This window comes from Apteryx mantelli, chromosome 2, assembly GCF_036417845.1.
Source record: "Apteryx mantelli isolate bAptMan1 chromosome 2, bAptMan1.hap1, whole genome shotgun sequence".
In the NCBI taxonomy this organism is placed as follows: domain Eukaryota; kingdom Metazoa; phylum Chordata; class Aves; order Apterygiformes; family Apterygidae; genus Apteryx; species Apteryx mantelli.
The window spans coordinates 146,250,115-146,374,136 of NC_089979.1; the positions used below are offsets into that span (position 1 = coordinate 146,250,115).

The 124,022-nt window shown below is 38.6% G+C and overlaps 1 protein-coding gene across 1 annotated transcript; it reads right to left on the bottom strand.

The window, feature by feature from the left end:
- Window positions 1–4,574: 4,574 nt before the first annotated feature.
- On the bottom strand, window positions 4,575–117,507 carry ITGA8 (integrin subunit alpha 8). Its single transcript, XM_067291754.1, has 30 exons — window positions 117,316–117,507; window positions 117,057–117,181; window positions 103,809–103,909; window positions 100,951–101,074; window positions 98,581–98,642; window positions 97,507–97,552; window positions 96,378–96,503; window positions 95,183–95,227; window positions 92,661–92,704; window positions 91,661–91,717; window positions 91,417–91,469; window positions 85,551–85,756; window positions 83,637–83,828; window positions 70,769–70,814; window positions 68,645–68,752; window positions 63,066–63,121; window positions 62,387–62,541; window positions 61,253–61,390; window positions 60,747–60,814; window positions 59,623–59,770; window positions 53,272–53,364; window positions 47,750–47,829; window positions 44,457–44,537; window positions 39,534–39,639; window positions 37,479–37,637; window positions 30,620–30,745; window positions 27,139–27,252; window positions 16,414–16,515; window positions 7,845–7,967; window positions 4,575–6,677 (listed from the first exon to the last, which is right to left on the bottom strand). The coding sequence occupies exons 1-30, from the start codon at window positions 117,504–117,506 to the stop codon at window positions 6,591–6,593; spliced, it is 3,162 nt and encodes a 1,053-aa protein (XP_067147855.1). The 5' UTR covers window position 117,507; the 3' UTR covers window positions 4,575–6,590.
- Window positions 117,508–124,022: the final 6,515 nt, after the last annotated feature.

Below are 124,022 nucleotides of genomic sequence, written 5' to 3' on the forward strand. Positions count from 1 at the left end.
TTTAAAACTTGCTTGTTCTAAAACTTTGGAAGGCACTGGGCATACGATCAGGAGAACGCTTCCTGGTTAGATGCTGCTAACTGGTGAAGACTGAGTCTTTCTCATGGGAAAGACTAACATTTCAAACTTTGCTTTGCTTCAAAGCAGAAGCAAGAAAACTGAGACTTCAAAACTTCTTTCCGGATGAAAATTCTTGGGGACTGAAACTCAGAAGCAAACAAACTGACACCACTGTCAACAGTGCCAAAGTGTTTCATTAGTACCAAAATAAATTAAATATAGCATTATAAGAAATAGTAAAGTTTAAAAACATCTGCCTGAAACAAAGCATTCTTATTTCTACAAAAACAAATTTTAAAAGGAAATAGGATTACAGTTGTTTTCACTACATCAGTTAACTTTTCAACTCCATTGTTGATTCAGTTGTGCCTACTTCATCTGTGAGCAAGGAATTATTTCGGTCCAACTACTTGAAACTGTGTATGAGGAATCTAAAAACTGAAACTGTCCGTGTATATATAGAAAAGCATCTTAACTTAGATAACATTTGATAAACAAAAAAAAAAGAAGAAAAAAGAAAAAGGCTACTGCTTTATACCCAAGTCTCCCAGGATGTGAGCCAAGCACAGACAGGAGGTTTCCCCAAAACTTTTGGTTTTACTGGCTTGAAAATATATCTTTCTATTACATTTGGATAGCACAGTCTTACTACTCCAGTGAAAGATGTTGTACAGCCTTAGCAAATACTAAAACAGTCACTTTGAAACAGCAGTTGAGCCAGCAGCTTTTAGCAGATACTGGAACAAATTCAAGTCTTATGTCTTCACCACCTCCTTCCTTCTCTCAAAGTCAATGAAGTGAATACAGCCCTTCATTTAAGAATGAGAGGGATTCACAGATTAACTCAATAGTCCTGTCACAGCTGCAGAGATATTTTTTCCTTTGGTTATCTAATTACAAGGGAAATGGTCTTCCTCAAATCTTGTAAGGGCAATGAATCGATTGGTCATTGTCAAAAAGAAAAAATCGCTGTAGTAGATCATTAGTCTTGTTATCTTCTGGGGTCACAACTGCTCATATGCTGTATCTGAGCCTTATTTCCAATCCATCCGTCTTGCTAAGCAACCTTTTTTTGTGTGTGTGTGTGTGTGTGTGTGTCCCTGATCTATTCTGTGGTAACATCTACATGCTTAAGGGTTTTATTTCTCTTCTGGAGCCTCCTAGCCCTACCCTCTATTTCTTTTTGTAAGTCCTTTATAGTTAACATAATACCCTGCAGCCTCCATAACTGCTTAAATATTAAGTCCCTTGTGCCCATTCAACATACATTTATTCTTGTACCACTTAGGCTTGCAGGACAGTGTGTCAATGGTTCCATGTCCTCCTCTAGAAAAACAAATCTTTCTTACTTTTAGGCACTCAGAAAATTCAATCTTTTTTCTTTCACATAGGAAAAATTCTTTCTTGTGTACTGAGTCAAACTGTGACTTTCCCATTCCACCATCTAGTTTAATGGTTTCCTTTACCCATGCTCTGCCTTTTCTAATACAGTAGGGGCATATGGTAGGGGATGCTACACTGTTAGGTCTTTAAGAATAAAATTTTGTCTTTTGCATGTTAATTGGCACTGGAGTGTTTGCGTGTTATGATAAAGCTGCAACAACCTTGGAAGTCTCAGCAGCCATCTCAGATATCTGCTGATGCCTATTCTGTGCCTAAACAGGGAAAAGGTAAGTCCAGATCTAAGCCTGGGTCTCCTGTGAGACTTCACTATCAGTTTAAATATATTTTCTTTTTTTGGCTTTTAATATGCTGATCTAACTTTTCCTAAGTGCTATTATACAAACAAAAACAAGAATATGATTATTTGAAGAGTCAAGAGTTATCAAAATGTAAAAGTTCTACAAAGGATACAAAATTCATGGAACCTCTTTGCAACTTCAGAGATTATTTTCTGTTCCTGCTGCTTTAAAGTGATAGACAGGCAGATTCCTTTTGTTGGGAAAAGTTTTATGTAAACCTTCATGACCAGGAGAGAACATCAGAAGACAGATGTTGTTTGTATCTTTGCCATAAGCTTCATTTGATTGCCTTTTATCTCCCTTACACATCTTTAAAATGTCACTAAGTATGCCTCCCACCCCTGACTTCGCCACAAGGATTGCTTGGTATATGGGCTTTGAATTAACAGTGATAATTAAAAAAAAGCTCTCCTTTGGCCCTCCTTGAAAGGACAAATGGGGAATCAAAGGCTGATGATTTGTTAATTTGACTCTGATTTAATATGTGTAAAACTGCTGAAAAGTAAGCTAGCCCCTGCAATGCACTGACCGTTTCTCATAGCATCTTGAATTCTGCTTTGCTGTTGCTGTCCTGAGGTTGCTTCTGGAAAAGCCATGCTGCCTGACACAATCCAGTTTTGGAAAGAGTTGCTGAAGTACACTTTACGAACTGTTACCAAAACAAAGGAACAGTACACAACAAAATGAGACATGGTGCATCAGTTAAGTAGACACAACATGAAAACAAATGAAACCATCTGAAAAGTGAGTTGAACAATTACTTCCATTCTTCCTGTCTAAAAATCAGACCTGTGTATGGTAGGGAAGCATCTTGAATAGTTAAATGCCCCTCAATTACAACATACAGTCAAAATAAGAACAATCCTTCAATATTAAAAGCATTCCTGCTGTGTCACATCATGGTGCCTGCATAAGCTAAACTCAAGACTTCTTATTGTCAAGAGGCACTACCATTACACTACATTTTAATATGGATCTTCGCCAACAGTCATAAATAAAACACTCACTTGTAAACAGTTCCTAAAGGCAGTGTGTCAGGCAGATGGTATTTCATTAGAAGAAAAGTTTAGTACAAAGTTGTGGAGTACCTTACTCAATGGCCACTTGGGACTTACCTCTCCCCTGCATCTCTCTAGATGTTTTGGCAGTTCCCAAATGGCCTTTTAGCTAACGTATGCCATGCTACTTGAAGATCTTTCTTGCTAATGACTGAAAAAATCATGGCTAAGGGGTGGGAAAAATTGGTGCCATTTTCAAAAAATGGTTAGCATGGGAAAGCTATCAAGGCTGCCAGTGCAGAAGTTGGAGAGGACAGGAAAATTTGTGAATTAGTCACAGAATGGTGACAAGAAAAAATTCTTGTCAACTACCTAGTGGCTACATGAAAATTGTATTTGCTAGATATCTATAAAGATTCAAACCATAAGTGACAACATATGCAAATGTACTGATCACTGTTACATAAATTATGAAATTTTCATAAAACAAAAAATGTCATTTGATACTCTTAAAAATTGGATACTCTTAAAAAGTCTGCTGCATGGCTGAAATAACTAGACAGCCTTTCTTAAAATCTGCAAGAAACATGTGAAATACAAGATGAATGCCTTCTTTGTTTATTAGACCATTGTGGTGGTCATAGCAATAAATGATTTTAAAGGATTTTCATTTATAAAGTAATCTCCTGTTTTTTCATGTTCCCCTGACCACTCCTGTGTTCTCAGCAATTAGCAGCTCACCGCATACATTCGGGAGTGTGAGGCTGAATTACTTTTACAGAAAAGAAGCCACATTTAGTAACTCATCACAAGGCTGATGTCATTGAAACAAAAGTTCAGTCATGTAAGGATGTGGCAGAGGTTATCATATAGCACATTACTAATAATATCCTGGGGAGAAAGATTATGTCAACTGCCTGCTAGTGTCCACACCAGGATGCAATTTCCCCAGGGGATAAACACTCTTGGCAAGCACTTAAACCCAGAAATCTCCTCTGCAAAGCTGTTTGCAATTTGCAGTGAAAGCTATCCACAAACGTTGGGACCCAAGACTAGAGCCCTTGAAAGCACACAGCTCCGGACATTTCCATAGGGGAAGTTTAATCTACAAGGATGTAGAAATATAAAACAAAGTTTTGCTCAAAGGAACTGTTTGTCAGATCATGTGCCTCTAATTTGGTTTCCAGTGACATTATGCAGCTGCAGCCAATGGATTCCAGCCAGGCCCAGCAGTGACTGCGGTTCTTTCTGGTTTAAATTTAGTATCTGAACATGTTTTGCCCATCATTAAAATGGAGAATAATTGCTCAAAACTGAACCATAGATGTTACAACTGTAAAGAACTTATTAGGTCACCTAGTCCCATCCTCAGGGCACTGTAGGATTGAAAACACATTGGAACACATACTAAACAGACCTGTGTTTGTTTTTTTCTTATTCTTTTTTCTTTATTGCAATCATCAATCAGTATATTCAAAAGTTTAAAAAACAACCACAAATGCCAGTGTAAACATGCTTCAGATATATAGGTAATATAAAGTATTGCACATACAAAAGTCATATGTTCAGTATCTCCTTATGTTGCTATTTCATCAGAATAAGAATTGTGTAGTTGATGTGAATTTATTGAGCTAACTGATCTTACTTCCAGAAGCTGCTACACACAACAATTCAATATTTACAAAAGCTAAAAGCTCCTTGTCTTTTTCATGGGAGGATGATTTTGCCTGGAAGGTATGGGATACAGAGGTGTGCAAATGTGGCAGGGCCTTGCTTTGTGCTGGTATTTGTCAGCTGATCTCTCTAATTGACAAGGGGTCAGCTCAAACCCATTTGAGCAAAAGCTGCTGTCAACAGTTTTCTGGGGGACCGGCAAGCAGTCTGGCATCCCTATCCTCAGAAAACAGATGTGCTGCACTTCTGTTTTCTGAGGAACATATCTCCTCCTCTCATTAAGTCTCACATGCACACTGCAGCCGATACACTAAAGGCTCTGTAATGGTCTTCTTGCAAATTTGCTTTAGACATGAAGATGAAAGACACCTGCTCAGGCTTCTTAGCTCTCACTTACACTTCACAGGTCAGCCTGGGAGCAAGCAATGGTCAGACGGCAAAATGTCCTGTCAGACTGACAGAAGTAACCATGTCACATGGATACTCCTGTCCTGAAGTCTTAGGAAGCAGAAAGCTGTTCATCTAAAAAGAGCCAAGAGGTAGTAGAATGGATGAAGCCACTTGCTAATTAAGAAGCTGAGATGTACTGGAAAGAAGAGCAGCCCAGAAGAGGAAAATGTGATGTATGTTTCAGAAAAGGAACAATCTCTCCTGAAGTTTATACAATATATCAAATTTCACACTGGAAGACTCAAGCTTTCAGGCAGACACTTTCCACAGATCCAGAGCTTAGAGCCCCAGCTTACCTATGGACCATTTGCTGATAGAAAAGAAAGAATGAAGCCTCTCTTCTTCAGAATCCTCAATCAGAAAAAAAAAAAAGCAAACATATATTTTTACTCTTTAACTCAAAATATCTTTCCTTCTGTAAGTTAATACTTGGCTGGCTGGCATCCTACTTTCTGCATAAATACAAATCCTGCACACCTTCCCTATAAGACTTTGCTATGAGAAATAATTATATTCAGCCCTAAACTTTGCTGAAATCTCTTCAACACTTCAAACGTACTGGCATTCTGTAATCTATAAAAAGAAAACAAGGTAGAGATTTCTTTAGATCAACAAAGTGTTAGGATCAGTGATACAAATTCAACACAAGATGTAGTAGCTGTTTTAAGAGGATGTTTCAACAAAGTAAACACCTGGGCAACAGGAAAGGAAATTCATTCCAAGTCCTCTCAATATCACCAATGGGTCTGTGATAGTTTACATCATTTTTTCACAAATGACTGTATTTTGTGTCAGCCGTCCAGGCAGCAGCTGCCAGCAATGGGATGAGAGGGTGACCTATCCACTGTTTTTTACTGAGTATGGATTTATTTAAGTGGGTGTGTGGCTGCCAACTCTGGGTTGAAAGAGATACAATACATACTTGTTTATCATATGCTTTGTCTTGTAAAATGTTGTATAAATCCTCTGCTTTGCAAAACACCTTGTGGCCAAGAAAAATGTGCTCAGTGTGTACAATGGGTTCACTTTTCTATTTACATGCAAAGTAAGTACATGATTTCTATTTTATGACTTCCTTCTCTCAAAATCTAAGTTGATTACATCAGATACTTATTCTGAAGAGGTGGAAAAATAAATAATTGTGCCCCATTTATAAAGTTCTTTATAGACTACCTTTGTTTTTCAGAAGTACTTTCACAGTACTGACATATTGCTTGTCTCCCTGAGCCATAATTTCATAGAAGTTCTTATCCTTAGGGAGGTGTCAAAGGTATTCTGCATACAGTAGTGTTCAAAAGTTTCGTCCTACTCCATCCTCTAGACAACACAGCCATGTAGGCATTCTGTCCTTGTAAGGCTTGGGCTTGTTCTGGAAGCGTCTCAGTATACCACATATGTTCAAAAGCATCTGTTAAAATGTAGAATGTCTGGAAAATGGTAAAAACATTCTGCTCAGTGGTAAGTATGTTCTTAAGGCAGTGATAAAGCTGCTTTTTTTGGCAAGGATGGCCATCATGTGGCATATTCTCAGAACGTTGCATAGGTCAGATTACAACACCATGTCACTTGTAAGTACAAAGGAAGACTGGTAGAAGAAAACCTTCATTTCATCTTTATCATGTTTCTCCTTTCAGGTAGGACTCTGACTTGAGCTGTCAGTCTTCCTCTATGCATCAGTAGTCTTATTATTTGTCAGTTGTTCCCTGTCAGCCATGTCATCTTGAGGAGGTCTAGCTCTGTCAAAGAAGCCACACTGCAGAAAGCAAACAACAAAAAAACAGAGGTATCACAACCACAGGAAACTCAGCTGCAGTTTGATTCTTCACTCTCTCAACCTAAAAGGTCTGGTACAGTCTATGGAAAACTGACGGACTGTGAACCTTTTATTTCCTGTTCAAATTGTTCCCTAGAAAAAAGAAAGTTTTAGGTGCAAGGAATTTGGGATTGAGTTCCAAAGAATAGTAAAAAATCAGTTCGTATGAAAGCTGTCTTTGCAGGCGATACAAAGGCTGATATGAATGCTGATATTGACTGACTCTAACGAGGAAGCTGTTGATTTCAGTTCAGCCAGACACTTATTCAGAAAGGTCACTAAAGATGGGATTCGTCTCACCTAACTTTAACTGCCTAAAAGTTAGCCTTCTGGTTGAAACTAGTTATGTATGCTTCACCAGAGGTCAGAGGGCACTGCCAAAGGGTAATTCCTCCCATCCTCCCATGTTTTAGAGATCCCTCTTTTTATTAACTGACTACAAAGGAAATCTGGACAGTTAGCATTGACTGGATAGCTAACCCTTAACATTTAGCAACTAAAGGCAGATGAACCACAGCCTAACTTAAGAATTTTTTTTTTCTTTAATGAGGACTGAATGGATGGCATAAAGCTACGTCAGCTCCCTATATTATAGCAGTTTCCAACAACTTGTCTTAAAACTTATAAAGGGAGTATAACAACCAACACAGAACCAAAAACCTTAAAAAACAGGAGATATACAGACACACTAATATGAAAGGAAATCTTCTAAAAATGAATTCTCAAAGCTGGGAGTGTAATTACCCGCTGACAAAAACTGGAAATTCCTGAAGTATTCAGAGAAAACAAAGTTAGAGTCACTTCTTTATGAACCTAAACATCCTGAAAAAGAGGATCATAGGTCTTGGGAAACAGAGCCAAACTCTGTATGCCCATTTATAACCAGACTTTAATAATAAAGGAGGACTTTGAAAACAAGTTCCCTGTATAAAGGTCAGTGACACAAGCATGTCAGAGATGCCAAAACAAAGAAGACACGTGTATAGTTGCTTTTGCTCCAAACTGTTAAAGATCACAAAGTTTCAACCTTTCCTTTTCTCATCTGAAACTCTGTTAGTATCTTTTCAGTTTTATTAAGGCAACAGTAATAGTAATAATACAACTTACCTTCCATAAAGCTAAGGTCAACATAGCTAGTACCAGCAATCCAAGAAGTATTGCTAGTATTATAACCCATAAAGGGATTACAAAGGAGACATTTGGAGTGGACCAAATGACAGATGTTCTGATCTGCAATGAAAAGAATACATTAAATGAACAAAAAATAAACAAGTAAATCTGACAGTAGAATACAGTGGTTATAAGCATTCACTTCAATAGAGTTTGCAGATTAGAAACACAGATTGCTTGGACTTCTCCCATGTTGGCTTCACTTACTGCAAGTTCCTTTCCTCTTGATCATGATAATTACTAGAAATAGGATTTGCACATATACAAAAGTACTTGCCATATCAGACATAAGAATCATTTTCACTTAATACAGCGTAGCAAGAAGAGAACATTTGTACAAATACTTCAAGAAGATTCAGGGAGCAAAATTCTTCTCACGTATGGTGGTACAGCCTAGAATAGTATAATTTACTTAAATAGAATTACTCTGAAACAATGGTTGATTTCATTCCAAACTCTTAATTCAAACCACAATAGATACCAACTACATTACTCTTATTTTAACTTCTGCTGACATACCAGTATATATTTTTTCCATGACTTGTGTTTCAGCTAAGCAGTCCAAAAATGAAACTCCTCAAGCAGAATGCATTGTCCTTGTGGTAGAAGCATAATGCACAATATGACATTATACTTCTTAAAGGAAGCCAAGCATACTGACTGCCACGTAAATGGGAAGTAAGCATAAAACATATCTCTCATTGTCTGAGGGTCTAGAAAGCAACAGGGGTGGATAACACCAAGTTATGAAAGGTTCTAACTGACTTAGCAAAGTCAATCTCTTTAGACCTTCATCCTAACAAAGAGTATTAATAACCCTGCTGGCTTTCTCCTTCTGGGGTCATCCAAATAAGTAACCTCCCTCTTGCTCTCCCTTCCACACCTTGTACCAAATTCATTCTACGCCCGCAGACTCTGCTGGGAAGGCTCCTCATCAAACTTATTTATACTTGGTATCTCCCTGCTCTTCCGAAGTGGGAAGGAATGAGCTTGAGTTTTGCTCAGTCACAATTATGTCCTTCCCTTTTTTTTTTTTTTGGCTAAACTTTCTTCTTCTCTGTTAGATTGGGAAGTTATTTCTCTCCTGGGTTTTCTGTTATCTTCCTGTTTTAGTGCTCGAGGTACAGCTAGGAAATCTGCTCTTCTTAATAAGTTTACTGGCCATTGCTCAGCCCCGACCTGCTCTCACTGCAAATTCTATTTCTACTCAGTTTTTGCTATTAACTCACTGGTTGATACCTGAAATTTAGCGTAATTCTGATTTGTTTTTTCATGGAACTGCATGCTGAATTGAAGACTGGACATAGCTCTGTAGTCCAATTCAAATTTAATTCCATTTCTGTCTCTCTGTCCCTTTTCTGCTATACATTTCTGAAGATGGCAAATTTCTGCCTTTCTGCAACACCTAGCCCCATCTGCTGTAACTCTTTTTCATGGTTAGCATTTTCCTAGACTTTTCCTTCTGTAAGCACTAGCTGAGCTTTCTTCTAGCTACTGTCACACTTAACTGGAAGACACTCCGGAACAGTCCTTTCCAAAGGACTTCATCTGTGAAGCCTGCAAAGTGAAGCCTGCCTATGAAGTCTTCATCCGCACTTCATCTGTGCAGCCTACTGTCCCCTACTCTGAAACAGCACTTGCAAAGAGACAAGTCTGGGTAAGGCCTACTGAGGCTCAGATCTTTCTGTATTCTTAACATGTCCCTCACTGTTATGGGACACAGAGCCAAGATTATCATTGAAATTAAGAACAAAATTTCGATGTGGATGACACTTTTCTTCTACCAAAGCTTACATTGTGGGTTCCACAGAAAATCCTGAGAGACTGCCCAGTCCTTATGGTGTTAACACTTCAACATTGGCCTGTACCCGAGAGATTAAGTGCTTGCAGTGTAGGTCATATCATCGTTGATCTAACAAACACATTCAGCTAATACACTTCTCTAGGGCAGCTGTAAACAGCTACTACTCTGCAAGACTTCATTCATTTTTAGACAGAATAAAAATACAGCATATACAAAGAACAAATATTAGTTGGCCAATTAAAGCAAGAGACATTTTTATTTCAAAGCAAACAGAATGAGTCAGAAAACACAGAACCGCATCCTTGGGTCCCAGCAGATATCTTGTCAGTGTGAGTAACTATGCCACTGCAGTGATACCATTCCTTCTCCCAGCCTGCTCTTCAGGATGCTTCTTAAGCACTGCAAAATTTTGTAGGCTCTCTGTATCACTAGATTCAGCAATGGCAGTGTTCATTTAATAAGGACAAAGTATTTCTGAACAGCTCTCCTTGTGTCTCAGAGTGGTACTGTATCTGGCATTAAAATGCAAGGGCAGAGAGAATGAGAAAAAGGTCAGTTGAACTGCCTGCAGTGATTCCTCCTACAGAAAAGCCAGTTAAGGGAAAAGATGAATTCTAGTAAAAGGCTCTTCTGGCTAAGAAAATTGGAAGGGACACAGACATGATGGGCTGCATGAAGTCTGTAGCAGGCAATGAGCTCAGCTTTCTAACAAAGAGCATCTCTTTTCTGCTGCTTGAAAATCCTCATGAATGCTCTGTGGCACACCTTGAAGACCTGTTCACATATTGCACAAGAGTTGAGAAGTGCTGACAAAAATTCAAAGGGCCTCAAAACAGAGAAAACTGAGACTGATAAAAAACTCATCCACACTGTATGCTTCCTCTGCTGGCAAAGTCTGTGGTACCACAAACAAGAAGTTATCATTTTTTATCTGAAAAGGATCAGAACCTATGAACATAGAGCCTATGCTGTGTGCCTTAGATACTGATGTCAGGTTTGAGCTTCACAAGAACTTCTGTCCTAACACTGCAACTGTCACTTATCAGAGCATGTTGCTGTGGATGTAGAGCAGTTACTACAGGCATCTTAACAAATATTTGAAGACAACAGCAAAAAATGAATGCAAGCAGGGCTTTCTGTCCTCTTAAGCCTGATGAAATGACTGACTCCATTTTACAGTAAGATCAAACCACAAAGAAAACCCATTTACTTGCAAAAATGTAATTTAGCTATTTCTAGTATTGATACCTTGAGTCAAATTCCTAAGTGGTATAAGGTTGCTGAAATAAATACAGCAGGTAATGGAGTCAACAGAGCTGCTCTGGGCAGGACTTTACAATGTAAGCAAACCAGAACAAAAGGCTGTGGCAAGATACTGGCCAATTATGAATGGGTTGGTAGAAGGATAGTCTATTGAAATGGTACATTCTGCATATGGAAATGATCAGAGCAGGTGAGTAGCTTTGTAGGAAGGATTCTTTGCTTACAGATTTTTCTTAGGATAATATTTGACTGAACCATGGTTGTCTCCTTGGGTACCAAGTCCACATTCATCCAATTTACCAACACCAGTGCTCTCACTTCTCCCTACTCAGCAGATGGACAAGTGTAAACTAAGTTGCTGTCTGGTGTTGTCTAGGATCTGAACTGTCCAAAGGGCCACCTACTGATTGCAAAAGAATATAGCAAATAGGCTCCTAACTTACATGCTTTTGTTAACTGCTCTGAATTAGGTGGGGTCAGTCCAGACTTCAAAACATGTTTGAGATCCTGCTGAAATCAGCACATTTCATTAGGGACAGTGAATTTCATTAGGCTTTGAATAAGGCTGGTAGCTAGTTTATGCAACCTGAAACACCTATGTAGTCACACCATACCTCCTTTTATATACCACTTCTTAGATGTATTTGCTGCGTTTACTGGTTGTGTTTTCTTTTGTCTTAGACTGTGTAAGCTGTAAGGCAATCTAGTTCTTCTTGTGATACTTATAGAGAATCTATTAGCCTGTGCAATCCAGATAGGGTCTTCCTGAGCACATACTGTCACCAGTAGTGAATGGTGTAGCAGTCCCCACCCTGCCTGTACTGCATGGGCCTGTAATCCTCTCTCCTATCTTTCTTATACCATTCTGTCTTTACAGAAATTAGTGTGAAATTTACAGAGTCATTTCAATAGCTCAGCTGTAACTTGACAAATGTTGAAATATAAACAAGAAACCTTAATCTTACGGCAAGGCAGAGTATCATGCTTACGATCCTTAGATTATCAGTGATGAGTAAAACAGACAGCATAAGTGAATTCTATTTTGTATGAAGCAGAATGCTGCCCAATTACTCTTCTCTTGTAGCAGGAGGGAGGCCAGAGGCAGGCATCAATAGCTAAGGGAATTATTTGCATCTTAAAATCATTTTGTCCCACCCACAGCCTTTTCCAGTGAATCCTTCTTTGTCTTAGATTTTCGAAAGCAAGGGAAGGGTTGGGCTAAGAGCTAAGATGTGCTTGTGATTATTTCCTCTCTGAAGAGAAGATTATACCTAGCGGTCAGTCTCACTCCTGTCTGTGTGCATTAACAGTAGAACATAACGCCCCTGGGCTGCTGCCTTTTATACTCCTTACAAAGACTTGCAGGGCTACTAACACAATTCCTGGTGAACAGTTTGACATTGCAAGTCCTGAACACCCACACAGCTGAGGCAAAAGCTGGAGGGGAAGAAAGAAACAAAGCATCGCCTTAGCTTTGCCTGCCTCATTTCACCATTTCCACAGAAGACTGTCTGCCCCCCCCACCCCACTCCATGCTGGCCACAACAGTTTTACATATGATTTTGATTTAAAACAAGTTTGCATTACTCAGCTTGGATTTCTGCTTTTCTCCATGTGGTAGGTTTAGTACTATGGGATCAGAGCCAGGGTATGTTTTGAGGGGATTTATCTATTTTCATCTAAGGTGGTCAATAAGAAGAAGTGGGATTTTTACAAGCATTGCATGTTTGGCACTGTACTTCAGATGCATTTTGGCTTTCCTCTCTTTTCAGGGCTAGAAGACTTACACTGAATGCTGAAAACAGTGGACAATTCTCTGTCAGGCTGGTGAAAAGCACACCTCACAGACCTAAGAGAGGAGCCATCTGACTTTTGACTTTTTGCGTTGCTGAAAAAAACTGCTGAAACAGTCACAGCTTTGGTAAGCAAAGGGGTGATAAGAAATGCTGTCTGGCTCAAGCATGAGATGAGGGTGAAGCCAACTAGAAAGTTACAGGCAGAGCCTTTGTCTGCTATGAGAAATAAAATTCAATTTGGTCTTAGAATGGACACTGTCTAATAGTCTTAACTTCAGAATCATTATTGTGATTCCATGAAAATCACTTGCTGCTCATGAAAGTATTTCAATGGTGGGGTGTCTTTTCTTTTTTTTAGTGTGACACAGTTAAGTGCATTGTAAGTAAATCAAATTTTTTGCCACTGCTTTCAGGACAGTTTGGATTTTGCTCCTGATTTTGGTGCTCCTCAATATGTTTTCAAAATTGTTTTTAATTCCACTGGAAGGCAGCATAGTGCAGAAGGCAGCAAGTCATTGGAAAGCCCTTGCGAATAGATGGGAATTAGGTTTTCTGTTGTAAACATCCAGCATCAAACTCGCAGCTGGTGGGAATGCAGTGACTGCTAGTGAGCTCCTCACAAAGTTACAATTTTTTCTCTCATTCTTTAAGAGATGAACTTAAAAAAAAATTTAGCTTCTCCATAATTTTGTTTTATCTGCTACTTTAAGAAGCAGTAGCTAAGTTAATTATTTTTCTAATGCTACTACTTTTACTGTCCATGATGAGTTGCCTCTAATCTTTGGTCATTTTTCTTATGGAGACTGAGAAACTATAGGTAATTCTTTAGTACTGCCACATGTTCTCATCCAACTTTTACAGTATGATGTTCTCGTATGTTTTGAAAAATGGCCAAAACAGAATGAAAAAACTCTCCTGAGCTTTGAGTCATAATTAATGTTGACATTTATGTTTACACTTTACAAATGTTTTGTGCAAGTATATTTCATAGGGAATATCAGCACATTTAAAATAAAAGTACCCATTGTCATGTAATAGCTAAAAAGAGTTATAAGCCCTAGTCTGAAACCAATTTTGTCCACTGTCAGAAACTGGTCAAACAATTTATGCTAAAGGCATCCCCTCTGAAGATCCCATCAAACATTTAAGAAATGAAGTCATATTTTATTAAATTCCCAAACTGGTTCAAGAATCATATAATTACAAAACAACAAATTTCTGTTTATTCTAACTCTATACTTTTTATAGTAAAAAGAATTTCATGTGCAAAGTGAAATAATATATCAAGTATTATTTACCATAATATCGCTATGAAAAATGACAATTTTCTTTTGAATGTTACAGCTGTTAGCAAGAAAGTCCAACCAGCTGTACAACATATAGTTGTAATTCCAATTCCAAGTCTATCAAAATCAATGGAAAGACTTCCATTGATTCCAGTGAATTTTGATTTAAGCTCCACTAAGTTCCAAACTAATTTTCTGATCAATGCCAATTTCACTCTAAAGTTTTACTTATAAAATATTCAGCATTTCCTTACATTTACAGTAGCCTTTCCCACATCTATGTATCATCTGTCTGTGTTCAAGATGTAGACCTATATTCCATGCTGATGAAAATAGAGACCTCAAGCACATACTTGACTCCTTACGCTACTGAAGTGAACAAGATTATTCATACCATTAAAATTAAATGTATGTATAAGCCTGAATAATTGGAATCCAGTTCTGTATGAGTTAAATGAAGGACATATACACTCTATTCTTTTAGAATATCTTATATTAACTATGTAAACTGTAAGGTGCTAGTTAATTATGAAGTATATGCTGTTGACAATTGATTTTGAAATATTAAAATCTTTATTCCTCTTCCCTCCTTGCACTGTCTCAAAGAAAACCATGAACTTCCAAATAAATTGTTAGAAACTTTTAAAACGCAACCACTGATCTTTTTCAGAAGGAGCAAAAATATTAAATGCTGCCCAGCTTCAAGCAAATACTTTCTTCTTGCAAGCGGAACATCAAAAGCGCTTGTGCATATAACACATCAAGCTGTAGAGCTGGCAAACATCCGCTGCCATGTTCAGATATGAAACGACATAAAAGCACTATCATTTTTCAACATTTTACAGTTGCCATTACAGACATTTTGCTGTAAATCATCTGCACCAAATAACAAGCATTATACTGGCTACAGTAAGAGAACAAAATGCTTATCTGATCATTTGGTAGATCATCCGACACTTGTGAGAGCAGCAGGCTATCACCTGGGGTAAAGCACTTCAGTCCAGATGAAGGCACCACTATCAATATAGTTCTGCACAACATGTGTTTCTGTTATGGAACACATGCTGCAAGAAAATATAAAAAAGAGCCTGAACATATCTGTCAGCTTGGAGCCTTTGAACCTTTTTGGATGAACACGGCATTAACCATTAAATCTCTCTGGGTGAAATCACGGCTCTCCTGATGTTAGAGGTTGAAGTTCTATCATCGAGCCTATGGGACCAAGATTTTTCACCTTGTGTCTTCCCAGCACAAGCATCAATCAACCATTCAGTCTGTGCTTGTTCAAAACAAAACTTTATAGCCTGTATTCTCTAAAATATATTCAATGCAAACTGTATTATTATGTTGGTTTTACAGATAAAAAAGTATCCTATTCCCTACTACTATCCCTTGACAGACTGACATGAGGTATTTGCCCCAGGATTTAATTTGGAAAAATTTGGACTGAGCTTACCTTTTAAAAGAAGGACTATGAATGATAAATCTCAATAAAGATGAGATCAATAAGCCTCCACGTTTTAGCTGACTCATATACTATAATCAAAATTTCACTTATTTCTATCATTAAGGACAAAATAGAGTGAATTTAAACGATTATATTAAACACAAGAAGAGGCAAGTTCCTTTAAATTACTCTCCAAACTCAATATTTTGGCACTAGCAAACAATTAAATCAAATTTGAGCCTCCAAGATACATTTTTATAAGATTTATTTTTCATAAAAATCCAAGACCATAAAAATCTCTGTGTACAAATAAGGCGTGGACTTTGGTATCCAACTATCACATCTGTAGGGATTACTGGGTATTTTCATATCATGTACCTGATGCTCTGTGAGGTAGAAACCCCAGAGAAGTGTACAGACCTTTCTGAAAATTAGGGTAGCAGAAACGCTTAACATAGATAAGAGAGAGGATGCCATAGATAACCCAAAAACCGGTAAGAGGTAACTGCTGACTGGGAGAAGCGTGAGATCACTGAACCTGACAGAAACAAGATTTTAAATTTTGCACAAAGATTTTCTCCAGATTTTTTGCCCCAAACAAGCTAATTATACATTTGTTTTCAAAGCTTTTTTTTTTTCCCCTGGGTGAAAAATCCATCCTGATTGCAATAAAGCAGTTTGCATGTTGATGACTAGGCAATTACTTAAAAATGGAACCGGTATCACATACCAACAGCTCCCACAGAAAGCAATAAAGATATTTCCTTTAGATATTATTTCAGGAATTTACACCAGAAACACAAGAAAGACCGATCTCAATATTTTCATCTATAAACACTTTAACAGTTGTGACCAGAATGATTAGAATGACACGCACTCCACACAAAGATACCCTTTTCATGTTACTTACTGCTATGCTTCCCTCAGGGAGCTTTGCTGGCTGCACTTTATATGGCATCTTCTTAACTTCAAAGGACACATTGGAAAAAAGAATATAGTGATCATTTTTTCTCTGAAATTACATAAAAAAAGAAATTATTAAAAAAACATGTTTATACTTAAAAGCATTATGAGAAATAAGCTGCATACAGAGAACTGATTTCCTAAGGCAAAGATGGTTTCTTTGGTAAAGGGTACAGCAGTCCTGGGACTGCAAGACAAACACATACTACAGCATAAAGCTGAAATAAAATACTGCATATTCGGAGGAGGGAACAAGGGGTCGATCACATTCAGTTGTTTCTCATATTTATCTTTGCAATAGGAGACTGGTGGGTTCGAAGCAGAGGGGAGGTTTATGGGGTGTCTGTTTTAAAACCTTGCTTCTGCTCACCAAGCCCAACATGAAGCAAAGGTCTCTTGAGAAGTCTTCCAGGCCCACGCTGACACCAACCTGGTAGAAATCCTTGTTGCTATCAAAGGAATGGCTGTGCGTTCCCATCAGAGAGTGTGATGGATTTCCTATTGCAGTAGAGTTCAAAACAACCAGAACAACTCACCTTGCTTTTGACTACACAGTGCAACTGCAATAGGAATGTAGAGTAGCCACTGCTTAACTGGCTGCCTGGTAAAATATTTACATAGCTCTACTAAGGCACTTTAACAAACCAAAGATGTGCCCGTAAAACAATGTGTATCTCTCTGTCTTTCATTTGAACTTGCCTATATTTATCAGCATGATTAGATTAGGTATTACCTTCCCTGATTTAGAATGACTAAAAACTATTACATCATGTAGCTCATTCTGTGTGTTTTCATTGGTGCTTTCAGCTCATTTGGAAGCCAGATAGGAATTGACACACTACATCTGACCAATATGTCCTGTTACCTTGACAATAATGTCCTGTATTGTGCAAACTGCTCGGAGATGCTAGCTATGAGCTAATATGTCCACTGGAAAAATATTTGCCTAAATCCATCATGAATTGGCTTAAACCCTGACATGTGAAAGTCCATGTCACCTAAAAGAATCTTAATGGCTGTAATATTTACTACAACGGATACAAATATTTTTCACATACATATTTTGGAACCTGAGCTCTGGAATCAATGGTATCTTAATGGAATTAGTTCTGAAGGCTAGGTACATCAGGTATCAAGTAAATCTTTCCGTTCACTCTGAATTTGACATCTTTCACTGAATGGCATTTTATTACAGAGAGAAGATCCTGCACTCTAACTGCATGTTAGGGACTGCAGAGACCTCTGGAGATCATCTAGTCCAACTCCCCTGCTCAGAACTGGGTAAACTAGAGGAGGTTGCCCAGGACCATGTCCAGTTGGGTTTTGAGTATCTCCAAGGACGGAGACTTTATGACTTTCTTGGGCAACCTGTTCCAGTGTTTGACCATCCTCACAGTAAAAAATTTTTTTCTTATCTTTAAATGGAATTTCCTGTATTCCAATTTGTACCCATTGCCTCTTGTCCTGCCACTGGATACCACTGAGAAGAGTTTGGCTCTGTCTTCTTTACTCCCTCCTATGAGGTATTTATACACATGGATAAAATTCCCTGAGGTTTCTGTTCTCCAGGCTAAACAGTCCCAGCTCTCTTGGCCTCTTCTTATATGACAGACGCTGCAGTCCCTTAAACATCTTTGTGGCTATTCACTGCTCTCACTCCAGTATGTCCATGTCTCTCTTGTACTGGGGACCCCAGAACTGATTGCAGCATCCCAGATGTGGTCTCACAAGTGCTTAGCAAAGGGGAAGGATCACCTCCCTTGACCTGCTTATGATGCCCTTCCTAAATGCTGGCTTTCTTTAACAAGGGTGCATTGCTGGCTCATGGTCAACTTGTTGTCCACCAGGACCCCCAGGGCCTTTTCTGCAAAACTGCTCTCCAGTCAGTCAAGTTCCAATTTTCAATCTATGTGACATAGTACAGCCAATTTTCAATCCACCTCATTGTCCACATATCTAGCCTACACTTCAACAGTTTGTCTATGAATATGTTATGGGAGACAGTGTCAAAAGCCTTGCTAAAGTCAAGATACACAAAATCCACTTCTCTCCTGTCATCTGCTGAGCCAGTCATTTCATCATAGAATGCTATCAAGTCGGTCAAGCTTGATTTCCCCTTCTTAACTCCATGATGACTACTCCCAGTCACCTTCTTGTCCTTAATACATTTAGAAATGGCTTCCAGGATTATTTTCTCCATCGCCCTCCTAGGGATTGAAGTAAGGTTGACTGGCATGTTCCCTGGATCCTCCTTCTTGCCCATCTTGAAGATATGCCAAGATATTTGCTTTCTTCTAGGCCTCAGGAACCTCCCCTATTGCCATGACCTTTCAAAGATTATCAAGAGCAGTCTCACAATGACATTGGCCAGTGGCCTTAGCACTTGTGGGTGCATCCTATCAGGTCCCATTGACTTGTGCATAACCAATTTGTTATGTGTTCCCTAACCTGATCCTCCTCTACTGAGGGTAAATGGGCCACCTGCTACCTTGCTCTTTTTCCTGCTCATCAGGACAGACCATTCTTGAGCTTGGAGAAGGTGATCCTTGAAAATCAATCAGCTCTCCTGGACCCTTCTTTTCTCCACAACTGTCTGCATTGGGATTCTTCCAAGGAGATCCCCAAACAGGCCAAAGTCTGCTCTCCTGAAGTCTAGGGTTGTGATCTTGCTATTTGCCTTGTCCCTTCTGTCTTCTTTTTAAACAAAGAGCTTTCTTTTTGAATACATGAGAGTGTTTATTGGTGATATGAAGCCAGCATATTTATTGCCTTCTGAAATTCATTTGTCTATGCCATAACCTTGTTTTTTTAAAATATTGAGAGCAGCCGAATGCTTAATATCAAAACATTTAACCTCTCCTTTGGGCCAATGTTAGGAATGAGCAATATCAAGAAAACTGCCTTAAGTGACTTACACAAGGATAGTTAAATAAGCTCCTTAACATAGATAGCTTCTAATAAAAGGGGACTACATTTTCTATCAGTAGTGTTTGAAATAAAAAATTAGACAGATTTAATACTAGACTTGACAAACAAAGATAATTTTTATACACTTTCATGGTACTTAACATCTATGAGATGGTCTTCAGAAAAATAATCTTTTTTATGACACTAATTATTTTCCATTTTCAAACTCAAACTATTCTTTATCTTTTATTCCACAGCATTAGAAATCTCAGGCAAAGCCCTGGCATGTTTCTGTAGTTGTACAAGGATTTGCACTCAGAAATTCAGAACTCCCTCTCCCTGAAAAAGCTTTCTGATTTCAATTCTAAGCAATTCACATTAGGCAGGATTCTGAATATGATATCTAAAAGTAATCTGTAATGAAGAGGGCAGAGTATGTTCTCACTAAAGGAGTAGATGATGATAGAAAGATAATTCACACAGTTTGATTGCTAAGATACAGTAAGCAGCATTAACTTTCTTGAAACATCCTACAAAGAAAATGCAACACTCATGGAAAAAGAAATCCTTTCATGTACTTGTGTATGGCTTATTTCATTTTCAGCTTATATCAGCAATAAGAACCTCAGAGGAGGGCACTTCCTGTGGATTAATCTTGCCTGGCGTTAATAGCCTTGGGTTGTGCCCAGAGCTGTCAATTCTCCTCAGCCCATCATTAAGATCCTGGAAATGCTGTACATCTCCATTGCTTTACTGGAATGGAGAATACAGAAGACTAGAGAGTATTTTCCTGCATTCACAGAATTATGTGTTGTGGCAAAGGGCTTTCATACGGTGACTGCGGTCAGCACCAGTTGGAGAAAGGATTTTTACTTGTACCAACATCTTAGATACAGGCAGCTGTCTCTCCTACAGCCATATTTATAATTCTCAAATCATTCTTGAGAAACGGCATTTCTTTACCACGTCATTTTTGAAATTGCTTAAGTTTAAATATTCAGTGTTTACTGGAGCAGCAGGACCTGTGGTTTGCAATTCAAGCTGAGGATGTAGTTATGGCTCAGAGCAAGGGGAAGGAGGAATTTGGCCTTTGTGAATGTCAGTGTCTAATGACCAACAGTAGGGAGCCCAGTTCAAGCTACATTGGTCTTTTGAAGTTCCCATAGCAGTAGAGCAAGCAGAGCCTGCTCTTGCACACATCGCTGAGGCAGCTGTTTGCCAATATCCTAGCAAGTAGGCAAAACTTGGCCACCCCCTCTGTTGCTTGGGTGGTAGATCCCTGCTGGTGTATTTATTAAGGCTTCTCTCTATATACACGCTTGCGTTTCACAAACAGAATTTTGAACTGAAGCCTCTGTTTTCTTTAACAGTTGTGAGACACAGGAGCATCTGGCAACAAAAGCAAGCATTTCCAATAAATATTCAATGCAGTATTTTCCTAAGTACAGTTGAGACAAAATAATGTGGGAAGTGCAGAAAACTCTTGGAAAATCTAGAAGGAGAGATCGCCAGGCTCCAACAGAATGCTGATGATTTCTGAGGGAAGCTCAGGCAAAGACCTGAAGCTTCAGCAAAGCATTTTCAAGGCATTTTGAGGCATCTTAGTCAAAGGGAAGACTAAAATGCATGGTAAATCTGGCCCATGTGTAGCTAGTTTGAGGACAGGAGGAATAAAATGTTTTTAGCAGCTGCAAGAATTGTGACAGGTTATCATTTTTTTGCATGTTTGAAAGTTTAACTACTGGAAGGACTCCCCAGAATGACTTAGTTCCACTACCTCTATGCAGCACCGTTTAATTCTTCTGAAAGACTTTAATCTTGTTAGATGTAGCCCAGTGAAGGTGTTCTAACTGAAGGGCATGTACTTTCTCTTTTGGAAGTTGTGTGCTGCAGTGGAATTTTCCCCACAGCACTGATGTCTGTTGCATATAGAGTTCAGTGCAGTTGTAACAATACTTGCCCTGCTTGATTAAAACTTATTTTCCTTCATTTCCTTTGGAGCCTGGCACACTTTAGAGAGGAGAAGGTAAGCAATACGGTGTTACCTTTTAAATACATGCTTTGGGAATTCATTAGCTTGCTTTCTTTGACCCACACCTCCAAAAACCTGAACAACTGCCAACAAATAGAGTAGTTTACATAAATGCAGAGAGTAGAGGCTATACAACTGTTTGTTCTTCTATTAGTTTGTTAAAAAATGCATTTATGATTGTATCCCTGGTTAACCCTGACTTGGGTGCCCATCCTCCTGATAGGGGAGAGCTTTCACATACCACCCTGATGGTTAGTGCAAGTCAGTTTGTCTTGGTCTGAGGTACCTCATTCTCTCTGTATGCTGTACAAGAAGTCTAGGTACTTAGTTTCAGGATTTGGATTCCAGTCTGGGGACAGGCCTCTAAGATGTGGGTGTTCCAGCACTCATTACCTTTATTATATCAAGCATCTGGTGCCATGTTTAGGCATCTAAGAAGAAACAGCAACAGTAACTGTTCAGAAGTATTGAAAAGTCAAATACTTAACAGAGAAGCCAAAATATAGCTTTGTTCTCTAAAGCCACTTACAAAGTGGCTGCCATGTTTCTGTTGCTTTTCAGCTTCCTCATATTTAAACTAGATTTTTCTCCTTTCTAGCTATTCTAATTCATGCAGTCAGAGGTGCAAAATTCACATATCTGGGTCTGTGCAAAAGCCAAGGGAGAAACAATAAAATTATATTCAGTAATGCTAACATAAAATAAAATAAACTTCAAACCTCCTGGGAGCCTCGCACCCCCTCCATGGTTTTTCTGCATTACTGCCTCCCCAGGCACTCCCAGAAGGAGATTTATTAGCACTGTAAGAAACTTTCAGTACAGGCTGAAACAATAGTCAAGAATGAGCCGAGTTCCATCATGCTTTAAGTGTCCAAAGAGCTTGGAGTCTGGAAGAATGTCACAAGTCAGACAGATGGTACAAATTCATCATTTAGAATGCATTTTCAGAACAAATGTTTTACTACCCAACTCCTTAGTCTTCCATTAAAAAGCACCCATGAGAGTTCAAAGAACACTGGGCAAGATCCCCTTGGATCTCCCTCCGATGACTCAGACATACCATGATTAGACAAATGGAGGCATAAAGGAGTCCTAATAGAACATAACGTAACATAACCATGTAAGCTTGTTTCTTCTTTGTATGAATCAGGCTATCATTTGCTACATCAGCAAGTTTGAATCCAAAAGTCAGCTATAGTATAGGGTTCATATTTACAGCCTGGCTTTGAAGTTAATCCAAAAAAATCTGTGATTCTTCTTGGCCTTTGCACAATGTCTGTCTCTGTCTTCACTGGTTGGTTGGAAAATTTGGGCTGCTTTGTTTACTCAAACATGTCTAATCATTGCACATCATATAACTGCTATTTGTTATGGGAGTTCGGATTTCAAGGTGACAGATTACAACTGTCAAGAGGCAAAGGGGTCAGCTGTTGTCAGTTAAACTAAGTAGAAGAGGAAGGAGTCACTCAATACATGAGTGACCTTTTGTGGCAACAAAATGTATAGGCTGATCCATATAACCTCGACAAAAAACATGAATTATTTCAACTTAATATTAATCACATCATATCAAATTCTTATCAGGTTTGCATTAGCATATCTATGAGGAGAAAATACTGTACACAATGACAATTTGTGCTTAGCTATTAACAAGCGCAGTTTCTTCTGCAGATCATCATATCTTCATTTAGATTGTAACACAGCTGAGGAGTGCTGCATGTTACCATTATCCTGCTTTTTTGGCATATACAAATTCTGTTCATTAATCACATGTACAAAAGAGCTTGGGATGCTGCCATAGAGAGAGCAAAATTTCCTCTGAGTTTCCATGCAGAATCATAACTGTGGGGTTCAATCTGGCCCCTGAGCCCTGCTTCCTGGTTCAGAATCACCACAACCTGATTATTTTGACCATATTTTAATCCTCAGCTTGAATCTGCAGTGTTCAGCCCAGCTAACAGCAGTAGTTTTTTTGGTTGCATTTTGCTTTATTCCTGGAATAACCTTGGGAACTAGAAGTTTACAGGCTTACTAAGAGCAGATGATGCCCTTTTTAGGAGATTAATTATGTTCTGCAGTCTTTTATGGCGATGGCTGTATAATTGTTAATTTTAAAAGGGGCTCTGAAAAAGGGAACTGTTTTGAGGTGAGTGGGAGGAAGGCAACCAGATCCCATATCACACTGTTCCCTCTATCTCTTTTCCCAATAGATAAGTTTGCATGTGAAGCAGGGGTTACTTCTTCCAGCAGCTCTTTAGACATAAGGGGGAGGATGTAACAGTTCTCTGAGCACTACTTTTTTTTTAATTGGAAAAAAATCCTGTTGCTTAAGTGGAGTTTTCTGAGCATTTACATGGCTTGCAAGTTACTTTGAGGATATCTGAAGGAAGCAGAAATGCTAAAACAGATAAAATTATCACAGCCCACAAAAAAGCTAGTTTGATAGCAAGGGTATGTAGGGACAGTGGAGTAAGCAAAAGATGTGTTTGTAGGAGCATTTGCCATGAGGTCTCTGACCCAGGGAGCCTACAGGATGGCTCATCCTTGCCCCCTGCCCACAGGCTGGTGCAAGGTCCCACCTCTGCCTTGAGCTCCATATGAGGAGTGAGGCACAGGTATAGTAAACAGGGTTTATTAAGGCGGAAGGAGGAGCCAAAGGGACTGCAGCATCCTTACTGGCATTGCCTGGTGTGCTTGCACATACTGTGTCGTGAGGTGCAGCTGTGATCCTACACCACCATCCAGATCTGGAGGAGGGCAGAGAAGGGTGCTTCAAATCAGGTGGATCAAACATCCTCAAGATACTGCTCTGTCTTCCCACTGACTGCACAGTCGGCAACCAGCCTTGGCATCTAACTTTAGATGACTAAAATTAAGTAAGATGAGACCCACTGCTCTTGCATTAAACATGCCACTGAATTTCATGCTGTTATCCTTATCCTGAACCTAATAAGTCACGGTGACAAATGCTTATATTCTAGATAAAGATTCCATCTGATTAGGAAACACTAAGAAAAGCAGAGTTCACTTCTTCTGTATCTAGTTTGGTCCAACTGTTAGACACCCTCTGTCACAAACACAAAATTCAGAGAACCACTCTCTATTTCTCGTTTAATTTGTTTAACTTTAATCTCTAATTGCTATTTCTTGTTATATGCTAAACTGGACTTACAAAAACTCCCTGACTAACTGAGACTAACTCCCAGCTAACGAGACTAACTGCCACCAAAATAGCTGTAAACAGCCTAAAAACTTGGTGTCTAGGATCTATGTAAAGGGTTTTATGCATTTGTTTTTTCACAAGACAAAGCTTTAGCCCTTTACAGAAATAATTGTATTTCACCAGCAGAATGATGAACAGAAGAACTTGGTTGGATACCGAATGTCACAGGTCCAGTTCCCAATAGGTAGTTAGCTAACTTTAGCTTTTGCTTGGTGAAGAAGATGGGGAAGGTTCACTTGTGACACTGCTTGGACACTGCAGTGGTCAAAGTTACGGCTAGCTGTTCCAGCAAGGATAAAGATTCTCTGGCTCTCTGCTTTTCTGGCTGTCTCTGTGGGTTAGGAATGGTGACCTGATTGAGTTCAGTTTTTAACTGAACTTAACAAGGACTAGCCAGAGTCCAGAGGTCAAAGGTCAAACAGTCTCTTACTGGAATTTGAAAAAATTGGAATAAATTTCCCATTATATTTTCCTATAGGTATGTTTCTCCAGTAAATACAAAGATGCTCATATACTGTATTTTCTGTGCAAACTTCTCTAAGACCTCTGCAAAAGCTTACACTAAAAGATCTCTAGCCCAGTTACCCAGACTTAGAAGGACAGAGAGACATCCAAGCTGTCAAGCTTTTAGGTTTAAATTTGACAAAAAGCCTGTCTTTTTTTCCCACTAGCAGATGATGCAGTGAACAAGCCCAAATGCTGTACACCCAGCCTCGCCTCTGAAACACATCTGTGGTAGTTGCTAAATATGACTCTTCTTAAAAGCACCATATTTCTGTTAAGGGAACTGAAGAGTAGATATGAAAGTTGGTTGTGATCCTGATTGTTAATAGAAAGAAAACAAACGACAAATCAGAAATTAATTCACTTAGTATCTAAAAGTAGGTCCTTTGTTACTGAGCCAGGTAGGAATCACAGCAATCACAGCAATCTCTCAAGCATGTAGTTCTAGGTCTTAGTGGTGCTATTAGCTGTTGCAGAAGAAACACAGAATGTGACCTTAAGTCTTGACAGATAGAAAGGACTGTTCAAGTCACCCTTTCAGTACCCATTGACCTAGTTAAGTACACTAGGAGAGACCCATGCCCCCCCCAAGTAAGCGCCCATTCTGGATTTGGAGCCATGACTGTTAGCTGTTCACCTGGCATTCAATGTAGGCAAAATACCCTTCCATCTACTTTCTCATTTCTCCAGGGAAGCAAGTTAAGAGAGGCAGAATTTCTTTTAGCTACTTTCACATTTGAGGACAGGGAGAGATTAACTTAAAAGGCGTAAGGAGCTAAATTTAAAACTCCTGTAGTAAGCTGAGCATTCTCCATTCTTCTCTTGCTAGAGTCAGAGGCACTATGGGGGTAAATCTCCCACAGCTACCAGGAACACAGGAAGGCTCTTGCATTCCAGGCAGAAAGATGGGGGATTCTGAATTCCTTGAAAAAGGAAGGAGGCAATCAATCAGTTTGATCAAGAAAGGATCTGCAGTTATTTCCTAGTAACAGCAAACTGCATTATAAATTTCTCAATGTACTGCTCAGCGTTAAAGATATTTATCCAAGCCCAGAGTGCTGATACTCTGTCATCCATCTCCCATGCACAGTTCTTAAAAATGTTTTAAGAAAAACGTATCTTTCAGAGAAGCGCTACAGCAATGTATGTCTGGAAAGTTGCACATTTCAGATCTCAATATATGTCACGGGACTTTTTTATTTCCAAAGACAAGTTGCAATATATTTATCTTTTCAGTAGCTTATGCATAATTCATGGAAAGGATTTTTTTCAACAGGACATCTCAGAAAACACTGGCAAATCTGCATACCATTACTGTAAAAAGAGACAAGTCCATGATAACCCCAAAGTACTACAGGCACATGGCCAGCTGCAGAGGTAACAACTCACAGTGCAATCCCACTGCCTGATGCAGTGTGAATATAATCTGGACAGCAGGGAAGCTGGAAATGTGACTATTTGCAATGAGAAGCTCATTGTTTTTATGGTCTGCACTGTCCCTTTTTTTTTAGTGGCAAGTCACAGGTTGACTCCACATGAATGTTATACGTCATATGAGCCTGATACATATTACTTTTCCCTAGGTTAACAGAGAATTAATATCAATTGATTTTTAAGCTGGGCACACAATGTACACCATCAGCTGCCTGGCTCCAAGACAAATCTTTCACCAGGGAAGATGTGGGTGCAGAGAACATTATGGAGACCTAACAGAATATTGATTTGGGCCCAAGAAAGTAGAGACAAAAACAGGAAAGGTGTTTAAAAAACATATTTGAATTTTCAGGAAAGATTCAGGACATGAATTTGACAGACAGTGAGAGAAGGAGAAGTAAGCAGCATGCATGTGATGTGCATGCAGAACCAGTGAGATGCTATTTTCAAAGTGATGACAAGAAGGAGTTGCATTTGGGCCTTTTAAGTTTGTCATTTATACCCTTAAATAGCTGTTCAAATACAAGAAGCTTGGGTTTATGCGTATAGAAAGAGATTTTTGTATGTATTACCTGCAGGAAAGTTTGGGCCCACAGCCGGGACCTGATTTTTAATGCTGCACTCTTCCCTCTCTCCAGCTGTCCCACAGTGCAGGAAATTAGGATACACTTCACATTTGTACAGTTCTGTGTAAAAAATAAAGGGAAGTCATACCTATGTCTTAAAAATCTATGAAATCACTTACAAATGCTCTATATTAGCAAAACCAATCCACTTCCCCTTAAAGAGTAAAGCCACATGAAATCAATAATTTAATCTAATAAAATATATAAGAGATATCTCATGAGTCTTTGTGAGAACTATAAACCGGGGGGAGATTCTTTTGTGCCACCAATGAATACAACTAATTACCTATAGCAATGAAAATAAAAGTAACAACTTTCAACAATCTAGTTTGAAGAACTCTTAAAATGTCCAGGTACTTATCAATCTTTGAAGCATATGCATTTTCTCTAACTATTTGTCATTTCAACAGGGTTTTCTTCTGTTCTCTAACCTCAAAGTCTGTATTTATGCTCTTAAATCTTTCCCCTCTTCTGACTCTCCCAGTTTTCTTACTGATATTTACATTATAGCAGCCAGAACATTTGCTGAGATTCATTAGTTGCTCTATTTGAAGCTTGTGGTCCATGAAACATTCCTGATGAGCAGTGATTCTGGCTCATACACAGGACTGAAGGCAAAAGCCAAGCAATGCAAGTAAAAACTATATATTCTGTTAAAGTCTGCCAGAAGAGTGTCATCAAGAAGGTTAAAAGCTGACTGGAAGCCACTGAAGGGAATGAGGAGAGTCTCATGAGGTAATCAAAGAAATTATGGGGTTGTATGGGTCATAGAAAGGAAGGCAGATGTCGTAGGCAAATAATTAAAAGCGTGTCATGGGTCTGAAAAAATGTATAGGTGTACATATACAAATGAGTTTTAAGTGAATGGTAAAAGGCTGGGGTTTTAATTGATTCATATTTATTTTTATAACAAAGCAGACCTCCCTTCCCTCATATTGACTCTCATGACAGAAAGTCTTGTGACCTTAAAAGCAAAAGTAAGTTCTCACAGGTACATTCCCTTAGAAGAGTGAGAATGGCTGCACTACCAAGGACCACACTTCAGAAACTGCTATGGTGACGGATATAAGAGATCTGAAAACATTCTTAAGGAATCCAGTGTCTCTACAGACAGCATTCCCCACAAATCTCTACATAGAAGCTATGTGCTTAATCACTGTTTTCTAAATCCTCCTGAAAATGAAACTGTAAACCTTGAAACTTGCAACTATAAACCTTGTTTAAAATGAATATTTCAGAGGATTTGTTTATTTGGCTTTTCATATTTAAACTTCCTCCAGCCAGATTCACTTATCTTGCAAGAATGAGGAGGACTGTTTTCGTTAATCATCGTGGACAAAAACTCGTATTAACAAAATAAATCATTAGTATGCAAAAAGCTTATTTTTTGGCTGACATTTTATGACCTGAGAATGTACTTCTATTTTTCTTAGTAATGGATTTAGCCCTTAGTGATTTCCAGACATTGTAACATTAGAGTTAATGGAGCATAAACCAAGTGTTTAATAAACAGTATAAGTAGAATAACAGGTTCTCAGAACATTTTTCCTCTCTGTGAAAATGCTTTGACAAAAATGAATATAACTTAAAACTTCTGACCAAAAAATAAAAATTTTGACCAAAATAATTTTTGGACCAGTCATTTTCTGGGAGAACATTCACTTTCCATGAATACCTTCAATGAATCAAAAAAATTTAACATTTTTTGATCTGTAGCATGTAATGCTGAAGGCATATGGAATTGGGTCACCTACCTCACTGAACAAATGATATATTGGCTTGCTTTTCTATGTCCATCCTGAACAAAAAGCCCTGCTATATGTGCACTGATAGGCATTGTACCCAATCCTATCCCAATTTGTGCTTATCAAAACCATATTATCCTAGAAGACTGCTCATCACATATGCCAATTTTATGTCTCTGTGTACTCTGTTGACTACTGTCTGCCTAGATCAAGCAGCTGAAAAATCTCTGCTTCATATTTTAGAGTGAATAATAACATGCAGACAGTGTATGCTTATGAACTTGGTAAACCACTCACAGTTGCTCCTGTAATTTCTATGTTGGCAGCATATGAGCCGTATCACTGAGAAAGATAACTCAAAATTAGCTATTACTGAAGAATGGATTAAGTGTTCTATGGTATTGAACGGTCTGTCTTTGAAAGCTTAGGCATTTTTCCTTTAGTACCAGTGGAATCAGAATCTTCCCAGGATATTAGGTTGGTGAAAGATTTACATAGGAATCAGTAGTCATTACTGTTTGAAATGGGTTCATCTGTGACTCTGTTCATAATATCATTATGGTAGTAATTACTTTCAGATTCTGTCTTTTTCCTGTTATGAAAATTGCCAAATTAACCTTCAGAAGCAACATTAAAATACTTATTCTATTACTCCAGAATACCTAGGTCTGTGGGGTTCATTTTTCCTACCAAATTCTAGTGATTTCAAGGAATTCAAACATGAGCTTGCATTAAACAGCTTAATAAGAGACCGGACACCATGAAGGAAGCTCTGCCTGCAGTTCATAAAAATAAATGGAGAGCACTTGACTGCATGAATGCCACGACGGACCTCACGGTTGCCAAGTCAGCACACAGCGTCTAGGCAAGGGGAACTGATAACTATTATGCTTAAGGATGTGAAAAATGGAACAGTGAAGAAAACCTTTCAGAATAAACAGCCAAATCCAAATACTCAGGTACCAGACCGACTAATTAGAAATATTTTCCTGGACTAGCTGGGAGAGAGATCTTTGCTCTTGCTCATCATTTTAAACACCTCTGCTGCTCTGAAGCATTGGTTGGAATGCTAAAATGAGGTGAACCGTCCCTTTTGCCTTGGTATATTAAAGACAAAGATGTTTAGCCTTCCTTGAGCATATGATAAATATTTACTGGGGGGAACAAATACACTCCTAAGTACTTGTATGTCAGAGATGCTACTTCATATGAAAATGTTAACTTAAAGTCTGAGCTACTCTTAATGAGAGAGCCAGATCCCCAGCAGTCAGCTTAACAAGAAGAGACCTACATTTCAAAAGCAGAGTATGAAATTTCACCAGTACAGACCATGGCCCTGACACACGGGGATGCGCTGTGTGCAGAGCAGGGCCCCATTCCCTAAATCTGCACTGAAATCCCCTGCGGTGTGTGTGCCACTGCATGACCACAGGGGTCTGTCTGCACGTGGCCAGGAGCAGGACAGCCAGGAGTTTAGCCTGCAAGATCTGTAGTGCAAAAATCTGTCAAATGAACCTCTAACCTGTGGCACCATGATACATAATAAACAATATTTAAAAATGAGAGGTTAAAAAGCAGTTAGAACAACATTAAAAAGTCTGTAAATCAGCTGCAGTCAAACCAACAGCCATTTTGATTGTGCTGTATGCATAGTCCCAATTGACAGATTTTAGTTAGCTCACCAGTATTTTTGCAGAGCTTTTCCTTTGAGGTTCTGCCACTGTGACCTCCCTTCTCCTGATGTAATGAGGAATTGTGGAATTATGTAAAAAAGCAGCTAGTTCAGGAGTGTCTTGTGGAATAGCAAACTGCAAAGAGAAAAAAGTGACTGGTAATGATATATCCATACAATGACTCTAACAGATTTGTTGCCTACTCAGAAGTCTCGAACTTTGGATTAATGTTGTTTTTTCAATTTAACAGCATGAGAACAGTATGAGAATATACTGTCTTCAGCGAGGAGCATGATAGTACAGCAAGGCATGGCCCAGTTGTAGGAATTGCAGCAGATAGGTAACTTTTTCCACTCTCCCTTTTCCCCTGGAGTCAATTTCATTGTTGTGCTTGTTTTGGTTGGACTCCTGGGGCAAGATCCTGAGCTCTATAACAGGATAAATTCGAAGTCGCTGCAATAAAATCTGGTCATTAGTTCAGATCAGAATATGCCTATGATTTTACCAGCATTGGAAAGTTTAAAAAAAAAAAAGGAAAAAAAAAGGAAATTTGAATTCTAGCAACACAGCATTTGTTCATTGTTAAAGATTATTTTTGGTAACAAACTTTACTCAATTTAGTATAAAACAACAGTTTGTTCCTTTTTAATCTCTGAATGATTATCTGTGAAGATAAAGCTGAAGAGGTGGAAATCTGAGATCCAAACCTATTTTTTGGGGGGCAGTATGTCTTTAATTCATACACAAAGCATTTAAAACTTCTTCTTTCAAGAAGCCTCAGAGAAATGCCTAGGATCCCAATTTCTGTGGAAGGAAAGATAAATTCTAATTTATGACAATAGTACCATGTTAAACCACAATAAAATATATGTGGAAGTTTGTGATAAGATCTCAACAGGAACTCAGTTAAACACAGACAACACTATTCATTGAGGGCCTCTGATTAGAAACAGCTAAATCAGATCTATCTTATTAATTCCTTTAACCTCTGAAAGCAAAATTTTTAAGCAAATTCCTAGGGAAAATGTTTGTAATTGTAAGAAATGTAGCACCAAAGGGAAGACAAAACCCATAAAAACACAAAACCTTCCACACACTAATACTGTGTAGTAGTACTGGACTGGGAAATTTGTACCATTCATCTGATTAAAATTATGAGTCTAAAGAAGGAACTTTTTTGACATTGTCTGTGATCTTAAGTCAAAAGCATCTGGCAAAGTGAAAGATACTACAATTTATTAACTGATGAAAAACCCTTTAGACAGAAAGGAAAATCTTTTTTTCTTTCTTGTGCTTAATTATTTTAACATTGTCTTTCTGCACTAAGGGAACAGTTAACTAGCTAGTAAATCTCTCCCTCTCAATGTGATAACATGTGGGAATTCACTTTCCAGGTTTCTTTCACCAGTGTACGTCGTGTTCTTTAATGACGACAAATTAAAAGAACCACATTATAATGATGCATTTTTAAAAAAGCCCTCAGTATATGATGACAACTGATACATATATAGATCCTTTTGAATATTAGACAGATTTTTATATATACTTATTTATTTTTTGGTACATTCTAGAGCATCAGTATCTTCAGCAGTGAATTATTACAGCAAAGGTTCAAAAAGAGCCTTCAGTGACTAACAGGAAACATCCTTATTCATGTACATACATACTTGCTGCCGTGTCCTGTACTGCAGAATTCTGAAATAACTTGTTTTGCAGCTGAAATCATACTCAAAGGATTTCAGTGGAAGATATACCATGAAAAAGCCACAGAATATTCACTCGCAATATTCTGCATATATTTGCAAATGCCAAATAATTCATAAAGAGCACTGGATTGCAAATCCCTTAAACAGATAAGGCAATATGATTCCTGAAGACAGAACCCATTTAACATTGTTACCCACATTTTTGTACACAAGAAAAAATGTGCCCACATTGCTACTATTCTCAGCTATCCCCCAAACAGCAGTTTCCTCTTCATGAGAGGAAGCATTAAAAGTACCCTGATATAGCAAGCTTCTGTTGAATTACTGCAGGTAAGGGGAACCTACCTGTCTATGGTGAGAGTTACAGGGAGCAGTTTAAGCCCCAAATCCATCTAGTGCATTCATAGTGCAGCCTCTGCTTGCATGTGATTCTGCTAGAGACCAAAGTTATGCCAGACAGGCATAATTCACTGGGGAGGGGAGAAGGGGAAATGGCTCCTGCTACAATTTGTAAGTGGATTTTCTTCAGTGGCCTAGATGTTCAAGTTAAAGGTATTATTTTATTCCTCTTGAGCCAATGGCATGGAATTGAAAATTTTTATCTATATAACCTGTCTTATAACACCTTACTTTAAATGGATTCTCACTGCCTCCTTTTAACAAGAATGGACCCTCTTGGTTTCCCCACATTGTTACTGCCCTTTGCTCTCCTCAGCCTTGTCACCTGGAACAGATTTCCAAATCCCTTCAGTTTTTTACCTCTCATTCCAAAACCCGATTTAGCCTTTCTCTTTTTCTAGCCAGGCAATACGCTCTGTTGCAATGTACAATTCCGCCAGAAATGTTCTGGAAGAGGACTTGTAAAAAGGCTGTTATACAAGAGGGGTCAGTGATCATTCAAGAGCCATGCATCGGATGGTATTATTTTGTCTCCAGACCAGAACTTACAGATGCTGATGACAGCTCTGCAGCACAGGGAGACACCACCTTTGAAAGAGGTTAGCTACTGCATGTCATCTTACTGGATGCACCTCACCCATGTGATGGCTTTTAGTTGCTGTTTGGCTGCTTCCTCTGACGGATGTCTCACTCATGGTGCTGCAGTTCTCTGCTATTCAGAATTTGCTGTGTGTGTCACCCTGTATTAGCTATCATAGTTGGGAACCACTGCCTGTCCCTCTAATATTTACAGGCACAGGCCCCATAAAGCTACTTTTCAGTGTTTGTCTGGGGAAAAAAAAAAACATCGTAAGAAATACTGGATCAGACCAAAAGTCCATCTAACCTCATCAACACTGTCATTAAGCAGATGTGGAAGGAAAGTAAGAACACGGCAAGCATGTATGATACTCTCTCCTAATAACTTCCAGCTTCCAAATATTTTCAGCTCAGAGACTTCCTGATCTAGACGAAGTATTTATTCATTTATTAGCTTGCACTGGATTTCTCTCTGGTGAATTTGTCCAGTTTCCTCTTAAAGCCATGTAAACTTTTAACCCCGACTACTTCCTTTGGCAGCAAGTTCCGGACGTCTAATACCTGCCGTATGAAACACCACTTCTTTTTGCTTTGTTTTGAATCTGGCTCTATGAGCTTGATTTGATGCTCCAGTTCGTGTGCGGTGAGCATGCTGCACTCCAGTGCAGTGAGACATCAGTCCCCACTCAGGCTGTCCCTGCCATTTGTGAGCTTGCAGGTCATACCTGCCCATAGTCACCTCCTTCCTAGAATGAAGTGTCCCAGTGTACTGAGGCCTTTGCAGCAAAGCTGTTCCATACCTTTGATCAGTCCTTTTGCCCCTCTTCAAACCTTTTGCAAGATTCCTAATTTTACTATCCTTTCATGTCCGTAACCCCCCACAGGAAGCATAGGCTATAGGAAAGGACCCAAGTACCTTAAGAGAGCTGGGTTCTGAAATCCAAGAGGAGCCAGGCATATCATGTCCTTAGACTGCTTTGGAAATCTCACCCAGACATCCTGCTACTTACACAAAACCTGAAGGAAGCTGCCTCTGTATCCTGTTCCCATCTGAAGCAATAGATAACATTATATATTTGACACCTAATTTGTGTATTCATGCTGTTCAGTGCTTTGAAAAGTTAAAACAGGAAAGGATGTTTAAATTCTTGCAATAATGACTGAGCATCTAAAGCCATATTCTGCTAAAACAGATGGACCATTATTTCATTATTACAGGCAGATTTCACACAAGCCTCATTAGAATTTAGTCTTGTTTATGTAACAGATGTAATCATTATCAAAATGCAGTGGGAGAGGAAGAGCAAACTCAAAAGGCTAAAAAATCATCACAAAATATATTGCCTGAAAATGTCATTAAGAACTATGGCTCTTTTCCACCCAGCTCTTCCTTCTGACAACAATGCTCCTGTCTCAGCTTAAGTGAAATTTAAAATAGAAGGTAGTGGCTAGGGAGAAAGGGATGCTGAACTCCTTTTCACGTACTTGCAACCTGATCTGGCCAGTGGTTTTGAAATGCTAGGCTTGCAAATACAAATGCAGCAGTGCAGCTTCTTGCTCCTCACCACTTTTGAAAAATAGATGGAAATGGGGTAGAAAAAAATAATAAAAAAATTATCTAGTTCAAAACTTGCTGGTTTTGGGGTATAAAATAGAAACATTTTCTATTTTCGGTTCCTTATCACTCGTTTCCTTTTTCTTCCTCAATGGAAACTAAATGAAAGGACTGAATCCTAATCCCTCTTGGCCTCCGGGGTGAAACACAAAAGTTTAGCTATAATGAGTATGGTATAATCCAGTTTTTCTATATTCTTGTAAGTCTATACTATAGCAAAAGTTTAAGCTAAAGACTTGTGCTGTAGCTACTGCAGTGATGAGAAATCCCCTTTGCTAGAAAGACATCTCTATGTTTATCCACCACCCTAAATTTGAACCCCTCCTGGTATGCAAAAGATATATAGCAGTTTTAGCATTTGGAACACAGCTTTCCCCGCAAGATGTTTAACAGACTACTGGTTAAACTTGAGAAGCGTTGTTTACTTCAGAAGTGTCTGGAATCAGTTATGCTTAATAGATTGGCTACCTTGTTTTTGATGGGATAATATGTAGAGCTATGTTTTGCTAAATCTTCTGACTTTGAGCCAAACCCAGCTCTTTTGGGGGGATCTGCCATCACAAACACAGATCTTAAAACAGGCTTTTAGACAATGGTGTATCAGTACTTTACCAAGGAGGCTGCTACTAGGCTTCCCTTGTTTACGTCTCCTCCAAACTCAAGAGATCTGCAGCTCTGCTATAAAAGAAGAACCATGCCCATGGAAGGAAAAACAATATGGACAGTAAGCAATCCTTAGAAGTGACACTTTTGAAAACCATTGGAGGGAATTGGTGACTTTTTTTTTTCTTTTTGCTGGTGTGATTAAAATAATTACAGAATCCTTTCCAAGTAGAAAAACTAAATAACCTGTCATGTTGCTGACAAACCTGTAACTTTTATGAGTTAATATTGATTAAGCCATGAAATAATTGTAGACTATATGAATACTTTTATCAGGTGGCAGTTCAGGAAAACCTATTTTTTTGAGTACATTCCATCCAGAATAGTAGTAGTTTCGCTTCATAGGTTATTCAAAGCATGTGCTTTGAAAAATTAAAATCATGAGCTCTTTAAGACTATAAAATATACTATATGATATTAAAAATATGTATCTTATCATATACATGCTGCAAGGAAAAAAAAACGGGTAACAGTACATGCTGGGTACTGACTGGCTAAGAAGCACTCTGCAGAAAAGGACCTGAGTCAAGCTGCAGAGGAGTCAGCAGCAGGCCCTGGCAGCAGCGAGGGCCAACAGCATCCTGGGCTCATATCGAGGGAAGTGATTATATGCCTCAGCTCAGCACTTGCTAGACCATGTCTAGAATATGGTGCTCATTTTTGGGGCCCCAGCAGAAGAAAGGCACTGATAAATCAGAGTGAGGTGGTCAGGGCTGGAGCACTTGCCCTGTGAGGAGATGCTGAGGTGCTGGGGCTTGTTCAGCCTGGAGACAATATGGCTTTGTGGGGGACTGAAGCCCCCCAGTACCAACGAGGAGGTTATCAAAAAAATGGAGTCAGGCTTTTCACGAAAATGTATGGTGGGAGGATGAGACGCAACAGGTATAAATTGAAACAAGAGAGGTTCCAACCGGCTAGAGGGACAAACCTTTTTCCTTAAAAGGACAATCAAACATGAGGCACATGAAGGCACAGGTTGCCCAGAGAGGTTGTGCAGTCTCTGTTCTTCGAGGTTTTCAAGGCCAGACTAGATAAAGCCTTGAGCAACCTGGTCTGACCTCACAGTTGACCCCGCTTGAGCAGGAGGTTGGACCAGAGACCTCCTGAGGTCTCTTTCAACCTGAATTATCCCCGATCCTAAAAAAAAATCACCATACAAACTAGCTATAAATTATTTGTACTAGAATAAAAAACTAAAATTGTGTTACACTCCTTAAAGATGCATGCTGTCACAACACCTTGCATTCTGCCTATTAAACAACTCTGAGAACTTCATGTCTTTCAATTTAATGATACTGTGCTACAGTGCTATACAGGATTTTCCCCATTGCTAATAGGTCTGGATATAAGATTTTTGGTAAACAAACCAGTGTTACGTTGTATCAGGCTAAACTGGAGAGCTATCGTACACTGAGCATCTGCAACACGCCAGTGTGCATCCCTTGGCATAACAATGGCTTATGTCACCTTTGGAGTTCATCTTCTAAGCACTGGTATACAGATGACTTTCCAAAATAATGTACTGCATTGGACACAAGAATTTTCACGGTTCATGAGAAACAAAAAATTTTGTGTCATCTAGTCAAAGCCATGTTAAAAATGACTCTCAAAAAATAATACTGCAAATTCCCATTAAAAAAATTATATTGTATCTAATTCTGCAATACTGCATCAAAAAATCAAGTTTCTTCTCATAAGAAGAGTATAGAAGCCGAACACATATCACACAACACAACTGTCACTAGTGGACACATTCTAGACTCTGTATAACTTGCTTCTTACCCAGGAAAATCATCTGAGGATCATTGTGAACAATTCCCTAAAAGCTCCAACCCATTTTGAAGTGGTAGACAGAAAAAATTAAGCAAAGTGCAGAGAGGGATGGAAATGATAGGAGGTGACTTACCTTTATTTGCATTGTATTAATAGGAGAGCTTGTCTGACAGTGCAATGGTCCATGTGTCTGAATATGAAGAATGTAAAGAAGAAATTCTTCTCTACTGGACACAGGCCAGCTGACATGGAGAACTGTACTGTTGATAGCACTTGGTCCTATATTGTGCAGCTGTCAAACAAATATCATCAGTGTACAGATTCCCAAGACAGCAAACAATCACAAAAAACACAGCAATGATCACTTAGACATTTTCAAATTCTTAATGTCCACAGCCCTAAAGTGCTTTGGGAAAGAGGTATAAATTATTATTCTCATTTTATTGATGAAGAAACCTGTGACAGGACCTTCCCATGCTATTCAGAAAGCCAGTGACGCATCTGGGAGATCAACCTGTTTTGTCTGAGTCTGTATTTACAAAACCCATAATCTTTCTCATTTTTCCTATATATGAAAGACCTGAAATTACCTAAAAACAAAAATAACAAACCCCAACCCCCAAACCAAAGCCCACTAGCAAAACACACTATACAAATATGTACACTGATCTTTAACAGAAAATACTGGAAAATAGTAGCTGAAACTTTAGGACAGAAACAAAGCACATTTCAGGGTGCAGCAACAGAAAGTTTTTAGCAGACTCTTCAACTAGTTTTTGTGGTTAACAACTCTATTTTCAAACTTTCTCAGTTCAAATTTCCCCCAAAGAAAAAAAGAAAGTAGTATTCCTAGAGTAACCTTCTAGGAGATCATTTTTTTCCTGGGAAAATGAGTAAAAATAGAAATAATAGAAATTAAAAAATTATGGACTATTAGAATAGTTTTCTTATATCAGTTTACAACTTGGAAAATATCTGATGACTGCATTAACTTTGGATATGTCCTAACACTGGTTACGAGAGCTAAAGAAGCAGAATGCCACAGCAGAAAGGAACAGTGTAGGGACCTTTACTCAAAGTTTCTAGAGATACAAAGGAGCCTCCTTTTTTAAATGTATAGAACTTCTGTGATTCATGGGCTTTATTTAGAACCAAATAAAACCCACTTTCAATCTTGCATCTTCTTCAGTGAAGGGTTTTGGGGTGTGGAGCTTACTTTTTTTATGCTTTGCTGCTATCAATAAATGACCAAAAAGGCTTCTTTAATCACTGTAACTATTTAATCACTCTAACTATTCAAGTATGCTTGAAATCACATATATTGCTCTACCAACAGTCCAAATGGGTGAGATAGGAAGATTTGTTATAGATTTTTCAACACAGAGAAATGTGTTTAGATGCGGAATTTACAAATAATATTTTATAGTCTGATTCATTGCAGTTCAGTATTAGTTTTGCAAAATTTTAAACTTTTACTGTTAAGTTCAATAGTATATATTTTCTTGAGTGCTGGTTTGTGAATTATAACCATATGTGAAAAACTTTGTTTCACCTCTTGAATAAAGGTCATTCATCAAATTCCAGAGATTGTCTGTATTCCATATAGTTCACTCAAAGCACTTGTTTCTAACCTGAACTCCTCTCCTTTTTTCTTTTGTTAATGACCAATAGAAAAAACAACACCACAGGATAGAAAAATGTATACTTCAAAAGAGTTAAGAGTTATTTTCAACAGAATATTTTCAACAGAATATTTTCTGGGCAATGAGCTAATGTTACATTTATATCTCTACATTTTTTCAGTTAGCTAAATGTTAAAGGAAACATATTCTTTCCTGTTCATAACATCCATAGCTTTTAATGAAAATTCAGTGAACTCACTGGAAGTATTTGACATGGACGCTAATGAGCTTCCATGCACTATTTCTAAATCTGTCAAAACAGCCAAAATATTTAGAGATCCCTTAAATGTCAAAGACAGACTCCTACCATAAACTAGTGCCTCTGCCACTAACATGAATAGGTACTGGAGTTGTGAATTCCCAGATTAAATCTGAACCATGTGCTGAAGTCAGAATATTTACATATTCTGCACTTTATCTAGCTGCAGATAAAGACAATGACCCAAATTCATCAGGATTTCAAGAGGAACAGCTTCAAGTCCTATGGAAGCAAATATCATTTTTACCTCATAGATGTGTTCTACTAAAGGACCAATTTCTTCTTCTTTTGTAGGTTCATCTCTGGGTTCCCAGTTTTGAAGTGGCAAAACAATTTGTGGAGGGTGAGACACTCTGTAATATATAAGAAGGATTAAAATGGTAACTAACTGTTGCCAGTTATCAGCTGTATTATCTTTAGGCAAAATTAAGACCACAGTAGAAAGCTGAACTCAACCAATTTCATTGGAAAAGACATTTCATTTAAGGCAGATCCATTAGAATTAGGTGAGATGAACAATACGATGTTTCCATAAAGTCTTACCGAATCCTTACAGACCATTGAGGAACAGCATTTTAGTTTCATACTTCCTCTGAAGGATGGTCCTTTCCAAACAAGGAAGTGAGTCTTTCTCTGTTTGCAGGGAGAAATGCAGTCTGTCTGGCATTCAGATCATTCTCCCTGATGAGGTATCTGAACAGATTATCCATAGAACTAGAGTAATGGTATGTAAACAAATGTATTTTCTCACTCTCATCCAGAGTCCGTAGGTGCTTAATGTTGTGCATCTTTCTTCCCTGCAATACAGCTTCTAGTAACAGAGATATTTAAGGTTCTTACTGTAAATTCCTCAAAACCTCGGTTATGAATCCTTAAAAAACCTGACAAAGCAGTCATTTACCTCATTTTACAGATGGGAAACTGAGGTACAGATAAGGCAAATTACTTCCATACAGTCACAATGGAAACTGATGCATCAAGAAACTGAATTCAAGGCTAGAGCCTGAAATACTGCAGGGTGCCTCCCCCTCTGCTTTGCAAACGAAGTGGCACTTAGGGTGATTGCCTGAAAACAATGTTGCAACATTCAAAACCTAAATCAAACATAAATGAAAAGACAATGGCTGAGACTTTGACATCTGTCTGCTATTCTGCTACTTTATTAATTTTTCCCTTCTTTGCATGACCTCAAGAAAGGACCAAGCAGACTTCTTCTAATGTTTCTATTTGAATCACAAGCATTATTTTCGATAAAACTTGGAAGCTGCCTGAATGGGTCTTGTTCAGGTACTAACTTTAACTTTGCTTAGATGCTGAGATCTTGGAAAATCAGATCCCAAGAATTTCTTTTAGTATCATAGGTGAGTTCTGGCCCAGATATCTGTCATCTGCTTGTATTGGAGGTAGCTCTTGGTTTTAAAAGAGTAAGTATTATCGTTTCTTTACAAGGGTCAGCTCTCACTCAGTTTTGCTGGTTTCCAGATTCTTTAGTGTACAGGAAAGGCACACAATTTCAAAAATTGTTCTGCCAAAGCTCTAAGTTTGCTGACAGAACAAATTTAAAACAAATTAAAATTGCTACTGAATTTTTTGCAGACTATCGTGTTTGGCTAAAAATAGAAGATAACAGTGATGGACCTCTACCACTGATGTTCATTCACTTTCCACAAATCTAAACACAAAAGCATCACTCCAAGTGCAGTTTGCCCACTGAGAACAGAAGACTGGTTGTTTTTGTTGCAAATGTTGACATTTTCAAAATATTTTTGGGAAAAAAAAAGAGTTCTTGTGTCCAGCTCTAATGTCATGTACAATGAGTGAAATGTCTGAGAGAAACTTGTTGACAGAATACAGCTTCTCAAAATAACATATGATTCTGGAGAAGAATGACTTAATATCAACTGTCTGAAAGTACAAATCTTCATGAAGTTTAAGGCATCCTGGAGTATCCAGCTAACTTGAAACACTTCCCCAGTATTCAAAAGGCCAGCAGTTCCTACTAACAAGTATGCCAGAAGACAAATTTACAAGCTAAAACCAAATAATAAAGAAAATGAAACATATTCATAAAAAAAGTCATTTTAAATGAGGTACTTCGCCTAATTTGTTATATCTCACAAATGGTCTTGCTTGCAAGAAGTATTTTAATTATAAATCATCTCTGGAGAATAGGAACTTTCCTGTGTTGTTCGAAAAGCCCAGACATAGGGCTCCTTAAGCTAACACAAAAATATTGCAAGACACAAAGTGTACATAAAAAAAAAGAAGCAGGCAAAGGTTTTTAAAAAAATCTGTGTTTTCTGTTATATTCCATGTGCAGTGTTTTTCTCATCTACAGAATTACAAAGTTAAATGTAGGCCTTTAATTAAAATGATTATAAAGTTTATAAGAATATGCACATTTATTTTGGCAGAGTTTATAGAGAGAGAGAGTTTATTTTGAGGACTTCTGATATTGATGTGAAAGAATTAAAATTAGATCAAACAGAAATACTCTCAGTTTTGGTTATTTTATTTTGTATTTTTAACATTTGAATAATTTATTAGTTGAGGATTTTTCCTAGACTTTTAGGTGTTCAGTCAAACAAGAGTGCTGAAAAATAAAATAAAGGAAGTAAGTTCTACAAAAAATGATTCACGGGATATACAATAAATATTCTGCCTGCTTCAAGACCTCCCAACAGAAATTACTTCCTTCCTAAATCCCTCATTCCTCCAGTGCTCTTTCAGTAGTGGGAATGACAATTGCAACTATAAAACACTTAACCTTCTTACAGAAAAAAAAGGTAAGCAGAATAATCAAATCTCAACAGTTAGCAGAGCAATTACTCATTGAATAAACTATCTTACATTTTTTTTCCTTTCTCACAGAGGTGGTATTTGCATGCACTCGCTGTATATATATACGTATGTGTGTATCCACACAATTTGCTAACTGTGCTTAGTTTTCCTCAGTAAAATGTATAATGATTACAGTCCCACTTCATCACTAAGCCCAACTCTACGCACAGGAATAGGGAAACCAACATAGGATGTTTCCCTGCCCAAATGTGGATACAGTCTCTCTTTTATTTTTATCTAGGAAATACTGAGCAAATAGTTCCCTTAGAGCTGGGTATGTTTCAGCATATCCGAAGTAATTAGTAGGATCAAAAAAGCATCTGGGAGTTTTCCTTTGTACATGCATGCTATAGTGTATATGAAAACCAAAGGACTTAAGAGGAAAGGAACTGGAAGTCATTCAACTAAATAATTTCTCTGTATTTAATTGCCTGCTTTTTAGCACTATAGACAGCAAATTTTTCCTTCTTGTGGACATGCTCTCTTTAACAACTGAGGTTGTTTTTGCCGTTTTCTGTGCCTATTTATTACAGAGCTTTTAATTAAAAAGAACATATTATGGCATAGAAAGAACATGATGGTAAAGAACCCAAAGAGTTTGCAAGATTATTCTGTGAAAGGGATGAGCAACCTCAGTGAAAAAATCCGAATCTGCAGCCCTGAAAGTAGCCCTTATTGAAAAATCTCATGTATCCATAACCATTTCACTCGTGCATTGAAACTCTAGCCATTCCCTAACCTGGGTGCACACCCATGGTAACACTTGGCAGTTGTTCTCTCTCAACATTTTCTCTTGCATCTGCAGCCCACCAACTAACCCCTTTGATTCTCATTTTCTCAGCCTCTACTTCTAGTTCTGTGTTACCTTCCCCCTCATTTTGTAGTTTTCACCTTGTTAGTAGAACACTTTCTCTCTAGCTTGTTTCCTGTGACCACTACTAACAACTACAAAAGATGAAACCCTAATCTTATTTCTGTTCTTGTGAAATAGGTTGTCTTTCTATGGCTCCTTTTCAGAAATGTGAGCATTAACCTATGTCCACACATTCTGTTGTGTGCCTGTCCTCTGCTTTCCATTTATCTCCAACCTTATTGCCTTCTTAATCTGGAAAGCACTTATAAATTGTGATGAAAAATACTTTATAAAACTTCCCATTAGTCTTAGGTGACTATTAGACCAGAAAATATGATCTCTGTGATCTGCAAAATCGTTGAATTCTTTTCCAGCACTAGGTAATCAAAGTATTGTCTTATAAATAATTACAATAAATGTATTTTTATACAATCCATAAATGCATAAATAAATGCATTCCTATTTGCATACATCTAAGGTAAAGAGGCAGGTGGCAGCCCCTAGAGATCCATCATATAAGAGACCTCCACACTTCCTGCATCAGCCAGGTCTCACGGCCTGATTATGGGAGTGAAGCTGGGGCATGTCCCTCCTGCTCCCCCCCTGCAGTGCTGAGCCTGGGTAAGGTCCAGGGCTGTAGTTTGAGAAGGGGAGATGGAAGAAATCTGAGATCCCAGACAAAAAGCATTTGGGACAGTTATTTGCTTTAAAAGAACATCCTGCCGACTCCCTCCAGGATGCCAGGATAGGAGTCTAGTTCAAAGACTTTACAGGGTAGTCTGAGATTCTTATCAACTAATTGCATTTTATAGTTTCCTAAACCAAACTGTATGTGAGAATACAGAAAGCAGGAATTAAAATCCTCAATCAAACCCAGTGCTCATTTATTTTCAGTATCCCTTGTGTCAGTGGACAGACACCTGCTTCTGACAGAAATGTAAGAACTCTACAGTATGAGCTGATTGAACTCTAGTCATAATCATAGCTCATTCCTTATTCATCCTCTCTCCCAAGGTCTCACTCTGCTCCCTATTAGCATATGCCTTGCCATAAAACACGTGTTTCATCATTCCAGTAATAAAAACAGCAGATTCTGCTTCGGTGTTCAGAATTAAGTACATAGATAGTTTCACAAGCAGACCCACACATCCAAACAGACATTCTGCATTAGCAGCACCCATGGACACAATTTGAATGCCCAGATAAAACGATGGCTCCAACTGCTGTTATTACACTGTAGGATTCTATTGTTGCATTTGCACAGACATCCGTAAGTGTAATGGAGTCCATGTGGGCAGTCCTGCTTTATGTGACAGGATAAGTACTTAGTAGCTGCATCCTGCAAGGCTTGCAGGGGTGAGACTCCCTAAGAGTCTTGGGTGTTCTTGGTGGATAAGGCCCTCGAGATTATAATATGTGGGAAGATTCACCACAAAAAATAGTTACTGTCATGAATTGAAATGGTGGAATACTTACCCTCTGATCTGTACTTGAGCCACCGCACTGATGTTGATATGGAGGTTAACTAAATTGCTGGTGGGATTAATCTTGTTAGAACTGGAAGAGATGTGCACATGGGTTAAAAACGGTTATTTAACAGAATTCTACACCGTTAGAGATACAGCACTGAGAACCCACAATGTCTAAAATTAGGAAGCAGTGCTATTGGACATTGTACAACATGGGGCGTGTTGTTGCAACTCTTCAGTCCTGTAGGACACTGGTATTTAAGTCTGATGTTATTTGAACTCATCTCATGTTTAATAACATAATCAGCTCAAACCTCCATTAAAGAATCCTATGCCTGGATATGATGATATAAATTTATTTAGCTCAGAATATCATGTAAATTCCCTTGTTCAACTTAGCTATCTGTATGTATCTGAGTATCTGAATAGAATCCAAAGTTGTTTCAGGTATTGGAGGAAAGCAGCATTAATGAACAAGATAGCCTTTGTCATAATAAGATTTGCTTTTATGACTCTCCAAGCTTGTGACTTCTGCACGACAAAGTCTCTAAAGAAAAATAACTGAAATAAACCGTTTCTTCCCCTTTCTTTTTCTCCCCTCCCCCACCCAGAATCTTTACACTTTAAATCCCACTTAGCAATGAAAATAGATCCCTACATTTAAAGCCTAGTGCTCTCTTTCATTTTACTGTCTTTTCTTACTCCAACTCTTTAGTAGCCAAAGCTTCTTTCACTTCAGCAGGCATATTTGTGTGTCTATAGCCCATTCATGCACAGAAAGGTTTGTAGGTACAAATTCATGGAGATAGTCAAAATAAATATCTAGAAATTTAGAATTTATTTAATTATGGGATTAATGATACTAAGTTTGGAGGTTTTTTTCAAGCAAGCCTGGAAGGGCTTACTTGCCCCATGGAGACTAAATGTCTATTCCTGTCACAGTTTACTGTTATCACATCTGGGTAGCATCAGTCAAATGAAAACATTCAGAGCAGGCCAGCATTCCCAGCGACTGACTCCTGAGGAGTGAAGGGCAATACTGCTTTGATCCAGGCCTTCTGGTTACAGACTGCTAAAATTAGGGGCAGCTCTAATTTGTTTGTAAACTAATGCAGATTCTCCTCAAACATTAGCTGAACTTTTGATGTAATCCTCTACTGCCATTGCTTTGAGCTGCAGTCACTTAAACCTGGCTTTTAAGTACAAAAATGACTATGACATTAATTTGTCATAATAAGCTGCTCTCCAATTTGTATTATGGTAGTACTTTCCATAGAGTTAAAACACAGATTTTGATCGTATATATTTGGTATTCAAATCTTTGTGCATTATGGTATTCTGTAGAAAAGCTAATAGTTTAAATAAAAGTTTCAGGACATCTCCCTCTCTGAAGAGTCTGTACATGCATACAAAATACACATTAGAAAAGGAATCAGATTTGAAGGCACTATTCAGCCAGCCTCTTGCCTATTTCCTATAAGTAATGAGCCTCAGTTTTGCAAATCAAAATATTTATTTTTCACTTGATGTCTTTGAGTAAATTAAAGGTCTCTCTGTAAAATAACTCAGGCCAAGACACAAATTCAGACATGTTTTCTGCTTCTCTTTCTTTCCATTTTTGGTCATTTCCTCTTTCTGCTCTATGGTTTTCTGTTTCCTTATTTTTTAAAAGATTGTTTTATCTGTTCGTTAATGAGGTAAAAATGTATAAACTGTAGTGCTGCTTGGGAAGGAATGTACAAAGCAGCATGCTTTTAACGATAAGGTATATTCTCTACACAAAAGGCTTTACTTTTTTGGGGTGCTTTTCAGCATTTTGATGCCAGTTTGTGGAAACTGCCCTGCCTTCTTGATAGTCCAATAAATTTTCTTCCGTTACAGTTTATTGAATCACACTCATGGAGGCAGTATAAGATGTTGCTATCTCTTGAAGTTCAAATTTATTTCTCAGTAAAGCCTTGACACTTTTTCCACCTCAGCTCTTCTTAGGTAGAAAGATCAACCCACAAAGCTCTGAACCTCCCCAGTCTCACAACAGGATAAAGGTGGTCAAGAGAGCTTCTGATACACATTTCAATCTTACAACTGTATTGGTTGACCTGACAGTGGACAGTGGTCTGGACGGTGGACCTACAACACAAAAGTTATATAGGCCTAACGCCTGCCCAGACATCTCTTTGACTTCTGCAGTGTGCCAAGTGCTGTGTGTGTCTACTGCCCTTCCCTAATTTATGAGCCTTTCTGCATAGCCTTTCCTTCCAGAGTTACATTCTGAAAACATGACTTAAACATTTTAAATGTCTCAGTTATTTACTACAGTGAGCATGATCAAGGCCCTCATTAAAGGCCAAACATGAGCAATTAAGTCTCTGTGTGTGGGGCAAGAAGGGCCCCATGAGGAACACTAGTGTATATTTGATGAGGACAGATGTAGCAGAAGCCCTGCCACTACTGAAAAAGTCTCAGGTTTGTTCTTGCCATTATTCTAACTCAGTCATTCTTCTCTGGAGAGTCCTGCACTTTTTTTGTCCCTGGGGAAGAAGTATTGCCCAACATAAAATAGAAGAAGATTCCCCAGCAGTAATATCTCACCCCTGTGAATGCGGAGGAAACTAACGGAAAAATGACAAAGATTCACCTGAATCAAACAAACAGTTTTCTCTCTTCATGCCAGTATCTTTAACTAGATCCCCTATAAAATTTTCACACTTGACTTTCAAGAAACATTTTTAAATATTCAAGAAGCAAAAATCCAATAATTTCAAATACAAATAAATCAAGAGTAAATCTTCCTAAAAATACAGACAGAAAAAACATTAACAATATTTTTTTAAGTTACCTCTTTTTTTAAAAAAAATGGAGAACTGGTGAGCAGCTTTAACTGCTCTCCTTTTATTTTCTACATTGCTGTGAAGAAGTGGCATGATGTTTTTCTTCAGCACATGATGTGTTTTTAAATACAGCACTCTGTTACAAAAACATCATTGTTCATTAATCCTAAAGTGGAGAACCAAGTGCAAATTTGGCAAATCTGTGGAAGAACCTTGGAACACTGGCCAAATCAGTTAACCTGAATTTTAATGAAGTAAAATCCTCACAATAACCCTAAGACTGATTTAGCTAAACGCTAACAGAACTCTACACCTCAATTCTACAATCCTCCTGAAGAAAGCTACCATAGGAAAGTATATGCAATAACTACTAACATTGAACAGTAACAGTGAACTGCTTACAAATTAAATTCAGATATTGACAGCAATTCAGAATTCAAATAACCATATTCTTGATAAAACATCTAACCTTTTTATTTGAAGCTCAAAACTGATGTTGAAATCATCATTTTCAAAATGCTGAACAGAAAATCGGATGCCTGTAGAGAACTGGGAAAGAAACAAAACAACCAGTCACCAAAAATGGTAGGTCCTTCCCTATTGAGAAAGCAGTACTGTTTAATGTTGCACTTGATGGAGTTGTATAGGATATTGTTATTTTTTAAATCACTATTTAATAATATCATTTAATCAGTTTCAGGAGAAAATACCACCTATGTATCTCACCAGATGGAAAACTTGACTGGACAGAGGAAAGATCTAGAGGAAGAGAGAAGCATACATCTGAGAACACAACAGTGGGCCCTTCTTCATTGCTTTATACTGACAAACCAAAAGAAAATAATAGCTGTCTGGCACCGCTCTTCCTCGCCCCCATCCACGCATGCCTTTGTCCAGGTCTCCAGGGCTTCCTGCTCCTTTGGTTGTCCTAGCCTCCCTGTCTATAACTGTGACATAAAAGCTGCATGTTTTAGGTGCTGTGAGGCTGACTGATCACTTGTTTTTCTTTTAGAGGCTAAATTAGTAGAAGCTTGATATTTTAATTTGATTTGGCTTCGTTTTTTTTCACCGCAGTTTCTGAGAGCCGTAGTTCAGTTAAGAGGAATATGACTTCAAAGTTATATTTGCAGTTCAATTTGCCACAACGTGCAGCTTCTGACCAGTGAAGGTAAAGGGTAAGTGGGTAACCCCTCAAACTAAAAGAGATGAGGTCTTCCACCAGTGCACTTTGTGTTTATGGAAGAGGGAAGACTTCAAGTCTTCAGAGTCTGAGCTTCCCCCATCCGATAACTTCCATTTGCTTTGCAAGAAGGACATGGAGTAAAGCAGAATGAGTAATTCAGAAAACAGAATGGAATTCCAGGGCTAGTTAAAGAACGGCTATACAGCAACATATGGTTGGGTCTCTGTAACCCTCTTGTTGGACACAGATACAGCCTTGGTATGCAAGTGGTAGAGGAGGAGGGGCAGATGCCATCTGTCCTCCACATTAAATTAATAAAATTGCACCCTGATGTTTAAATTAATCCTTTTAATTGCCTGCTTTCAACTGCATGTGTTTTGAATTTGGCAATTTTTGAATTCTGAATTTTGCATTGAGACTGACAGCAAAGTATACAGCCTGTAATCTTGCACGACTTCTCACTCTCCCCTGTATTGCCTGATGGTAGAAATTCCTGCCCGATAACTTGCACACTGTGCTTTCTTTTTTTAAAAAAATGGTTACATATATGTGGAGAAACAATCATCCTGAGAAATTCATCAAATGGCATTAGGAAATGAGGATATCAGGGCTTCAGTTCTGCCAATATTTCAGTGTAATACACCTGAAAAGTTCTTTTCTCATTTCAGTGTGCTTGTTTGGAAAAAAAGAAGAAAAAGAGTTGTCTGCTTTGTATGCTTTTCTTGGCATGCTTGGGGTAGTGTCATCAGCAACACAGCAGGAAACAATAATGTACAGTCTTCTTTTAGGGACCGTGATTCAACATCACTGAAGAGGAAAGATTTTCCTCTGTACTTACACTATTTGCAGATGGGGGTCATATCAGTTGTTTGAACAATTTTTAATTTTCAAGTCATCGTTAATTTTTAAAAATCTTCACTTAAAAATTTTTCCCTCTTTCCTCACTTGCAGCAATGGATCACTGAATCTTAATCCACCTGCAGAACCAGACTTAGCTAACATGTTTCAATTACTTCCTTCAGTTGTCCTGTACTGAAAGCAATATTGTCAGCCTAAAAGAAATGGCAAATTCAAGTTTTTGCATTCTGATCATTTTAGCATTGCAATTATAGCTAATCTCTCTTTTTGGAAGCAAATTTTTTAAGATGAAAAGATAATGCTCCTTAGACCAGACAGAAATGGAATAGCTGACCTGGAATAAAGATGCAAGCTATTGTTATGACCACTTTTTGGAGATGATTTTAACAACTGTCTTGATAACTTCACTCACATTTAAAAATCATTATATGATTTTTTTTTACTGAGACAAAAATTTCCAAATATGGAACTCAAGATTTTTCTCAGTTTTACATTGGTCTGTACAAATTTGTTTCCATTTCTAGCAGAAAAAAGATTCAGTGAACCAAAGATACTTTTCATCAGATCTAACAGAGCAGACATGAACTGCAGTTTTGATCTATTACATCCCTGACATCCCAGGCTTAATCACTTATTTAATACTGAAACACACTCCTACCGTAGGACTCTAATGAGCTGCAGATGTTGTTTTTTGTGTGGTCATATGATTTTGCTAATATCAGGTAGCCCTTGACATTGCTACTAATAAAGGGCCAAAGATGCTCACCCATACTTGATGAAAACCACTGAGGCCAAAGGAGCTGAATTTGCTTGAATTTGCAGTGGGTTTGGCCTAGTGATCACTGGACCTCCTTATTTTAGCAAGAGGTTTATCTGATCATACTAGTTTAATTTTAATTAAATTTTCCAAGCAAAGTCAGTTTTGTTGAAATTACATTATTTATTTGCCATGTTAGAAACATTTATTTTTGAAATAGGTGATGTTTACTATTGATAGTCTCTTAATCTGTTATTATGTTTGAGAGCACCTAGGAGTATGCTGGAAGATGGATGGCTAAATTTTTTTTTTCAAGTGTCTTATAGGGTGTATGAAACATACAGCCTCAGTGGTTTGGAAGAATGAGTTTCGTACATACCAAGAAATACGCAAGATCTTCCAAGCCTCCCAGTCATTTAATCTTATTTCTAGTCATTTCCAAAGTTCATTCAATCCTTGCCCTCCCTTGTTGCCAATGATGAGATTGCAAGAAGAGCAATCTCATTATTGAATTTCTAACCACCAGTGACAGTAAGGACTTAGGAAGCTTGTCAGACTGATCCGTTTTAGTGTCATGTATAAGAACTTTGAGCATCTTTCCTGTTTGCCTGTGAAATGGTATCACAGAGATCTAGTTTGCATTCTGGACCATATGGTGTTGTGATTTTCTTTTCCATTTCTTTTTACCTTTCTTTTCTGCAACACAGATATAATTACTGTAAAGGTTAAGTACTGTTTGTGGGCAATGATTTCATGGTCAAGGATTTTCAAAAAGCCAGAGATCTAGCAATTTTGCTGATAATAATGCATTTTGAAGATGTGAAGTGGCAGACAATTCTGTAATCCACTGAAGCAGTAATATCCCATGGGATACATCACTAATGCCCAACATAAGCCTCATGCTCAAAGCCTTGAAGAACTCTAGGGATTCAGGGTGCTGAAAAGAAATTACAGTGACTCAGTAGTTAAGAATTTTAGCAATGTTTGATTTTGACCTAACCTCCCCTCTCCAATCCCTCACAACTTCCACAGAGTCCCTTTCTGACTGAATATTTTGAGAATAACTGATCTCCTGCCAGAGTAGAATTGTTTTGCAAAATTGGAAATGGATCAGAGCAGCCTTTCATGATTTATGCAATTTGTAAAAAGGGCTGGTATTTTGCTGTTGGAAGTATGTTTGCCATCATAAATAGGTTTGGACTGAAAAAGCTGAAGTCCTTTCACCTTTACTAAGCTTCCAGGAGAACTGGTTTCAAAGATAAAATTATGCTTTAAGCTTTCACTCACTATAATCAAACATTTTTACCATCTGGCTTTGTAATGCTCTATTTTCATATGCCTTTATATTCAAGCATTGGATTCTTCTGTTATAAGCAGAATATTCTTGAACATGTTATGAACTCCTCTGTTTTATACTGCTGCTTCCAAGTCTCTCTTCATGAAGTATTTTGCTTAGGCATACTTGCCAATCACGCATTTACGGAAGCCCTAGACCTGATTTTGAAGAAAAACAGGATTAGTTATGAAGTGAAAACTTATCAGGAGACAGGTGATAGCAGTACCACTCTAGTGGCCACATAATGGCATTCCCCAAGTCCTCATACTGCTACCAGTTTGGGTCAAGGATGATGTGGAGACAGGGCTGAGAGTACACCTTTGGATTCACAGGGAGGAGGGTGTGGGGCTGTAGTCTCATACTTCCACGTGCAGACCTTTCCATTGCCTCTGTTTATGACAATATGCACACCACAGAGCAAATTTGCTCTTAGTTTGACATATGATGTTAATGTGTCTGGTGTTTAGCCTTCCTTTTCTTTTCTTCTTTTCCAAACGCATAGGGTTGTATGCCCTCCCTACCACCCTCTCCCAATCATCTACAATACTTGTCCACTTTTATCTGTATCTTAATAATTTGCTTCTGCCATGAAATTAACCAATAAACAAGTCAGTAGATATCTGAATTTGCTAGTTTTCTGGTAAGAGGAATTATCTGCCTTGATTTGGGGTTTGTCTAGTGCCTTGGCCCATTGGTGTCTCCCATCATTCCATTACGAAACTTCATTCTTCAGGAATGTTTTCAATTACTCTTCCTTTTTAGGAGTTTCACTTAGCAGAACAAAACAAAAAATTTTAGCCCTCTTTTCTACACTCATTGACTCCCATATCTATCCAGTTTGCCATCTTAGCACAACGTCTGTCCCAGCAAAGAAGTTTATACTCCCACCTTCAAACTTACAGTCTACTGCAGTCCTACAGCAGCCCCAATATGAAATGCAAACAATGATGATTTTCAATTGAAAGCTACTGTTTATTGTCTATATATGCTCATGCAGTTGAGTGTTTCTTTTTTTTTAGGGCAGCTATTTATGCAGGTATAAAAGCTTGGGTTAAAAATTCTGTTTCTAGTTAAATATTCATAGCATTATGCCCCTGAGTTTACGAGCAGTACTGGCATTCTTCTGAAGAGGGAGCCATGGAAGAACATTCCTGGGTTCAGTGCTACTGGGGTTTCCCCTGAACTGTTTTGCCAAGAAATAGGAACAAGTGATGACACCTGTGGAATAGGTAGCACTTTATTCTTATCTCTAACCATGTTTAATCCTTATCTGCAGTCCATCTTCAGCCAGTATGCAGCTCCACTTTTGTCTATGCTACCAATGTTCCATCTAAATGCGCAGAACAATTTACAAATAACTGTCCTAGAAAAATTTTAAAATGTTATTAATAACCTTAAATAAAACTTAACTCCAACCTCATTTCTGCTGATGTAAATCATGATTTAAACTTGTAAGGGAACACTGACACATGCAACATGAGAACTGAACTAAAGAAGCTGTCATTTACTAGACATATCTTAAACAGAAAGAACACTAAAAGGCAGAAATGAACACACACACATTATGGATTGAGATTCCCTCCTCATTATACTAGTGCAAATCCTGTTACATCATTTTCTTTAAAGTAATAGTGAAATAAAAAACAGGCTCTAACATCATTAATCTTTTAAAACACCAGATTACTAGTTTTTCAGAAGCATAGTGCAGTCTCTTATTACAACAACAATTTCTGGTCCAAGTATATAATTTGTTTTAGATACTGCTTATTGGGACACATTCTGCTAATTGATTTCTATTTGCTCCCCTCTAAAATTCAATTAGATAAAAATCAGCAAATGCATCTGGTTTTCCCTTACGTTTGCTCCAGCCACCATGGGGTTCCCAAGATCACAAACCACCATTCTAGTTTCATTTTCCATCTTGTAATCACAGCTTAACACACGCAGTGCCTGTAACAAAAGGACACCAACACTGAGGTCAGAGATCACAGGGAAATGTATCCTGTTGGGATAGTGATGCCTTTTTGACTGTGATATTTCTTTTGATTTTAGACACCTGTTCAGTGCCCTATCCAAACGTTTAATTGGTTATCATCAGGCAATGGGGGAAAACTGATGCCAAGGAAAACCAAATGGGAAAATATCCCAGTACTTTAAGAGCCATGCTGAGATCACTCTATTTCTAGTTTTAACATGCTGCTTTGTTGTAATGAATGATTCCTATAGTCGCAATGACACCATGAAGTAAAACAGAGTAGGTAAAACTGGATGAAGGGAATAGGCTTCACAGTAATTGCAATAACTGTATTATCTGTCACTAGAAGTCTCTGCAATGAATTTCTGGCATTAGTAGAAGCTTGTTACAGAACAAGCCTAGAATTTTATTTTCCAACCTATGGTAAAGTACTTAGAACAGTAGACACTACTGTAACCATAAAAACTGTTACTTGTGTTTATAATTTAGTAACAACTGAGATGGACTTTAGAAGTTAAGGTTTTCATTGTTTACAACAATAAGTAAAATTTAACTGTTTTTCTAGCTGCTAATCTTTCAGAGTCCAGTTTGTTCTTAATGTGTTACATAGCTTTTTCCAGTATACTGTCTCTGAGAAACTGAGGCACAGCACAGCAGAGTGATTTAGTGGCTTGTTCTCAGTCAAACAGAAGTTTCTGGTAGAGCTGAGAAAGAGATCTAGGTACCAGGCCCAAACTTGAACTAAATCATGCGGCCTTGCTCAATGTTTCCCACGCAGTTTTGGTGGATAACTTTAGAGATATACTCACATAATATCCCTCTAAATCTCTTAATGTAAAATGTGTTCTGTGGGTTCTTTTTCCTTTCAAACTTTTAGTCCCTATCGCTAGTTGTCATCCATATACAAAACAGACTGTATAGAGGGAGGAAGAGCTCTAACATAGTGGGAGTTAGGAGACACAGAGCAAGACAAACCAACAGGACGTTCTGTTGTTTTTCTCTCTGGCATATTCAATAGGAGAAAATACTTGCATATATGTGTGGAAGTAAGCTAGCTTTGCAAAAGCAGCATGCATCTAGAGTTGCTGCTGTAAGGCTCTCCCACCATCTTTTGTTTGTGGTTTTCACAGATTTAGCAATACGTGCGAGGTCATAGTCTTTGTATGAAAGACCTGGGAAACTTCCAGACCACTGACTACCAATTCATTCCTCACCTGTAAAAGCCACTGTAGACATGCTGATCTTATCTTTTCCTGAGACTAAAAGAAAAGATAGAGCATGTCCTAAAAGAAGCCCATGTGAAGCACGCTCTCAGTACACCCCTCATTTTATAGTGATGCTTTAACAATTTGCTAGGAGGAAACAGTTTGTCACACAGCATATCCAGGGAATTAATAGCCATTCAAGCTCCTCTCTGGCAGGGAGTGGAGATTTTTACACTCTTTCCAGCTGGTTGATTGGGGTGGGAAGCAATTCACGCGAGGAGACAGGTTATTAAAACAGTTAAAATCTAACTTTTCTGGAAAACTGTTCATTTTAGATTGGTTTATGAGTTTATAGTTTTGTTGTTGAGGTGGGTTTTTTTTTGAAATTGCTGTCTAAAAGTTACAAAATAGACATTCATTTATATTTGGTACTTCACAATTTCTTTATAAATGCTGTATCCCTCACCAGAGCAAAGTAAGCAGCCTTTATCACACATTTCTTTGTCCCTCAAAGGCTGAACAAATAGATGAGTTTTGCAACAAGGTTTTAGACAATTCAGAGGCTATGGTCTTAGACTGAAAATGGTTAATGACACAGAATTTATACGACCAGCATCACAAAAGCTGATTTGTGCAGTGTAAAGATGTGACAAAGGGTCAGCTGTGATAGAACTCCTTCAGGACTGAGATTTATTGCCTTTTTTTTCACTGATGACCTTTTTGAGGTATTTAAATACAAAACAGGAAAATTAAAGGCAGGCAGGAAGCAAGCAAGAGGAAAGAGACTTACACACCCAGTATTGTCAATATCATTGATTTCACATGTAACTCAGCCAGATGGAGGGTTTTGCCACAAAATCCTTCTACCTGCCACTGGTAGCAATTTATATTTTTATAGCAACACACGGCCTTCTTGGCAGTCTTGAGCAGCAGCAAACCCCCAACAATTAACACATGTTCCCAAGGTGTATTTTAACTGGAAAATGATTGGATGCTGTAAGTAATCCAGGCAGCCTACAAACTTAAAACTCTTTCTGGTTGTCTTAGTGATGAATTACTAATTGATGCTAGAATAGTTAAGCACCATAGGCTACAGAGTAAAATACCTCCTTTCCTTGATCAACACCTTCCAATCTTATTTTTCTGAGTAAAAGTGGATAGATTAGGTGTCTTGATTATGAGGTGCCAGAACCTAGTTTCTCATCTAACTGATGAAAGAAGAACTAGCATTTGTCCTTAAGAGGCTCAAATCATGTCTCATCTAGCCAGCAACCTTGTACTTATAACATGAATTTTCAGGTAAGATGAGAAGGTTGCAGGTCTTTTTTCTATTTTAAGAGTATCATACTATAGTTCAGAAGAGTCTGGAGCTAGGGCTCAGAGATTATCCGTTGCAAAGTAAGTGTCGTTGTAACCTGCAACAGTTCTGCAGTTCCCACTCTGAGCAGAGATAGTCATGCCAAAATACATAATGTTTTTGGTATGGAACAAATACCTATTAAGGCTTAAGCATTTGCCCGATTTACTTTCACTAATTATTCCATGTGAGTTTGAGTTCCAGCTATTGCTACTAAGGCAGAATTGAGACGTTCAGTATGGGAAGCTCTTTCACTGGGCTAAGGATTAGTGTATAGTGTTCAGTCAGTGGTTTGGGGTTCAAACATACCATCATGCTCCTGTAGTACAAGAGGGTACCTATAATGGGTATACACTGTGTCTGCATCTATTGCTGGCCATGGAAATGTGAGGTAATGAATTGTGATTATTCTTCTTTTATTGCAGCTAATTCTAGTCACTCCACACCTCCTGCATATGGACACATATATGAACACAAAAATTTATGCTGGACAGGAAGCATTTAAGGGATAAATTTGTTTCTCTGTTAGCTAGACTAAATCCAGAGTAGCCTCATAATAGTTGCATAATATCCTGTATAATTACTTTGAAATCATGGCAGCATAATGGAATGATTTGTTTCTAAAGCTTTTTTGGTTGCATCAGAAGTATAACAAGTGATTTCTTTGGCTCATTACATTTCATTTGTTCTGCCTTCAGTCTACCTCTTTTAGTACTTCTGGCTCTGAGGTGAATGTTACCTCTGTCTTAATACAAGGAAGTCTGCAATATGGAGAAAACCTCAATTATAACTACAGAGAGGACTGTAAACACTGATATAGTGAAAGTCAATGAAATCCTTGGTTATGCAGTTTTAAGACCATGATGACAACTGCACCTATCACAATCCATCTGTCCACTGAAATTACTGTGTATTAAATAAAGTACATTTCAGGAGCATTCAGACATACCCCATTGGCACGGTACTGTGTAAACACAAAAATAAGAAGTCAAATCTTGACACAACTGCAACTGACAACAAAACATTAATTTTCATCTATGGTCCATGCCTCAAAGGGCTTACAGATCAAGAGACCTTTTTCTCGTACACTTCAGTGTTTCTTGCATACCAGTGTGATAAGTTCTTCTGAACTTCTGGTTCAGATTGCCGTAATTTTTTTATAACTTTATAGTTATAGTATATAGTTATAGTTAACTTTTTATAACCTTTTTTCAAACTTCATAGTTTGAATTAATTTAATTCCTCTTTAATTTATACTCAGTTATACTGTCAGTATAAAAAATTTGGTCGTTCTTGTAATGTATGAATCTCAAACACATAAGATTCTGCTTGCTCTGAGAAAACAATTGAAAATGTCTGCTAACTCTTGTTTTGAGTGGCCAAATTACTTAACTTGTATATTTGCATACAGGACAAATTAAATGAGAAAACTGAATAAGAAGGATATAAAAGAATGTTTGAGTTATAAAAATACATGTATTTTTCCATTTTAACTTTTCTTTTTCCATTATAAAGATCATATATTCTTCTTTGTCATGTTCACAGCAGTTTTAGGTGACATAAGGAAGCACAGAAAAGTGACTGAATACAGACAAGAGCCAACTTCTACCAGCAAGTTAGATGACAGCAGTTTTGGTTTTGTCTTTTTAAAGAAAAGTACAATATCATTTCTCTTTTAAATGAACATTTGGAAGTGAATTTTTAAGTTTATTTAATGCAACCATAACATTGTGAAGATCACTGCTTTCAAAAATATACTTTTACAATTTAAAAATCTATGGAAAGAATCAACTTGTTTTCAATACCATGTGAAAACCTTGTGAAAACTGTATCTTCAATGCAGAAAGAAAGACTATAAGAATGATATAGATAGTAAGACTAATGTTCTGATATTTCTTGAAAAGAACATTATGACAACTCTTTGGATGAAATAAGCAGGGAAATTAAGAAAATATGAAGTAAAGACTACTGTAGAGAACCAACTAAATGTGTGGAAAATGATACAAATTTAGATTAAAATGAACTATAAATCCAGAAGGATTCAGAACTGGACTCATCAAAAACATATTTTACCTTTCACAAAAACTGAAAAAAATGAAAAAGTTGCATTATGTTTCCTGAACCTTTTTTTCTTTGGAAAAGAAAAAGAAAACTAACATTCCTCCCTAACCCATTCTAGCTTATCCTCATTCACCCAAAACACCAGAGACTTTCCCAGCTCTTCCTTCCTTTCTTTCTCCCTGAGTCTACCCTGCTGCCACTACAAATTCAATTTTGCCTAAACTACTGAAAAGCCCCGAGTGATTTCTGTCTAGTCCAACTGATAGATAAATGTGAAAACAAGCTATGGGCTTTGGATCAAGTGCCTCCCCTGACATCCTTGGAAACAGCCAAAAGAAAAGCCAAAGATTTCTAAAGAGCACAAAGGAAAAAACTGTAACCAGTTGTATATGTTAAAGAGAATTTAAGTTCTTTTATGTCTTATAGATCACAGTCTGAAAAATCAGAGACTATGCTAAAAGAACCAAAGAAATACAGAGGATAGGAAGGGACGGGTGATTTTACTTATTTGTTTTGTGTAAACAGATGTGCTACTGAGAAGTGAGGTTCCAGATCATTTCTATATCATCATCTTCAATAACTTCATTAATTCTTGTCATGCTTTTTTTTCAGATTGGGTTAAAAGTCCATTAATAAATACAATTACAGAAGGAGAATAAGAAAATACTTTGTAAGCTACTTGCAACTTCATTAAAAACATTTGCCTTTAGAAAGGAAATTAACTTGCTTTCTCCCACTCTCACCCTTGAGGCCCTTCCGAAAATTCCAGGCACTGACAGAGAAAAGAAAGTTCATGTTGCAACAGATTGGGAGATTTATGTGCAGATGAGGTGATTCAGACTTGCTGTCCGACAGAGAATACTTGAACACTCTGCTTGTTTGCAGGATAGTGTTTCATCTTTGCTCTTAGAAAAACAAACTCAAAAAAGAAACACTGCAAGTTCAGTACAGCTCAGCTGGGCTTAAGTCTACATTAGTCTTTCTGCGAATATTGGCACATTTTACATTATAACTGCTTTTTTGGCCTGGCCATAAGATAAAATATTTGATTAGAAAGGAAATCAACTTTGTTAAGTTTTATACTGCAAATAATGTTCAATTTTCCAGGATATCAGAGACCAGAACACTCTTAATAACAGAAAAACACTGGTGTGCTGGGATTACAAGACAAAGATGTCTGAGTGTGTGGGATTCATCAGGGCTTTTCAGCTGTGGCTAAGAGCAGGAACCAGGAGATCCAAGGTTGGAAGCACTCAAGTGGTTCTGTTCTGCCGTTCCCTGGTACTGGAGGGGTTTACTGGTTCAAAACCTGAATTATGTGAATAGTTCTAGTCCTAAATGCAGTACTTGTGTGGCATTGTACTTAAGTTAATAATGAATAGTTGAATCTGTGCTTGCTCGGAATAGTATGAGCCTGACTTTCCCATCTCTGGTGACATGGCTAATCTTCAGCCTGTGGTATGTGAATGAGGATAGCTGAGAGTTGATGGGATCTCCGCTCCTAAGAGCCAGCTATCTACTAGCTGCTTTCAGCTGGCATATCCTATGCAGGTTAACCCTGCTCTCACTTCTTCTGATTTATTATCACTAACATTTTGATTTTCATTTACCTTGTTGTTGCGTTCAACCCCAGTGTAATCTGCTTCAGGTGGAATCTTTATATGTAGCTCAGCTTCATAGGCTCCTTCCCCATCATTCCTTAGATTTAGTATGAGCATGATACAGTTTTCTTCTCCAATTATGAGCTGATCTTTATCTCTATATAGAACATACTACTTATTAGGAGTTAAAAAATGCACAATTAAGTTATAAGCATGAATAAAGCAGAAAGCCAATTTACTCGCATAGCATCTGTTCTGGAAAATATTTTGTGAACATCATAGAGTAAAAATTTTCACAAAAAATGACTCCATGGAGAAGTGTGCATACACCTGGGAAGGAAAGAGGTCAGAGAAAATACACAAAATGGACAAGGGAAATAGACTACCACAGAACTTCAAAGTTAGTTGTACAAAATTTCAGAGCCTGACTACTTCCTACCTAGAGAGAATTATCTAGTGGAGGAAATTAATTGCCACAGGGGCCCGTCAGCATTGCTTTCTGGAGGGCATGAAGTCGGTGGGATTTCAGCTTTCCCCTCATGCCTGTTGTACCATGAGCAATGACACAAGATCTCTTGTGACCTGCAGTGGCACTGTCCCCTCTCCTTTCACAGCTATCATAGAGTCAGATAACTGCCAGAGGTTCCCCACTTGGCCAGCTTGGCATATTTCTCTCTCCACAAGAGGAATTGTTGCCACGTTCTGAAATTCTTTTGTTTTGAGATTCTTTTATTTCACTCTAAAATGAATTCAAGAGAATTGTGTCCCAGGTTCAAACTCACTGGCACACTGAAATAAATAAAGTAGAAAGCTCCTTGCAACAACAATTTATATTACCTCTTCACATGTGGAGAACTAGAAACATTTCTTACAAACATTTGTAAACTATGTTTTCTATAATTATTGTTCAACACTGTGAAAGTGTCTGACACAGATACATTTCGTAAGCGTATAGTTCCACATTTCCTGGTTTTCTAAATGAAATGGATGCACTAATTAAAATCTGGAAATCAGGTAAGAATGTGTAGATATTGCCAACAATTGAACTGAGCTCTGCATGTTTCACTCTGTTAAAGCAGTTATAAGTGTCTGAATTTTGTTATATATAGTATCATTTATTTGATGAAACTTACGGCATAGCAGAAAGCTGCAAGTCAGGAATGCACAAGTTGTCCTCTCCACAGTCTACCAGAATGTAAGCCTGTATTGTTGTAAAGAAAATTATAATACAGTCAGTACATGTTTCAAAGTCCAAATCACTTCATTGGCTTAAATATCACTAGCACTGCTCTGGTGAAGTAGTTACTTCTATAAGCTCCTCCCAACATGAGTAATGTTGGAGACTATTTGAGATTGTAAACTACGTCCTTAGCAGAACACCATAATCTCTCAGGCCCTTTCCCACAGTAACTTGGCTACCACATTCTAGAATGCAATCAAAACTGTGAACACAAGAAAGTTTTGGAAATGCTTTAAAGACCTGCCTGGTTCTATATTTATATTCAATTTACATCTTGGATTAATTAAATTCTTGTGTAATTTCTGGGAATGATATGTTGTTTTAAGAAAGATGCCACAAATAGTATTCCTAAATGCTTTTGTATTTATATACAGAAAATGCTGCATGCCAAACTCATACCTGTTCTGCAACTGTGCTTTTCTGGTAATAGTTCAGTATTGGCTTTACAACCCAGTTATCTTCAAAATTGGATTCATCCAAGCTATAATTCAAGTTTATGTTGATGGGAGATAACTTATCTCTGAATTCTGTTTCATCCTGTAAGTGACAATCACATAATAAAAAACAATACATTAATATAATTATTCTAGTTGAGTATGGAATGGCATCAGATTCAGAATTTAGTCTTTACTGAAGGTAAAGGTATGGTTCTTTGACAGGCACTGGACAATTTCTGGCTATGTGCAGTGTTGTTAGGAAAGCAGAGTGCCTCACCAGTAACTGGAATGCCCATAATGCATTGCCTCCCCACACCAACATCCAGAAGTAGCTGGCTGAGCTGAGTAGACTCAGGATTTTTTCAAAGCATTAGCCTAAAATGTGGCTGTTTAAAAAAGACACACAGAACCAATTCCTATCAGCTACTGCCCTCCTTACATTTGGAATGGAGGGAGGGCCTGTGTGGATTTGTGGAGGTAATATTGTTGGTTTGTTCCATAACCAAGGATTTATATGCATCAGTGATGGCAAAACTCCACCATCTTTATTGCCTAGATACTCCCTTATAAACTGCTTGAGACTCCTCTACTTCACCTTTCACTGCTTTTCTAGGACCAGCCTTAAAATCTGTTTCAATTGTATGAGATAATTCCAGCTACAGGTGAATAGCCAATGACCATTTCTTCTTCACAAGTTAAGTTTCACCGTTCTAATTTTATACATTAAAAGAAATCTGAATTTTAGGCCAATATTGCTGGTGACAGTCCTTTAAAATATCTGTTGGAACTGAAATGGCATGTACACTCTTCTGCAAAGGAAGCCTTTCTTTTATACTTACATTGACAAAACAAGAGCCAAAGATTTACATGGGAAATCTTACCCTGGCAGAAGAATATACTGGACACCCAGATCAGGCCTTATGTTAAGTATATAAATGCGAGTTAACCGCATTTCTGTAGTTTTGGGTTCCCCTGTAAGTTGTTCTTGCTTTTCAGATGACTGCCATAAGAAACATGCCTTTTCTATTATTCTTTTCAAATCCCTGGTACTACTCAAATGATGAGATGACAGTCCAAAGTATTTTAAACAACTTACTCTGAGATATACAAGAAAGTCCTGACAATGGAGCTGTTTCTGTCTTTCCATCACAATGGAGAAGTAATGATGTGACTGATGGTAATCAAAGAAGAGGGTCCTCTTAACAGCTCCTTTCTGTTTCAATGAATCTAATTGCAATTCACCTTTCAGCACTAGAGGATATAAAGAAATTGAATATTTATTTATTTAGCAGTGGAAAGAAAACCTAGTAAACAAATCATTATGTATTACAGTTAATTATTCTAACAAAGTCTTCCAAGTAAAACTAAACCACACCTACAAGTGCCTGTCTATTTAGCAGCACACTAGTTTTTGATTCAGAGTATGGAATATGTGTAATTTCAGTTAAGTTTTGTAACTCTATTTACAGAGCATATCTGTGCTGTACAGGACTTCTGGTTCTTACACTTTTTTTCTTCAAAAAAGAACATCCCCCCAACAGCTACATTCTTGTTTGTGTTTGGAAAATGGCTTAAACTGAATAAAAAATCCTTCAAGTGAACAATACAAGCTTCATGCTTATATATATTTTTAAACCATGCTTATATATATTTTAAACAGTATTTTCTTACCTTAGAAAGATCTCACTTCTATCATCTTTGAATGTGTAAGAAAAAAATACAGCTGAAATTAAGTGAGCCTGAATAAATTTATATAAATATTAAAAAATTCTTACCTATCTCATCTGAAATACTTTGACCTTCAAAAGCCGCACAGACTCTTACAGTAAAACTATATAAAAAAAGAAAAGCAATTATTAACAAAAGGACAGCTGAGCTGGGAAGCAGCAACTCCCCCAGATCATGACATTTAAGTTTTCCTTTCCTTTTTTTAAAAAGATGTTCACAGTGATGAGTATCTAGGCACCTAACATACCTCCTAACTAAGCTAGCAAGTCTCCTAGGCTCCACCAATAATCAAAGAAGAAAGAAAAGCTCTGAATATCTTGCCAGGGAAGATCTAGAGAAGACTGTCTTTTCACACTGATTCAAGAGGCAGCCTGCACAGACCACCCATCAAACACTCTTGGCAAAGTTGGATTCCTGAAGTTGAGCTTTAGCAAACCAGCTTTGTATGAGGCTGTCTGCATAAGTCCTTTCTGGTTCATCATGGCCAAAAAAGAAAAATCTCTGAGCATGTAGCCACCACCTAGGCTGTTTTCTAGCAAATCAAAACACAGAGGATGATTTCCCTTGACATTAACATAAGACTTTCATGATTTCAAGAGGGTAGACATCATTGTAAACATATCAATTAAATTTTTGTTGCATGAGACTGATGAAAATGTATTGTATTTAATTTGCTAATTTTTGCAGAAGTTGGCAGTTACATGAACTAAATCAAAGGACAGAGAAACTAGTTACTCATGCTCATTATTTAATGTATTAATGCAACACATTATGAACTAATAAGTTTACATTTCATTTGTCTGTTCATAGTCTTTAGCAAGCTTTCTTTGGCCTAGCAATATTCACATCACAACGACAGCAGTACGATAGAAACTCTACCTCAACCATAATTAGTTATTTCTCATAATAAACTTTTATTTCCAGATTTCTATAAGCCAGGCAATAGATTGTTGGTTATACTCAGTAACTGTGAGAAGAAACCTTCTATAGTTTTATTGACTGATACTTTCTAACAAGGCTTACTAGAAGAGTTATTTATAAAATATAAAAATTGTAAATGCTTATAGAAAAGTTTCACTTTGTGAAGAGCTCATGCAAGTTATATAAATATTTAACTGAATCATATTTTTTAAAAGCTTTCAAAAACTACTTTAGATGGCCAGGGAAACTGTTATAATGATATTGATGCTATTAGCAGGCATATTTCCTTGCTAACTGACAACACAAGAAATCCATGACTGGAAACATGCTCTTAGGTTTGATATCTGTTGTCACATACGAAAAGGGCTTCGTTCTCCACACCATTATTTCCAAAGATGTCCCATACATAGTAACAAAATTGTTCAGGTGAATAAAGATTTGGGACATCCTACAACTCATAGGAGTCCCTGGTTACCAGTCATTCTTACAGAGCAGAAATTTAGAAAATGTTTTGTTTTGTATATGGAAGACTCAGCTAAACATGGATAGTAGGTCTGCACTGGGAGATGAGAAATCTGTACATCTTATAATTTATAACAACAGCTTGGGTTAAATAAAAACATTTCTGAAACAGCCATCTTAAATCTCCTCACTGCTGTTACCCAGTATGCTAACTTACCCATGCAGTGGATTCAAAACCAGTACCATCACCTCTAAAATAAGCTGTAACCATATTATAATTGAGTATTTGCTTCCTCTGACAAATGTAATGAAAATGTGCCACATCTGGGATTCATATAACTCATGACCTTATTCAACATCTTCCTCTTGGGCAAACAATTTGCTGTACGCTATTAAACTATACTTAACCGTAGCCGCCAAATGTATTAGGAGTGTTGATACACGTTCCATGGAGAAATTGCAAATTCAGCCATATTTCCACTTCTTTAGAATTATGAGTTAACAGATGAAGAACTGATCATTTGCTAATACACAAGGACATGAACAGCAGGAATAGGAAAAGCTTATGTAGTTGCAAAAATGCAATTTAGATATCAGGCTTCAAAGGCCATTCTGACATGTTATAACACAAGACTGTATTTCCTCAAATGTAAACTCATGAACTGCCATGATGTATTAAACTCAGTGATCTCTCTTTTGAGAGCTCACATAATTTTTGCACTCATATTTAAAACATGGTTCATGTTAAAATCCAGCTTGAAATACACTGATCTGTTGTAACCAGAAAGGTACTACTTGTTAAACAGCACAATTTTAGTGTATGTTTAATTTGCTAAGAGTTGCACTGGTTGGAAACACTAGTTAAATCTGCTGTAATAAATACAATAATTCATCACACATTTGATAACTGAAGTCATATACTTAACTGTTACTGTAAGAACCAAGGTTTAATCCTTCCACTCCAGGCAAGAAGGGAATGGCAATGCAAAAGAGCAAAACTTTGCAGTTTATTAGTCTCTTGGCCTCTGGCTATCTGAGAGGCAAAACTATGGGTTAGGCAGAATTTGGCCACACAGTTGTGATTTTAAGGATATTCAGTGCAGAAACAGTTCTAACAAGATCACAAAGTTTGACCAGAAACGCAGCCAAACTAAAAATGCTCATCACTTTGATAAGGAGACGCTGTGGAGATTTTGAGGGATGTTTTAGCTTTACAAAAAAGAAAAGCTGAGGAAAAGACAGATCACAGAAAAAATACATGAGTCTAGAAGATTTATGAGATTTAAAATCTGATTTATAGGCACATTAAAAAATGTAATGGCTGAATTTCAAGCTTACTTGTAGGAACTATCAATGCACAAGAAATAAATCAACCTTCATCTTTCACGCAATCCATTAAAAATGTTTTTCCATAATTTCTTGGGCTGTTTCAAAGTTACAGAATTTGTTCTAAATTTGCTAGTTTGGGGAACTCAAGGAATAGCCACATTTTAACATAACAGAGAAAGAAACATAAATACTTCTAGGAGTTCAGGACATTTCTTTTAAGACTCAGTATAAAAATGACTTCGTATGCATGTTTCCTCTGTGCTTCAGTTTTCCGATTTATATTATGGCTAAAATAATATTTTCCTAATACTTGAAAATGTACAACAATCAACATTATTCATACTTTACATTTTCTGAAACTTTTCTGGTAGGAGCTTTCCTTTCATTCTGATTTTGCAATGTCAGTCAGTAGGCATTTTACACAAGTTGCACAGCTGGCTAAGAGATACAGAAATCTATCCCAGGGGACTGAGGAATTCTTTGCCTGTTGGAGTTTCCCTACTAATTGTTTTCATATGTACAATACAAGCTTACATCAACTAAAGAGAAAAATTACAGCACGGAAAATAGCAGCTGCTCTTCAGTCATTTTGGAAGTCTAAGATAAATATTTCATACTATGATCTAAATCTTTAGGGAAGAATATTTTAGAATAAAGCAGACAGAAAATAAATTAGGCTCCTACTAAAACTCTTGTAGATAAGAACCAAACATTTTCTAGCTTATTCTAAGACAAAAATGAAAAGTGATGAAAAAAATACATGTTAAAGAGTATGCTTCACTTTTTCTCCACCTTTTAAACAATATTTTAAAGCAGGAATGCTTTTTAACAGAGGTGTGTTTATGTATTTCTCCAACGTAGAAAACCACCATTTTTCTTCCCCTAAACTGACGATAAGCATTATGATTTTGAATTCCATTACAGAATAAAGTATTCTTAAAAATTCTAAAAAACTGAAGTTCTGAAAAAAACACCACTTGGATTAATGAAACTGCTTCAGCCCAATCTGGATATTTTAAAATTGGTATTACATAAAATATTAAAACAGAAGTTGCTTGAATCAAAAAATCAGGATGTTCTATTCAAGAAAGGTCAAAGCTTTTAAAGACCTTTTTATAGTTCTTCTTTATAAAATTATTTTTTGCAGAAGATGATAAGTTTCTGTTAAAGGTTTTGCTTTTTAGAAAATTGGTGTTTTCCCACAGAAACAAATCATTGGAAAATTTTCAACCAGCTCCATTTTCCTGTCTCCACCTTCTGGTACAAGGTTGTTTTATTTCATTGCCTAGACTAGCTCATGGAACAGTGAATATACATGGATTAATTCAGGACGAATTTTAAAAAAATATTCACTAAAACCATTTTAATTATATAGAAATGTTCTGGGACTGCACATGTCTACCAAAAGCATTCTCTATTGCTCTGTAGATGGACAATTATCTATACAGGATGTAGAAACAAGGAATGTAATGATAAATATGAGCAGTCAGGTAAAGATTAAAATAATAGGGCAAGACTGAAAGTCTCCTGGAAACCCTCTCCCGGATTTTGGCAATCAGCAGGTGTAGGAACTTCCTGAGTCACAAATTGCATCAATTGCATTTAATAGCCTATGTATTTAGTGGTTTAATGATATCAGAGTTGAGTTCCTTTATGACTCTTAAATGAATTTCTTTTGGTCATTATGATTTTTTATTGTTCATATTTATCAATTTGTTCTAAAACCTCTTATTCTGACTCTTCATTTTGAGGTGATTTCTCAAGCTCATAATCTCCCATAAAGAATGCCTCCAGTGTGGAGAATCCCTCTGACCACCTCTGATTTAAAAGCAGTGCAATAAGTGTGCAGTCGCTGTATCTACCTGGAGTTCTCCTTTACACCTCAATAATCTTTTCATCCAGCCCACATTCTGGCAGACTTTCTGCCTCTGATATGTTTAAATAAAATGATATGAACAGTTTTTATGTCTTAGAAATCTGTTCTTCTCAGACTTACTGATATTTTACATTCAACCTGCAAGCATTTAAGCTCTACTGTGTTTTTAGCTTCCTCATTTGTAGTGACTTCCATTTGTTAAATAGTATCTTATGTATTTCTAATAACCTCTTTTATCAGTTTTTGTTGGGGTCCTTTCTAAGTGACTTTTGTTTTAATGTGGTAAAGGTGACTTTATGTGGTATCACATGTTTTTAAATAGCCTCCAACTGTCCTAAATATATTTTATCCTTTTTAGCTGATTTTAAATTGTTTTAATTAGCTTCAAATTTTTGCATGTCCTTTTCCTTTTCAAAGTTAAATGTTACTGTGGTGGAGAGTTTCTCTTTTAAGGATGTATCCAACATTGTCTTATATGACACTTTAAAACAGCTTTCCTCTGACCAATGAGAGCCAGGTACAACATCCTGTGAACTGCTCTCTGGATGGGCAGCAGGACAAGGTGATACATCTTACCTCTTCCATAAAGGACTGAGATCTCTTTCCTGAACAGGAAATGGTGGAACCACCTGCTCTTAGTATCACTTTCAGTGACATTTTCTCAAAAAGATGTGTGTTTTGGCAGATCTATGTTTCTGTGTTTTGTCTGTCTTAGCTGTTTTATGTTTTAGGCATCTGAACTCTTCATGTGAATTTGCAGCTTGATCCTATGAGATGCTGAGTATCCTCATATGCAGAAGGAGATACTGATATTCAGCATACCACAAGACTGAACTTTCAGCTACTTCATTTTGAGAAGTTGTGAGGCAGTGAAAGGTATCAAAAAGAATTTTGTTCTATATAATTTTTTTTGTTGGACTCATAGCATATTTGAACACTTGCAGGTTCAACAAAAAGCTGCAATACAAGTTATGACTAGAAAGTTATTTGAGAAAGAAGAGAAAGATGACAATGTTTTTTGTCTAATCATGAACTTACCAGGCCACCAAGAGCTGAGAGCCAGGGAGCTGACAAGTTTTATTGTCTGGATTCACAATCATGGGGTTCAGAATGAGTAGAGCATTCACTGTCACAACAGGCCTGGCTCTGAGGGACAGAAATAAGGTTCACTAGATACAACAGGGTCACATTAGTAGGTAAGTTGCAGCAGAGAAAACAGATAAATGAGATGGCTGCAGAGAAGCTGGAAATGTAGGATTACTTGGGAGAAAACACTTTTAAGTGCTGCTCCTACCCAAAAGGATATTTTTTGTCAGAAATTATGATCCCTCCTACTATGATATTTTGAAAGTTCTTCACAGAAATCACAGAGTAACAGCAGACAGCATCAGTGAAACAGTATCCTGCACTTATAGTAAGTATGTTCTGGGCTCAGGCACATCAGACACATCCCATTACACTGGATTTTCACAAAGGGCCAGAGCCTGCCTGTTGGGAATTACAGCAGTTCTTCAGCAATTATTTCACAAACTGTCAGATTCTTGTTTTCTCCACGAACAATGACATTTTCAGATTTGCTACCTCTGTTTAAGATTCTTCAGAAAATGAACATAATTTGGTTAAAATAGAATTTGGTCTGGAATATCTTGAACCAGTAATAGGGTAAACACTATCTGACAGCTCCTGAGCCAACTGACTTTCTAAACCAGGAACAATCATCACATAAAATGCCACTGGGAATGTGAATATATGGTTGTAGTGATGTGAAACATCCCTATGAACAACAGTGTGTTATTAAGTAATGAGCTATAATTGAGAGCAGTTTAAAAGAGAAAGCAAAACAAGAATGGGTCTAAATTCTGTTTTCTAGGACAGTGACACTATTTTACAGTAACTTACATAATTCTGGCAAAAATAGCCTATCACAAAGTTATTTTCCCCATATTTTAATCAACAGTTGATCTTGTGATTATTTTTATATATCACTTCAACAAGACTCAAAAATAAAATTTCTTTCTTCATTTTTGTACAACAAGGAAAACATTTGTTCTAGCAAATTTCAGTTAATAAAACTCTGTTTCTCCAGTATGACAAGTTGCACATTTGATACACTCTGGCTAGGAAATGGAAAGCTTGAGGGCCTCTCGCTATTCATTTACTGAGATTAAATAAAGCACATCTTTTATTGCTATCTAAAATACATGGGAGCTAGTTCTCTAATGTTTCACATCCTGTGCAGTCATTTATGCCACTGCAAAGTGATGCACTGCAAAGTATTTGCATGTTTCTTACATAGGGCAGTAGGAAAATCAGGTCTAATTCTTATGCTTTGACAAATATTCAGTTGGGAAGTAGAACATGCCTTCTCTCAGAGAGGTACTGTTGGGAATACAGACAATAAGAAGACATCAATCAGAAAATATGACTACATTGTTGCAGCAATGGTGAATATTTAGTTGAATATTTACATGTGAAGCATTATCTGCATGGCTGGACTAATAGAGCAGCAGCAGCAGATTTTAGTTTATGCATTTGTTAGTTATAATTTATATCGCTAATCAAACTGTGCATTTAGTGAAAACTGTAGTAGTCAGCAACAATTATGGAGATTTACATAACAGGATTTCATACAGCTTTTCTAAACTGAAGCTAGAAGTAGCAGTCTGTGTTTCTAATAGTTCCCACCTCAATGTACATGGCCTCCAAAAAATCAGTCACTTGAAAATCTAAAATTCTTACTAGTACCATTCCTCCTGGAAAGAAATCAATTTTTAGTATTGTGCTTTTTGAATTTTTATCTTATGTGCTGTAGTGAGATCTTTTTGATTATATAGGAATGGGGGGCTTGCTTTAAAGGTAGAAAAGATGCCCTTTTCCCTTCTTGTCTCATTTAAAATGTGCTGAGAGTCACACTATCCAAAAAAAGTTTCCTGAGCTAAGAATAAGCATGGAAAGTTTTACTAAAAATGGAAAGTTTTGAGCATGTGAAAAAACAAACTAATAAAGCAACAGCATTTGTTGTTTAAAATATGCTTAATTATCATCCATAATTACCATCTTTTATGCATTGCACCAGCGTAACATAGAAATGTGAAATTAGTTTTATTCGCAGATATTCCACTGAAGCTGTAAAATACAAATTCCACCATATTTACCACATACCTGTAAACAACTGCTTTTCCAGCTCCAAATGCACCTACGATTAAATCTGGGAAAAAAAAACAGCTTCAGAAGAACTATAAGTATCCACTTGCACATTCTTTTCCAGCATAAATTACATCATTGATATTCAAAATGTAGCAACATAAAACAAATGTGATAATTCATACTTTCCAAGTGATTATTTAACAGAGTATCAGAAAGAAAATATTCCACATTGTCAGAAACTGGCTCACAGATGTCTTGGTTATACCCAGTCAGTGCCAATCTATTTAACACAGGGTCATCCATGCCACAATCTCACTTCTCTCCAGCTTGGATTAGAAGGAAACAAGCATGCCATTAACCTCCATGTACTTTATTCCAAACCATTACTTGGCCATTGCAGAAACAGATGCAGTCCCACTTTGTAGGCACTCTCATGCCGTTCACATTGAAAGCTGATGGGGCTCCTTCCTGACAATATAAATCCAGCTTCATGTTTTAAGTCATTTGTTCACTAATTCAAGCATTACCTCTGTGTGTATACAAATATAATGTATAGATCTAAAGATGGTTAATTTAATAGTTTTTAATGTTTTCAGCATTGTAGCAGGATGTGTTAAGGTTTACAAATGGTATCAATCTAAGGGCATATTCTTCCCCACGAGTCAACATCCGGAACAAACGAGGTCATCAATATGAGCACTATACTGGGCCTTGGGCACATCTTTGTTATTAGACACAGGCCTGAGTTGGACTCCCACAGGCCCACATTTTTTCTCTTTCTGTCTGTAGTCCCCATACAGGACTCCCTGGAAGGATCCAAAATAGCTCGGCTGGGCCACTCAGGCCTGCTGGAGCCAGGCAGTGGGGAAAAAGTATCAGCTTTTCTTCTGCCTTCTCTAGCTGGAGCACACTCTGAGAAAGGGAAAGGGCTTTGTTCCTATTTGATACTCCTAACAAAAGGTCCAGCTGGCACCCCTTCCACTCTACTGTTCTTATCATATGGTTTGATTTATAAATGGGGAATTCAGTAGACTGAGTCTTAAAACAGACCTTGCAGTGGCACAGATCAGCAAGCTAAATTGATCTAAATGAGTTCATTAAACCAGAACTCAGGATTTTAAACAAACTCTTGTTTGGTGCTTCCATAGCCCTAGCACTGGTTTGCTTAAGAGGCACTGAAGTCATCAGGCATAATGCTTTAGCAGTAATTAGCTTGGTGGGTTTGGGCCAGGTCTGGTAGTATGTTTTCCTGTGCTCTGTCTGCCTTTCAGATGGTTAGGATTTAACAAGTTTAAACAAGTATGTTTAAACTTCTGATGCTCCGCATGGGTAACAGCCTGTCCTACAACGAATTCCACTGAATAATGCCCTAGTAGGAGAGGGTATAGACAGTTTACGGGTCTGATCCTCTTTTTGTACATTTACATTTCTCTACTTCCACCAGCCTTACAGAAATATGCTTCAGGGTCAGGAACACTTTAAATGGCAGAAGAAAATGACTGTTGTTTCTATCTCCTTTTTGGGACATTTATGAGTCCTTTTCATTAATGGCTTTTGTAGACAATTTGCACACAGTACCAAAAGATATTTTCCTCTTGAAATAAACAACTGTGGTGAGACATAACCATCACCATAAAGGCTATGCAACGCACATGACAAAACTTTCCGTGGCAGCTCCCAGATAGCAGCATGCACAATAACCCCAAAAGATTTAATATTCTGTTTCTCAAAAAGAAAATGGAAGGAGAAGCATTGTGTTACAAACAGATAGTAAAAGACAAGATAGAAGGATTTCCATTAGATCTGTCCTTGCTGGCTGGGTGTTCGTTATGAATTCTGCAACAGATCAACTCAGGACATGTTCTGTTTTATACTGGGACTATATAACCCAAAAGGATTCAGTACAAGGCTAAGTTATGGCAGCGACAAAACAGGCAGATATCCAGGACTTATCTAGACCCTGGATTTGTCATGATTTCATAACCTGATCTTTCACTAAAAATAAAGCACTCCAACCCATCATGAGCACAAGGGAGAGCTTGGACACCCAACTTGAGGAAGCTTGATAATACGTAGCCTGTTTGAATTTGAAGCTAAAAAGAATGACTCTGTGAGATATAGTTAGTCTCTCTAGTGCGAATGAGCCCTTAATTTGAATACCTAGAGTTCTGTGGAGTTACGTCCCCACTATTTTGGCAGCCCCACTCCAACATTAAAGAGGAGAGACTTCTGTACATCTGTTTAAGAGTTAAATGATGGCTTCTTTGGGACAGAACCCAGCCTGTTTGAAAACAGAGGGCAATGGGGCTAGGGGGGCAATGATAGGCCCTAGCCACAAAAAGACTGCTTTTGCATGAGCAGTCTTTCTTTCTGCACTGTCATTTCAGCCAGGCTTGGAGCCACAGCAAAAAGGCTGAGGACATTCAGTCAGGACAACATCACACAGGGCCTACATGAGCATGTACTGGCAGTGGGGACTGCCTTCATCCTGCTCTGGTCTGGAAGCTGTTACTTGATCCCTGACAGGTCCTTTATTCTCTGCTCTAGACTATGCTTACTCTTGAGCTAAAGATTTTGTGAAATTATCAAGTAGAAAAAGAGGACTCAACAATGAATATGCAAACAATACAATATACTTATATCCAGTGGCGATATGTAAACTCTAAAATAAGGACCAAGTCATTATATGTCCAGACAGAATATTCACTGGAAGATCCATTAGGGTTATGCTCTGCTTTTATTTGTTCTGCTACAGAACAGTAGTTTTATTCTTCTTTCTTTCACTGTCTTGTGGGGTCCAAATCCCATACCCGTCATTAGAAAAAATCTATTTTTGACATAGATGGAAATCCATGATATTTGAATTCACATCAAATCAGAGTCATTTATAAGCAGAAGCTTTGAATTTATTGTGTGTTCTTCAGAGGAGAAGCTATTAATCATTTCCATGAAAAAATGCATGAGATGTCTACGTTATCTGGTTTGGCAATTTTTCCTCTCCTAAAAATAGAGAGAAGTTGTCTTTATTCATTGCTTGTTATTGCTAAACATGCAATATCACTGATGCAAAGGTCACTAGCTGAAAAATAACAGTTTGACAAGGAATTTGGAATTCCATAGCAAAAAAGCCAGCTTAACTAACTATCTGTAACCCTTCCAAACAGAGCCTGAAGAAAATCATTTGCATACAAGAACCTCTGACTGCATGTTTCCATTTGTCAGGGTTTATTTTCAAGCCCTGATTAAAAATGTGTATATGTAAAGACAGAGAGAAAAAGAGAGAAGTTTCTGAATCACAAAATCTTCTTCACTTTTCTTCTCATATTTCATGTTTTCAGGAGGATGAGGGACCTTCTCTTCACAGATTTGAGCAAACGACCACTCTGCCTATGCCATCTCAAGGAGATGATCCTCTACCAGCTGCTACCCTTCAGAGAAGCAGAGGGCTGCAAGGGGGGCCAGTGGCAGTGGGGTGGCAGCAGCAGGTTGGTTCTGCCTCAATGCTGTCAGGGAATAAGCGAGCTGTGGGGCTCACAACCATGCTGTGCAATAACTAAGGAAACAGGCATCAAGTGACCTGAAGGAATTTTCAGCTTTCATCTCTACACAGCTTGAGGGTTGTGTGCATGGAAAAACTCATGGATGTTACTAAAATCCCAGGTGGAGTTCATAGAGCTTAATCATGAGACAAGTGTCTTTGGTATGTACTTAACTGGAGTCAAGGGGCACTGTGCAAGTGAAACAATCCTCTACTTATTTCCCTGATCAAGCTTTATTTTGCTCCAAAGAAAAGCCTTGCTTTTCTTGCAGATAAAGATGTTATCTGGTGAAGAAAATCCATTTTCTGAGATAAAAACATAAAAGTTAAGGAAAGAGCAGTAACGGATGGTACTGAAAGGCACACTGGGCTTTGTAAGCTGGTATCTCTACCTGCCCCTTCTTCCCTGTGGCTGTGGAAGACCTGAAAGACTAAAGGGCAGAAACCTGCCATGATGCCGAAGGCATGAGTTTTCAACCAGCTGGAGGAAGCAGGTAGATGAACAAAGTTCTGGTAGAAGTCAGGACAACTGGGGTCACTCAGGCCTATCTCCAGTCTCACCAAGAGATACTCATTTATTAACCCAAGCAACAAATTCTTTCAGTCCCTGGTATTTTTATAGAACATCTCCCTCCCCTGTGCAAGATACAATCCCCAGGGATTCTGAGGACAGACCTGCAGCAGGGAGGACAGGTGGCATGCTTAGCACACCCTTCTTGGTTGGAGTCTGTCCAGCAACCCCAGGTGAAATGGTCGAGGTATTGTATCTCATCTCACTCCATGGGGGGCAGTGGTCACAAGCAACACCACCCAATGAAGAACTACGTAATTGGCACAAACTTCACTTGCAAGAAACTCAAAAATGAAACAACAGACGTCTGAGTCATTTTCCCCACCACAACTCTGTCTGTCAGGATACAGGCATGAAAATGTTTGCTTTAGGGGCTCAGAATGATTTACTGACAGCTTTAAACACCACTTTGTGCAGTCTGTCAGTTTAGTGGCATAGTATAAATAGTAACTGGAAAACAATTAGAATCCTATCTGAGCACAGGTGCTGATGGAAACTTCATAAAAAAGAGAATGAGAAAATTGAATAACTGGAAACCCTGTTAAAAACCTTTGTGGGCCTCTTTCCTTCTTTCCCTCAGCTGATCTGGTGCCAAGAAGGTCCATGATTAGATTTCTCTTTCTGTCTTCTGCTGATTTCAGAGAGCCCTAAATTCCCAAATCCCAGCTGGAAAGGTCTGGTCTGGAATAAAAGTTCCTTTAAAGGGCCATTACTACAGCCTTGACCATAATAAAGGATACAGGATTATCCAGTTCAGCCAACATTATTCAAAAATTTTAGTTGAAATCTACACACATTCACCATAATTACTAATTACTTTTTTCTAAACCTACTGTTCACAGCTGCCTTGATTCTTCTCCATTTTTCAAGAGGTCTGGTAGCAAGTCTGTTAATAATAACTAAGGCTAATTCATTTCAATGCTCCCCTTTTGTCTGAATGAGCCCCTTTCCCAATACAATGTTGTTATTCACTCCATTATACTACAAACAAATTCAAATGGGGCAGTTAAGGTTCTATCACTTCAGTGAATCCCTACTTATTGGGATTAATTACTTTATTCTTATACTCACGGGGCACAATACTATGAATTGTACCAAATATCTCAAAGAATTTTAGAAAAGCATATCTGTAAATTAAATAGATAACAGTAATGTGCCATAAAATGAACATATTTGCAGGATATTCTTGGCTTGTCACTTCATTTTCCATTGACTAATCATGTGAAAACATACTTAGCTGGTAGAAACACTTCAGCTTTGCTGCATTTGCTGGCAGAGCCTACTCCCTTGTTCTGGCTCCCACACTCAACAGTCCTCATCAGAGCAGACACAGCTTTTCATTGATTTGATCTTTTTTGTCTTCCACAGATCTCCCGGACTAACTTCATAATTTAATCATCATTAGATTACAGTTCTGTGATATTGTTGGCACACTGCCTACTGCTCTCAAAAAAATTATGAATGCTGAAGAACACTTGCCTCAGAAAGAAAGAAGTTTGAGGGTTTTCTTCTTGCTGTTTGAGTTAATGTACTGAGCAGATGGAGATGTTAAATATTCCTATTTTAATAAGATTAGACTGGATTACTGAAGTTCAGAGGACTTGTCACAGTTGTTTCCTTCCTAAAATTTATCTAGAGCCATTTGTTTATATTAACTACATGTTACTCTTAAGACAATAACTGAGCCCAGAATAAGGAGACTCAAAGATGCCTTTATCCATTTCCCTGCTTGACTAAAGGCTTGACTAAAAGAATAACCAAAAGAATAGGCCAACAGAGCTGGATCCATTAAAACTGGGATACACTGAAGATGAACTTTCAGCAGCACAGACCCCAGGGAGACTCTCTAAGTTAACAGGGAAGACTTATGCAAGTATCTAAGGAAGCAAGGAGCAGAAACAATACTGCATAATTTATTTGAGCAATTAACTAATTAACTAATCAACAGCCTTTGAATAGTGAATTCACCCAGAGCACTGCTCAGAATGTTGTTGCATGTTGTTAAAAGAAACTGGTTAAATAATTATGGCCGACAAACGTATTTGAAGAAACCACAGTCTGCCAAAGGATATGCCACAAGAAGAAAGCAAGCTTAATGAGTTGAATAAGTTATTCATTATAAACTATTTGCTCAGCTATAATCAGCCATCAACTGATTGAACATATGCTGAAATGTGAGGGTGGAAGCTGTACAGCCTCCAAATGCCTGAGCCCTGCATGGATAGATGAACCAGCTGGAAGTACAGCACCATCACCTAGATAATCACAGATCCCAAGCACTCAGTGGGGACCAGCCTTGAACAGATGCTCAGAAGCAAAAAAGAAAAAAATGTCTTTCCCATTAAACACATTTATGGATTTCTTTTGTTACTGTCAAAATTGAATTACATTATTAAAAAAAAGATAAATAAAATCATAAAATAAACTACATTTCAAAATGCAAACCTAAGATGAGACCTTATTCCCTGTTCCTGTCAAGGTCTCTTGACAACACAAACAAGGGTCAGTCAGGATGGAGAAAAGAGACCCTAAAGCCCCAGATTTAGCTGGAGGGCAGTGGAAGCTGTGTCAAAAACTATCATTAGGCTGCTCATATGTTCCAGCATAGAGGACAGGCAGGGAGGTTGTGCTGAGGCTGACACTGCAGAAGATCCTGGGCAAACCTTGAGGAGCTGCAGTTGCACAGACTGCCAGGGCTATATGAACTTCCAGGGTGATGGGCCTCTCCAGTGCAGCCTCAGGCAAAGCACAATGCTGCTTTGTCATGTCCTAACCCCAGGTACACCACTGGAAAGTGCAGCACAGTCTCACACATAATTTCTGTGAACTGCCACTGTATTTGCACAAAAAATAATGAAAAAAGCAAACTTTTCCCTGTCTTTCATCCTTATTCACTCCATTCACTGCTTTCCCCTTTCTATCTTAATCCTGTTTGTTTTTTTTTACATTGCTGTCAATCCAGAGTAACTGCACTAAGTCAATATTTACTTGATATATGGCAGCATAAGTGAGGTCTTCTAATATTACCTCCTAGAACACAATTTGCCCCCAAAAAAGGTGAAATTAACATCTTTCAACCAAACAATCCACCTCCTGAATTTATGTTCTGGTCTCTTATCCTAGAAGTACAGCATTAAGCCTCAGACCACTTTCTCTATATCTTTTTGTTTTGTTTACTTTTTCAGGTTTGTTTCATAAGATGTAAGAGCACAAAGTGGGAAAAGAATAAAGGAATCTCAGTCACCAAAGAAAATCTGCACAAATAAATTAATAGAAAAATAGAGAGAAAAACAGAAGAGCTATCATATTAATTACTGTAATAGCTGAGCAATGGACAGATCATGAAAGGTGCCCTCTGCCGCTTGGCATCTGGCCAGCAAACACCCTCCTGAATGTAAAATAGAAAAGGGAACTGGAAATGGTTCATCTGTTGAACGATGTCATGGTTATGTCAATACTAGTAAATTAAACAGTGCCACGTAATGTACCTGTGTCCCAGATCTGTACTCTCTATGCTGGTATCATTAGAATGACTCTGGCACAGTTGGCTAGTGTCAACCTGCAGTCTCCAAAAAATGGTGAAGAGTTAGCATTAAACAGGCACCCTTCCCTAAAGGAGATACGCATGTTGCCACCCTGTTTGGGCAAGAAAGTGAGTTTAATAGTATGGATGTGGACAGTTCTGTGACAGTTCAGAATCAGAGAACAGTCACAGGCATATTTAATTTACTAGTGTAGATATAGCTTAAAAGGATTAACTGGTCTTTTCTTTCAAATCCTAGGTGTATACTGGAGAGATCCTGGATATCTCAGACAAATATGGTACAAAGCTTGTCAATGTTGTGCTTAGACTGGGAGAGCTGCACATTCTGTTTACCCTCTTGAATAATCACACTGAGAAGAAAGGGTAGGACTTGCTATATTAGATCTATCCGACAGACATGCTTGATCTGCCTTCTTTTTACTGCTTCCATCTCACCAGTCTTATCTGACTATAAAGTTTGGTCAGCTTCTGCCTTACTCTTACATGACTACTAAGCAAGGAATAACCCTATCTCTTTGTTGCCACCACCACTGTTTGGCATTGCAGTTCTTCTGCTAAGTGAGGCACAACACTTTGTTGGGTCTGGAGATGAAAAGTAATACTGGTGACAGAGGACACATCTTTAGTGACATGGCTGTCAGGATGATCAGTGTAACGTTCTGCCTCTGGTGCTTCCCAGGGTTGACAGTTTCTCATTGCTTTCAAAGCAGACTGAGCCTGCAAAGCACAGAGTAGTGTATTATCACCCAGATGTGTGTTGATAAAGGAGTAATTCTGGGCACGTCATCTGGAGTGTCTGGGAATACAACACAATTTACAGAAGTCGCTCCCTGGAAATCTGTGGAGATGTAGACCAACAGTTGTGCTTAACAATAAAATATCTTTCTTGTTGACAAGTTAGACAAATCCCTGTATTTTCACAATGCTGAGAGTAGAGGTTTGTTACTGTTACATCGACAACATCTAGGTCAGGGTAGCTGAAGACAGATGGTCATTACACTGATAGGACTGCTAATGAGCAGGGAAAGCAGCTCTGTCTCTATGCTGAAGCTACTACAGTCAAACTGAAAGTCAAACTTTCTAAGTGGCCACTCAGCTGTCTGTATCCTGTGCTTTGTGCAGTGAAAAGCCACATGAGTGAACTAAATAGAGCCAGGGTATGGGCTTCAGCATGGTGTTGTTACTGTCCAGATTATTACATTGTTAGCACAGACTCTGATCTGGTTTTAGTCTGTGCAAATTAGTACTCTCCCAAATTAGTACTCTCCCAGGAGGGTTTCATTGGGTCATGGTGAGCTATGCTGTGCCACATGGCCCCAAGGCCAGACCACAGTTTCTGGTTTACCTTATTTTCTTGCAAAAACATAATCACTGTTACCGATGAAAAAGATTTGGCATTACTATTTTGTCAAGTATAAATTTCAGTTTTGTCTTCTGTGGGGAGGATTCAGGTTTTCTGATGTTAGATGAGGTGAAAACATAGTTCAATGGTAAAATATCTATTAGAGGCAATGCTTTAGCCAGACACAAGTTACACTTTAAACACTGCCACCAGTTGCTCTTTATTTAAAAATGCATGCTCTGCTGCAGTATGATTGGAGTGCCATTTGCCTCTGCATAAGGAACAAGTAAGTAAATTAGGGTTCCTTCCACAGGATTCCTAGAATGTACAGCTAAGGGAGGGAATATGACAGAGATCTGTAAAATAAAGTGGGACTGGAGAAGGAGTATTAGGAAGCATTGTTTAATGTCTTTTCTGGGTAAGAAGTAGGGCATGTTCAATGAAACTATATAAAGTGAAAAGTTCAAGACTTGAACAAAATGCAGCAAAAAGAATTACTTCTTCACAAAACATGCAGTTAGGCCAAGGAGCCCCTTGCCACAGGTTTTTGTGAGTGTTAGAATTTTAGGTGGGTTCAAAAACTGATTGGCCAAATTAATGGAAGAAAAGTCTACCAAGGTCTATTAAATTTAAAATGCTACCTGTGACTCAGGGACACTTTGCTCTTCCAGATGGTTAGGGACAGGTGAATATTCTGGGAAATACCACAGCTGTACTCTTCCCTGGATGTCCATTGGCCATGGTTGGAGACAGGCTATGGTTCTAGACAGATCTTTGATCCTACCAGTATGGTTATATTATGTTCTTCCCTGCCCACTCCATTACAATGCAGTTAAATGTGTCCCTGATAATTTTTCTCCCATATTAGTTATGCAGCTTCCCTCACTTCAGCTCTGTTTACTCAGGAGAGACAAGAGGGTCTTCCTCTGCCTTTCCTAGATAAGACCAGGAAGTAGGAGCTGGCCTCTCTCCCTTTGCTGGCCAGGAGTTGCAGGCAGAGGAGGAAGGAAAAGCCACTCCTCCACCCCCAGGAAAGCTGGGGGTTTTGAACAGCACTGAGTGTTAGGCAGCCTTTGCTCCCTATTTCCTTCTCTGTTCCTGAGCTTATACTGGCATTTGGATGAAGAGAGAAAAATATCACTTCCTATATCAAATGAGATGGGCTGTTCTTCTCTAGGAGATAATTAGGTAAATTCCAGCCTGACTTGAACCTCTAACCAAGACAGGCTTTAATCTTTCTCCCATGGGAGAAAAAGTTGACTGTGGCTCACCCTCATTTTTTAGGAACTTTATTTCCTAACTTGTAACTCAGTCACCTGCTGCACTAAGAGCACTCATTCCTGGGCTCAGCAAAGAAAGACTGTGGCAAAGTGTGTCTATACCTACAGCCAACTATTACAGCTAGCTCTGATTTCTCATTCTCCAGGGAACTGAAATTTTCAGAGTGATTAGTCAACAAATATTTTTTTTCTATTTATAAAAGTGTTGGTTTTATAATACATTTTCTTACATTTACATTTACTTCTTAAAATTTTATAATTTTCATAATACACATGTTAAAAAGCTTAACTGAAAAATGTTGAGATTTTTCCTAATCTTTCACAACCCTCTTTGAACCACAGTCATGACCAGCAGTTTGGGAAGCAATGAATTACAGAGAGTAGTTTCCTAGACCTTCTAATCAGCAAATACCTCTCAGCTGACATCTAAAATAAAACTTCCTTCCTATTCCTTCTGAGTTCTACCCCTCCTTTCCCCTTTGTACAAGGGCTGCCCTTTAGGATTTCTGTTAGGAGACAGAGAAGAAAAGCTTTTTGACGCAAGAAGGATTACTTGACTGCCTAGTGTGTTTGCCCTGGACATTTCCCCATATTCTTTCTTTCCTTCTTTTTCCCATAGGAAGGTATTCCATTGTTGTGCTAACATTGTGCCAAGGTTGCACTATTTTTACTGCTTTATTTTGGTGCTTCAAGCCTTTGTGGATTAAGGAAGAGGTGGCCGATTAACAGTAAGACTTTTTGTTCTGCCATTTTCCGACAGGTTCTCACTAGTGCTCTAGACTGCTCATCCAGGTATTCAGTTGAGGGACTGAAGGAAAAGCTCATTATGATAAATGCAGTTACTGCTTCAAAATAAATCATTCAGGTAACTAAAACCAAATCAATCCCCTTCTAGCACACAGTAAGCTGATATCACAGTGCAAAATTCTTCAAGTAGAATGCAAAATGGAACCAAACAAATGGAGCCGGACAAGTGGGATAAATCCAGTAAATCTCTCAATTGAACTGACTATAGCAGTCAGTGCACATTTGAGAAGATCCAGGCCTGTCACTCAAAATCTTCATTAATAAGAGTAAAAGATGTTCCATAAAAAGTATTTTAATATATTAGAATTTTACTCTTCATCCTTACCAATATGGCTCAAAGACAACCTGAAAGGATCTCTCCTTTGCCTCTTTATATCTTTCAATCTTAGAAATGTCAGGAATGTAATATCCTGTTTTCTTTGGTTTTGCTGGGTGGCCTCATGGGTACTTTAGAGAATGTTTAAATGGCAAAACTTTAATAAAGAGCTCCTTTGTCAAAAAGAACCTCATTAGTCATGGACAATGAAAGACTATTAATAGCACCATCAACAAAATGCAAACAAAAGGTCAAAATAGTGTTTAAAAGTCCTTTCTTTTCTCAAATGCTGAAGGTCCTCTCACTTCAGTCTTGTGACTGCCTAAGTTTATTACTCTGCAGTCAGCTTTTCTGTTTGGTACAACCTTAATTTCTACTGTAAACACACCTCCCCAGAAACTCTCTTCCTAACTTTTAAAAAGCAACCTCCTTCAAGCTCTTTACAATTCACCACAAAAAGACAAAAGAGATCCCACTTTTTGCCCCTTTGAAAATCATTGCTTTCACTTTTGAAACAATATAACTTTCAAGATCACCAGTCTTGAAAGAAACCAAGCTAACAAAAGTGATTTCATAGTGAGTTATGAAATATAGACTATTAGCATTCTGCTGTGGATCAACCTTTCACAATAAAAAAATATGATGTTCTATTGCACACTCTTGTTAGGCTTCTGAATTCTGACAAAGAGAAACAGAACAGATTTGCTTCTAGAGGACAGAGAGTAAATACAATCACATTTAAAATATCTTAAATGTTCAGACAGCCTATAATGCCAGGAACATTCCTCTTAAAAAAAAAACAACAAACCCAACACCTCCTCCACAGCAAGACTCACAAGAAATGTTACAAACTTGATAAATTTGAACAGATTTCAGGTAAACCAATAAGGAAGAATCAAAGCTAACCTAAAAAGGAAGAGTCCATATAGCATAATGAAGACGAAAAAGCATGGAAAGGCCCAAATGAAATCTCTGCCTTTAAGCAATGTCTTTGTATTCTCTGTGCTTTTTTTGTAATGAGATCAAAGTCATTAAGAACCTATATATAGCCCAGTGTCTCTTCTGAAAGCAAAGTTTTAAGAAAACAACTTAGCAACAAAACAAAGTCAATCCCCTTCTTCTATAACACAACATGCTTTTAATTAAGAAAGAATGTCAGGATGAAGGAGATACTACAAGTTCAATAAGCTGAGAGCAATGAATTTTTGAAAGGGGGGAAAGGGTTAAGCTTTTTATTGCAAACTTCACATGTTTTATGTTAATGAAACTATTTAAGACCTTTCTTGCACTTCTGATCATGTCTTTTCACAGGAAAGGGAGTATTTGTTTTGTCTGATTTTAACTCTCAGGAAAGTAAGCTAGAACTATCCAAAAATATGTCTATTCTTTAAATTGACCTCTGCCTCCCAAAAGGAGAAGTTTAGGCATGATGCATTTTCCAGAGAATTGAAATATGGAATTCTCTTTCTTATGGAAAAATCTTACCTGGGTAATCATTCTTGTCTACATCTGAGTCTCCTCTTAGAGTGAAGCCAAAACCTGAAGGCATGGAGTGTGAGGCCCAGGCTCCATTGAGAACCTGGGAAGGGTTAGTATTTAATCCATCACTGTATCCATTGTAAATGAGCACTTTACCTCTTCTGTCTTCTCCTGCAAATGGTGCACCGATAGCAATGTCTGTAGCATAATAAAAGAATAAAAAGAATGGACACAATTAAAATAAAGCAAGAAGTCCCTGCAGGAAAACAGACATAAATGGCTTCTGCTGTATATATCCCAGAACTATGACTTTCTGCACTTCTTTAAGGTTTCTAGTTTTAAGACAAATACACAAAAATATTAACTCTCTTTTATATGTCAGATTTTCATGACAAATGCTCACAAATATCCAGTCTACACTGGATTTCTCTGCCATATTTCCAGGGAATTTAATGAACTTTAATAAACTGACACTTAATGAATGGCTGCTCCTACTTCTATCTATTTAAATAGACACAAATTTTCCCCGATTTCCTCTATCACTTAATTAATAAGGAACAGCTGTTAGAGAAAATTCATTTTGCTCTTTTTCCAGACAAAAAATACTCTCAAACGTCCAGTGCTTTAGTATGCAAAAGAGAACAATGGAATACAACGTTTTCATCTACACCAAGCAAACATTGAGAAATGAGAATAGGAGAAATGGGATTAGTACTGAGTTATGCATTCAACAGGAGGCCTTAGGCATTACACAACTGAGCACTGCAATACTTAAAAACAAGGTGCCATACCCACGAAGTGAAATTTACAGTGCTCTTTTCAGGGCCTACACATGGAAATGGGGAGAATCATGTATCCAGATTGAGATTCAACAGCCATGCTAGCTGACTTAGCCAATAGGAAACATTAAAGGAGGATATGTATCTACAGCTCTAGTTTTTAGGTTCTCATCCAGCTGAAGCTGGGCATCTTTATTATACTTGACTTCAGAGCCTGGAATTCCTGCCTTCACTCAGGCACTGAAGCTCTATGGCTGGCATCATCATTCATGAAGTAGAAGACCTTGGCACCAGATCCTTCTCAGCCTTCTCTATAACAGCGAAGGTAAAAAGTGAGAATGTCTCCTCCCTTCCTTACCAGAATGCCAAAGAGCTGGGAGACCAATCTTCCCCGCCCGGAGAAGCTGAGGGCATCCACTATTGCTCATAGGTGGGAAACAAGAACTCTCCAATGTGGAGAGTCCCAGCTGGACCCACAGAGGGATTCCAGGACAACCCAGGGAGGGTACTCTCAGTAGCCACAACCCACTGGGTTCTTTCCACAGGATGGGATTCAGATTTTTGTGCACCCTGGACCCCAATACAGATGTGGCCCCCTGGACCCCCAGATGATTTATCCCAGCATAGGAGCCATAAACAGGCCACTTTGCCCTAGAGTTTAATGGCTAGAGCATTGTGAAAAAGAGCCCTCAAGCTAAGGAGGAGCTATGTCCATTGGTTTTTCCTCAGTGAGCAAGCTATCTTTAATGTTGCTGTGCAAAATAACTCCTCCACAAAAAACTCCTTAGCATTTTAGATGCAGAGATGCCTGATTTGCAGATCTCTAACATCTTGGAAATAGGAAGTCAAGAAATGCACGCAGGAAAGACTGGGGTGCTACTGGCCATGCCCAGGAGCCTAAAACTCTAGGTGCTCGAGGCATCCAGGCTGCCTCAGACAATTATGCAAGCTAGACAGTTTTGCTGGATTGCTCTCCTGAATTTAGGCTCCTGAATTCTTCCTAAATTGAAGTTTACTTATGTGAGTGCTTTGCTGAATGTGTGCCATAGGCATTTGAAAAAGATCCCATTATGCACCATTTAGCCATTCTTAATTTTAATGTTACACATAGAAATATATTACAGTATTCTACATAGATTACCATTATATCCATCCTGATTGAGATCTCCAAGGTGTGTGACTGCACTGCCAAATCTCCCAAACACTTCAGTGCCTGTCAGAATTTGTGCATCTCGGAAGAGGAAAGCACTTTCTTGAAGGTACAGATAAACTTGCCCAACTTCTTTAGGCTTGCTCTCAAATTCTCTTTCCATGAAGAGAGGGGCCCCAACTAAGATATCATCTAAACTGGAACAGTCAAACAAAAAACAGTGTCACTGAGAAAATGAGTGTAATAATACATAGTTCACGTATTTGTTAAACAGGAAGCAGAGAACTGATCATAGAATCATAGAGCAGGTGACGTTGGAAGGCATCTCTGGAGATCATCTAGTCCAACTCCTCTGCTCAAAACAGGGTCAACTACAGCAGGCTGCCCAGGACAATATCCAGTCAGGTTTTGATATCTCCAAGGACGGAGACTCCACAACCACTCTGGGCAACCTGTTCCACTGTTCGATTACCATCACAATAAAAAAGTTTTTTCTTATGCTTAAATAGAATTCCTTGTATTTCAAAATATGCTCACAAAAGACACTGAAATGCTACACTTTGCAGTTAATGATCCAGGGGTCAGCAATTTAACTCAGAGACGATCTGTTACTGGAACAAATTCTGTCGATCTATCCTACTAACAGTGCAAGTGAGACACAAATTTTAGTATAAAGTCTAGATCTTTTTTAAAGTTATAGATCAGTATGTGAACAATAGAATAAAAATTGCCACTTTCAGGAGATTTTTTGCAGTAGTATACATGAAACACAGGTACAGCATCAATGAATAGAGAATTCCTCAAAACTAATGCAGATGGAAGCTGGGAGACAAAGACGAAGCTTCACTGCTGAAAACTCTTCTGTTGAATATGAGGTACATGAGTAGCTGCAGCGCATAAGTAATTTGTTATATTAAGTATTAAAGCAAAAAGACATCAAAAAGTCACAGAAAAATGAGGCTGGGAGGAAGAAGTCCTTCCGTCTGTTATGCTACTCCAATAAGAAGAGAGACTAATCAAAGGATATTTTGCATTTTGTTCTAACATGAGGGTGCTTTGAAGTATCTTATCAATATTTATTTGGCAGAATAAAAGACCCTTTATTGGAGAATAAAGAATAAAATCAAGCAAGATTGATAAATACATGTAACAAACAGAAATATTCTTAACAGTTGATTCTGAGATATGAACCAATATTAGATGAATCTCTAAGGGTTGCTCTAAAGCCCTTAAAAACTAATAGGAAAATTCCCATTATATTCAGTGGACACTGATCATCCATATTAAAGAACTCTGTTACTGCAAACAACTAGTACTATTTGATCCTAGAATTTTTAATTTGGAAAACATATTCTCTTGCTGTAACATGAAACTTTGTAAAACTTGTAGAAAACACTCAGCTTTCAACTCACCATATTCACAATACTGATGCTTTCACAAAGGCTTTATCCATTAAGAAAGCAATCAGTAAAAAACGCACCATTCTGTTTTCCTTAATCTTTACAGAAAAATCCATAGAATGTAGAAGTAACTCAGCTAGTATTTTACTATAGATATATGCTAGGGTTTTAACACACACCATAGAATTTAATACAGAATATCTCACCTAAAAGCTTTTAAACAAATTGTAGAACTTCTACATTCTATAAATTGTGACAAAATAATTATAGAAATGATATTTTTGCATTAAGTTCTATAGTTTGTTTCCATAAAGGAAACTATAATTCAAAATGTAAGGTCACTTTTGTGAGGTTGTTCTTTTCTTTATATGTCAGACAGTACCCTATGGCACGGATAACTAAAAAAGGAAGGAAGCAGATGCTGACTAACATCAAAGGTGGAGTTTTCCTTCCATATCAAACATCAAAAGTCCTCCTCTACTAATGGAAGATGTTAGTGGCTGGAACAGAATGTTAGCAGAAACTGTTGCCATGAAACAATAGCAACAATGCAAACAGATCACAAATATTCTTTTTTACAAGATATTTTACATTTGTTATGTACAAAAAGCATTACACAGTAGCACTGTCATCAATTATTGTTTTATTACAGCACAGTCCAGATGTTCCCATTGAGACTGGGACCCCATGGTGTTATGTGCTGTATAAACCATGAAGTAAAAGATGAGCCTTGCTCACATGATTGTACAGTCTAAGTAGAAAAGGCAGACTATAAGGGGATATTTTACAAATAAAGGATTGCAAGACTAAGGGCAGACTTTCAGAGGTGGTAGAAAACCAAAAGATTCAGAGTCAGGAAACTCCATTTCATCAACGAAAAATAAGTAGATACCTAGATACCTTTAAAACACTGGTCCATGGAGCGTATTCAGAGCGTGTACCTTGGTGATTTATGTGCCTATATCCAAAGAAGAGAGGCAGAATATCTATTTTCTAGTGTGGCCTAAAATTCCCTAGGCAGAAGCCTAAGGTGATGAAACACAGGTCCTCCTTACCCTGCCTACCCATCTCTCAAACTGCTGTCACTGATCAACCCAGAATGCAAGATTCACAAGGTGAGGTGGAAAGCAAGCAGAGAGGAGCTGGAGTCTGTTGCCTAGGGATTACAGCATCTCAGCTGAAAGTGCACAGTCCTGGATTACTTTTCCAGGAAAATGTATACTTGGTTAAGAAAATGACTATGATTGTATAAAATGCATGAATAGTCCAGGGAGCAGGGAGCAGAACCCAGTAGTTAAGATTTTTTTTTTTCTGATGTGCTAAGAGAAGAGTGGGAGGAAGGCAGCCATCTGTAGTGCACTGAGTTACCCCCAAATTGACTATGGGTAGCAGAGCTACCTGGAACATCTGTAGTACTTAGCTTGCCTTCCCTGCAGGCCTTGGCATATCCCACCCCTATCAAAGCCTTGCTCCCTTCATGCTCTTACTTATCCTCCTTCTCTGTCAGTGCTGAGCTCTGCAAGTCAGGGCAAGCTGCTTTGACAAGTCCTCTGAAAGAAGGAATTCTCCTTCATGCACTCCTAGGGCTTTTTTTTTTTTTTTTACTGTCATAGCAATGTACCATAGTCAGAGAGGAAGGCTTCTTCAGCCTCTGAGATCCTAATTTACTTTTTCACAGTTTCTCTCCAAGTGGGTAACAAGAAAGCAAAAATTGCTTACCTTGCTTTATAGTCAGTTTTACTTTCCAGGTCCTAAAGTTTCAGTACTTAGACCTGAAGCACTCAAGAGGAGTCACATGTTTGGTTATAAGCACCTATGTGATTGAAATTATTTATTTTTAATTGTGAAGAAGGGTACTCCAACTGGCTTTTAATTGGACAAGTTTATGTTTACAAAATTGGGAGTACTGAGCCAAATTCAGGTTGATGTGATCCCCTTTAAAAGACAATAAGAGCAAAGCAAAAGCAAAAATCTCTAGAGAATAATATTAAACCATAAACTGCAGTTCAGCTTATGACTGAGTTCATTTGGTGGTATTTTGAACTGCTTCATTAGAGTTATTTCATCACTGCACCAAGATGTTACAGTTCACACAGTTCAGTGCATTTGCGTTTGTTCCAGCACATAAAGGTAACTAGCTAGTATTGTTTCCCTTCTGATAAAACATTAAAAAGCACAAGTTAACCACCTGCTGGGACTGTATGCATTTCCTTTGTATCCTGCTGAGTAATAAAAAGCCAAAGTATGGGAAGTGCCAAGAGGTCAAAGCATAACTATGGAGAGCTTTGATATAGCCCAAATAAAAGACCTGTAAACAATTTATTCCACTATTTTTATTGAACTGTTTCAGTCTGAATTGAAAATGTCCTCCTCTGCTCTTTACTAAGAATGTAGTCCATAAGCTGATGGCAAAGTTTGATTTATTAGGACTCACTGTGCATTTCTTTTTATTAGCAGAGGGTAACTATAGGGTAGCTCAAATAATACCCACAATTTCTTTGTCGTGCCTGCAGCTCTAAAATGGTGTGAGTATAATGGCAAGAGTTGCCCCAGAAAACTTAGCAGAACTGCTGGAGCAGAAGGTCCACAGAGCTGTTTTCCTAGGATGAGTCTAATCTCAGAGTCAAGCCTTATAACAGAAACACATCATCCCTATTAATATTTTCAGCATATAAATTGATTAGGTTTCTGGTACTGATAAAGTAATCACTATCATCTCCTCTGTCCTTAGCTGCACAAAAACTCCAAGTGAATTTGAAGTAGTCATTTCCCTCTTGCAGTTTTTTTCAGTTTACTCTCCCTTTCAGATAAATATTTCTATTGACTGTATGTGCGATCCAGCAACTACAGACTGCATATTTAATCAGACATGTTTATCAAGTAGAGCTTTTTTGTGTTTTGTTTTGTGTGGGATGTTTGGATCTCAGAGAGAGTCATTAGATTTCCTTCAAGATATAGACTGGGAGACCACACAGGCCTGAACAGCAGTTGATTATGTTATTGACATAAACTGCGGTCTTAGAGGTACACACAAACTATGAGACCTGCCAAGTAAGCCTATGATTCACAGGAAATAACCTGCACAGGAAATAGTTTGGCTTAGTGAGAAATTAACTAGCAAGTCCTCTGAAAGTTTAGTAAGTGCCTGTTGTAACTTAGGTCAACATTTCTCCACGCTTTCATGTTAGCAATGCCTATGGTAAGACTAAAATTATCCTGACAATGTATACTGTAAATACAGGAATTTTTACCAAAAGCTGTGGTACTATGAGTAAATTTGACCTCAGAAGCTTGGAAAGGTTTCATTACTGTGAAGCCATTGTAGAAACTGCTGAAGCTTCTTTTTTGTTTTGGAACTGCAATAACATTTTTATCACCTCATTACTTTTCCCTTTTCTTGTATCCCTAACTCTTCCAGGGCCACTGATAGAAAGCAATGATTTAGCCCAAAGAAAGTATTTAATGCACTATATTTAAGCACCTAATATGAAACAATTGCAAGAAAAGAACATGAAGTAGACACATCTAAGATATTTTGCAATAGGCAAAAGTATACACAGCTCTTAATATAATCCTGGCTCAATTCTGTGCAGTCTTCCAAAGCTCTGAGCATGAGTGATCTTTATCTCCTTGACAGAGAGCTAGTATCAATATTCATTTACTAAAGTCCTGATCTTCTAAAGCTTTTAATCAGGTCAAAGTTAGTAAGTGTTTTGCTGAACAGGGCCTGAAATCCCAGAGAGCGTCATTAGGCATAACTCTGAGTTAAGAGGCATTCTCCCTCAGTTAAGAACAATGTGTTTTGTAACAACTACGGGCCACAGACACTTTTTGGTCCTCTGGAAGGTATACTGATGATGAAAATGGATGGCCAACCAGCAGATGCTTGAGTGAGGAGCTAATGATATTGAAAAGCTCTTAAAACTGAGAACTGAGGCTGTGGCTGGTCTGCATGTGGGAAGATTTATCTGCTTTTGAGAAGGGGAGAATGAACTGTTCTGCTTTTGACTTTTCCTGTCTCTTCCCAGTAGCAGCTAGCACTGTTTATTCACTGTATCTCTAACTGGTTCTGTTTCCTCAGAATTTGGACATTCCCACTCTGCCACACTGCTTTGAAAAGATCTTCAAGAAGATAAACATACCCAAACTAGAATGGCAAGTATTTAGGCCATTGTGATTGCACAAAGGTAAGCCTATACCAACAATTAAAATTACAAAAGCAGAAAAGCTAAGGGAAGTATTTGAAGGTATAAAGCACCTGAAAACCTGTGTTTATTAATAAATAAACTTTTGTTATTTAGGTGGGAATCATCATGACTGTTCACTGATAGTTTTTGTCACTGTCACTTTAAACACTATTTCCTAAAACTGGAATTTCCTAGAGAGATTGCGGTATGTGGTATCAGGCATTGCTTCTGTGTATGTTCAGTGGGAGATGAATATATTTGATAACCTACCCGTCATTGTTAACATCAGATACTGCAACAGTGTACCCAAAATAAGAAGCCATCTGGAAATAAAAAACAACAGATATGCATTCATAGAGTATATCAATTTTTAAAAGTTTTACTGATAAACCTCTTTGTTTCTATGGATCTTAATTCTAAATGATAAAAATATTTTATATATTCTTGAAACTACATTGATGAAATTATATCCTCTAGAGATACAATACTTCATCTTGTAGTTCCTTGACATTACCTGTTCACCAGTGAAGTTTTGGATAAAGGTCAGGTCTGAAGAATTAATAATCGAGACCTGGTAACAGAAAAATACAAAAAGTTTCAAGCACTAACAGAAATATTACACTGCAACATCACTGCAAATCAATTTTAAACATTGAAGGCCAAGAAAGAGCATTGATTCTTTTCTCTGTTTCACCACAGTTTTCCTGTATGATCTTGGATAAATCACTGAGACTTTATGAGTCTCACATCTCCCATGTGTAAAATGGGGAAAAGAGTATTTTCCTTAACAGGAACTGTGAACAGCAGCATATCATAGACTATCACTTAATCAGTGGCTACATTAATGGGCATGAACACATGAACTTAAAAATGATATACAGCTTTCTTCTCAATAATGGGATGAATAAGTTCACATATATTTCATGGGATGAGACACAAGGCGTTTTGGGTCCACAAAACTACAGAACGTGTCTGTGGCTGTGATCTCTCAGTTGGCCCATCAGATTGGTCCTGAATCTTCTCTTCTGTGAGATAAAAGCTGTATCCACACATGCATATTGTTTTCTCCCTCCACTTCCAACAGTATATCATGACTCTTTGTGTCTGGTATTCAGTGTATGTAACTAGAAAGAGCACTGAAAATAAACACAGGCTATGAATAATCCAAACTTTGACTTCTCTCCATCGTGGACATAAAGTTGCACATAAAATACTCTAGGCTGGTCTGGTAACATTCTGGATACAGGTATATTAGTAATATTCAAAGCGTGCTTGCAATTGACTATTGAATACATAGACTTCAGAAGGGAATGAAACCTTAATATTCAAGGCCCAAGCCAGTAAAGCATTTCAACCCAACTAGATAAGCTTGAGGGTGAAAGTCAGTGGCAGTTATGCCTGAATGGAAAGTTTAGGCTCAAAGAGACATAAAAATACAACATAGTTTTTAACCCTCAGTATAGTCTAACTGCATTATCACTATAAAATGGATAAAATATGGGTCCAGTACATACATAGCCAAAGTTCTGTGCTCCCCTTGGGACTCCAGCAACCAACTCTGAAAAGATAAATAATGAGCAGTGAACAGGTTATATTACCTGAATGGTGCTTGCAATGTGCATCCCATGCTACTTAAATCTTCCTTGATGTATAACCCTTAGGATTTCAGCCTCTTGTCTGTATCAAAAACAGACTTTAATTCACTTCAAGACACTCATTCACAAGATTCTAACATTCATTCAGCGCATCTAAGTGCATGAAATATTACATCTTTAACTGTTGAATACATTGGCCCATGACTGGACAGAGGTCTCTTTCTGCTTAGCATTACTTAGCATAGCACAGTATAATAAAACTTTTAGTACAGTTCAGCTTGTTACCTGGTGACTGTGGATTGATTGAACCAGAACTAACTGTGGCACCACATACTATAGTACAGAAGCTAAACACAACCGTCTTCAAATTCCCCTTTTTTCTGGCTGCATAATATTTTCTCTCATCTGCCATTTGGCTTATCCCACACTTCCATGGTATCAGGTTTGGCATAGCCCATCTAAGAGTACAGCAAGCAAATTTTAGTGAGTGGCATTGGGGAAATTCATTGAACAAGAACATGAAATATTGAACCTAGCTGCTCTCCAGGGTGTGATTCCTGCCCAATGGCCAGATTTTAATCAGCTAGTGGGAAAAAAAAGAAAAAAAAAGAAAAAAGTAAAGCTACAGCCTGCAGTCTTACTGTCTAAATTTTCCCTCCAGAGGATACCCAGATCAGAAGACAGCACCAGGAGTCTCAGCTATCAAAGTAGCTCAGATATCTGCCTCTACTGACCTGCCATGCATCTATTCCTGTTTGGGTTTATCTATCCCTCTATGGTGAACCATGGTAGGTCAAGGGGAGATGCAAGTAGTAATGAAGGATTGAACAGGACATAGGACTATTGCATAGGACAACATGCAGTTCTTCATGCCAATCACTCCCTTGACTTACTCATTCGAGAACCCATACAAAACTGTGAGTATGCATTAAAAATAGGCGGCTGAAGCCTTCCATTACCAGGGATACATCTCCTTTTTTCAAGTTATAGAGTTGGGCTCAAAATTGTGTCCTCTATTTCTTTTTGAACCTATAGTGGCACAGGAGAGGAAATTCTAACTTTAAAGGGATTAAGCAGCAGCAGTTCTGGGCAGCTGAATCCATTTGCAGAAATGTACTGTCTCTATCAGTTTTGTGAGTCTGGACCATGCTGCTATTCACTGTTTCAAGAAAACTGTCTTTCAAGCAATACTTTATGACAGACTGTCAGCCTTACACAAGATACAATAGCTCTTAAGGTACAAAACACGAGAGACCACGTATTTTCTCAGCTGAACTATATACTTGGAAATCCTGTACAATTTAAAAACAATTTCTGAAAATAGATAAATCATGGAGAAGTTTATATTTATAACTGATTATTTTTAATGTATTCTTCCAAAAGAGCTGTGACAGGAACTGCTCTACACTGGACTCAACTTGCACACATCGTAAAACTAGTGTTTAATTTCTAACACACTCACAGAAGTTATTTTACAACTTAAAAATCTAACAACATTCAGCTTGTTTTCAGTTCTTCTGCCACAGTACCTTGGGCTACAAGTTCAGCACATCAATTTAGTGTGATTCAAGTCCAATTGGTGTTTAGTTAAAACCACAGTGATATTCCAGGAACTGTTGCTGCTAATCCAAGACCCAGCAGGATGGACTGCTCTGACTTTGTCCTTAGAGAAGAACTACAGAACTATGTTGCTGGAGCCGCAGTCTTCCATTGCAGTTTTTCCTGACAATGTGAAACTAATAAAGATCCTGTGTCACCTTTTGCCAGAGGGAACAACATGAACCGCAGTGTTTGAGCTAAACTGTAAGTTATGTAGTGACATTCTGCCCATTAAAAAAAAAAAGTCATTCTACAATTTTGGTTAAAATCTGTTCTTCACTTGGTGTACATTGCTCTACTTTATCAAATTATGAATGTATCCAGTCCTAGAAGGTGGTGCTTTTGGGATCATGAAACATTTCAGGTGAAGGTTTCACAGTGATTACACTTTTAAGCAATGCTGTTAAGCCTGTGAGATGTTGTCTAGTTCTTTTGGGGTGAAATGTGCTTTCAGCATATACACACATTTCCAAACTAGGTTGCATCTGGCCAGTCAAGTGCTAAGGCCCAACACTTCAGTGCAGGTGAGTAACTTGAGTGTGGACCCAAAGATTTTACATGTTTGTACCGTTGGTCCCACATGTTACTACTACTGGTCACCAAACTGGCTAAATGAATTTAGACCAGGTGGGTCCACCTATGCCGCTGACACAGCTCTGACTGCAGAACAGACACACAGGCAGAAGGGTACCACAGCAGGCAATTCAGACTTTTAGGTTACTGAAATTCTGCTCTGGCATGCTACACCTTCTGAGGAAGTATTTGCCTATATAGAGACCCAAATTGGGGAATTTAATAGGTGCACAGCCATATGGTCTCCATTCATGTTTATGGCTTCTTACCTTGTTCAGAATCTCCAGTAAATTCCCCAGCAGCCACTGAGTATCCTGTTTAACGATAAATTACAAACAAAAAACTTGACAAACTGTTTCTTTCCAGAAAAGATGTTTCTGCAAGGACAATCAGATTTTTCTGCTCATCTGATCACCAGAATGAAAAACTTCTGAATTAGTATACTAAAATTGAGTGGAGAAAAGAAAACTGTTTATCAAGTTATTATGACTAAATTAACTGTTGGTCTCCAAGGATAATAAATCTACTTTCCTCCCCAAATGAGCTGTTAAAGCATTAACACTCAAAAACTTATCCGAAAAACCTGCAGGTAATACAGTGGTTTGTCCTAAAAGTTATTGATGCTATTTAGGTCTTCATTACCATACTGTAATGTGTGATTGTCCTGTTTTAGCTCTGTAAGGAAGACAGATTTCCAACAATATGTTTAAATACCTCCTGGGGCTTTAGTAAACCTGTAAGTGAGATAATTGCTATTGACAGAGACTTTTGGATTGTTTCAGTGACTGTAACTCCAACTCTATGGGCAGAGATGAAAGGATGTATCTTTGCATTAAAATTCCACTGCATCTTTTCTACAGTTATGTGAAGAAAAACCTGTGTTACTCTCAGAGATATGTAACTATCATGCAAATTCTTAGAGAAGGTCAGTACTTGTAAAAGGTACACATGAAGGGCTTTTTCTATTTATTCCATTGTATCTTCAAACCAGCTTTTGTTATTATTTACTTCAATTGCATCTTGCAACAACATCAGGGAGAATTGACTTGTCTGTTTAAGTAGTACTTACAAAATACTGCAGAACTAAATTTTCTTTTATTTGTTAAAAACTGAAATAGTCTTTAATTACTGTAAACTCAGTCCATTGCCTTGGAATGAGAGAAGGCCCAAACAGGAAAATTTTGTATTTTTGCTTACTTATTTTAAGATCAAATAATACAAATAACACTCTAATGATACATTTAAGATCTCATCCTTCAAATCCTGTTACTATGCATGATTTTAAGAATGTTCATAACCCCATTGAAGTAATTAGCAAACTACTAATTTGCTGTTGTGCTTAAGGTAAAACATGAGTTTACATCCTCTCAGGATTAGGACATTAGTAATTTTGAGTTTGTCTTCTCATTCACATAAGCCTCACTAAGCTTTTAGGACAGAGTGCTGACATATAACTTAGCTTACCCATGTAATTGTCATCATATGTGGGCTGTGCCACTCCTGTTTGCTTCTCTCGTGCCAGTTTCCTTAGAATATCCTTGAAGGAGTAATTTGCAATGATATCCGCAATACTTGCAGTGATTACCTGACCTGGATTCAAACAACTTCATAAATGAAAGGGACACAAAGGAGAGCCAGTTTCTACAAAACAGGGCTAGCAGAACATCAGAACAGAACTGCAGGGGAAAATGTGGTACAGATGCAGAGAATAGGTATCTTCACTTAATCTTTCTATATTATTAGCCTGGGAGTCTCATGGGTACATATAAATCAATACAACAAGGCATTGATATTCTATTGAACTGTCACAAGAACAACTCTAGATCCATTTCAAAGTGCTGATTCAAACCAAGGACAAGCTTTTTCAGGCCCAGCTTCTCCAGAACAGCTACCTTTTGATAATGTACAGTATAGATGTAGCAGACAAATGGAAGTGATTTCTCAATGGAGAATTCAAAGCTATGCATGCCTCACTATCAGAATCAACTAGAATCTTCCTTCACTAATGGCAGTGCAAAAACATACATCAGTGGGACTGGCAAGAGGCAGGTTCATGGGCAGACTATGGGAATCAGCTATACCACACATATCAAAACAGGTTAAAGCAAAAATACCCTACTATCCCTCTACCAGGCTTCATCCATATGAGAAACTACAGCTGGGAAACTACAGTGTTCTCACAAATGAACTAAAAATATATACAGATAGCAATAAAAAGTTGTGGTCACTAACAAACAGTGACAAAAGCTTTGAAAATGTTATATTCACTGTACAAATATGAATTATTTTTAAAATAGCAATATTTCTAGAAAAAAGTCATCTTATTAATTAAAAGACTAATGTGCTAAAATACCAACATGAAAATAGTTATTTCTATTTGTTTCATCTCCTGCAGAACCCATAGCCTGAATTTTCACCAATTTACTTTTATACTCAGTTGTTTGTTAAACAATTCTTCTGATCTATACTTGCTTAAGATAGACCAAAGATTGGTTATCTTAAACTGAGAAAATAATCGAAATCTAGAACAGCATTTTCCACAACACTTTATGCTTCACTTCTTAGATCAAGTTAACCAGCCAGATGAACATACCTTGCCAATAAAAACTGCCAGGCCCACCTATTATCAGGTCTCCATTCTACAAAAAGCAGAACAAATGAACACAACAAAATTAAACATGGATGGGAAAAACAATTTTAATGACCAAAAAGCATCAAGATCATGATAAAGGAGAATAGCCCTGATCAAGGAAAGGATGTATGTGCATGCATTTTAATGAAAAAATTCCATAGTTAAATTAAAGTTAATATCACTCTAGGACTCTTCATTTGAATTAAAGACATAATTTTTTAAACCTACATAACTTTCTAAAAATTGCTTATTATTTGTAACAAAACATAAAATCAGCATAAAAGAGGTCATTCACATTCAATGAAGCAAAAGTAATGCTTTATAGAGAAATATGGTTATGTCCAACTTAAATTGAGGCCTTTATTCCTCAGCAATTAATAATGTGAATAAGAATGTAGCTCCACAACACTAAAAACAATTGTAATAATCAAATACATGTAGGCTCCTGGTGGTGTAATAATGACATAGATAATAACAGTAGCTGCAGTGTTTATTCTTTGACCCACAATATTGCTAGTGGAGCATCTTGGTGGTATATAGGAACAACTAGGTATTTCCCTTAAGCCCTTCCTCCATCACTTCCACAAGAGACCAGTCTTACTCAATGACTAGTTTGCCTCCAAATGCATGCTCATACAAACTATTTTGACTTAAAACAACTAGCTGATTGCTGCCCATTATTTCCTGAAAGTCAGGTCTCTGGAAAGCAACTTCAGTGGGGCACACAGACACAGAAGCACAGATAATTCTTGAACCACTTGTGCCAGAATACAGCTACCCAAACTAAGATAGACTGAGGAGAGCTAAAACTGGAGTGCTGCTAGCAGAAAAATAGGTGCTGATAACAGTCTTTCCTTCATTAATTATACCAGAAAGTTTGAAGTTTGCAAAGAAGGAGAGAACTTGCAACAACTTCATGAAACTTTTCACATGCACAAGCATGGGGATAAACTCTGGATCACTGGGACAGTGTGTGAACATTTGTGATACATCAGAAGTACGTTTGGTCATAGAATTTCAGAAGCAGAATCTCACCTTGTAAAAATCTAAGCTGAAACCTGCTTGACAAAAGCCTTGTCCTTCAGGATCCGCATTGCCTGCAATTACGAAGGTAAAAGCATCATATTGATTTCACAGCGCATGCAGAAGACAGCTTAAACCCTCCTAAAGCAATAAGGCTATAAATGCAAAAGTGCCAAAATAGGTGAAAGGAATGTGTATTCCTTTTTAGGAGGGGCAGAACAAATTAAGGCCTTTTATAGAACCCTGACCATGCAGCTCCTCCCACAAAGACTTTGAAAAATGGGATCAGTTACTTGGGACTTTCTCCTCTCATTGCCAAGGAAGGTCCCTTGCCACAAGCACCAAGGATTCAGTTTGAATTTGAATGTAGAAATGAAAATAAACAACAGAACAAGAAATCCTAGAATGGCTGCCACGGCTTGCATTGCCATAAACATAAAAATAAATGTTTACTAAGGCAGTCTCAAAAAAACGCTTACATGGTGGATGGTGTCAGCATGGGTCAATGCTCAAACAACATCCTGGTTTTCTGTACCATGGTGAGGGAGAGGGGTATGTGTCCTTCATGAGGCCCAGCCCTTTAATTGGTATACATTGGCTAAATAAGGACTGAAGGATAATACAATATTTTGGATGCACGTTTATATATGCAAAACCATCCTTCCTGCTTCTGCCATTTTTATGTCTAGTCTCCAAATGTATAGAAAGTAGAATATTCTTACATAATTGTATAAACTGTGTTGGCACACATGTTAGGGCTTTTATATGAATACCGGAGTGCTGAAGTCTGTAAGATCAGGAAACTGAGAGTAGGAATGGCCATTGGAACTATCTTTTCAAATGGCATCAGCCTTTCAAAAAGCCACAGTGAGATATCAGCAGTAAATGAAACAGATTTTATGGGCATCATTTCTTACAGATTCAGCTTCTTTCTGTACCTGTCCATCCAGGTATAAGGATCAGGCTATGAAAGAAAGACTTGGTAGCACAACTCAGTTTAGAGCTATTCTACAATGTAAGAAAAGGAAAGCCACAGAGTAACACTGAATGTATATGCAAATATCTCAGTCGCTTTAGGTATGCAGATTTTCTGGCAGACCACGGAAAGCATCACTGAGCTACATTATTACACACCTGTCAGATGTGCGGAAAATACAGCGACATGGTATGCTGCTGTCTCTAGGTTTTCACAGGAGGAAACCTCTTAACTGTCGAGAGTAAATGTCTACATTTTTCTGTAAAATGCCTGTTACTTTCTTAGCATAATGATCCATGAGAAACTTGAAGTCAGGAGCACAGTTTGCAGTAGAGCAAGAGTTAGAAGGTGCACTGCGAAACTAGCCTATGTGCACATGGCAAGAATGCTAGCTGCCGCAGAAGGTTCTCTGTAAAATCGGTATCTTGACCAGGAACTGTGCCCAGACTTCTCATGCTATTGCCTAGCACATACAACTTGAAACAGCTACTCCTCTCAGCTAACTTGAACACCATCATAGCTCTGCTGTGGAGGTTTCCCCTGGAAGAGAAGCCCATCATATCTGCTATCTTGCACGCATTACCTTTAGGAAAGTAACTGAAAGAACAATTCTCTGATCTGTGAGTGCATTAACTGCTGTATGCCTAGTGCAGTCCAAAGCTCAGTAAAGTCATCAGAGCAGTGAGGTAATAAGAGTAGCAGTATTAATAATCATAAATGCTTAGAGACAGGACGCCGAACAGAATGAATGACTGATCTGATGTGCAGCATTTTCTGCAGATTTCTAGGTAACTGAGCTTGGGTCTAACTACAGGCACTGTTTTTTTTCCTGTTCCCCAGGGGGTAAGGCCCAGAGATTGCTACCACAAGTGGAAAGGAGACACACATTCTCCGAATACCACAGAGAGGAGTGTGGAACAGCAGTGTTAATGTGTGTGGCTTTCTTCCGTGCTGGAAGTCCTATACAAATGAGCTACTGTGGGTGATACTGGCAAGAGTTGTGATACAGGCTTGTATGTTTCTGTGCAGAGTCTGGTCTTCAGATGGTAATCCTGTGATGGGAGATTTATACTTGGCATAAGCATGAGTAATTGGTTTAAAGTGCTGTCTGGTTCTTATCTAGAACTGTTTGCTACATTATAAAGCCATTTAAATTGAACCAATTATATCACATCACTAAAACTGCATGAGCTTAATTTACCTAATTTCTCCTCTTTCAATTATATGATAAAGCATCCAATTGCAGACATATAATTCAATGCTATTTTTCCTTTAAACCCTTCTTCAAAGCAATAATGTTATGTAGCAATTTTCACTCAACCAAAACTGCACCAAGATTGAAAAGATGAAACCACTGAATGCAATATCAATTCTTCCAATGCAAGGCGGTTCCTATTAATACTTACTGTTGCGACAAGGTGAGTATTCAGCATAGGCACTGAAGTTCTGAATTGCAACATAGCAGGTGCCAACAGGGTCCTTCTCAGGGCTATCTTTAAGGGTCCTCCAGTGATATAAGGGAGCGCAAGCCTATCAAAACAGGAACCATGTCACACATACCTTTCATATACTCAAGCATCTGGCAGATGTACTTTTTATTAAACAATTTACAAGGGCTCTCTCTGGTATTCTATCATTCATGTAGAAATGATGATAACATATTGATAGAAGCAAATGCAGGACCACTACTTCTTGTAATGAAATTATAATCTGAAAAACATAGCCTGACCTTTCACTTCTAGCCCTTAGCAGGTGAAATTCAGCAGGGAGTACAACTCATAGTTAAGTATATGTTATACATTCTCCCCCAGCCTGCCCCATGCACAGTATGCTTGCTCTGTTACTGCTCACAGCACAGGATTTGATCCCAGAATTTAAGCTGTAGATCACATATATTTGGATAAAGAGGTCCCTACTTCTGTCCTGGGGATTCATAAGACAATAGTTGTTGCAGCAGAACTGCTATGTTTCTGCTTTACTGAGCAGAAGGACATTTGTTGAGATGTCATATTTCTATCACAGTCATGGTCTATCAGTAAATGAATCCCTGGTTCAAATCTTTAGGGAGATGATATGGCTATAATGCATTCAGTAGTTGGGGAGTAAGTCTTCTTCAGTCTTCCATACTTAACATGTAAAGTTTGGCTGACAGTGAACAGGTTTTTGCTAAATAAGTTTGGCTAATGAACTAATATTTTATCTTCTGTGTTATGGTAGCGGTGTTACAAACATGACAGTCCAAGGATAAAAGATATATGATGTGTGTAGGGAGAAGCAGTATCTTTTTTGAAAGTAACTCAAGTAACTGGAAAAACAAAACAGGTAAGCTTTCAAGTGTGTAAGTCATTCTCCAAAGGTTCCTGTGCCCTAAAACTTTTCATTTGCAGCGGGGGGGGGGGGGGGGGGGGAAGATATTACTTCTCCCTACAACCTGGCCTCTGTAAGATACAGACAAATTCTCTATTTATGTCCTTGTCTTACTTTTCCAACCAGAAACCTGTCTACCTGTGGCAAGGCACTGTTGTTATTCACAGAGCTATGCGAGTCTTCATTCTGCAGTCAGTTCCAGCTGGATGAATCACTGTGCTACTCAGAGCTTCTGGAACTTTGCTTTAAGGACTTGTAAGACTCTGAGACATGCCCCTGCCTTGATCAGCTTACAGACTAAAACATACCAAAGAGCAAAACCAGAGCGCAGCAAAGAGGAATACATGTCCTGTGAGGGTGATTTTAGGTGCATTGAGCAAAATGGATTGAAATAGGAATTATATGTAATCATAAACATTGAACTAATGCAGTTTACTATTGCGTTTGTAGTAAAAAAAGTCTCTAACAGCTTCATGAAATGTTTTCTTTTTCTTCTTTCAGTCTACAAAGCCTAAACATAAAGTTTTCTAGCTTCACTGTTCAAATTTTTGCCTGGAAAGTGTTGACTCTATGCATGTTCCAGAAAGGCCTGAGAAGAGTTATCAGAAGCAAAACAAAGTTTGCTTAGTATGGACACAGCACATCTATCAGTGATGAGTTTTTCTCACTCCTCACTTGAATAAGATTTGGTGAATGGTGGCAAAGAACTATGCTATTTTGGTTTATGAACTGTTGTTTAGTAGAGTGCACAAAATAGCTGAGTGCTCAGCTATTTTTAGAATTTTTACATTGATAATTAAGAAATGACAGAATGTTTACTCTTACAGGTATCTTATTTGTTAAATTAACTTTTAAATAAAAAAGTGCATGTACCAAAGAGAGGTATATGAAAGCACTGAATATGAAATTTGAGGGCTGTGATAACATCAATACAAGCGACAGGGAATTACCAGTATACGCTAGTCCTGTAACAGAAGAGGGTGATGTTCTATTCATTACCTGTTTCATGTCAAAATCCTTCTCTAGGGTTAACAAGACATACTACTTAAGAGAAAGCATTTTCTTTAGATACTTGTTCCCATCAAGTAATAATTGAAACAGTTAAACAAATTCCCAGACAAAAGTTATTGCTTTGGAATTGTAAAAGTAATAAAATATCACCAAACTAATGATTCATATCACAACACTTTTTTAGCAATCTTTCCAATGTAAATTTTAGTGCATAAATTGTAAATACAAAATGTCTGTGTATAAGCAACATCACCACTACCTTACAGAGTAATAAAACTACTTGGCCTAAGAAAGAACCCAAAACAACAGCATGAATGCCCATGCTGGGGTCCTCTATCAGTACAGGGAAAATATTCTATGAAACTGGAATATAGACATTGTGCTTTGACAGCAATCCTCTGATTCAGAGCTTTTTTTACCAAGACTATGACACAGCTGTTCAAAAGAACGTGAATGTGACGAAAGACCTCTTATTAATTGATCTTCAGCATGGATTCTTGCCTTCTGTTAGGTAATTCTGCATTTAACATTACTCATAAAATTTCATAATAAAAAAAAACATTTTAAGCATATAGCAACCACAGTTACTCTGTATTTCAAAAAATATTTCCATTATTTGTTAAAAAATCATCATCTGCTTCCATAACCAATAAAATGGCATTCTGCTAGTTTGACATGCCAGAAGGATCATCTTCAAGCATTCAGCTCAACCTGATTTTATAGACTGTTTTTATTTTCTGAGTTACATACATCATCTGTTTTATAACATGCATAATCTAAAGCATAGAGTTCTTTCTATAATCTATACACAGAGAGCTATTAAAAATATACATTGGAAAAAAGATAAGCATTATCTCCAGATGAATACCAAATGCATAAGACTTACCACAACTTTTTCTTTATGGGCTTTAACTGTTGCTCCAAACCACTGATTTGTCTTAAACTCAATAGGTTCCCTGGTGCCATTGACTTTGATTTTCCTGTTGTCTGACAAAGAAAGAAGCGGTATGTTGACAGCTTATTTAAAAAAGTATTACCCTGTGAATTACAGATACAAACAAACAGACTAATGGATATATTAATTATACTACATCCACTATCATCTTCCTATTACTTTAATATGGAATGGCCATTTTAATATCATTTAAGCTTTTCACTAGTCAGTGAAAAATGCCTCACTGAAATCCACATGTGAATATTCAAAATAATTACATTTAAACTTCAGAACAAAGTAATCTAAAAAGAAACCCTATCTTTCCCACACAAAAAAGTTTGTTTACCTGGAATTCATGATGAAGAATGAACAAGAATCTCTACAAAAATGAGTGAAAATATCTATAAACTTTTTTCATGAGTGATAGAAATTTTTCATGTGAAAAAAGCATGTACCATAATTAGCTTTTATCAAACAAATGAAATTTCTCAGCATGCCCATTCAAGGATCAGCATTACAGATAGCAAAGGACTTAGTTTTTAACTGAATTGCATGTGTACACACTGCCACAAGAGACAGCTTCTTAACGTTACTTTATATACACTTTTGCAGATGTCAGCATTAAGAGAAGTCATCTGGGTAAAGACTCAAGCCAATTATAATGCATTTCAGGTTTTAATAAAAAGCAGACATCCCTTCCTTTCGCCCTCAGTTCTCTGAAGTAAACTGATTTCCCATATGTTCATGAGCTATGCTCTTTCCTTACCAGTCATTCCTAATGAACTTCTCAATTTATATATAAGCAGGGTATTACTCCTTTCCCCTTGTATCTGCATTCCCTATGTTTGTTTCTGGTTACTGTCAAGGTGTATTTCACAAGAATCAATTCTTTTTATTCACCCTAGGCGAAAATAAAAACATACACTGTCTACCCTAGGATGTAAGAAAAAAAGTAATGTCATATTATATTGTATGGATTTAGACACATTTTTAAAAACTAGGGGAAAATGCAGCTGCTATAATGGTCACCTTTAAAAAGCCAACACTTCCTGGAATTTGCCAGATGGGGACAGAGGAGATATCTGCATTCTTTTCCAGGATGTTGTATCACTAGTTACCTCAGCACATGGAAACCTCATAAATGTTACAAATATAAACTGAATTAGAAAGAAAAATCCTTCATATCCGGAAAACAAGGAGATTCTATCTCTATATTTTTCCAGTAAGCATGGAAGAAAATTGAATGAGAATGAATCTGTGAATGTTTGAAAAGTCTCTGGGAAAACGTCTTCCTTCACACAATTATGCATTTCTGTGCTGCACCAGTTACAGAAGCTCGTATGGAAACCCATGCTTAGAGCACTCACAAAAGAGAGGTAAATTTCAGGAATATTTAGATCTTCAAAACCCAGGATGAATAATATAAAACCACTCTACAAATATTCATTTCTAAAATGCATTTTACTTAAGTTAGGCCTAAATTTTAAGAGTGTGGAAGACAATAACTTTGACACACACTGCATTGTAGGAGCTGCCAACTTTTACGTTGCTGCTGGCAACACTACTTTTGATTAATTTTCCCAGTGAAGCCAGACCCTTTCAAAATTTAAAAGCTTCTTTTTTCTTCTTTTAATGCTTCAGCAGATCTTAACATGATCAATCCACAGATGAGGTCTTGATAGAAACAAAGCTTTTGAAGCTTGAAAATCAGCCATGGTTGGCTTACAGCAGCCAATGCTAGCCTGGCTCCAAGGATCCTCATGACCAGTTTTCTAACTTGAAAAGAGCTTACATTTTCAATCAAAACAGCATACTTGTCTACTGGCAAAGTATACTCAAATGTGAGGAGAAGTTAGGTTTTAAAACTAGGACAACTGTTTGCATGTAGCGGTCCCCTGGAATCAAACACATGATAATGGCTAGGATAAAAGTTTCTGCAGTATTTACAAAAAACATAGCTGCATTTACCAGTAGAGCTGCAAGAACCCCCCCCCCCATTAGTGGTATATGGTGTAATATGAACCCTTCATCATGTGGCATGCAATTTTCACTATAAAATAATCAGTAAAACACCACAGACACTCAAATAATCAATTTTTTTCCCTAGAAAAATCTTTCGACAAAAACTCTCTAATCACCTTTTCTCCAGATCCTGGCTGGAGCTGTGGAGTCATCTGCCAAATTTCTGAGGTTGTGTCTTAAAACACAGCTCAGTCTTTTGTATATAACACCCAATCACTATTTCAGATCACTCTAAAACAGCAACTGCTTCCCCTATAACTTTACCAAAATGAAGGTATATATAAAATGAACTTGTACGGATACACAAGGACTGTCATTATTGTGCACCGATCTCACTCAATTAGACAAGCCTCTGACTAAAGACACTCTAAATGTCCACTTCTGAACTAGCCATCCAGACTCCATTTACAACTGAGGGTATAACATAGGGCACAGTTCTCATCCTAAAGCAAACATCTGAGAAGGTCAGAAGTATCATGGCATAGAAGTACCTAATTTTTTTACTAACTGTAGAGAGCCAAAGATGACCAACTTAAACTAGGCTCAGATAAAAATGTTTTGTTTACTCAGATAAATCCCACTCCAGGTTTCTAGAAACAACAAAGTTGTTATTTCTGTCTTTGTTACACCCCTCAAAACAGTTATCCGAGTGTTTCAAAAAATTCCATGCATGTATCCTGACAATATCCTTAAGACAGGGAAATATCCTCCCTATGATATTTATGGGGATCTGAGGGCCATAGGCTATGTGTACACTCTGCCTTACCCACAGGCGAAGTTATACCTCTGTGAGCAGCTCAAACTTGACTTGAATTCAGGCTGTATAAAAATACCATCTTCTCTTCCAGAGGAGAAAGCGTGGCCCCTTTCAAGAAGGAATCCAGACTATCTTGTATCATGATACATGACACTAGTGCAAGGATAGCTAGGTTTCAAGGCAGCAGCTGGGCTGGGCACACAGCGCCTGAGCCTGTCCGCAGTGCAGTGCAGGGAGTGCCTGAGCACCAGCTGGATTGCTTCAGAGCCAACCCAGGAGCTGTTCCAGATGGTCAACAGTCCGAACGACTTGCAAATTTGGCCTGAAACCCAGCCCTGGAGTCCCTCTTGATTATACTGTCTAAGATCGTATAGCAGGCTAAGGCCAAGCTAACAAAGAGTATTTAAGGAGCACAGAGATACTAAGTCTACCATTTGGGTGCAAAGACATTCTTAAACCACATTTTGGTGGCCCAAAAGCATCTCATTTTCTGCTGCAGGAACCTAAAGTCTCCTACACAGTGGTACTGTTCCACAATCCAGCTTTCAAGAAGCTCTGGAGATAGTGAAACTGATTCTCAAAACCAGTGTTCCTTCACCCATTTTGCCAGTGGGGCCCAATCATCTAGCCCTGAGCTACCTAAGGGCACATATTATTTTGCATAGGTAGGCGTAGGTGCATACTAGCTCACAGTAGTACTGTGGTTAGCTGGGTCATGGAAGACAGTTTCAGAAAGAGGTGTATGCTACGATCAGTCAAGTCTCTGCTGTTTTATTATCACTCACAAATGCAGTCCAAGCTGCAGTGGACCACACTCCACCTGATGTCTGTTCCTATAGCACTTGCATGTCATGACGACCGTCCATTTCCGTCACTGGAAGATTTGTTTGAGTGAGGAAAGTGGTCCCTTAAGCTGCCAAAGCAGCAGCTTGACAAATAGAAAAATCTGAATCCAGATAGTAAAATGCAAACCTATATAAGAACAACAATGCAAGGACTCATTTTTAGGAATTAAAGTCTGAGCCTGGAGTGAGTGCAACTGAAAATCCATCATTTAGACACATTAGACCAAATTTGGCCCTTTCTAAGGGGATTGGTCTCATCTCACTCACTGAGTGAGCACATTATGAACTGTTAAACAGGCACCAAACAAACATTGCCCTTACAAGCATTTCTTTGTGTCTATTAATCAGGATCTGCATACTAAATAGATGTACATACAAACACTAATAGCGATTCATTGTGGTTCATTCAGTTCTTGAAAACTAAAATTAAAAATGCAACATTATTATAATTTGAAAACACTCAAATAAACAAAAGCAAATCAGGATTTTTTCTCAAAATTAACACAGGAAAACAATGTTCTTAATCAAAGCAACAAACCCAGCAATATAATAATCTGCAACTCTTTCAAGTCAGTTCTCACTCTTCAGAAACTTTAAAAAGTATTATCTTTATATGCTGCGTGTGTGTGTGTGTGTGTATTTGTGTGTATGTGCTGTAATGGATAAACATAGATGACCATGAATTGGGCGTCTGCAGCAGGCTCACTTATAACCGGCCCAGTAATCTGTACCTACCCAGACTACATCCAAGATGGCAAATGCCTTCAAATACCCATTCTGACATATGCATATGTACGTGTGTATATATGTATCTGGGCATATATATATATAAAAAGTATATAAGATGTAATATGTATTATATATATTTATATATAATTAGATATAGGCAGAGTGGAGGGGAATAATCACTTTAATTTATATATATTTATATAATATGCAAATAAAAATATATAAACATAACAAACATTTAAATTTATATAAATATATACATACAGGTCAAGGAAAGTGATTATCTCCCTCTACTTGGTACATGAAAGGTGACATGTGGAACACCATATACAGTTTTGAGACACCAGATAAGAGTTGGAGTTGTTTAGCCTAGAGAAAGAGAAGAAAGTAAAGGAGTATGTAATTGCACTACATCCATACCTAACAGGTAGAGAGAAAACGGGGACAGACTCTTCTTCGAGATATGCAGCAAAAGGACAAAAGGCAACAGACACAAGTTGCAGCAAGGGAAATTCTGATTAGATACACGAAAAAAACTCTTCACAGTGAAGGTGATTAAACACTGGGACAGACTGCCACAGAGGTTGTGGCATCTCTATCCCTGGATAGTTGACTACACAAGGCTCTGAGCAACCTAATTTAACCTTGAAAGCAGTCCTGCTGAACATTTAGGGTCATGGCTCACAGGAGGGAAGTTAGAGTAGGAGGGGTTTGTACTGGGATACACGGTCCCATATTCTAGAACTGAAGAAAGAGATGGTCTTGGCACCCCTATCACCATGGCAGGGTGCCATTTTTTGGTATCAGTATCATAAAAGTTTCAAATGGTACCACACATTGCTAACCAAAGATAAGTCAGTAACAGTTGCAGGATCACTGTTATTAGGCCTATCACAGAGACATAAAATACCATCTAGGGAACCAAGCCAAGCAATTGCCTTCAGTATTAACACTGGGGAAAAAAAGTGGCTTCTAGTGTTTTGAGACAGTAAGGACATCCAAATCATTTGGATGATGAGAAGAGTTGCTTCTATTTTTAAACTGATCTGATTCTGCAAACATTGATTTATGTTTCTTAATTGTGCCTAGATTCTATTCATAGGAGTTATTTTAATTTAATAGATCATAACCCAGGGATCCTTATTTGGGCTTTCATTCCGTGAGTCAAGAAAAAGGAATTATCAAACCCAACAAGATTTTGTGCCTAAGTACAATCTGAACAAAAATTAATTAAGATCTCAGAGCTTGAACTAACATAGCTAAGGGTATTTTTTCCCTTCTTTAGATAAGATTGAGACTTATAAAAGAAACCCACAAAGGTCTGTTATAAATCAGAATGCTACACATGAACTATGAGGTTCCAGATAAAGTCATACTGGCATAGCTGACTGAAATGTGTCAACGTTTAAAAGTACAATGAACTCCCTCAGCACTTTCTCTTGAGATGCAAATTCTGTTTTATTACAGAATTCCCCCAGAATCTTATCATCTTTACAGTTAATGATTTTTTTGTGTAACTAAATCTCTTGGGTCCCACTATACATCCTTTCCTTATACAGTACCTAGGTTCTGTTACAATCAGCTCAACTTCTGGCCAGACTAGCTCCTGTTTTTTATCAACTGCACGCTTGGCCAGAGCTGACCTATATTCCATTCTCCTGTTCCTCTTCAGAGGTTGTTCAAATTTTCTCCATTTAGTTTAGAAAATATAACCTATTTGATCAAAACCTGCTAAAGTTCACTGACAGCAAAGACAACATCCCAGTGAATCCTGGAAACTTAGGGGAAGAGTATCTATGAATTCTGCCCATTTAAGGCAGTTAATTTAATTTAAAAGGTAAGAATGTGTTACAGTGCGTTATGCATGACAATTTACAGTGAAAAATGAGCTTCTGAAATATGAACTATTAGCTTTTTAACAGATCTCAAATGCAATAGCTTACTTCAGGGGGCATTTAAGTTTGCTTCTGGCTGCAAGATGCTTTGAGTGCTGCAGAATTTACCCAGTCAGCCAAGCAGGGGAAAAAGTTGCTCTCCTGCTACCTCTTCTGGCAGCAGAAAGGAAGAGCACCCAGTTTAAACACAAGGACTACGTAATTTTACCTCTGCTAAAGCAGATAGTCATTGTAAGCTTCATTTCATAATGGAGAAACTGAAATGAAGAAGCTGGCTTTGTGTAGGTAAGAGAGGAAAGCCAGATAAAAGCTCTCTGATATAATGCCAGTCCTTGTTCCCCTGTCCTCTTATTAAGTTTCAGAGAGTATCACAGCCTTACACTGCAATGCAGCAGGACAGGGTTACGGGAGAGGAAAAGAAGGGAAACAAGTGAGAAGAATCTCTGCCCTTTAGTCCGTATCTCTTGGGGTAAGGGGATACTAAAAGCCCTTCCATTATCCTTTATCTTAGTTCTCTGCTGCAATGAAGCAGGTTAAAGCACCGGTTGCGCTTTCAGGGGCAATGCTCTCAGTTTCTTCCCAGAGTCTTTGCTCCGTCTCCCATATTTAGGGAGCTTTAGAGAACTGCAAACTTGGGACTACAAAGACAGTCCATGCTGTATCAAGGGAGCAGGAAACATGGAGAGTTCCCGCTAAAGCCCCTTCCTGGCTGAAGGCCGTGTCATTGGCCAACCCATATGGGAATACCCTGTTACTAGACTTGCATGTGGATGGAGGGGGGCTCAACTCACATATGCATATCAAAACTTTGTCCCTTTCCTCCTCTGCCCCCTGTCCCTTGTCAGAAACAATCTTTTCCAACAAGAAGACTAATTATTGATGTTATTTTGCAATTAAGTCACCTCAGTGCTTTGGAAATCGCTGGACTGATTGCTCTGAAGAACAAAGACAGGTGAGCTGAGAGATTACTGTCAGCTTGGGAGAATCCCCTGTAGAACAATTTCAGTTAAGCAGCACTGATTTTAGGAATGTGCTGCAGGTATTCTTGCATTTGTTCTAACTCTAACTAAAAGATCTTCTTAGCAAGGAAGTTTAGCCCACACACGATTCCACATTAACACAAGTTATGCAGTTGCTCATAGCACAGACCAGCTTGGGCATCCTAACACAGTGTTGTACTATGCCACAGAGAAAGCCCCATGATTTCAGGTGTAGTCTCCTTTTTGACTATCAGTACTAGTAGTAAGGAACCCAGTCTGTGTTTGACAGTTAGAACATGGCACTCAGAAGTAATGACATATTTTTAAAGGTGGCTTCATATCTTTCACTGAGAATTGGGTGAATATTGAGTTGTTCCTGTTGTTTTTACATTAGTAACCAACACAATGTCTACTGCCTCATTTGATTTTAGTTTCCAAGAGAAAAGGAGCAAGAGAGCTTCACAACACACACGGATTTGCCTTTTGTCATTTAAGGCTTACATGAGACATAGAGCAGAGTTTAGCCCTCAGTGCCACAGTGTGGTGGCAGGAAGGTAAGCTGCACTTTGCTAGTCACTCTGAGGTGTCAGATCTCTGATCTGCTGGGGCAGAGATCCGCAGTTTTCTTACACCAGGTTCAGGATGACAGGTCCAGGTAAGCTTAGCACCCATATTCTCCCTTCAGAAGTCTATGACATGAAATATAGAATGGCTTTCTTAAAACTAAAACTTCAGTTATTTTTAAAATAGAAATATCATTTACAGAGAAAGGAACTCTTCAACAAAACAGCCCATACCCAAGCCTATCCTATCTATTGCTTACCACCCAATTTTAACTTAAGTAAGCCTGAGTTTTTCCATAATGTGTCTATCACTCACTTGTTTCCCTCAGATCACTTTCTGAAAAAGTCCCCCCTCTATCTGAGGCAATATATACTTTGCGAACTCACCACATTTATTTTTATCTTTTTTTTTTCTTCTCTGACTCATGGGTGTGTTCTTGCTCATCTTTTCCTCCTAACAAATCTTAAATGCTTGTGGAGAGAGGTTTTTTCCTTTTTCATTTAACTTTGTAGCCCCATAATATGGCATATCTACCCATATCATTCAGTACACATCCCAATATCTGTAAAACACGGAGTAACTGTAAACTACTACAGACCAATGCCACATTTGTCACACCACAATATTAAAAAACTTCCAGGTTCTTGACTGAAGCCATCACAGCATACTTGTCAGACCCCTCATTTTTTTTCATTTAGTAGAACTGAAGACAATAATACTGTTAACACAAATAGCATCAAAGCACTTACAGATGAAGGCAGCCTTCTTGAGATTAGGTCTATTCTCCTTGGGGAAACAGTGAAATAGTCTGTACAGTTGCATACAAGCCTCACTTGTCCAACTAAGTGCCCACTTATACACTTCTTTCCACAAGCAAAACACATGCACTATGAGATTATGCAATGATTTGCAATTGCACATTTGCAACCATACACTACACTACCTGTGCAGACTCACTACTTGTGAGGTCATTCCAGTCGTGTGGAAATCAAAAGGACTATTATGGCTTTCTGGTAAAAGTGCTCTCATTCACTGAACTTTTTCTGCTTCTGAAGTCTGTTGGCTGTTGTTGGCAGTAAAAGTGCAAAGAGCATCCAAGTGCACTATATATTGCCTCCTTAATGGGAGAACATAACTTGCATTGAAAAAAAAATGCCTGCATTACATTTGTGCATCCAGCCCCCAGAAACTGAAAACATGTCAAAAGCTCTCATACTCATGCATTACTTTAAGCCAGTGGTTTTCAACCACTTGGATTTGTTGGGCTATCCAATATTAATGTTATAGGGGAAATTTCAATTTTTGTGACCTGCAGAAATTTCACCTATCTAGCTTGGGATATAGTAGATGTGAATCTGCCTTTATCTTGCAAATCCTTTAGAGTCCCCCCCATTGATCCCTCATGGCTGAAAAATACTGATTTAAAAAATTACACAGAATCACAGAATGGTTGAGGTTGGAAGGGACCTCTGGAGATCATCTAGTCCAACTCCCCTGCTCAAGCAGGGTCACCTAGAGCACGTTGCACAGGATCACGTCCAGGCAGATTTTGAAAATCTCCAGAGAAGGAGACTCCACAACCTCTCTGGGCAACCTCTTCCAGTGATCTGTCACCCTCACAGTGAAGAAGTTTTTCCTCATATTCAGACAGATCTTCCTGTGTTTCAGTTTGTGCCCGTTGCCTCGTGTCCTGTCGCTCGGCACCACTGAAAAGAGTCTGGCTCCATCCTCTCGACACCCTCCCTTCAGATACTTGTACACGTTGATAAGATCTCCTCTCAGCCTTCTCTTCTCTAGGTGAAACAGGCCCAGCTCTCTCAGCCTTCCCTCATAAGAGAGATGCTCCAGTCCCCTAATCATCTTTGTGGCCCTTCGCTGGACTTGCTCCAGTAGTGCCACATCCCTCTTGTACTGGGGAGCCCAGAACTGGACGCAGCACTCCAGATGGGGCCTCACCAGGGCTGAGTAGAGGGGGAGGATCACCTCCCTCGACCTGCTGGCAACACTCTTCCTGATGCAGCCCAGCATACCATTGGCCTTCTTGGCCACAAGGGCACATTGCTGCCTCATGCTTAACTTGGTGTCCACCAGCACTCCCAGGTCCTTCTCAGCAGAGCTGCTTTCCAGCAGGTCAACCCACAACCTCTACTGGTGCATGGGGTTATTCCTCCCCAGGTGCAGGACCCTGCACTTCCCTTTGTTGAACTTCATGAGGTTCCTCTCCGCCCACCTCTCCAGCCTGTCCAGGTCTCTCTGAATGGCAGCACAGCCCTCTGGTGTATCGGCCACTCCTCCCAGTTTTGTATCGTCGACAGACTTGCTGAGGGTGCACTCTGTCCCTTCATCCAGGTCATTGATGAAGAAGTTGAACAAGACTGGACCCAGTACTGACCCCTGGGGGACACCGCTAGCTACAGGCCTCCAACTAGACTCTGCACCGCTGATCACAACCCTCTGAGCTCTGCCATTCAGCCAGTTCTCAATCCACCTCACTGTCCACTCATCTAGCCCACACTTCCTGAGCTTGTCTATGAGGATGTTATGGGAGACAGGGTCGAAAGCCTTGCTGAAGTCTAGGTAGACAACATCCACTGCTCTCCCCTCATCTACCCAGCCAGTCCTTCCATCACAGAAGGCTATCAGATTGGTTAAGCATGATTTCCCCTTGGTGAAGCCATCCAATTCTGTGTGTATTTGTTGGATCACACTGCCATTTAAGCGTTACATAATATTCTCCCTTGCTTTCTAATTCCACCCAATTTTAACTTATGGTCTTAATTAAGAATGCTGTTAATTATTCATCAGTTTTGTTTCTTTTGTTGTGCTTTCTAAGTCTAACTGAAAGAGCTGATAATATTTGGTTATATTCTAGACAAAAGTACTTAAAAAGCAAGCTTTGTACAAAAATGCATCAAAATGAAATCTTCCAGCCCTGAAGCAGTTTATCTATTCTTTCTGTTTTAGAAAACCTTTCCAAGACTTTTACAAACCTCCTATGAGGCATGAAGCATTACCCTTTACAATTAAAGCTGTAAGAGTTGAATACCCAGTCTTGTAATAATTACTGGGTATTTTTGTTTTGGGAAAAAGGATAATCTTGTGATTAAGGCACTGGAGTAGGATGAAAAGATCCAGAGTCAGTTCCCAGTGTCATCACCAACTTCCTGTATGATCCTGGACAAGCCAGAGTGATTTTTTCTGTTTCTCAGAATAAATACAAAAATGTGAATATAAATATAAAACAGGAATAACAGCTTTTCTCATGGATATTGTAGGGAGAAGGCATAGTGAGTACAGGAAAGAACCACAATCTGAAATTACCCCTAATATTGATTAAGGATTAGCTATGTCCCACTGTAGTAGTCAAAGGCTCCAAAAGGAACTGTGTGTAACAAACTATTTAAAATATTATCGTCTAGTCTAATTATCATGTGTACTGCTCTCTTTGGGGGAATAGTGGAAAGGAACAGAAAACTTGCTCCTGCAAGTAAAGTATTCTGGAGCTAAAGGAGCTGACGTGAAATGTATATCCACACTTTAATCAAAGAGTCATAGCAGGTCTATGGGAGATGACCTTTTGGTGCTGGCCATAAGGACACATCTGTATGGGCTTTGGTACAAGCCATGCAAACCTTCCTGGGGTTCTTGCATACAAGGGCAGCTGGCCCGTGCTGAACTGTGTGAAACGACACCTTTACAGCTGTTGGTACCTGAATTAGACAGCTAACGATAACACTGCTAAGCTTGCCTGTGCTGCAATCACACCTCCAAGTACAGTGTATTTATATCTATTCCTATACAATGGGCTCTATCCTGCTTAATTTAGCTGCAGGAGAGTCAGCAGCTCTAAATGCTGCACCTCACCTAAAAGTCAGGCATCTAATCCTCAGTCCTGAAACTGTCCTTAGGCTCCCTCAAAAGCCACTGGAAAGAGAAATACTCCCAAAAGATTTAAACAACTGCTTCAGGTAGATAGAACGAACCACACTTTGGAGGTGCCAAGCTCTCCATCCTGCCTGGAAAGTGGTGTGATACAGTCTAAAGCCTTGCTGATGTAGTCATCAGCCTGCTGGTGTGCCTCTATACTGAGCATAGTATCTCTAAATGGTAATCTCTACCAAAAGAGAGCTGTCCCGAGCCTCATCAGTGGCCTTTTCTGGAATTTGCCACAGGAAGATAGATGTTGGCCTAAGTTTCATCACTAGGTTTTAATTCATTTTGCAAAATTCCCCTTTAAAATGCAATGGAATTTTCATTCGGTCTGAAAGTTTTCTATTCCAACTTGAAATTAATTTGTACAATTAATATATTCCACCTCTACGACATGAATTATTTAGTTATAAGATGGAAATACAGAAATGTTAGCTCTGTTTTAAAGATATACATATCATACACATAACAATAAAAATACTGTATGACCACTGTGTATGTCTGTACATCTACATTTACATATAACCATACCCTGTATTACATGCCCAAGTAGCCAGATACACAGGCAATACTGCATTGTAAGCTCTCAGAATAGGAGCTGTCATCCTGAGTAGAGTTGCTGGATGCCAACATAGTAATAGGATGTGTGTGTGCCTCGAGCTAGAGGGGGTGAAGATTTGCACCGCTTACGTGCTACATTTAAGTAAGCTCTTCTAATTCAATCTGTGCGCTTAGAAAAAGACTGAATTGTATTATGTTCACATTTAAACAAACCATAAATGCTAAGATTAAATATAACCTAAAGAATCATAATTTTGTTTAATGATTAAAGTGTCAAAATCTGCCTAAATTAAACCAATCAGTGTTAATGTCCCTGGAAACACTAGGTTTAAATTATTTTTAAGACCTATAAAGAGAAAACAACAGAAAACATAAACAGCCTGAATTGTTTAAAATGTGTGTTCTTTCTAATTAAATGAGAAACATCTGTCTTGGGATTTTGGAAATGGATATAATCTATCTGCATTGTGCCTAAATCAGTTCACATCTAGCTTCCAACATTCTCAAAGAAAATTCTTGTTTTCTGTAAAGAATTAAAGAAGCATGCCACATGAGGTACTTCATCAACCAGAACAGACAGAAAACCCCTTGCTGAAAATAACACCGAGGACTAACAATCTGTGCGCTGCAGGATCCGGAGAGGCGAGACATGGGCTTTGGATTTTTGCCTTCGGGACATTAAAAGGAAAAAAAAAATATTTTCGGAATGAGGAATCCGCTGGAAACAACTTTCATTCGAGCACTAGAGAAAGAGCGGCTACTGAGACGAACCGCGCGCTGATCCCGCGGGTCACGCTCCCGTTACGCCCCCGGGACCACCCGACGCCCCCCGCAGCACACATCTGCCCGCTCCCGGCGCGGCGCCCTGCCAGCCGCGGCCCGCGCGGCCCGGCGGCCCGCGGCAGCGACCGACTTACTGGTGTTGTCGAAGGGGATCCGCGTGCAGCGCGCGGCGGGCCAGGCGCAGTGGTACACCGCTCCCCCCTCCACGATGTCCGGCTGCGAGGTGTTGGCTTTGGGCGCTCCCACCAGGACGCTCACCCTGCAACGCAGGCGGGCAGCCGCCGTGAGGCGGGGGGAGGCGCCGCGCGGCGCCCCGCCGCTCTCGCCCCGCGCGGAGACCCGGCGCGGGGCCTGCCGCGCCCGCGCAGCCCGCCCGGCGGCGGCGCCACTCACGTGCCGGGGTCCGGGACGTAGAAATCCACCGAGTAGCCGAAGTAGCTGCCCGGCGGCCCGCTGTACACCGTGAGCTTCTCCTCGTCCAGGTTGAAGGCCACCAGCGCCGGCGGCCAGAGCAGCGCTGACAGCAGGAGCAGCGGGCACGGCCGCTGCCGCCCGGCCCCGCGCCCGCGCCCGCGGCGCAGCATCCTCGCCCCTGCGCGCCCGGCGCAGCTCGCCGAGGCGGGGAGCTCGCCGGCACGGAGGGACGGAGGGGAGCGGCGCGGCTGCCCCGGCGCCGTGCGGTGCCGCGGCGCTCTGGCTGCCGCGGCGCGCGGGCGGCGGGACGGGGGCTGGCGCGGGAGGCTCGGCCCCGCTCGCCGCCGCCGCCGCCGCGGGCGAGCCGCGCGCTCGGGCGCCCCCTGGCGTCCCGCGGCCGGCGGCGGCCCCTGAGGAGGCGCGGAAGGGGGGCGAGGGGGCGCGGGGTCTCGGCAGCCCCCGCCCGGCCGGCGCGCGGGCCGTTCGGCGGCGCAGGACGGGGCCGCTGCTCCGAGGCGGCGCGCTCCGCTCGGCGGGAGGCAGACGGGCTCCCGGAGCGGGGAGCGGCCGAGGCCCCGCACGACGCCTGCGGGCTGTCCCCGGGCCGAGACGGTGCCGCAGGAGCGGAGCGGAGCGGAGCTGCGGCTGCGGCGCGGGCCCTTGGGTCGGGCTGGGGGGAGGCGGCCAGGCGGGAGCCCGCTGCCGCGCCGGGCTGCCCGCGGCCGGGGGCACAGGGCGCCGCCTCGTCCGGGGGCGCCGAGGGCCCCGGCGGCCGCGCCCGCCTCGTCCGGGGGCGCCGAGGGCCCCGGCGGCCGCGCCCGCCCTGTCCGGCGGCGCCGAAGCCTTTGAGCCACCCGGTTTGGGTGAGGGGCCGGACACTGAGCGCTCTGGAGGGGGAGAAAGCTTGTGGCAAATAGGGAAATACTGGGGCAGTCCGGCGCTGCGGCCCCTGGCCTGGCTGGTGGGATGCTGAGTTACAGGGGTCAGTTTTACAGCACTGAAGAATACTAGGCTGTATCTGGGGAAACCGACTGGTCTTATTAAGAAAATCCACCAAACAAGCTGGGAGAAATACATGTGAACTAGGAAAACCTTGTAATGTGGCCCAGCAGAGTTACCCGAGAACAACGTTTGCAGGGCCATGCTCACAAGAGAGTGGCTGGAGGTTGCTACATGAATCTCTCTCTACTTCCAGCACTTCAGGAGTTTGAACTTATAAGTATGATATTTGAAAATTTCCTTTTAGGAAGTAAAAGTACATAGAAAAGAAACACTTGTGAAAATTAGACATTCGTCAGATTGTTACATGACTGCTAGCATGTCTATTATCCAGAGGCAGCAGAAATGGAAAAAGATCTTTGCTTATTTAAAAAAAAAAACTCTTTAACCACAGGAAAGATGTAAATGGAACCACACAGTTCAGAGCACATTAGGAAATGCTTTCCTCTGTAAACTTCTCTTAGTGCTCGCCTGACTACATAAACTTTAATTGTGCTGAAGGGAATACTTTACATGCTCGCAGAGGAAAACATTACTATATGCTGTTACCACAAGTCCTTATGCAAAAGCAGGTGTCATGCCCCCTTTCCCACAGAGTTGAGCAGTACTATTTTGTTTCAAGATGCATTGAATGGAGCTTTTACAAAGCTCCTCTTACAATTTCTTCATAAAAGTAATGACAAGACAGTGAAGTTGTATAACTCCCTTCAATTGTTCTACCCCCACTGCTAGCCCCACAATAGTGTAGTAGTTGTTTTTGTTAAGAGTATGTTAAAACTGCATCTGCCTGAAATGCTCCCTTCCCCTACAAGGCTAAATGAGACATCAAACCTACATCATGAGGGAACAGTGTTATTTTTTCTGACCAACTCAAAGATAGGAAGAAAAGGGAAAAAACATTTTAATTTCTATTGAATCAACTCAATTAGGAAAGAAAAAAAGGATTGTTTTTCAGCATTTACAATACATATATGTCCAAAAAATATCAGCAAAAAATCAGAAGACTAGAGAACATTCAGAATGCAGCCCATTATAAATATGGTAGAGCACACCTACAAAAATGCTTTATGGCAAGATTTACTCTGATAAGACTGACATTCCTGTTCTCTGAAATGGAAAAGTGTGTTTATTTTATTTTCAGCATTAACTGTATGACTCCTAGCTTTCCCCACATGCTTGTAATATTCCTTAATTCTGCTAGCCTTATAAAAGTATCTGCTTTACTCTTCCTATTAGAATGAAACATAACCATTGGCATTTTTTTTGGTTATTTTACATTGAACAAGTATCACTTAGAGATAAATGCCAATAATAAATTCAGAAGTGCTTTAATGACTTCTGAGCTTAACTCCTACTCTTAAAGGGGATGCAGTTTCAAGGCAACTGAAGGCTTTTGAAAGTTGTACACCATACTGCTATATGATTGGAAATTCAGCTATAGTAAATACTGAATTATGCTACGTAATAATAATGCCTCTTATTTAGCATAATAAAAGTGAGATTCAATACTCTGTTTCACAAGTAAGGTCACTGAGGCTCAGAGAACTGCTCAGATAACACACCAGACCTGTGGTACACAGGGAAATAAAAGGCAACATATACTGATGCTGTATCCATCTCACACAGATCTATCCATAACAGAGTTAGAAATTCAGTAATTAGCACAGCTGCAGATTAGTGAGTGTTCACATGCATAGAAAGATAGAAGAGGCATAGCAGTAACACAGGTAGTTCTAACCTCCTCTTGACCTTGTGTTTTCAGTTTGGAATAAGTATCACTGAACCTGGTTTGTCTGAACTAAATTTAAAAAGGAAAGTAAGAACTACTCCAAATTGTTATCAGTGCTAAAACCTGTATGGTGGGCAGGAAGGAATGAAAAGAAGGAAATCTTTTTCAAGCTTCTCTTGCCCCCAAGGTGTTAACATACTACAGTCCTTTTCCTTTATTTTCTTCAAGTAAGAAGAAAGAGAGAAGTGGCTATAGGGTATTGTCTATATTCCAAATCAGTTAAAGCTGATAACTGAAATATCTACTTGTTGCATCTCTAAAGCAGACAAATAATTAAAATGATATATTCTTAGAAGTGAAGATTAACAACACACTGAATCATTTCTCCTGATCTACTCGATAACAGCAGGGCTAGGATCTCTGTATATGGAGAAGGCTCCTTAGGAGATGCTGAAAAAGCAATATAGAAGTGCACTTGGCAGGCTAGAGCTATTTCATTGGTTTCCTAAATACTCACCAATAATGAATTCAGAAAACCAAAATATTTTGTTGTTTTGTTTGCCTATATTTTTCTCATATAGCTTGAGTTCTTTAACTCCAAAGACACAGTCTAAAAAGTACCATGTATGTTTTTACTAAACTAAAGTACGATGGCGTTTCTGTCTTCATTTCTGTTTTGTCTAATTTCAGCAATAACTGTCTTTCCTTTTTTTCTCCCAGCACCCAGCCCCATTAGATCTCAGCACAAGCTCTGCAGTTCTACCACAGTCCAACCCAAAATGCCATGCTTTGGTGCTGGCTCACTAGATCCTTCCCCAGCTGCTCTGGGCTGCAGAGTCTCGATTGTAATGCCTGTATAGCCTGTTTCACTAGATATTTCACAAACCAGAGTATGTCTGTATCTAAGTATACTAGGAGAATGAAGTGTCATTATCTGTTGCAGAACAAACATCCAAGCTGTACTTAGCATCTCCAGATTTGAGCTAGTCACTTCTTCATTAAAAATCTCAATAGATACAGTGCACCTTTTCTCGGGTTCTTTTTCAGGATCCTGTCCATCAGTGTAGCATCTGTTACCAAATAATTTTCATACCTAAATCAAAGTCCATTGTGGACTTGGACTATTTGACGCTGGTAGAAACTTTCTTTGGGAGGATGCTTTTTAATTTTCGTATTCGTTGTTGATTTTTTCTTTTTGTTTCAGAAAGGGAGGCTAGTGTTGTGAACATTGTTCTGATGGTAAAAAAAGATATTTTCAAGAAGGTTTTACAGTGTTTTCCTAAATATCCTAGACTGTTCTGATCTTTGGAAGCATCTTGGTCTCCCCAGGGTTTAAAACTCTTTGGACCAAACTTTGTGATCTGCATTGTTCAAGAGGTAAGCAGCTGTCCCAGCTGTTCACAGACTGAAGTTTGGGCTCTCATATCCAGGCCCTGATACTTTGAATATTGGCTGTGAATATTGAACCAAAAAGTTTTAATAAGCTCTGGAAACTGACTTGGAGCCAGGACAGAGAACATTTAGAAGAACATTTAGCCTTAGAGTCCAAAAGTCATTGTACACCTATTTATCCTACAGAATAACTGGAAGGTCAGATATGGAACCAAATAATTTATATAGACAAAATGCAAGATTCTCAGAGTGAATTTATACATCTTATATTATATGCAGTGGGTGAGGTTAACAGATCAGTACGGTCTTTTCAACCTTAAAAATCAATGAATCAAAGCTTCTACCGAAATTTTTGCCAATGTAAAACTTCAAGATTAATATCTCATAGAAGGCTCTATTTACAAAAGCTTTAATCTTATTAATGCCATTATCTACTAATCTGTCTGCTAGCAGAGGGAGAATATTTCAAAGCATCACATCAGATTTTAACATCATAAATCTTGTTAAAATTAATGGCCATAAATCCTTTCAAAACACTTCAGTAATGAAGCCCAGGTGTCCAGTCCGCAGAGGAAAGCTTACCTATTTGCTTTAGTTATTTCCTAGTTATGTTTCTGTGGTAAGGAGGCCTTCTCCTGAACTGTAATTGGAGCCATTGCACAGACAGTATTTTGTACTGATTAGCTGGATATGATTGTGAAGCAAAAGTGTTAAAGGACAATGTGACCATGCTTTAAAAGGAGCATGAATTTCTTATCAGCTATGGTATTGGCAGCTTCTGAATCTGAGCACCTGCTTGTACCTTCCAACTGAAAAGGATGAATTTTAGCCAGTATACAAGTCAAAGAGCAACAAGGGATTGGAGTGTGGCCTAGTTCATTACGGGACTCATTTCTGTGTTTCACCTATGTGCTGGCTCTCCTCTGTTTGGGAATTAAAAGCCTGACGATTTTTGCTTCTGGCCAGTTCAGTTAAGAACAAATTCATTAAGTTGTACTTTTAAACTTTGCTAGATTCCCTTGGACTAGTAATTTTACTAATACAAGACCTTCTTCTTCCCCCAAGCCCTAGCTACTGGGATATGAATTCAAGATGACATGCTGACAAACTATACTCAGCATTCAGCTTTGAGCCTTACCTCTATGAACACTGTCCAAGTTAAAAATCTTATCAGAAGTAATTCATATATGAAAAGCATTAAAGCTAATTTGAGAAGGAGCAGACTAAGTGATCTAGCAACCTAAATTTATAGCCTCTAGAAAAATGTTTCCTTTCAAGAGGTAATCTCATGCAAATACTATTTTTCTTGGTTTGTAAATATTAACTAATTTAATCACATAAAATCAAAGTAAAACGAAACCTAACAAGCCAATCTCCCATTTTCATGAAAACATAGACTGGCTGCTTGGTGCATGAGACCCCAAAGGGTGGAACAGTTGGGATGTTGCAGGGGAAGATCTAAACACAGGGCAGGAAGGGTGACCAGCTGGAAGGCAGCTTTGCAGAGAAGGCCCTGGAGGTCCTGGCGGACAACAAGTTGGACACGAGCCAGTAATGTGCCCTTGTGGCCAAAAAGGCCAGTGGTAACCTGGGCTGCATTAGGAAGAGCATTACCAGCAGGTCAAGGGAGGCAATCCTCCCCCTCTACTCAGCCCTGGTGAGACCACATCTGAAGTGCTGTGTCTAGTTCTGGGCTCCCCAATACAAGAGAGACATGGAACTATGGGAGCAACTGCAGCAAAGGGCTACTAAGATGATTAAGGGACTGGAGCTCTCTCAGCCTTCCTCTTATGTGGAAAGGCTGAGAGAGCTGGGCCTGTTCAGCCTGGAGAAGAGAAGGTTGTGGGGGGTTGGCAGGGAGCAGATCTTATCAATATATATAAATATGTGATGGGACGGTGTAAAGAAGACAGGGCCAGACTCTTTTCAGTGGTGTCCAGTGACAGGACAAGAGGCAATGGGCAAAAACTGAAACACAGGAAGTTCCATCTGAATGTAAGAAAAATCTTTTTTACCATGAGGGTGATGGAGCACTGGAACAGGTTGCCCAGAGAGGTTGTGGAGTCTCCACCCTTGGAGATATTCAAAAGCCATCTGGACATGGTCCTGGGCAACGTGCTCTAGGTGACCCTACTTGAGCAGGGGGGTTGGACTAGATGATCTCCAGAGGTGCCTTCCAATCTCAACCATTCTGTGATACTTTTGTCTAGCAATACTACTGTTGCATAAGTCTTTTAACTCCAGGCCCACACAGTCAGATAGAATACTTGTGTTCTAAGTGAAGTGAGTCAGATAACATGAATTAAGAAACCTTTTCAAATTATTGTTATCTGCAAAGGAATTTTTTTTTTTTTTAGGAAAAAATCTTAAATATAAGATACACTACAATCAGTTTTGCATTCAGTAATGGTCATGGTAATTTCAGGAGTTATATTTTTAAACAAGTAATGACTGAAACTATACTGTTCACCCATTTCCAGATGTAAATACAGTAGATATATTCTACAGTCTTGCAGAGGAGATATTTGCAAGTGATATGCAAAGGATTATGTTTTCTTTCTACCAT

What these genes read in the sequence shown, in the direction of transcription:
- ITGA8 (XM_067291754.1), bottom strand. Translation starts at nt 117,506, where the DNA reads ATGCTGCGCCGCGGGCGCGGGCGCGGGGCCGGGCGGCAGCGGCCGTGC. An exon ending in TCTGATGTTAACAATGACGG is followed by an intron (nt 85,757 to 91,416) that starts GTAGGTTATCAA and finishes TGACTGTTCCAG; the next exon opens with TTTAGATGATATCTTAGTTG. An exon ending in ACTTTCTTGTATATCTCAGA is followed by an intron (nt 61,391 to 62,386) that starts GTAAGTTGTTTA and finishes TGTCACTTACAG; the next exon opens with GATGAAACAGAATTCAGAGA.